Genomic DNA, 144,179 nt, shown 5'->3' with positions numbered 1-144,179 from the left:
GAAATATATTTTAAGTATTATACAACAAATTAATTGAGTATTTTAGTATTCTCAAGTGATTTCTCCATTAAAGTAAAGATTAATTTTAATTGTAAGAAATGAGAAATTGTTTGAATTGCTTATTATTCTCAACTGATTTCTTGATCTTTTATTCCCTATTAACTAATTTTGATTCATTGTGAGACAATTAGATTTTTTTTTCCTTCTATATTTATTTTTAATTTTTTTTAGTCATGTAAGAATAACCTGCATTTTTTTTAAAAATATGCACCGATTAGAAATTTAATAGCTCAAAGATAAAAATAATTTTTTTTAATAATATCTTAACAATTTAGAAATAAATAATATTCTTACATATGAATAAATGAGTAGGACAAATTGCTGGAAAGAAATTAATCCATCTGTTTCAACTTAAAAAAAGAAAAGAAAAAAATATATTTAAATAATAAATGCATTAATTAAAATTGATGAATTTTTCGTTGTTTATATAGTGTGAAATAAGTTTTATAAATATTATATTAATTATTAGGGTCTTATATTAAACTATTAGGCTGTTAAGTTAAAATATGTGTGGGTCTTTAATAATTTATATGCAAAACTTCAGGGGAAGTGAAAGAAATTTTTTATTTAAATAGCTTTTTAATAATATATATGCAAAACTTAGGGGGAGGTGAGTGAAATTTTTTATTTAAATAGTTTATTGGTTGATTTAGTAATTTTCATCAATTTCCTCGCAATTCAAATAGGCAATATGGTCATTTTGGATAGCTAAGTAATGTCGTTTGTGCTAAATTAACAGATTGGAAAATCTTAATATTATCAGTAAAAATAGAGGAGGTTTTTATAACTATTAATATTGTAAGAGAGGTCCTATATTTGAGGTAAATTTACCATAAATATTAATATTTGAGCCAAGCTGGGCCTCAAATGCCATTTACAAGCCCGTCCGCAAAATTTATTGAGCTTAAAAATAAGGAAAATGTTTGGTAGCTTAAAATTTTGTGGCTCAAATGGCTCAAATCTATCAAAACGACGTCGTTTTATATTCATTTACACTCAAAATGACGTCATTTTGAGGAATTTGAGCCATTTGAACCATAAAATTTTAAGTTACCTAGCATTATTGTAAAAATAATGCTCAGATCGGCCATAAGGACGGGCCTGGGTCATTGGTCCGATGGCCACTCTTTGTCTATCACAATCGCACCAATTCCAATTCTATTATTAATATACATAAATATTACAAATTATAAATTATTTTTTCATCGTTTACATTAAATCATATTACAATATAATATATTTTATTACTTGGCACACATAAGTTAAATAATTTTTGAATTAATTATCTATAAATCCTATTTACAAATATTATGGTAGCTCAGATCTTATTTAGAATTTTTTGAATCAATAAGTCCTATTTAATAAAACTGAAAATATTATCAGTTTTCTTAATTTTTAAAACTAAAAATATTATTAATTTTACATAGTAATATTCTAAATAATTATTGTATTAACTAAAGAAAAAAAAACAGAGTATGAAATTAATGTTTTTGTCATTCTACTTTTTGGTTTGATTCAACCATCAAATAACACAAAAATATTAATAGTTTTTTTTAAGTTTTAAAATTAAGAACATTATCAGTTTTTTCATTTTTAATTTTTTTTTTTTTCAGTTTTGCACATCAATGCTCCATCATCATGCTTTTTTTTATAAATACAAAATTTTCAGTTTTTTACAAAAAAATAATTCATTTTTTTCAACTTTTTCAAAAACACATTACTGTGTTTTGTTTCAATTTTTTGGATTTAATTTTCTAAATTTTTTTTTTGTTTTTTTTTTAAATTTTTTAGTGAATATTTTTAAATTGAAAACAATTTTTTTTTTTTTTACTTTTTTAGATACACCGTACTTAGATGTATCTAAAAAGTAAAATATTTGTAAAAAAAATATTTTAAAAATCAATAAATACACAATAATACGAAAAATGTATTGAAATTTTATATTTTTTTTGTATTTTTGGTATTTAATGATTTTTTTCACAAATATTATACTTTTTAAGTGTATTTATGTTAGGTGTATCTAAAAATTAAAAAAAATGCTTAAAATATTAAAAAAATCAGTAAAAACAAAAATATACGTAAAATAAAAAATTTCAATTTTAGAAAAGTAAATTTAGAAAACTCAAACCAAACAAGATTAGTTTTTTTTTTTTTTTTATAGTTTATTCAATTTAAAAGTTGATGTTTTAAAGTTTTAAAAATCAAAATAAATGTCAAATCATTATATTCCTTTATAAATAATCATAAATGATGAATAATCATTGTTCGAAGAGTAATTTTGACTATTAAAAATTTAATGGAACTTGAAGGTTCAAAAAATATTAATTAGGATTTGGAGTATGACTTCATAAATTATAGGACTCGTATGTAAATGTCCCATAATTTTTTTATTATGTTTAGTGTTGGAATTTTTTATTATATTTTTTATTTTTTATTTTCAAAAAGTGCAACCAAAGATAATTTTTTTTTACTTGAATTTGGACAACTTGGTCTATATTATTTGAGTTAAATGCAAGATCCGGCTAGGACAAGCAAAATTTGGGTGGAGGCTGTACTTGGAATCAAACTTAGACAAATTTCTCTATACTTAAGACTCGGGATGAATTTTCAGCTTTTCCAAACTCGCCCAAATTGCAAATCATTAGAGCTTAATATTTTAGCTTAAATATGTGATATATTGTGGTTATGAAGCATAACATTTGAGGTTCTTCCTCATGGTTGGAACTTTTGATTGTCTTGAATAACCCTTTTTATTGGTTGAGTTTGATTCCAACAGCCTTTCTCTCTTATGTAAGAACCGTAATCAAATGGTCACTATTAACTTTATAATCTCAATTTTTATTGTGGATACTTCATAGACTAACTAAGGACGACAACCATAAATTAGGTCTATCGAGAAGTGAATTCACGCGATGATATACTCTAGCAAATCACAAAATCTCCAAAGATAAAAGCATTTCATATATATATATATATATATATATTTGCTTTTTTTCTACCTAAATTCCTAGTGAAGGATGCTATAGAAGGATGACATATTACAACAACTAAAAAAAAAGTGACCCTTTCTCTCTAGAATATTTGTCTTTAATCTTGTAGTATATATCTAGCCTGCTCTTAAGGAGATAGAGAAAGAGAATCACTAAGCGACAGTTATGTAAATAATAGTTAAAAGAGTCATTTATCACTCTTAGGGATGGCAATTTCAACCCGGCCCGACGGGGACCCGACCCCCGTCCCCGATAAGAATGGTTTTTCCCTGAAAAATACCCCCGACGGGCCGGGGATGGTATTTAAAAACAAATCCCCGGTGATATTCGGGCCGGGGACGGTGATATATATTTCATCCCCGACCCCGGCCCGGCCCCGACCCCGCCCCCGCCCCGCCCCCAGCCCCGGTTATCCCCCGATTTATATTATAGTTTATATATATATATATATATGTTTGGTTATGTTTGATTACAGGCTATAAATAATAATATTATATATTATAATATATTATATATATCTTCATTGTTTACAGATCAACAAGACTACAACTCTCTCTCACAGACTCTCTCACAGACTCTCTCTCTCTCTTCTCTTCTCACGCTTTCTTCTGTCTCACTCTCACCTCCTCACTCTTCCGATCGTCCCTCTCTCTCTCTCTCTCTCTTTCTTCCCTCTGCCGACACCGTTGCCTCTTCCGACGCCTCTACCTCCTTCGTCGACTCGATCTGCCGACGCCGTTGCCTCTGCCGTGGCCGTCGTCCCTCAGTAGCTCTTCACCGCTGCAATTTGCTCGATCTGCTCGATCTGCAGATTTGCCTCTGCCGTGGCCATCTCTCTCTCAGATCTGTCTTATTCTATCAATTTTATTTTATTTTTTTGTGTGGTTGATCTGTTCTCTATTGTTAATAATCTGTTGATGTTGAGATGTTGTTGATTTTTTTTTTTTTTTTTTTTATGTTGTTGATGTTGTATTTGAGCCCAAATATTCTGTTGATGTTGTTTTTTTGGCCGGGGATTTTCGGGGTCGGGGAAACCCGATCCCCGTTAGGGGGCGGGGGTGGGGGTGGTAGTTGGTTCCCCGTCGGGGACGGGGACGGGGACGAGGGGAAGTTCTGCCATCGGGGATCGGGGATGGGGAGGGTGATCCCCGGCCCCGCCCCGCCCCGTTGCCATTCCTAATCACTCTCACCAACTCGCTAAAAGCAAGAGTTGAATTTTAACCTCTTGTACGTGAGAAACAAGTCATACTAATGGATTAAAAACTCATTAGTGCCTATATATTTGAAAGTAACAAACACATGTTAATAAATTTCAAAACTTATTATGTGTTCTATTCTTAAAAAGTTGTCAATAATTATCTTATCTCATGCATTGAACATTATTTTTTAAAAATAAAAATGCCATTTTTTTGAGACGGAGAATCCAAACCTATAATACAGAACATTTATATATATATATATATATATATATTTTTTTTGGGCAAATTACATATACACCCCTCGAGGTTTGGCTAAATTACAGATGCCCCCCTGAGGTTTGAGAAATTACGAATTCCCCCCTGAATGCTATATTTGCATAAGAAATTAGGGGGTAATTTGTTATGAAATATAAACCTCAGGGGGCAAATTGTTATGAAAATACAAACCTCAGGGGGCGGGATGTAATTTCCGAAACCTCAGGGGGGTATCTGTAATTTAGCCAAACCTCGAGGGGTGTATATGTAATTTGCCCATTTTTTTTTTTGAGAAGATGGCAGCAACCATTGTGATAGGTGGGGAGAGAGAGTCAAAAGGTGAAAAATTCCAAAGGCTTTTTTTCTCAAATCATATATAAGTAATTTTCCAGACCTTCTTGCATTTACTCCACGTTTATAATTCACAAAGATTTCATATTCCAGGCACTAAAAAGCAATATGGCACTTGTTGGAGATCATTGACTATATTTGATTTTATAACTAAAAAAAAATATATTTTTTATTTTTTTACTTTTTAAGTGAAATATTTACCCAAAAAAGTAATTTTTTTTACTAAATACAAAGAAAAGAAATAAAAAAAAAATGTTAGTACAATTTTGTATTTTTTTTAAAGAAAAAAATAAAAGAAAATGAATATTTCACAAGTTCATTTTTTAAAAATTTTGTTGGTCAATTAATAATTGATGACACCACCATATGTGATGTTACCTTGCAAAACTTCCAAATGGTGTTTTTTTTTTGGTTACTATTGCCAAAACATGTTTAATTTACAAATATTTAGGCCAAGTTTGGCATCATCAAAAAAATTCAAAAATTAAAAAATCACTAAAAAAAGTAAAAAAATCCATACTATTCACCACTTTTTTGGCGGGAAATCTGTCAATTGGAAAAAAAGAAAAAAAAAAGAAAAAGAAAAGAAGTGCAAAACGGCGCTGCACAACACTGTGCAGCCACACATCTCAATTGGTTTAATGATGTGGTACACTTCTAAGCCACACATGCCATAAAAAAAAACAAAAAAAAAATTGAAAAGGGATAGCAAGTATACTGCACAGTCCAACTGCATGTGTCAACAAGGATAATATAATAATTTTATAATTTTATACAATATTTTAATACACATTTTTTCATAAAAAGTCAAAAAGTTAACCCAAACATTCATATTTTTTTCCTTTACTTTTTAGTCCAAAAAGACAAAAAGTGTATTTATTTAGAACGTCCCAAACAACCCCTTAGTTAAGTAGTACTAGGTGAATAATTGATATAACAATATTATAAACACATTCTCACCATAAAGAATTATTGTTAAGCTAAGTTTGACATCTTCAAAAAAAAGTCAAAAAGTCACTATCATATTTAAGTCACATCATCTTATTTAAGTCACATTACCTCTCTACCACATTACTTCAAACTCAATCCATATTTCATAAAAAGTCAAAAAGTACATTTATTTAGAATATCCCAAACAATCTCATATGAGCTAGTGACAGGTACAAGTCAGACAGTTGCTAATAATGGTTTCATTGAAGAGTAATGCTAGAGGCCCCAAATATTCTACCAAAAGTTTTACTTTGGTAGAATATTTGGGGCCTCTAGCATTTTTGTTCATTGAAACAGCAATGATAGAGACTACTAAAAAATCTCATCACTAATAACTCTAATGAGTTGGAAAATGTAAAAAATAAAAGAAAAAAAAAAATACAAGAAACAACCATCACATTAAAAGGAGAGCCACCTCATTAATGCTCCCTTAATACTCCATTTTTAGTGCTCCTAAACATTAATTTCCGTTGAAATGAGCCCTACATCCTTGTCATCACTATCTCTTATCTTTCCAGCTGAGCATGTTGTGGAGGACTACTATAGCTGTTTTGAAAAAATGTTAAAATGTAATTTTTTGATTTTTAAGTTATTGATTTTTTTAGATAAGTGATTTAAAAAGTTGATAAAAAATTACTTTTGATTTTTTTAAATAATATTTGTTTATACTGTCAAATTACAATAAAATGGCCAAACTACTCTCATTCAATTTAAAATATGGAAAATGGGTGAGAACATTAATTAGTATAATCCCTAATGTTGTGGCAATGGGTCCCACCCATTGCCTCAGTGCTATTGTGCTTTTTTTTATTTTTTATTTTTATTAAATGGATGTCAACTCATTAGTACTAGTTTAGAGCATCACTTTTAGTGGTCTCTATCATTACTGTTTAAAATATTTACAATTTCATCTATATAGCATATTTTGACCCATGAAGGGTAGAATTGTAATTTTACTTGAAAATTAACTTTTCAAATATTTTTAAATACAAAAAAGTTAACTTTTAACTTTTACTACTAAGGCACAACCGTAACTAAAAGCCAAATATCCTGGTTTTATAGGTGATCCAAAAAAAAAAAAAATTCATATTACTATTGTTTTTGTTGTAATTAGTTATATGAACAATGCAACTGATGATTTTTTCTTCCATGACGATTATGACACAGTTTCAAATAATACAATCTGTAATTTTATTTAAAATCTTGTAAATAAAATTGTTAGAAAAATAGTACCAAAAATACATAAATATAACGTCTCTGTCTTAAGATTGTTAGAAAAATAGTATCAAATTATATGAAAATATAATTTAAAAATATGTAAATGGTTTTTGGGCAAAACCAAAACTAAAATAAATTAACAAAATAATGTAACAAAACTTACAGTATATAAAAAGATAAAACCTGATCGAGTCGAGTGTGTGACACTCTTTCCTTAAAACAGATTCTTCCTCCCACCGGTGCTTAGGATTCAATGGACGTCTATCTCCCAAAATACAACGATTAATGTCTTGCACTAGCAGTACTACTATTGCAAGCATGGCAAACTTCGCTGTGCATGTACTCTCTTTATAGGAAAATTAGACTAAAAAAATATGAAGAATAAATGTAAAGTGAAGAAGAAAATTACAATTCCCTATTTAAAAATTGAAGTGAGGGGATAAAATATATAGATTCTTCCATGACTCTTTAGAAATGTTGTGACCCTTCAAAATGACACACCTTTCATCTCAAGAGACACAACCATTGAAGTAAATTATAATTCAAATTTTACAACAAAAATTTGTTTAATAATTAATGAAAAATATACAAACAATTGGCACGACTTGTATCCAGTCCTATTAAGAATTGAACCGATGCATTTTAAATATATAGATATTATGAATTTTATTTTGATAATTTGATTTATTTATGAAAAATAAATATATTTAATAATTGTAATAGCATATTTTCATCATATTAGTATTTTAAAAAAGATGATCTATTTGTAACATTATAGGTAGTGTTTGGTTTAATTTTTAAATTATAGGTAGCGTTTGGTTTAATTTTTAAATTAACTTTTAGATTGAAAAATAAAAAAATATGTTTGATTTACCATTTTGTAAAATTGTTTTCAAAATTGTCTCTCTCTCTCTCTCTCTCTCTCTCTCTCTCTCTCTCTCTTTTATACATAAATTAATTAATCAAACAATTTTTCTCTCACACCCATCTATTCAACTATAAAAAATAAAAATAAAAACTACAAATATTTTCAAAATTATTTCCAAAACTCAAAACCAAACAAGTTTTCAATTTTTAAAACACTTTTCAAATACTTATCTACTAAAATATAACTTAAAACTTAAAACTCTTTTTAAAAACTAAAACAAACAGAACCATACTTATCGTCTCTTTTTTTTTTTTTAATGAATAATCTACCTATAAAACTTATGGTAAGACAAAATTTGCTAATTCCTTTTCTACATGCACTTGAAGCATAAACGCATGTTTTGCACACTAAAACGAGAGTGAATCGGCCGGTGTATTGATCAAAAAGATATTCTTATGCCCAAGGTCTTGTTTATCATTGTTTTAGTTTGAAAGTTAAAAACTCATTAAAAAAATTAAAAATTAATAATTTATATCAAAAAGTTAAATATTTCTTTTTCAATATAATTTTTACATATTTTTTCGTAAAAAATTAAAAAATCATTTCAAATATACTAATTTTTTTTACACTATATTTTAATTAAAAAATTATTAAAATAATATATTTCCAAACGAAATCTAAGCTAGGATTAAAAGAAAGAGAGATTTGATTATGCAAATGGTAACTAGGAGATGTTTGGGACTTGGGTTTATAATTTTTTTTAGCTAAAATAATCAATAAAGATAAAATAAATCAAAATAATTAATAAAATAAAATATCACATCTAAATTCAAATTATAACCATTTTATTTTTTTATTTCATAATAGTCAAATGAACTATAAAAAAAAAAAGTCAACTATCACACCAAATACTAATAGGCTAAAATAACTAAATAATTAAAATAGTCAAATTTTCAAATGAGGCCTAAATTTGGTAACTAGATTTTTTTATGCATATTAGGCCTATTTTGCCAACATAGATAAAAGTCAACTTTTTAGTTTTTCGATTTTTTTAAGATCACATCATCTCTCTATTTTTTTTACATATTTTTTAAAAAAAAATTTGAAAAATCAATTTTTAACTTGCTTTCAAAAATAGGCCTTAGGCCTCTTTTGGCAAGAGGTTAAAATTAGTTTTTTTTTTTTATTTCTTTTAAATTATATCAGCTCTCTATTTAAAAAAAAAATTTAAAAAGCAAACTTTTAACCTACTTTTTGAAATATTCTTTAGGTCTCGTTTAGCAACATTACTTTTTAATTTAAAAGTCAAAAAGTCATTAAAAAAATCAAAAAGTCAACAACTTATATTAAAAAGTCAAAGATTTATTTTTCTCTGTACTTTTTACATATCTTTTCATAAAAAATTAAAAAATCATCCAAAACATACTAATTTTTTACATTATATTTTAACTAAAAAATAAAAAAATTATTCAAAAAACCAATTCTCAAACGAGCTTTGTGTGAAGCTATTTACCATCGAATATACGAGTTATGTTGATGTTACCAATTGTCCTTTTCTACGACTATAGTAGACATTTTGTTATTCTCTTTTTCATTAACACTTTGATTTTGATGATCTTATTTTATTAATCAATTATTATAGTTATTTTGAAAAGTTAGTTAAAAGTTAATTTTTTAATTTTTTTTGAAAAACGTATAAAAAAAATAAAAAAATAATATAATATAAAATAAATTAAAAATTGACTTTTATTTATTTATTTATTTTTTAGCCTTCTCAAGAGAGACCTATGTTGAACTTAAAAAATAATTGTACTATTCTCTAATAAAACTAGCGCTAGTTAATGTTTGCACGATCTTTGTACTTTATGCTCGACGCACTTTCATCGTTGTCATACCTTCCTATTGCTAATCATTGTTGTCATACCTTCCTATTGCTAATCACTTTCATCGTTTGTTAATCAATTTCATATATTCACTCACAAGATTTTTAAATTAAAAGATGATTTGAGATAATTTAAATAAGTGTATTTTTTAATTTTTATGAAATATAGGTTGGATATGGGTTGAGTTTGAAGTGATATAGTAGAGAAGTGATGTGACTTAAATAAGATGATATGATTTAAATAAGATAGTGACTCTTTGACTTTTCTAAATTATGGCAGACAAGACCTAAATAAAAATAAATTTCAAAAATAATTATACTATTCTCCAATAAAATTAGCGCGAAACTTGATATTAGCATGATCTTTGTACTTTAAGCTCGACAAACCTTCTCAAGAGAGACCTATGTTGAACTTAAAAATAATTGTACTATTCTCTAATAAAACTAGCACTAGTTAATGTTTGCACGATCTTTGTACTTTATGCTCGATGCACCTTCATTGTTGTCATACCTTCCTATTGCTAATCACTTTCATCGTTTGTTAATCAATTTCATATATTCACTCATAAAATTTTTAAATTAAGAGATAATTTGAGATAATCTAAATAAGTATATTTTTTAACTTTTATGAAATATAGGTTGGATATGGGTTGAGTTTGAAGTGATGTAGTAGAGAAGTGATGTAACTTAAATAAGATGATATGATTTAAATAGGATAGTGACTATTTGATTTTTCTAAGTTATGACAGACAAGACCTAAATAAGGATAAATTTCAAAAATAATTGTACTATTCTCCAATAAAATTAGCGCAATACTTAATATTAGCATGATCTTTGTACTTTAAGCTCGAGACACCTTCCTATTGCTAATCACCTTCCTCATTTGTTAATCAACTTCATATGTTCACTCACAAAATTTTTAAATTAAATAAGGATAAATTACACTAATTTTTTAAAAAGGGGTAATATAACACTTCAGTGGGAGGCCAAAAAAAAAAAAAATTTAATAAAAAAATATATATTTAGTTATTAATATTTATATAAATTTTCTAATTATTTTTCAAATACTCATTGATGTGATATTTCTCCTTTTAAAAAAATATAAGTTTCATAATTTTGACATAATTATATTAACTTCTCCTTTAATAAAATTAAAGAAATTGAAACTAATTTGGATGGGGTAAAGACACATAAATAACCAAAGAAAAATATGCATTTTAATGTAAAATAAAAAATAAAAATAGAAGTAAAAAAAATAAATCTAATCACCTCACAATAAATTAAAATTATTTAATAGAGAATAATGAAAGATCAAGAAATTATTTGAGAATAATAAATAATTCAAACAATTTGTCATTTCTTACACCTAAAATTAAAATTAATCCTTATAGAATGGAAAAATTATTTGAGAATAATAAAATACTCAATTAATTTGTTATGTATGATACTTAAAATATATTTCTCCATCTTTATTTATCTCATTTAAACTATTTTTTTAAATTAAATTTTAAATTTAATTTCTCACTTTCATTAATGGTTGAATTTTTATCTTATTTCTTGTTTATAAAAGTTCAAAAACTTGCTGTGAAAAAGACTAAAGTCAAGAAATTAAATTTATATTTTAAAAAAATTATCAAAAATAAATAATAATTTCATATATATTTAATAGGGTAAATTAAATTACATTTATATTTTTTTTAAGAAAGCGTTTTATTTCATTGTATATTTAAATTAGTATTAGAGTTTGATTTATTAGTCTTGTCAATAAAATTATATACGTGTTAGATATACGGAAGAAGTAAAATTAGATAATTTAAATGATAACACTTTGCTATAAATAATAATAGAACAAAATAAATGTGAGAAATTAAAAAATAAAATAAAAATTTAACCATTAATGAAGGTGAGAAATTAATTTTAAGATTTAATTTAATAAAAATAGTTTAAATGAGAAAAATAAAGATGGAGAAACATATTTTAAGTATTATACAACAAATTAATTGAGTATATTAGTATTCTCAAATAATTTCCCCATTCAAGTAAAGATTAATTTTAATTGTAAGAAATGAGAAATTGTTTGAATTGTTTATTAATCTCAAATGATTTCTTAATCTTTTATTCCCTATTAACTATTTTTGATTTATTGTGAGGCAATTAGATTTTTTTTTTAAATATGCACCAATTAGACATTTAATAGCTCAAAAATAAAAATAAAATTTTTAATAACATCTTAACAATTTAGGGATAAATAATTTTCTTACATATGAATAAATAAGTAGGACAAATTACTGGAAAAAAAAATTAATCCATTTGTTTCAACTTAAAAAAAGAAAAGAAAAAATTCATTTAAATAATAAATGCAATAATTAAAATTGATAAATTTTTCGTTGTTTATATAGCGTGAAATAAGTCTTATAAGTCTGATATTAATTATTAGAGTCTTATGCGTGGGTCTTTCATAATATAAATGCAAAAGTTCAAGGGAGGTGAGTGAAATGTTTTATTTAAATAGCTTATTGGTTGATTTAGTAATTTTCATCTATTTCCTCTTAATTCAAAGAGGTAATATGGTCATTTTGGATAATTAAGTAATGTCATTTGTGCTAAATTAACAAATTGGGAGAATCTTGATGTTGTCAGCAAAAGTATAGGAGGTTCCAATAATTATTAAAATCACAAAAGAGATCTTTATATTTGTCAGAAATCTCAAAGGAGATAAATGTAATTCACCCTAAATATTAATATTTGACCCAAGCTGGGCCTCAAATGCCATTTACAAGCCCGCCCGCAAAATTTGTTGGCTTAAAAATTGTGCTCAGATCGGCCATAAGGACGGGCCTGGGTAGCCCATTGGTCCGATGGCCACTCTTTGTCTATCACAATCCCACCCATTCCAATTCTATTATTAATATACATAAATATTACAAATTATAAATTATTTTTCATCGTTTAAATTAAATCATATTACAATATAATATATTTTATTACTTGGCACACATGAGTTAAATAATTTTTGAATTAATTACCTAACAATCCTATTTATAAATGTTATGATAGCTCAAATCTTATTTAAGATTTTTTTAACAAATAAATCATATTTAGTAAAACTGATAATATTATCAAATTTTCTCAATTTTTAAAATTAAAAAAATTATCAATTTCCTTAGTAATATTTTAGATAATTATTTCACTAACTGATAAAAAAACAGAACATGAGATTAACATTTTTGCCCTTCTACTTGTTGATTTGATTTAACTATCCAATAAAATAGAGAACATTAACAGTTTTTTTTTTCAATTTTAAAGCTAAAAACATTATAAGTTTTTTCATTTTTAATTTTTTTTTTCAGTTTTGCACATAAATATTCTATCATCATTCTCTTTTATATACACAAAATTTTTAGTTTTGCACAAAACAAATAATTCAATTTTTTCAAAAAAAAAAAACATTCATTGTGTTTTGTTTCAATTTTCTAGATTTAATATTTTTTTTAAATTTAGTTTTTTGTTTTTTTTGTTTTTAGTGAATATTTTTTAATTTTTAAGTTTTTTTTTTAAAATTTTTTTTAGATGCACCTTATTTAGATTTATGTAAAAAGTAAAATATTTATAAAAATTAATAAATACACAAGAATACGTAAAATCTACTAGATTTTCATTTTTTTTGTTATATTTTTGGTATTTAGTGAATTTTTTAAAGATTGTTCTTACAAATATTATACTTTTTAAGTGTATGTTAGCTGTATCTAAAAATGAAAAAAAAAAGCTTAAAATTTTTAAAAAATTAGTAAAAATAAAAAAAATAAGGAAAATAAAAAGTTTTAATTTTTTAAAAAGTGAATTCTAAAAACTCAAACCAAACAAGCCGATTAGTTTTTTTTTTTTTTCGTACGCATAATTTTTTTAAATAGTTTTTTCAATTTGAAAATTGATATTTTAAAGTTTTGAAAATCAAAATAAATGTTAAATCATTATGTTTCTTTATAAATAATCATAAATGATAAACAATCATTGTTTGAATGGCAATTCTGACTATTAAAAATTTAATAGGATTTGAAGGTCCAAAAAATATTAATTAGGACATACTAGAGTATACATAAATTAAGACTTGTGTGTATATGCTCAATAAATTTTTTATCAACACTGCTGCATACCCCCAGTGGGGGTCGCACACCCAGTGAGGTGTCGCGCCCCCACTGGCTGAAACTTAAAAAAAAAAAAAAAAAAGAAAACAGTTTTTTTTGGCCCAATAATGGAGTGTCATCTCACTGGGGGTTGACCCCCAGTGAGTGTATGAGGCATTTTTCATTTTTTATTATGTTTAGTGTTGGTATTTTTTATTTTTTATTTTCAAAAAGTGCAACCAAAGATAAATTTTTGTACTTGAATTTGGACAGCTTAAATGTAGTCCACATTATTTGAGTTAAAGACGAGATCGGGCTTCGATGAGCAAAATTTGGGTGGAGGTTGTGCTCAGAATCAAACTTGCACAAATCTCTTTATACGTCAGACCAAATCAGGATGAATTATCAGCTTTCCCAAATTCACCCAAATTGCAAATTATTAGTGGTTAAATTTTTTATTTTTTATTTTATTTTAAATATGTGATATATTGTGGTTGTGAAGCATAACACTTGAGGTTCTTCCTCATGGTTGGAACTTTTGATTGTCATGAATACCCTTTTTATTGGTTGAGTTCGATTCTTACAACCTCTCTACCTTGTGTTAGAATCGTAATCAAATGGTCACTATCAACTTAGGGCTATTTTGAACAGTAAATTAAATGTCATTTCTTAACTTTTAACCCACTTTCTTCTTTTACAAAAAAATAAAAAAAGTCAAAAAAATAATTTTTAACTATCTTTTCAAAACACCCATTAATAATCTCATTTTTTATTGTGGGTACTTCATGTAGACGAGGGCAACAACCATAAATTACGTCTATCGAGAAGTGAATTTATGTGATGATATACTCTAGCAAATCACAAAATCTCCAAAGATAAAAGCATTTCATATATATATTTTTTCTTTTTCTTCTGCCTATATTACTCAATTCCTAGTGAACGATGCTATAAAAGGATTACATATTAAAAAGAAAAAGAAAAAGAAAAAGAAACAGGGACCCTTTCTCTCTAGAATATTTGTCTCTAATTTTATGGTATATATCTAACATGTTCCTAAGGAGATAGAAAAGGAAAATCGCTAAGCGATAGTTGTACAAATAATAGTTAAAAGAGCCATTTACCACTCTCACCAACTCGTTAAAGGCAAGAGTCGAATCTCAACCTCTTGTACGTGATAAATAAGTCATACTACTGTATTAGAAATCTATTAGTATCTATATGTTTGAAAGTATGAAACATGTGCTAATAAATTTTGAAACTTAAGCCTCGTTTGGGAACAGACTAATTTAGTAATTTTTTGGTTATTTGGCTAAAATATGGGCTAAAAAAAAAGTATGTTTGGGATGATTTTTTGACTTTTTACGAAAAGATGTGCAAAAAGTAGAGAGAAAAGAGAATTTTTGACTTTTTGATATGAATTGTTAATTTTTTAATTTTTTTAGTGACTTTTTGACTAAACGGATCGCTTCCCAAACGAGACCTTATTATATATTCTATTCTTAAAAAGTTGTCAATAATTATCTTATCTCATGCATCGAACATTATTTTTTAAAAATAAAAATGCCATTTTTTTTGAGACGGGGAATCCAAACCTATAACACAGAACATTTATATATATATATTTTTTGAGAAGATGCCAGCAACCATTATGATAGTTGGGGACAGAGAGAGTTAAAAGGTCAAAAATTCCAAAGGCTTTTTTTCTCAAATCATATATAAGTAATTTTCCACGCCCTCTTGCATTTGCTCCACGTTTATAATTCACAAAGATTTCATATTCCAGGCACTAAAAAGCAATATGACACTTGTTGGAGATCATTGACTATATTTGATTTTATAACTTAAAAAAATATTTTTATTTATTTTTTTACTTTTTAAGTAAAATATTTACCAAAAAATTAATTTTTTTTACTAAATACGAAGAAAATAAATTTTAAAAAAATGTTAGTATAATTTTGTATTTTTTAAAAGAAAAAAATTAAAAGAAAATGAATATTTCACAAGCTCATTTTTTTAAAATTTTGTTGATCAATTAATAATTGATGACACCACCATATATGATGTTACCTTGCAAAACTTTCAAAAGGGTTTTTTTTTTTTTTGGGTTACTATTGTCATGTTTAGAATATTCTAAATAAGTGTATTTTTTAATTATTTATAAAATATGAATTGTGTTTGAAATGATATGGTACAAAGATAATATGACTTATATAAAATGATGCGATTTAAATTTGATAATAATTTTTTGATTTTTTAACTTTTTTAAAAAAATGATAAGCAAGGGCTTAATTTACAAACATTTAGTTAAACACATTCTCACCATAAATAATTATTGTTAATATGAGCTAGTGACGGTACAAGTCAGACAGTGGCTAATAATGGTTCCATTGAAATGAGCCCTACATCCTTATCATCACTATCTCTTATCTTTCCAGCTAAGCATGTCGTGGAGGACTATTATGCCTCTATTTGGAAAGTGGGTTATTTTTTTAATTTTTTTGATTTTTTTAGTTATTTTGACTTGAGTTAAAAGGTTTGGTTTGGAAAGAGTCTTTTGATTTTTTGATTTTTTAACTTTTTTTTGTGAGAAAAAAGTGTAATGATTATGGATTGAATGTGATGTTTTGTTTATTGTGACTAAAATAGTCTATTTTGTCTTTTGTGACTATTTTAGCCACAAACCAACTTGCCAAACACCACAAATTAGAGTGTTTTGAGAAGATAGTAAAAGGTAATTTTTTTGATTTTTAATTAAAGTTTTTGGTTATTTTAGACAAGTGATTTAAAATGTTAGTAAAAAATTACTTTTGATTTTTTAATTAATATTTATTTCTACTGTCAAATCACAATAAAATGATCAAACTATTCTTATTCAATTTAAAATATTTACAACTTTATTCATGTAACACATTTTGACCCATGAGGGGTAGAATTATAATTTCACTAGTGACTAAAAATCAACTTTTCAAATGTCTTTAAATACAAAAAAATCAACTTTTAACTTTTGCTATAAACACACAAACATGATTAAAAGCCGAGTATCCTAGTTTTATAGGTGATCCAAAAAAATAAAAAAAATAAATTCATATTACTATGTTTGGTTTCTAGTTTTCTAAAACACTTTTTAGAAAATTTTACTTTCTTATTTTTTGTATTTTTTTTGTTTTTACTGAATTTTTTGAATATTTTAAGCAATTTTTTTACTTTTTAGACACACCTAATATAAATACACCTAAAAAGTAAAAAAATTGTAAATGTTTTTTAAAAATTCACTAAATACCAAAAATACAAAAAAAATACAAGAATTCAGTACATTTTTTATATTTTTATGTATTTATTAATTTTTTAAAATAATTTTTCACAATTTTTTTACATTTTAAATACATCTAAGTAAGGTGCATCTACAAAAGTAAAAAAAATGTTTAAAATTTTAAAAAATATTCACTAAAAACAAAAAAACACAAAAACTAAAAAAATCAATTTTCAAAAAATTTAATTCAAAAAACTCAAACCAAACACAGTGATTGTTTTTATTGTAATTAGTTATATGAACAATGCAACTGATGATTTTTTTTTTTCCATGACGATTATGACAAAGAGTTTCAGCCGACACAATCTGTAATTTTATATAAAATCTTATAAATAAATTCTGTTTATTTAATAATTAATGAAAAATATATAAACAATGGGCACGGCTTGTATCCAGTCCTATTAAGAATTGAACCGATGCATTTTGAATCTATAGATTTATTATGAGTTTTATTTTGATAATTTAAATTATTTATGAAAAATAAATATATTCAATAATTGTAATCACATATTTTCATCATATTAGTCTTTTAAAAACGATGATTTATTTGTAAAATTATAAGTAGTGTTTGGTTTAATTTTTAAATCAACTTTTAGATTGAAAAATAAAAAAATATGTTTGATTTATCATTTTTTAAAATTGTTTTCAAAATTATTTTTTTTCTCCCTTCTCTCTTCTTATCTCCATTCCTCTCTCTCTCTCTCTCTCTCAAATCAATTAAACGAACAATGTTTCTATCACACCCATCTATTCAACTATAAAAAAAACTATAAATCTTTTTAAAATTATTTTCAAAACTCAAAACCAAACAAGTTTCTAATTTTTAAAACTCTTTTCAAATACTTATCTTCTAAAATATAATTTAAAACTTAAAACTCTTTTTAAAAACAAAAACAAATGGAACCATACTTTTCGTCTATTTTTTCTTTTTATTAATAATCTACCTATAAAACTTGCAGCCGTGCCGGGGACCCCAGTGGGGGCACCCCAGCCCCACGTGGAAGCTGCGCAATTGAAATATATATATATATATATATATTTTTTTGGCCAATCAGATCTCACTGGAGGTCCTTGGAATCACCTCTAGTGAGGATTTGATGCATTTTCCTAAAACTTGTGGCAAGACAAATTTTGCTAATTCCTTTTCTACATGCACTTGAAGCATAAACGCTTGCATTGCACATTAAGCAGGAATGAATCGGCGGCGAGTGTATTGATCAAAAAGATATTCTAATGCCTAATAGTTCTGTTTGGTATGGTTTATTTTCAATTTATTTTAACTTTTAGCTTAATTTAAGTTATTTTGATGTGTTTGATTCAGTTTAACAATACAACTTATAGCTTTTTGTAAGTCAAAAATCAATTTATTTTTTGAGTAGGAGAGGAGAAGCTTAATTTATAAGTCAAAAATTAACTTATGTTCACAATTATAAAGTATAAGTTGTTAAGGTATAAGTTATAATCACTTTCCCACAGTTCTACCAAACGGGGCTAATGTCTTGTTTATCATTGTTTTACTTTAAAAGTTAAAAAGTCATTAAAAAAATTTAAAAATTAATAATTTATATTAAAAAGTTAAATATTTTTTTTTTCTATTTACTTTTTACATATGTTTTCGTAAAAAATTAAAAAGTCATTTTAAATATACTAATTTTTTTCTTTATATTTTAATTAAAAAATTACTAAAATAATCTATTTCTGCACAAGGTCTAAGTAGAGTTGATCTTTAATGGTGAAAGAAAGAGAGATTTGATTATGCAAATGGTAACAAGGAGATGTTTGGGAACTTGGGTTTGCAATTTTTTTAGTTAAAATAATCAATAAAGATAAAATAAATTAAAATTATAAATAAAATAAAATATCACATCTAAATTCAAATCAAAATTATTTTATTTTTTTCTCTCATAATAATTAAATGAATTATAAAAAAAAAAAAGAGTTAACTATCACACCAAATACTAACCGGCTAAAATAACTAAATAATTAAAAAATTAATTAAAATAATCAAATTTTCAAAGGAGGCCTAGATTTGGTAACTGGATAAAAGTTAACTATCATGTCATTTTTTAGGCATATTAGGCCTATTTTTGCCAACATAGATAAAAGTCAACTTTTTAGTTTTTATTTTTTTATTTTTTTAAGATTATATTACCTTTCTATTTTTTTACATATTTTTTTTTAAAAAAATAAAAAAATTAATTTTTATCTTGCTTTCAAAAATAGACCTTAGGCCTCTTTTGGCAAGAGGTTAAAATTAGTTTTTTTAATTTTTAATTTCTTTAAATTATATTATTTCTCTATTTTTTTTAAAAAAAATTAAAAGAACTAATTTTTAACTTACTTTTCAAAGTAATCCTTAGGTCTTGTTTGACAATATCACTTTTTAGTTTAAAAGTTAAAAAATCACTAAAAAAATAAAAAAGTTAATCTATACTAAAAAGTCAAAAAAAAAAATTTCTCTTTATTTTTTGTATATTTTTTCATAAAAAATTAAAAAATTATCTCAAAAAAATTAATTAATCCTACATCATATTTTAACTAAAAAACTAAAAAATTAATAAAAAAAAACCTTTTCCAAACGAGCCCTGTGTGAAGGTATGAATAATATTTTAGAGCACTAAATTGAGAGCTCTAGAGCATCACTAATGATGTGGCACAGTGGCCCCCACCAAAGTGATGTGATGTTTTGGCTTGAGTTTATTTTTTTTTTTAAGCTCATTAAAACTATTAGTGGTCTAAAAATTAATGGGATGAATCACCACTCGTGCAGGTATATACCATCGAATATAGGAGTTATGTTGATGTTATCAACTGTCCTTTTCTACGACGATAGTAGACATTTTGTCCTCCTCTTTTTCATTAACATTTTGATGATCTTATTTTATTAGTCAATTATTATAGTTATTTTGAAAAATTAATTAAAAGTTAATTTTTTAATTTTTTAAAAAAAACGTATAAAAAAAGTAAAAAATACTGTAATATAATTTAAAATAAATTAAAAATTAACTTTTAACTTTTTTTTTTACCTTCTCAAGAGAGACTTATGTTGAACTTCAAAAATAATTGTACTATTCTCTAATAAAACTAACACGATAGTTAGCCTCCGTTTGGGAAGTGGGTTGGCTTTTTAGCTTTTTGGCTTTTTTGGCTATTTTAGCCTGGGCTAAAAAGCTTGGTTTGGGAAGGGCTTTTTGGCTTTTTTGACTTTTTTTGTGAGAGAAGAATGTAATGATTATAGGTTGGATGTGATGTTTTGTTTGTTATGGCTAAAATAGCCTATTTTGTTTTTTGTGGCTAAAATAGCCAAAAAAGTCTGAAAAAGCCCTTGCCAAACACAGGCTAATGTTAGCATGATCTTTGTACTTTATGCCCGACACACCTTCATTGTTGTCATACCTTTCTATTGCTAATCACCTTCATCATTGTTAATCAATCTCATACATTCACTCACAAAAATTTTAAATTAAATAAGGATAAACTTAAAAAATAACTGTACTATTCTCCAATAATATTAGCGTGATAGTTTATGTTAGCACGATCTTTGTACTTTATGCTCGGGAAAATGAGTGGGAGCTCTAATTAGAGTTACCACTAATGATGTGGCAGTGGTTCTCATTGTAGACACCTTATTTTTGACCGTCCTCAAGACTTGAACGTCATCGTTTGAACACTCGATGATGATCCATGCTCGTGTTCGTTTTGAGTTCCCGAAGGCCTCGGCTGCGCGCCTTGCCTTAAGATCTCTCAACTTGTCTGTTTTGTACTTGGTTGTGGACCAAACACTTGTGGTTTAGCTTTTGAGGGAAAGGGGTGGCTTGTTGGCCATCCCCACACCCCATCGGCTATGGCATGATGCCATCGGCCTTGTTTCCTTGCCATCGACCATAACTGTTGGCCGATCGACACTTTTGTTGGTCGGTCGGCACTTATTTTGGTCGACCGGCCATATTTTATGGCCGAGGCCTTTTCTTTGCCTTTTTCAGGCATTATGCATGCCAGCTGTGCCAGTTGGTGAGCACAGACTCTCCCCTCCATACATGGATTTGAACCAAAGCTTAGCTTCTCTAAGAAGCTTTGAATTTGATTTCCTATAAGAGGGGAGTCTCCCCTCCCTTTCCAGAGGTTCAGCAAATTGATATAGAAGATATATATATCCCTCTCTCTATATCTCTCTCTCTCTAGATATTTGTGTGTGTGTTTGTGACCTAAAGTGTGTTTTTGTTCATAGTTTTGCACTAGAGCACCTAGCAGAATACCTTCCTTTGAATGCTGAGGCACTAGGAAGTTGGTTTCAAAGTTCTTGGGTTGGTTTTGATCCAAGGGAGTGGCTGGAGTTGTGTTCTTGAAGGTGTTCTTCAAGGGTGAGCAACTAACCTTTTGTTTTCCCATTTTGGCTTAAGCTTTTAGACCTATTTGCATTTTGTTTCAAGCTTAACTATAAATTGAAAAAAGTTCTGTTTTTATATGCTTAAGATGATTGTTTAAGGTCTCTTTTGGGTTGGGGGTTGTCTACCCTCTCTTAGGTCTTGTTTGGCATTATTTTGGGTCATCCTTTTTGGCCTTTGTTCTTGCTTTGGCTTGACCTTTCTACCACTGAAATCCAAAGGATTTTCAGTGGTGGAAAGGTGGTTTGGGAGTCTTGTATAGGAGAGGGGCACCCCTCTCTCCTTGTGTCTCATTTGCTTGCATTATTGGCTCATAATGGTAGCATGATTGTTTAGCATGTTTTGACTTCATTTCAACATGTATTAGGCCTTATTTTGCCATGTTACACCTTTGTCCAAAGTTGGTTTAATAGCATCTTGCATGCACCATGCACTTGTCTTGCAATCCTCTCATTTGCCTTAACATGTATCATGCCTTTAGACCATCATGCTTGCATATTTTGGCTCAACTTAAAGGAACTTTTAGTCATATTTTACTATGTTTAAGCTCTGTTTCATGTTGTTTTGATCATACATACATTGCTTTGTATAGCTACCATACATCCTAGCTTGTTAGCTTCGAATGTCCAAGCCATTAGCATGCACTACTTAGACCTTTTTCATGATTTGGCATCATCCCATATGAGATTTCAGTCCATATAGTGTAGCCATACACTTGCATTTGTCGTTCTTTCAAAGCCTTGAAGAGTTGATGTTTTATGCCTCATGATTGGACCATTGTGCATGCCATCATATTTAGGTCTTTAGGATGCCATCTCAGTGGGTTTTCGGGCTTATTTTAACATAATGTAACTCTGTTTTTCTTTGTTCAAGTCATGCCATCCTTGGTTGTAATAGGTGTAGTGTAACACCCCTTTGTAGCCTTACGTGCTTCATGTTTTGTGCTCACTTTTCTAACATGTTTTGGCCTCATTCCATGCATGTTCTAGCTAGGGCTGTTCACGGGTCGGTCCGGGTCGGGTTGGATATATACCCGTCAGCCGAACGGATCATTTCGGGTTGGCAGTCAGCCCAACCATTTTCGAACCAATTACATGTCGAAATCGACCGAATTGATATTCGGGTCGTCGGATCGGATGTGGTCGGTTTGGGCGGATTGGGCTGATGACATATTGGGCCTTTTTTTTTTGTAAATTTTTATCCAAAATTAAGGAAATAAAATTGCACAGCCCAATTCAAAAGTAAAATTACTCCATTAATCACAACAAAAGTTAACCCATTCAAATTAATAAAATGATAAATTAAACTTTATAATTTTGTACACTTCACACAAGTAAAACTTGTCACAATATATAATCTTGCACTTCAAAAATGTTGCCAAACACAACATATAAAAACATGACATTAAAAATTAAAATTAATAAAATAACCTTCCAAAATAGTTTATGAATTACATTTTTTCTGTAATAAAATAACCCTCCAAAACATCTTAAAATAAAATAAACATAACCAATTAAGTACATCACATTGTTCCTTCCTGTAATAATGTGCACAAATTGCCACAAAAATCAAACTAACAATATTCAGCATATACATCCCCCAAAATAAACATAACCAATTAAGTACATCACATTGTTCCTTCCTATAATCTGCACAAGTTGCCACAAAAACCAAACTAACAGTATTCGGCATGTACATCCTCCAAAATCTTCTATGTTGCACAGTGCAAACATACCCCTCAAAAACAACTATGTTGCACAGTGCACAGACATACCTGAAAAACATAATTACATCTCAAAAATATGTTTGTTGTTGCCACAAAAAGTAAGTCATTGTCAAACTTCAAACTACTACTATTTCACAATTAAACTAAAATTAAAAACGAGAAACATATTCACAAAAACTAAAAGTTGTTGGCTCAATGTTCTTTTTGCTTCCACATGTCCTGCAGAGAAGCAACTGAAATTAGAAAATGTAATATAAAGCTTACAAGGATTAAAAAAAAAAACTTAAATATAAATGTATAACAGTCTTATTGTTGGGCTTGCACCAAAAATTGCTATAAAAAAAAAAAGAAAGAAAGAAAAGATTATTAATCAATTATAGAAATGAGAGGGAGATTTATGATATGGAATTGGGCCGAAGTAATGGCCGAGCAGGTTGAGAGCCTAATGGTGCATGGGGCCGAGATGACCGGCGATCCGCCCGGAGATGGGCTGCCAGGACTTGGGCCAGGCAGGAGTTGGGCCAAGTATGTGCCACCCCAGACCGTAAAGAAGCTGCTCGGCAAGGCAGTGCTCGGTTGGACCGAGCTGCTTGATCAGGCGATGGTGGAGCCAGTCAGGCTGAGTGACCGGCGCCCGGAAAGGCGTGGTCAGCCGAGGTAATCGTTTGATCGGCAGGAACGCCGACCACAGGAGGTGCCCCAGGCTAGGCTTTGCCGAGATGCCGCCTAGCCCGGTCCTCCTTGGGCTTAGCCAGTGAAGTGCTTGGGTATGAAGCACAGCACGGCCGTGGATAGAGCAGCTCGGCTGCCAAGCTCCAGCTGAGAAGGCAGGCAGTTGAGATTAAGTGATGTTCAGCAAGGTTTACGCTGACAGATGGGATAGCGGAGCCACGTGTCAGGAGATGACTGGGAGTGGATATGGGGCGCAGAGGGTATATAAGCATGTCTGCGGCCCCCATACGCGGGACGAACACTTTTGTAAGGAACTCCTACACAAACTCTCTATCTGCTCTCCCTAAGGTGTGTGCTAATTAGATCGTCGGAGGGGTTTTCCGGCCACACACCACTGGATAGCTCACCCTCATTGTGTTTTCAGGTGATCGGACAGAAACGGAGCTTGGAAGAAAGGAGTACGGGCTTGCTGAAATATTTGCTCCCCGTACAATTGGCGCCGTCTGTGGGAATTTTGACAAACAAAACCTTGTCTTCCAGGCTCGTCTGATCGCCGTCCATGGCGAACAACGAAGAGTTTCCGTTGTCTGCCATAGACGGAGCCACCTCGGAGTTCACCCGAAGGAGAGAAGGACCTCCCGCTATCCATCCAATGGCAGACTTGGAGACACCCACCAGAGGATAGTCAGGAGACGCGCGGGATAAGCGCGGAAGAAGTTATGGCCACTCACGAAGTCCGGACGGTCATTGGCGGCAGAGAGAATCACATGCCCGACGTCTGGAACACAAGTTGAGGGACCAAGACGCTGTCATCCGGCGAATGGCGGCGGAGATGGAGGAGCTCAAGCGGCATGTCAAAGGGAAGGGTGTAGCTGGAGTGGGTGACCACAGTGAACGCACCCCATCCCGCCGCTCAGGCAGTCAGAGTTAGTGACACACTCCATCCATCTCCATTACCAGAAGTTACCAGGATGGTGATTCCGACGCGCATGCAGAGAAGTCTAGCGCGCAGGATAGCACATGCCAGCCCTCGCGTCCGGTGACGACGTCAAGGTACTCATATTCTGCTCACTCAGAGGATTTGCTGGCAGTCTTGAAGGAAAGAGCTCGCCGTCGGGAGTCACAAAGGGTGCCGGCGTTTCAACGGCCATTCTATGGGGTTCACGCCAGCGAGGAGGTCCGAATGCCTCCACCCCGCCAAGCAGCGCCACTCTTTGTAGATACGGACCTGGCCAGGCTGAGCGCCACCCCTTTTTCCCCAGAAATAGAAACAACACCGCTTTCGGCAGGCTTCCACCAGCCTAAGTTCACACTCTACGGCGAAAAAACTGATCCTTACATGCACGTAAGCCACTTCCGACAAGTTATGGCCGGACATCGGAGAAATGACGGGCTTATGTGCCTTATCTTCCCGTCAAGTTTAGGCAAGCTGGGCTTGAAGTGGTTCGAGAGGTTACCGGAAGCGAGCATACAAAGGTGGCACCAGTTGGCCGACGCCTTTGTGACGCGCTTCAAAACCAACACTAAAACACCAAAGGAAGTCGATCACTTACTAAGTGTCAAGATGGAACCGAGCGACACACTGAAGGCATATAACTCCAGGTATTGGGAGACCTTCAACGAGATCTTGGATTGCCCGGTCAACCTTGCAATCACTCAATACAAGCGTGGTCTCCCGGTCGGACATAGACTGCGGGACTCGCTCACCATGCACCAACCGACGTCTATGGGCCAGCTCATGCAGCGCATCAATGAGCATATCCGGGTCGAGGATGATGCGTCAGCATCTACCGTGAAGTCAACTCCGGTAGCAACAGACAAGAAGACGGCAGGCAAAGTGCACGCAGTTGGGCGAGAGTCCGGCCGCTCAAGTGACAGAGCAGAGGAATCAGACCGTGGCTCGAATCGTAAGAACCGGGGTAGAGGACATCGGAACGACCGGGATGGCTACACCCGAGGTGATGTTGCGGATGCCAACAGAAGATTGAAGGCAAGGACTGGCATCACCACGGTCTTCAAGATTCTAATTTATCGCATACTTAGTGAAATCCGAGACGAGGAGTATGTCTGGTTTCCTGCTAAGTTGGGTGATGGACAGAAGGGCTACAATCCACGGTATCGTTGCACATTCCACCGGGACAGAGGCCATCGGACTGAGGATTGTTTGCCTTTGAGGCAACACTTAGAAGAGCTGGTCGCGGCCGGGCACCTCGACCTTTACATTGATGGCGGCGTAAAGCCGAATCAGGCTCCGGTCGATCCCAGGGGACAGGATGACCGAGACGCACCACCACAAGGGGTTATCAATGTCATCCACGGCATCGTGGAACCGGAGCGTGTTTGCGAACTCCGGGGCATGATAAAAAAGACAGAGCATATGAGGGAAGTTTTGTCGGTACAGCTTGCCATCAAAAGGGGGAAGACTGAAGAAAAAGATGCGATTAGTTTCACCTCAAGGGATCTAGAGCGTATCCAGACGCCGCACAACGATGCCCTAGTAGTAACACTACGCGTCAAGGAATTTGATGTTAAACGGATCTTGATCGATTAGGAAAGCTCGGTCGAGATCATGTATTTTGATGCGTTCAAGCAGCTCAAACTCCGGGAGACAGACTTGGCTCCGGCAACTTCGCCACTGGTTGGTTTCAACTCGCAACCGGAGTGGCCCTTGGGAAATATTATCCTGCCGGTCAAAGCGAGATCCGTGGTCAAGCAAGTGGAGTTTTGGGTGCTACAAGTGCCTTCGACGTACAACCTTATCCTTGGAAGGGGATGGCTTCACGCTATGCAAGCTGTAGCGTCGACCTACCACCAAGTGATGAGATTCCCTCGGCTATGGGGGTAATCGAGGAGATCTGGGGGGATCAAGTCATGTCTAAACAGTGCTTCATGGCGGTGAACGGCAGCCGGGCTGGCAAAAGGTTCGTGCAAATGATAGAAGGATCGGAAGACCGAGGAGTTCTGGAGGATGTGGGCACTAAGGCAGAGGACAAAGCTGTAAAGGACCTGGTTGAGGTGCGACTCGATATAGAGCGGCCGGATAAGTTCTTCCTGCTCGGTTCCAGCCTTACTGCCCAAGAGAGGACCGCGATGGTTGAGTTCTTGATGGCCAACATCGAAGTCGTTGCATGGTCGCCTTACGACATGCCGGGCCTCGATCCAAGTTTTATCTGCCATCACCTCAACATCTTCCCTGGAGCAAAGCCAGTCATCCAGCGAACAAGGAGATCGGCACTGCATCACGCCGAGGTAGTTGCAGAGGAGGTGAAGAACCTGCTTGAGGCAAGAGCAATTCAGGAAGTACACTACCCTCGGTGGATTTCCAACACAGTAGTGGTGCCTAAGAAGAATGGAAAGTGGCGAGTTTGTGTCGACTATAAGACAGTCAACCGAGCTTGTCCCAAAGATAGCTTCCCTTTGCCGCGAATTGACCAGCTTGTGGACTTGACGGCTGGACATAATAGGCTCAGTTTCTTGGATGCCTACCGCGGCTATCATCAGATTGCCATGCATGGCCCCGACCAAGAAATCACCTCCTTTACTACACCGAGAGGACTCTTTTGCTACCGAGTCATGCCTTTTGGTTTGAAGAACGTCGGGGCGACTTTTTAGAGGATAGTGACCAAAATGTTTGCTTCTTTGCTTGGCCGGACAATGGAGGCTTACATCGATGATATGATGGTAAAGAGCCGACATGAGGCAAACCATTTGTCCGACTTAGCTGAGATGTTTGCCATTCTAAAGAAGCACAAGCTGCGCTTGAATGCGTCAAAATATGCCTTTGGCGTGGGATCCGAAAAATTTTTGGGGTTCCTAGTCACGAACCGAGGCATCGAAGCAGACCCAACTCAGATCAAAGCCGTGCAAGAGTTGAAGCAGCCCAGCTCGGCTAAGGACGTGCAGCATCTGGCCGGGATGGCCGCCGCGCTTAATCGGTTCATAAGCCGGTCATCAGATCGCTGCCGCCCTTTCTTTCAAGCATTAAAGTCAAAGTTCTCGTGGGACGAAGATTGTGACCGAGCTCAAGGAATATCTTTCTACCTCGCCACTGCTGGTTACACCAAAGCCGGGTGAGGAACTCTACCTTTACCTTGCTGTCTCCCAGCACGCAGTCAGTGTGGTGCTCGTCTGCGCTGAAGGGATCAAGCATCTCCCAATTTTTTATGTCAGTAAGACCTTGCTGCCGGCTGAGACGAGGTACTTGCCGCTGGAAAAGCTTGCGTTGGCATTGATGATGGCTTCAAGGAAATTGGCGCATTATTTTCACGCCCATACCATCATCGTACTGACCGAGTTTCCCCTTAAGGCCTTGTTTAAACGGGCGGACTTTTCAGGCCGAATTCTCAAGTGGGCGGTCGAGTTGGGACAGTTTGATGTAAAGTTCCAACCGCGCACAGCCATAAAGGCCCAAACTCTGGCCGATTTCGTTGCTGAATTCTCGCTAGGAACTCATCCGGTATGCCCGGTCGATATTGCCACGGCAGAAGAAGGGACTGCAAGCCCGACCGAGATACCACAACTGGGTGGAGTTGCCGACGCGGAATTTGCGCACCCCACCGTAGTACCCTCAGCTTGCACAATTCAACCAACCGGTGACGCGATGACGGAGTCGGGTATTGTTGTCCCACCCAATCTGTCCGGTACCACGTCGTCAGAAGGTGAAGTAATGGAACTACTCAGCACAGAGCCTGCGGCCGGCATAATACCGCAACCTGGTGATTCGCTTACGGACTTAAGCATTGTAGACCGAATTGCTGAGTCCGGTGCTGAATCACCAAGGGGGGCTGGAGTGGAACCAATCAACACAGAACTTGAAACCAGACAGCCAAGAAACCGTGATCTCATTGCCCTTTGCAACTCTCAGGACCCATCAGACTGCTGGAAACTTTTTGTGGGGGAAATGTGGAAGCTTTTTGTTGATGGAGTGTCCAATCGTCATGGTGCCGGCCTAGGTATCGTTCTTATCTCCCCGGATGGCCTAACCATTGAACATTCTATCACGCTTGGCTTCCCAGCATCTAACAACGAGGCTGAGTACGAGGCCTTTCTCGCCGCGCTCAAGAGCGCTATTCAAATGAAGGCTGCCGAGCTACTGATGTGCAGTGATTCCCAGCTTGTGGTTAACCAAGTCTCTGGGATTTACGAAGCAAAGGATGACAGAATGGCGAAGTACCAAGCTCTGATCAGGGAACACATCAAGCAGTTTCAGGCAATCAGAGTCCAACAGATTGGCCCTGAAGAAAACAGCCGAGCTGATGAGCTGGCCGGCCTCACTTCGATGGTAGATAGTACGTCTCCAAACCCCCTGATTATTGACTTTCTTCCATGGCCAAGCATTGAAGACGCCGGGCAGACGGATGTACTCTGCGCCGCGCTAGATCCTTCCTGGATGGACCCCTTAATCTTGTTCCTCAAAGACCTGACTCTACCAACCGACAAGAAAGAAGCACACAAAGTCCGGGTGAAGTCAGAGCGGTTTTGGCTCTCTCCATCTGGTGCGTTGTATAAAAAGTCCTTCACTAGTCCTTATCTAAAGTGCGTGCACCCGAGTAGTGTGGAGGCCTTCTTGTACGAAATTCACGAAGGCATTTGTGGCAGCCACATAGGGGGCAGGTCTTTGGCCTACCGAGCTATTTCGCAGGGATACTGGTGGCCGTGCATGCAGGCCGACTCACAAAAGTACGTCCGCAAGTGCGAAAAATGCCAGAAATTCGCCCATCAGATCCATTAGCCTGCTAGGGAACTTCTTCCCCTCACCAGTCCGTGGCCTTTCGCCATGTGGGGGCTAGATATAGTGGGGCCACTGCCAACAGCACCGGGCAACCGGAAATTCTTCATTGCGGCCACAGATTACTTCACGAAATGGGTTGAAGCTGAGCCCTTGGCAACAATCAAAGAAAAAGACGTGAAGCGGTTTGTCTGGCAGAACGTGGTCACACGGTTTGGCGTCCCCAAGATCTTGATCTCTGACAACGGCACCCAGTTTGACAGTCGCCTATTCAGAAGATTTTGTGAAGATTTGAAGATTGAATTCTACAACTCCACTTCGGCTTACCCGCAGTCTAATGGTCAAGCCGAGGCATCGAACAAGACTATACTAGATGGATTGAAGAAACGGCTGGAGAAGGCAAAGGGAAAATGGGCTGAGGAATTACCCAGCGTCCTTTGGGCATACCGAACAACCCCGCGGCGATCTACCGAGGAAACTTCATTTGCTTTGGCTCATGGCATGGAGGCGGTCATACCTTTGGAAGTTGGCATGCCCACCCTAAGGAGCGAGAGTTTTGAGCCCGAACTGAATGCCGAGGCTATTTCCCTAGAGTTGGACCTAGTGGAAGAGCGTCGGGAGAAGGCCCTCATCCATGTGGCCGCTTACCAACAAGAGCTCTCAAAGAAGTACAACAAGACGGTCCACCCCAGACCGTTCAAAGTTAGTGATTGGGTTTTGAGGAAAGTTATGGGCAACACCCTGGTGCCAGGTGAAGGCAAACTAGGGGCAAATTGGGAAGGACCCTACAAGATCACCGGTCTGGCGGGCAAGGGGGCTTACCACTTGGAGGATCTAGAGGGAAGAACAATACCCCGGCTATGGAATGCGGCCAACCTGAAACTGTATTATTTCTAAGCTTTTGCTTTCTTTTCTTGTGCAAAGGAATTTTTTGGCTTGCACTTCAGAATGTAATTCTTTTTGTCAATATATCGAAGTAATTTTGCTTTAGCACTTGGACTGTTGTTTTAGTGTAAATTCCGAGATGATTTACTCCGGTTGGAAGAGTTGGTGTTTCATCCAACTTCGGATTCCCAACCAAGATGATTTACTCCGGTTGGAAGAGTTGGTGTTTTGTCCAACTTCGGATTCCCAACTGAGATGATTTACTCCGGTTGGAAGAGTTGGTGTTTCGTCCAACTTCGGATTCCCAACCGAGATGATTTACTCTGGTTGGAAGAGTTGGTGTTTTTTCCAACTTCAGATTCTCAACCGAGATGATTTACTCCGGTTGGAAGAGTTGGTGTTTCGTCCAACTTCGGATTCCCAACTGAGATAGTTTACTCCAGTTGGAAGAGTTGGCGTTTTGTCTAACTTAGGATTCCCAATCGAGATGGTTTACGCCAGTTGGAAGAGTTGGTGTTTTGTCCAACTTAGGAATCCCAACCGAGATGATTTATCCCGGTTGGAAAAGTTGGTGATTTGTTCAACTGCTATTCCCAACCGAGATGATTTACTCCGGTTGGAAGAGTTGGTGATTTGTTCAACTGCTATTCCCAACCGAGATGATTTACTCCGGTTGGAAGAGTTGGTGATTTGTTCAACTTTGTTATTACCAACCGAGATGGTTATTTCGGTTTATGAAGTTGCTGTTTTGTTCTGCTTAAGTACTTCAACCGAGTTATGTATTCCGGTTGACGAGTTGCTTTGTTCAATCTATGATTTATACCGAGATGTTTTGCTGAAGATGGAATTGATGACAACCGTGCAAACACTTGGCAAAATTAGAGTTTTTCATTGATAGAAAGTCAATACAAAAGGTGGGGACAGAGCCCGGTTACATCAAAAACGCAGAAAGCAAACATACAAAAAGAAAAGAAAACTAAACTAAGGGGGAGAGATTGGTAAACTCGTCCTCGGCGGCCTCCAGGTTGATGGTTGGACTTTTGTCTTGGGCACCGGGCTCGTCATGGCCGGGCTGCTCCTGCACCTCGGCATCCTCTACCTCTGCATCTGTCTCAGCGTCTCCCTCTTCAAGCCCTTCCTCGGCCTCAGCTTGCAAGCCGCTGAAGACGTCGTTTGCGTAAGGCACGAGGTAGACCGGTAGGAAAGCAGGAGGAGGATTGGCAAATACGTCGGTGTCAGAGCCCTGGCCGAGATGCTCGCAGGCGGACTTCCAGCCAGCTTTGAAGTAAATGTCTTGTGTTGCAAAGACTTGTTTCTTATAGCTCTCCTCAGCTTCGTTGAAGCCGGCGTTGTTAGCATCCCGACAGTCTTTCTTCCGCGACTTTTTGAGCGCGTTTAGCTCGGTCTGGAGCTCATCCTGTTTTTTCACGGCCACATCCAGCTGACCGAGCAGTCTGTTGTTGTCTGCATTAGCCATCTCAAGTGAAGACTTTGCCCGGCCGAGCTCGGCTTAGAGGCTCTGGACTTGGCTGGCTGTGTCATTGGCCTTTTGCCGAAGTCTATAGATGCGCTCCATTACTAGGTGTTGTTTCTGAATGGCCTTCAAGAAGCAAAGTTGATTAGAAAAGGAACCGGGCAAACACTTGTGAAAATTTCAGAGGCACATTGACTTACCCTAGCTATAGACTTCACTGATGATTTTATCAACCGAGTGTCAGGGACGTGGTTGCTGCCGACCACGTCGCTTGGTAGAAGAAGAGCTTTGGTAAGATCAAAGGCGAGCAAATGCTCTTTATCGCCCTTGATCGAAGCCGTGGCCGGGATGTCTTGACCCCGGTGCTTCAGCTGTGGACGCCAGGCCGGTACTGGGACAAGAGTGTCAGATGGCTGCTCTGTAGTCAGCTCGGCGACAAGCTCGGCAGATGGGTCTGCGCGAGCTCTTTTACCAGCACGGCGAGGAGCAGGTTCTCGGCTGGACTGCCCGGTTGCTGGAGAGGCAAGAGCGACCACGGCGCCGCTGGATTGACCGGCGGCTGGCGAGCGGGTGATAACGCTCAGCATCTTGGCAGACGTGGCGGTGAGCAGGTTCTTGATTCTGCTTCGTTTGGCCATCTCTTGCTCCTCTGTCAAGCGAATGAGTGGAACGTCTGGCAGAGTTGGATCTAGTGGAGGTGTTGGAGCGCGGAGGAAGTTTGTAACTTTACTCCGGCGGGGAGCGGAGTATCTGTATGAGGGACTGTAGTCGAGCAATTGGTTGCAATCTCGGTCGCGGTAGCGGAGCGCGGTCCTGATTGCCTCTACGTTGGGGAAATGATAGTTGGCTTGCAAGGCTTGGATTGCTGCAAAAGAAACAAGAAAAAAAATGACTAAGTACAGAAACATGAAGAAAGTATATTAACCGAGCTAATTTGCGCGGCTTACATGTGCTGCCAAAGTTTTTGCTTATCATCCAGCCCGGTACCGCGGCTGTCTCGTAATTGCCTGACACCCAGAAGAAATCATCGTCGTGAAGATCCTTGTCTGGTGTGTCGGTCACGATTTTCTCTCTACCCGGTCTAATCTTAAGATAATAGGCGAGGCCGTCGCCGGTGTGGCCTAGGGTGTATTGGCGCAGGATCTCGGCTAAACCTAGGCTTATGCCTAACCGGTTGTTTAGCTCGTGCACGCCGTTTATTATCCGGTAGGTGTTGGTGGATACTTGGGTTGGTGCTAGCCCGGTTCAGCGCAGGAACTCGGTCATCAAGGGATTGACTGGGAAGCGGAGGCCTCCTTCTACTATTGACAGCACGGTGAAGGGGCATTGGTCTAGTCTGCCCCAGGGTGTTGTCTCCTCTTCAGCCAGTTCGAGATGGACGTCGGCCGGGATGCCGCACTCCTCTCTGAACGCAGCTAGCGCGGCCGGAGTATCCACTAGGAAGCGGAATTTCCCCATTTGTGGCCGGACTAAGGTAGCTCGGCTGAGGTGTTTGGCACAGTGGCAATTGGTAGTTGCTTGGTCTTGAGAGCTTGAGGAATGGACAGTGGTCCCCTTGGACTCTGCAGGAAAAGGATGGCAAGTGTAAGTGTGAGCGCGGTCGCGTAAAATGAGCTTTTCTTTAGCTCGGTCATGAAGAGTGCCAAACCACCTCGGTTTCCTAAGCTAACTAAGGAGCTCGGTCGCGAAAGCGAATCAGATGTTAGCCCAGTTGAGCGACCAATTCCTTTTGCTATCTCGGTTTTGCTGGGGTTCTGACAAACATGTTATTTGCTCGGTTACAAAGGTTTTTTGGATCAAATGAAGACCAGGAGCCCGGTCCGCCCCCGTTCTTCAGTGTTCTTCAGGAAAAATGAAGAACACTATGAGTAATGGAGGGTTTGGGATGGTTTTTGGTGCCCGAATCCTAAAAGCTGCGTTTCTCTCCCCTAATGTGTGAAATATCAAAGAAAATGACGATAAAAGGGGAGTTTGAGGACTTACCAAGTTAGGGCAGTGCGTTCTCCACCTTGGAGCTCGAGTTCAGGAACGGCAGAGGATGGGCAATAGCTCTGTGAAGCTTGATAAGCAAGAGAGGCAGTAAGAACGGAAGGAAGAGGGCAGGGGCATGTTTATAAAGGGTAAGAAACCGCCCAAATTCAAATTTGCAAAGACGACTGGGTTAGCCGCTCGAGGGCGAATAACAGGACGACACGTGTTCCCATTAATGCAGCGTCAGAGTTGAAGCGACAGGAAGGTCAGGCGAGACGACGACCGAGGAGCCAGCCGGGTTGGTCTTGAAGACAGGAATGAAAAATCGAGAAGTTGAACCGGGCAAGTTCTGATGCCAGGAATAATAACCGGCCTGATCGCCATTCTGCAAACCGCGGACCGAGGACAAGATTATCCCGGTCAGTATAGGTAATCCCAGTCACGTTTCAGCGGACGGAATTAAGGGGCAATTGAGAGGGAGATTTATGATCTGGAATTGGGCCGAGGTAACGGCCGAGCAGGTTGAGAGCCTAATGGTGCATGGGGCCGAGATGACCAGCGATCCGCCCGGAGATGGGCTGCCAGGACTTGGGCCGGGCAGGAGTTGGGCCAAGTATGTGCCGCCCCAGACCGTAAAGAAGCTGCTCGACAAGGCAGTGCTCGGTTGGACCGAGCTGCTTGATCAGGCGATGGTGGAGCCAGTCAAGCTGAGTGATCGGCGCCTGGAAAGGCATGGTCAGCCGAGGTAATCGTTTGATCGGCAGGAAGGCCGACCATAGGAGGTGCCCCGAGCTAGGCTTTGCCGAGATGCCGCCTAGCCCGGTCCTCCTTGGGCTTAGCTAGTGAAGTGCTTAGGTATGAAGCACAGCACGGCCGTGGATAGAGCAGCTCGGCTGCCGAGCTCCAGCTGAGAAGGCAGGCAGATGAGATTAAATGGTGTTTAGCAAGGTTTACGCTGACAAATGGGATAGCGGAGCCACGTGTCAGGAGATGACTGGAAGTGGATATGGGGCGCAGAGGGTATATAAGCATGTCTGCGCCCCCCATACGTGGGACGAACACTTTGGTAAGGAACTCCTACACAAACTCTCTATCTGTTCTCCCTAAGGTGTGTGCTAATTAGATCGTCGGAGGGGTTTTCCGGCCACACACCGCCGGGTAGCTCACCCTCATTGTGTATAGACACCCCATTTTTGACCGACCTTAAGACTCAGATGTCACCGATTGAGCGCTTGGTGATGTTGCATATCGTGCTCGTTCAGAAGTCTCAGAGTCGCGGCCGTGAGCCCTGCCTCCAGACTTCCGAACCATCTTTTGTGCCTTGTCTCGGTTTGCGAACCAGACTCGGTTTTCTCTGTTTCTTTTCCTAAAGGAAGGGAGAGGTCCCGTAGACCGTCTCTCAATGTCCGTAGGCTACATTTGGTGGCCGTAGGCCATTTTGCCCATTTCGGAGTCCGGTTTCCGGTTTTCGGAGCCGTCAGGCCGTGTGCCTCGGTTCGGGACCGCCTAACCATCTCCGTTTGCTCTAATTTTTGGCATACATCTTATTTCATCCCTTTTGAGGGACACTGGGGGCTGAGAAACCCACTTCGAGGTCGAATGCCATTTTCGGTGCTTAACAGCCCATTTTCGGGACCCCGAACTGCGTGTTTTGGCCCCGGAACGTTCGTTTTGCAACGGTTTTCGTTCATTTTTGGCAGGTACCTCTGTTTTATCACAGGGAAGGTCACTGAAGGGTGGGAGGCCAGCAATTGTTGCAGCAACCAGTTATTTCTCTTTCGGAGCCTCCCGGCGCCCGTTTTTCGCACTTCCGGGCTAATGTTGAATACCTTGGAGCTAGTGTTGCCAACTTTCAACCACATATCTGTGATCTACACATATGAGAGGCCCCTAAAAGTTCATGGCCGGCCATTAAGGTCACCTGACCCTTTTGACCCCTTTCTTCCGGGCTAATGTTGAACCCCTTGGACCCTTTTTCTTGAACTTTCAACCACATATCTGTGATCTACACATCTGAGAGGCCCCTAAAAGTTCATGGCCGGCCAGTAAGTCAACTTGACCCTTTTGACCCCCTCTTTTCCGAGCCATTGTTGAACCCCTTGGGCCCACTTTCTTGGAATTTCAACTACATGGTTGTGTTGTACACACATAGAGGTACCTCCCCAGTAGCTGGCCGGCCAGAAAATCACCTTGACCCTTTTGACCCCTAGCCGGCCGGCTAGGGGGTGTGGCCGGCCGGCCACCTCTAGCAAAAGTATGAGGCCGGCATGCTTCCTTGCACTGTACCCTTTCCAGCTGTGGGGCAATATCCCCCAGATATTTTCTGTATCCGGGGGATATTTTGTGGGGGAGTTTTGCCCTCCTTCTCCCCCACCTTTACACCCCATTTTTGATCCTTATAACCAGCTGGTGGCCTTCTTTGTAAGGGTTAGAAAAATTATTCTTAAAAGCTCCATAGCCAACTCCATCTTCTTCCCTCTCAATTCTTCAAAAAACCCTAAGTCCCTAACCTTCATTCCTTCTACACCACCAAGCTCTACCACCACCACATCACTTCCAGCAGCAAGGAAGGTTTCTAGAAGGCAAAAGAAGCTGCAAATCCATCCAAGAAGCAACAAAAGCTTGAATCTTCAAGGGTAAGTTACACTTTTAACCTTTAGACCCTTTTTCTTGATCTATTTCTAAGCCCCACTTCTTTTTGGTTTCAAGCTCCGGCCCTAACTGAAAATGGCCATATTTTGAGCTCATCTTCACTTCTCATTAAGGGCTCAACCTTGTTTGAGCCCTCTATAATATACTTGCTTCATTGATCATCTTGTATGTCATGATTTTGCATGCTATCTTTGGCCCATGAGCAATCTGTTTTTGAGCATGTTATAAACTGATATAAGGCTTATTTTGAGCCCCTCTTCAACATTGGAGAAGGGCTCAACATTGTTGGGTGTTTCCATGTGTCACTTGTAGTTATATCCCCTATTTGGCCCCATTTTTGCATAAATTGATAGCCCTCTTTGCTTCTGTTTTTGGCTCTTGGTCCGAACTAAAAGTGGCCTTATTTTGGCCTATACTTCATGTTTCATTCACACTTTTTTTCTGTTTGGTGATTATTTTATATACTTCATGTCATAGCACCTTTTGAGCCTTGTTTTGCATCACATTTTTAGCATGTTTGTATACTGATTTGAGGCCTTCCATATATTGTAAATGTTCATATTTTTGGTCCATCTTCAGTGTTGTAGAAGGAAATTTTTCAGTTTGAGTTTTACTTATACCACTTGCTTCATTACCCCTCTTTTGGCCCCTATTCTTGCATGCTATTTTTCCCTTACTTATACTTGCTGTTTGGCCAAGTTTATAACTGTGAAAGTACATCTTTTGGGACTGTCTAGCTTCTGTCTTTGCATTGCATGTCCATATTGTGCATGTTTGGCATAGCTATAGGCCATTTCGGGTGCCTTATGTTGCATTTCGGGGCATTTCCTTGCATTTCATGTCATTTCGCTTCATTTCGGGACTGTTTTCCCCCATATTTTGTTGCTGAAATTCCATTAGCATGCTTGCATATCATTTTTGCCATGTTTCATCACATTTTAGCATTGCCTCGGTTTGCGTGCCCGTGTGCACGCATTTCGAGGCACTTCATTTTCTGCCGTCGGCATCCGATGTGAGTGTGGCTGAGGCTCTCTCATGTTGGTATAAGCCCATTTGTCATTTCCATGTCATTTTCATATCATTCTGTCATCGCCTCGGTTTGCGTGCCCGTGTGCACGCATTTCGAGGCACTTCATTTTCTGCCATCGGCATCCGATGTGAGTGTGGCTGAGGCTCTCTCATGTTGGTATAAGCCCATTTGTCATTTTCATATCATTCTGTCATCGCCTCGATTTGCGTGCCCGTATGCACGCATTTCGAGGCACTTCATTTTCTGCCATCGGCATCTGATGTGAGTGTGGCTGAGGCTCTCTCATGTTGGTATAAGCCCATTTGTCATTTTCATGTCATTTTCATATCATTCTGTCATCGCCTCGGTTTGCGTGCACGCATTTCGAGACACATATCATCGCCTCGGTTTGCGTGCCCGCGCGCACGCATTTCGAGACACATATTATCTCATCGGTTTGTGTGCCCGCGTGCACGCATTTCGAGACACATATCATCGCCTCGGTTTGCGTGCCCGCGCACATGCATTTCGAGACACATTTCATCGCCTCTGTTTGCGTGCCTGCGCGCACACATTTCGAGACACATATCATCGCCTCGGTTTGCGTGCCCGCGTGCACGCATTTCGAGACACATATCATCGTCTCGGTTTGCGTGCCAGTGTGCACGCATTTCGAGGCAGGTCATTCCATAGCATTGTGTATGTTAGGATTGCATCTTAGTTGCATTTCATGCATATCATGCATATTGCATCGTGTCCGGAATAGGAGTTAGCCCGGGTACGGGAAACGAGGTACATTTCGTACTCTGAGTGACGGAATATGTCTCAATTCCCCAGTCACTGACACTCCGGATTATCCATGATGGAGTTAGGTTTTAGCTGTAGTTTCATGTGCATTCATCCTATATTGAGTTGTGCATTTTGACTCCTCGGCCATCATGCCTCGGTATGCGTGATTGGTGGCACGAGGACCGAGACATGCATATATTTGTGCAAATACATTGCTATGCCCCTTTTCTGCTCTCTGTTACAGCAAAACCAGGAATCAGTAGACTTTTGGGGCTTGGCACGCATTTCAAGAACAGGTGTAAACAGAGGCTAATTGGGGCATTCCGGTGGATTTCCGCGCAAGATAGTCCGGACATGCATCATCCACCAGAAGCAAGGCAGTCCCTGACTTGCACGCCAGTTTATTTGCTTTCTAGTTAATTCATTAATTAATTAGAATTTCTGCAATATTTTGGACTGTAATATTCTTTTATTTTGGGGACTGTAATATTTGGACTGTATTACTTATTCGGACCCTCTGCGCGAGGGCCACAACTGTAATAAGTGTGCGTGAGTGTGATGTATGTCTTCCAACCCCACGTCTTTCTCCCTTTTATTTACCTGCTTATGATGGTTAGATTAGGGCATGTTTAAATTAGCATACAGTATGACAGCATGTTTGCATCATTCATCTGTATTGCATGCATCGGGCTCGGCGTATCATACTAACTGCATTGTACTTTCAATTCCAAGTTGAATACATGTTATTTGTAGCATTTCATATGCCATCTTAGAATAGCCGAGCCTACTATAGTTGCATTTTGCATGTGTTGCATTAAGCATTTTTGTATACTTAGGATCATGCATGATTTCTAATGAATTCCTATTTTGGCTTGGAGTACTCGGTAAGCTTTATGCTTTAGCATCCTTGCATGCGTGTGAGTGACTGCCATGAATAGCATGCTTACCATGAGGCTATGTGCTTATCTGATATATCTGCCTGAATGCTTGTGGGTGAAGGTTGGGTTATCTGAATTGGAATGAATCATCAAAATGTTTCAAGCCTACCTACGGGTAGCAAACCATTTTCAAGAACAAACATGAAATGTTTTGTTCCAATTCGGGCGACCCGGTCTATACTTATATGCTGTGAGCATCACATAGTAACCTAGGCTAATAACCGGAATAAGAACTCACAATGTTTTCAAAAATTGATATCATGGTTAGTAGAGGCCGGTCTATGACCGGGCGAGCGGGGGTGCTCACGAAGTGACCTTCCCCAATCGTACCCAAGTTCCCGAGCCGAGGCAACTTTGGTGATGACGGACACGTGGCCTTTTGGCACCGAGTCAGGGTTTCCTAAATTTCCCAAAATAAAATATTTAGGTGGCGACTCTGTATCTGGCAAAGCAGTCCATGTTTGGCACTTCTTTCAAAAATCAGTTTTCCTAAAACGATTTGCCGGATTTGGACTCTTTGGTTCAGATTTAGAACCGTGACTACGAAAAGTCGAGTCCGAGCTGTAGCGAGGTCCCCCGCGGGCTTGTTACATTGTGTTTTCAAGTGATCGGACAGAAACGGAGCTTGGAAGAAAGGAGTACGGGCTTGCTGAAATATTTGCTCCCCGTACAAGAAATAAACTTCAATTTAAATTTAATATATGTGCAATAAATGAATAGTACCTGACTCATATTGTTCATATTGTTCAACATCATGCATGGACCTTCGAAGAGAAATTGGGACAGTGGATTCAAGCCAATTTTGTGCGCATATAAGGGCCTCGACCATCATGGGATAAAGCGAACTACGAAAAGGATCGAGTATACGTCCTCCCGTACTAAATGCTGATTTTGAAGCAACTATAGAGATTGGTAATGCCAAAACATCACGTGCCACCTGTGACAAAACTTTATACTTTGAAGAATTAGACTTTCATCATCCCAATATATCAAAATTTTCATCCTTAGAACCCTCACAAAAATCAGCAAAGTACTTATCTAGCTCTGATTTACACACAACAGAATACTCTTCCTCCAAGTATGAATTAAACTGAGCAGCAATGAGCATGTGTGGATCATCACAATCATTATCTACCTCCATTTCAGAAGCTGCACTCACATTAGGCTCTTGCCCACTTTTTGAATCATGTGAAGCATAATGCTCATATAGACGAGTCAAACAATCCTTCACCTTGCCCGTCATCTCATTCACCACTTTCTCAATAAGAATTTGTGAGAAACAAAAATTCAAATACTTCAATTTTTTCCTAGGGTCAAGTACCACAGCAACATACAAAAGAAGATTTATCTTATCCCCATCACCCCAATACTTATCAAATTTTGCTTTCATATTAACTGCCATTGTAGATAAAAGTGTGTCATCTTTCTTCATTAATTGCTCAATTTTGTTTTGAATGACAAACATCTCATCATAGAAGCAATTTGAAGTGACATACAATGACCTTGAAAACCTCTTTGTGGCATTATAAAAGAGTCTCAAAAATTTTAAAAAGACCCTACAATTATTCCAAATAGCCTCATTGGGTGGTCCCCTTGCCACATCCCCATCCCCATCATGCTCACCACCACCAAATTCATCACTACCAAAATAAGCCCGATGACTAAATTCATCCTCTTGGAGTCTCTCAAAGGCTCTCTCAAATTTTTCTGCTGCCTCTAGCATTAAATAGGTGGAATTCTATCTAGTTGGAACATCAAGGCATAAAAGACTCTTTGACTCAATTTTTTCCTTTTCAACACACTTTTTAAAATTCTCATACCGGTTTGGAGATGACCTCACATATCTAACAGTAGCACACACAGAAGCAATAGATGAATTCAACTCTTTCAAACCATCACACACAATAAGATTGAGAATGTGTGCACACCAACGCATGTGTAAAAATTCATGACCTAAAATAGTACCTTTCCAATCCTTTGTTTTTCTTTTCAAAAACTTAACAATGGTGTTGTTTGAACTAGCATTATCTACAGTCAATGTAAAAATGCAATCAATATTCCATTCAAGCAAGCATGACTGAATTTTCCTACCAATGGTTTCACCCTTGTGATCTTCAACTAGGCAAAAGTTAACAATTCTCTTTTGAAGTTTCCAATCGTCATCAATAAAATGAACTGTAAGACACATATAGTTCAAGTTCTGTATGGAGGTCCATGTGTCTGTGGTTAGGCAAACTCTACGACCATGCAATGCTTTCCTTAGGTTATCCCTCTCTCTGTTAAAAATATTAACAACATCTCTGGAAATTGTAATACGAGATGAGATTTTATCAAATTTGGGTTGCAAGATTTGACAGAATTTTCTAAACCCAACTCCCTCTACAAACCTAAAGGGTAGTTCATCAATTATCACCATTTCAGTAAGAGCTTTTCTTGCAGCTTCTACCGTAAAAGTTGTTGCAACAAGGTCAACACCCTCTACTCTATCTTTTTTAAATTGAAAAGACAGAGTGGACTGTCCCTTCTCCACCTCCCTATATGGATACTTGACATATGAGGCAAAATGAGCCAATAAATTACTTGTTCCATGATACTTAGAATCAGCTAAGTATTCTTTTTGACAATACCTACATACAGCTCTCATTTTTCCATCTTGACCCTTTACTTTATCGAAATGATCTCATACCTTAGATTTAACTCTGCCAGTAGCCTAAGCACGTGCCTTCTTAGCTTTGGATGGAACTGGAGGCTTGTCATCAGGAGTTGGGACTGTAGCTTTGGCATCAACTACTGGTTGAGATTGAGTTCCAACAGCAGTAGCAGCAGGTTGGCCATCAACAGGGGCATCATTGGTAGGAAGATCCATTATCTACAAACAAGACATAATATTTTTAAAACCCTAAGTAAAAACATGAACCAAAATATTAATATTCTTTAATTCCTAAATCAAAACATAAACTCTTAATATTTTCAAAACATGAACAAATTCATAATATTTTTCAATCCCTAAACCAAAACATAAACAACTCATAATGTTTTTAAATCCTTCAATCAACACATGAACAAATATTAATATTTTTTAAACCCTAAATCAGAACATGAACACATCTCATAATATTTTTCAAACCCTAAATAAAAACATGAACCAAAATCTTTCAATCTCTAAATCAAAACATGAACAAATATTAATTTTCTAAAACCAAAATATAAACGAAACATAATATTTTTAAAATCCTAAATAAAAACATGAACCAAAATCTTAATATTCTTCAATCCCTAAATCAAACATAAACTCTTAATATTTTTAAAACCCTAAATCCAAATATAAACAAATCATAATATTTTTTTCTAAATCAACAAACACATGAACAAATATTAATATTTTTTAAACCCTAAATTAGAACATGAACATATCTCATAATATTTTTCAAACCCTCAATCAAAATATTAACAAATCAAAATATTTTAGAAACACTAAATGAAAAAATAACAATCAGAAACAGAGAATCAGAAAATCAAAACACGAAAATGAAAAATACTTTAAACCCCTAAATCAACCATGATCAGAGAATCAAACTATGAAGTATTAACCAACAAAAAACTATAAATTATAAATCAAAACAACAAAAATAAAAACCCCAAAATGAATAAAGAGAGATACCTGAATCTCTGGAGAATAACCCTCTTTTAGGGTTGAAGATCACATCTCAAAGAAAGTCACAAATTAAACTTCAGAGATAGAAAACAAAGAGAATCTTTGATTGTTACATGATGAACTGATTCGGTGCACTCTCTCTCTCTTTACATATTTGTTTTGCCTTTTCAATTTTTCTCTTTCAAAAATGATGAACTGATTCGGTGGGTGCACTCTCTCCCTATATATTTGTTTTGCCTTTTCATTATTAATTTTTCTCCTTGAAAATTGATGGAGCCTTTTCAGTTTTTTTTAATTAAAAAAAGAGATGACAACTTGACATTAGTGGCTTTGTGAAGTGTGAGAGACACAAGGATTCAGAGAGACAGACCTTGTAAATTGTGAAGCTTATATGAGAAGCTTGGTAGGTGGAATGGAAGTGTACGTGAGAAGCTTAATATTTTCGGTCGGTTCGGTTTCGATGGATGAAAAAAATCAAAAACCACTCCCGACTGTGAATCCGAAAAAATTAAATAAAATGGACCGTATTCGACCATCTACCTTGTCTTGCCCGTCCATTGTGTGTCGGGTCCGATCGGGTCGGGCGAGTTAGGCAGGTACACGGTTTCCATGAACAGCCCTAGTTCTAGCTTTGTCTTGGTCTGCCTTGGGACTGTTTTAAGTCACCTTGGTCCTTTGGGGCTCTTATGACCATAGTGTAAACCACTTTGCTAGCCTTAAGCCTTGAGTTTTATTGCATGCTATGCTTGCGTTGTTTGGTTGATTTGACATCATTCCTAATATCATTTCAGAGCTTATCTCATTGCCGCATTATCGTGTTTGTCACTTCTTGCTCATGCTTGAGAGTTGTATCCTTACGCCTAGGTGATAAGCCATTACATTCGCATGCTTATTGTGCATCTCATTCCATCATTTCTTGGTGCTTTGGCCACTGTTTTGGTATGGCTGAGGCCTATCCATTTTCAGTATAAGTCCATGGATCATGCGGTTTGTGTATTGTTGTATGCTTATCGCATTGCATGTTGTTGCATACTTATTGTTGGTATCATTGTTGCATGCCTATCACATTGTATGTTTGCATATCTAGGTTGCATAGTCGTATTGCATACTTATTGTATATCATGTCGTTCACATGTTAGGTTGCATTGCATTGCATTTGCCATGCTCATGTTACATTGCCTTGCATTTCCATGTTGCATTGTACTTGGTTGCGTGCATTGCATTGTGTTTGGTTTGGGGTGTCAAACCAAACACGAGGAATGAGGAACGTTCGTACTTGCAGTGATGAAAAGTGCCTCAATCCTCGGTCGCCGACGCTCTTGATCAAACATGATAGAGTTCTAGGCATTCATATGTTTTTGTTGCATTCATTCCACATTGATTTGCACACTTGGCTCCTTTGGCCATCATGCATTGAAATGCGCGATTGATGGTCCGAGAGTCGAGAACCATACTCCCTTGAGTTCATGACATGATAGGAAGGGTGATTGTGCACACATTGCCTTGAAAATGCATTGCCATGCTCTGTTTGTCCTCTACTGCAGCAAAACAGCATTCTGCAGGAAGATATGGCCGGCCGGCCATCTTCAGTGCCGATCGACTAAAAATTGTTGGCCGAGATCCTCGCAAATGGTCGATGACCAATTCAACATGGCCGATGTTCCTATATTTTGGCCGGTGACATCCCACAGTGCTCAAGGAGTGGTTTGGAAGCATCCTTGGGACTTGTGCAGTTTTTAGAGGTGTAAAATTAGTGCAAACAGAGGCAACATGTGGCATGGTAACGGGGTTTCCGAGCGAGGCGATCGAGCATGCATCATTCAATCATTCCGAGGCGGAGCTGCGGCGGCCTCTTTAGTTTCATAGCTTAGTTAATTTGTTTAAATTAGTTAAGGGTTTTGTAATATTTAATTAGCTAGGGTAGTTGATTAATTATTTGATTTGTATTATTTATTTGGACCCTCCGTCGAAAGGGCCAATTGTTGTAATAAGCGTGCGTGCATGTGATGCATGTCTTCCAACCCCACGTCTTTCTCCCTTTTACTTAACCGCTTACGATGGTTAGTTTTAGGGCATATTTCATTTAGCATTCTTATGCCATGCATGTTTGCATCATTCATCTGTATTGCATGCATCGGGCTCGGCGCATCATACTAACTGCATTGTATTTCAATTCCAAGTTGAATACATGTATCGAATTGTCGCATCTCATATGCAATTTTAGATTAGTTGAGCCTATTCTAGTTGCATTTTGCCTGTGTTGCATTAGCCATCTAAACATAGCTAGGATCATGCATTGATTTCTAACTAGTTATTGTTTTGGCTCGGAGTACTAGGTAAGCGTTTATGCTTTAGCATTTTGCATGAGTGTAAGTGTTGCCATGATAGCATGCTTGCCATGAGGCTATTTGCTTAAATGATATAACTGCCTGAATGCCTGTGGGTGAAGGTTGGATTACTCGAATTGGAGCAATTCATCGAAATATGTGTTTTAAGCCCACTTTGCGGAGTGGCAAAATCATGTTTTCTTAAGCCCATCTGAGGGTGGCAAATCTGTGTTTTAGCCTACTTGTGAGTAGCACTCCCAAACCATTTTCAAACAAACACGAGATGTTTTTTTTCCAACTCGGGCGATCTAGTCTATACTTGTGTGTTGTACGCATCACATAGTAAATTCTAGCTAATAATCAGAATAAGAACGCATATGTTTTCAAAAGCAAGATATCGTGTTTAGTAGTGGCCGATCTTTGATCGGGCAAGCGGAGGTGCTCATTGCATGACCTTCCCCAATCATACCCAAGTTCCCGAGCCGAGGCAACTTTGGTGATGACGGACAAGTGGTCTTAAGCACGAGTCAGGGTTTCCTAAATTTCTCCAAAATAAAATATTTAGGTGGCGACTCTGTATCTGGCAAAGCAGTCCATGTTTGGCACTTCTTTCTTAAAAATCAATTTTTCAAAACGATTTGCCGAATTTGGACTCTTTGGTGATTTATCGGTCTCGCATTGCACTTTGCGGGATTAGATTCAGAACCGCGACATTTGAGTCCGAACTGTAGTAGCAAAACCCGAGGGCACGTCTACACCCATCCACTGCCATAGTATGTGCTATGTCTGTTTTTTTTTGCTTTTCCACCTCATTAGTGGTGGTTTAGAGTCACCAAATTAGTGGTCTCTAGCATGATTGTTATGCTTGACACACCTTCATTATTATCATACCTTCCTATTGCTGATCACCTTCATCGTTTGTTAATCAATTTCATATGTCCACTCACAAAATTTTTAAATTAAATAAGGATAAATTACACTAATTTTTAAAAAGGGGTAATAACACTTCAATGGGAGGTAGAAAAAATAATAATAATATATATATATATATATTTAATTATTAATATTTATATAGCTTTTGTAATTACTTTTTCAAATACTCATTGATGTGATATTTCTCCTTTTAAAAAAATACAAACTTCATAATTTTAACATAATTATATTGATTTCTCTTTTAATAAAATTAAAGAAATTGAAACTAATTTAGATGGGGTAAAGATACATAAATAACCAAAGAAAAATATACATTTTAATGTAAAATAAATAATATTATTTTTTTATCTATATGACTAACGAATTATTGATAAAAATAAAATTAAATATTATGTAAATTAAAACATTAAAGAAATCCAATATAATTATATCAAAATAGTAATACTATTCTATTTTTTAAAATCTCAAGAGAGGTCAGTCTAATTTATTTTTTAAATAAATTTAAATTATCATATTCCATCTGTCTTAAAATATTAGTTCTTTATTCTATTTTTTATTGACCCAAAAAATTAATTATTTTTAAAAAATTAAAGACTAAAATAATATGAATTTTTTGTTTTGCTATTCTATTAAATTATTAACATTATTTGAAGTGTAATAATTGTACTGTCAAAGGGTAGTTTTAAAAAGTTAATGTGTGTGTTCGATTTGAATTTTTTGGATTAAGTTTTTTGAAAACTGAATTTTTTTTATTTATTTTGTTTTTTTATTTTTAGTGAATATTTTTAAAATTTTAAGCATTTTTTTTACTTTTTTAGATGCACCCTACTTAGATGTATCTAAAAAGTAAAAAATGTGTGAAAAAATATTTAAAAAATTAATAAATACATAAAAATATGAAAAATATATTGAATTCTCATTTTTTTTTGTATTTTTGGTATTTAGGGAATTTTTAAAAGATTTTTTTTTCACAAAATTATACTTGTTATGTGTATTTATGTTAAATGTGTCTAAAAATTAAAAAAATTACTTAAAATATTAAAAAAATTAGTAAAAACAAAAAAAAATACAAAAAATAAGAAAGTAGAATTTTCAGAAAACCAAAACAATATTTTTGAAGTGTAATAATTATATTACAAAAAAAAGTTAGATTTTCTAATGTTGTGTTTGATTAGGAGATCTAAAAAAGAATTTAGAAAGAAAAAAAATAAAAATAAAATATGAATAAAATATATTTACATTTTACTTAAATTCACATATATACTCCCTCTATCCCAAAATAATAGTCTATTTTGGGGAATTCAACTTTTTTTAATAGTACAATTATTGGATGTAAAAAAAAAAATAATTTTTGAAAATTACCTTTTGAGAGTACATTTTTTGGGGAATATCAATTATCATAATTGTATTTTTTGTATTGTTAATAAATTTAAAAGAAGAGCAAAATACGAAATTCATATTATTTTAATTCTTAATTTTTGAAAAAAGATTAATATTTTGAGATAATAAAAAATAAAATAAGGGATTAATATTTTGAGATGAAAATATTTTTTCTTTTCAAATTTTTTAATTAAATATAAGGAAAATGCTATCAATCCCAAATCATTTATCAAATTTTTTATCAAACCTCTCATATGGGTGTGGAACCCACACAAACTCATATCACTACAAGAAAACATAGCAAAAAACACGGATTTTTAGCGACGCCGCACCCCCCGTCGCAAAAAACGGTTTTTTGCGACGGTAACTGCACCTGTCGCAAATAATACCCTTTAGCGACGGTACTGACCCGTCGGTAATGAAGCCAAACGGAGGGGTCGGGAATGCGGAAGTATTAGCGACGGTAAATAAAACCGTCGCAAAAAATCTTTTTTTGGAGACGGCATATATCATTTGCGACGGAAATTTGCCGTCGCAAAAAAGGATTAATTCAAACGGCGCCGTTTTGCCTTCTATTTGCGACGGTCTACATCATACCGTCGCAAAAAGTCCAAAAAAAAAAAACCCCTTCTTTTTCCTCTTGGCTGCCGCTCGATCCTCCTCCCCAAATCCCTAACTTCACCCCCAAATTCCCCAAACGGCCTACGAGGAAGACATCGGTGGTGCGGCGGCAACGGCTCCGGCGACAAGAGTGGTGCTCCGGCGACGACGCTCTCTCCCTCTGCGTATGCTCTCTCTCTCTCTCTCTCTCTCGGTCTGTGTATATATATATAAATCTGTGTATATATATATGCAATGTATATAAATCTATATATATATATATAAATCTGAAATCTGTCTATATATATATATATAAATCTGTTTATCCGAAATCTATATATATAAATCTGTCTATATATATATATATAAATCTGTTTATTAATAACATACTTTAATTAAGAACATACTTTAATTAATAAATCTGTCTATAATTCAAATTATTTATGTTTTCCTTTTAAATTCTTGTCAAAATTCATGATCCAAACACATCATGAATGATCATAAGAGGATACTTAGATGCCGATGAAATGAGATATCAAGTTTGAGTTAATGAGGTGGCATGTTAAAAAAAGAAGAAGAGAAGTTTAAAAATTCTCTCATTTTATACTGTTTTTATGTTATTTTGTACACCTTTTTTGGTGTTCCTAAAAAGTGAAGTGGATGATTATTTTGAGAAAGTGTTTTTCCAAATAAGTTTTTCTGTGTGTTTTGAAAACAAAGACAGGCAAATAGATGTTGGTGATGGAAGGGGGTTTTGCATGGTAATCATGATTAAATATTTAAACAAACGAGTGTTCACTTCGGGGGTGTGTGTGTGTGTTTCTTCGTAGGAAGACATCAAAAATTGAGTTGGATTGGAGCAATTGTTTTATTTATTTATTTATTTATCGGCAAAAGTTAATTTTTAATTGTTATATTAGTACTTATGAAATTTATTTTTCCTACTCTTACAAAACACTATCTTCTTAATTCTACTTCTCTTTAAAATAGTTAAACCCTTAATTTTTCCATTGGAATGAAATCCTTAATCATTATGACCAATTCGACTTGTGGGAGAAGACGGGGCTCGAATCGGGTTCCCCGTTTGGGAGTTAGAGTCGGATTCCACTTTAGGCAAACTACTTCTTTAAGAAACTTGAATTCGAGGCATTAACGCCCCAAAATCACCAAACGGCGTCGGTTTAGCACGAAACTTGGCACACACGACCGCCTAGGCACGAGAGACTTGTGGGAGAAGACGGGGCTCGAATCGGGTTCCCGGTTTGGGAGTTAGAGCCGGATTTCACTTTAGGCAAACTACTTCTTTAAAAAACTTGAATTCGAGGCGTTAACGCCCCAAAATCACCAAACGGCGTCGGTTTAGCACGAAACTTGGCACACACGACCGCCTAGGCACGAGAGACTTGTGGGAGAAGACGGGGCTCGAATCGGGTTCCCGGTTTGGGAGTTAGAGTCGGATTTCACTTTAGGCAAATTACTTCTTTAAGAAACTTGAATTCGAGGCGTTAACGCCCCAAAATCACCAAACGGCGTCGGTTTAGCACGAAACTTGGCACACGCGACCGCCTAGGCACGAGAGACTTGTGGGAGAAGACGGGGCTCGAATCGGGTTCCCCGTTTGGGAGTTAGAGTCGGATTTCACTTTAGGCAAACTACTTCTTTAAGAAACTTGAATTCGAGGCGTTAACGCCCCAAAATCACCAAACGGCGTCGGTTTAGCACGAAACTTGGCACACACGACCGCCTAGGCACGAGAGACTTGTGGGAGAAGACGGGGCTCGAATCGGGTTCCCGGTTTGGGAGTTAGAGCCGGATTTCACTTTAGGCAAATTACTTCTTTAAGAAACTTGAATTCGAGGCGTTAACGCCCCAAAATCACCAAACGGCGTCGGTTTAGCACGAAACTTGGCACACACGACCGCCTAGGCACGAGAGATTTGTGGGAGAAGACGGGGCTCGAATCGGGTTCCCGGTTTGGAAGTTAGAGCCGGATTTCACTTTAGGCAAATTACTTCTTTAAGAAACTTGAATCCGAGGCGTTAACACCCCAAAATCACCAAACGGCGTCGGTTTAGCACGAAACTTGGCACACACGACCGCCTAGGCACGAGAGACTTGTGGGAGAAGACGGGGCTCGAATCGGGTTCCCCGTTTGGGAGTTAGAGTCGGATTTCACTTTAGGCAAACTACTTCTTTAAAAAACTTGAATTCGAGGCGTTAACGCCCCAAAATCACCAAACGGCGTCGGTTTAGCACGAAACTTGGCACACACGACCGCCTAGGCACGAGAGACTTGTGGGAGAAGACGGGGCTCGAATCGGGTTCCCCGTTTGGGAGTTAGAGTCGGATTTCACTTATGAGTCAATTTTTTTTTATATTTTTCTATAATTAAAATATTAACACATTATATGGTTTTTAATTATTTTTATCTTGTTTTTTTTAGATATTTCCTGAGTAGCAGTTAGCTTTTTCTGGAATGCGGGCGTATCAAGATTATGACCAATTTTTGTTTTTGTAACCCACGAACGAATGAAGACGAAAACTTTTGATTTTGGTTTATGTTATTTAAATTTCGGAGCAACATAAGTATGTATTATGCGACGTTATGTAGTGGCATAATTTTTATTGTTATGAATTTTTATTTATGTATTGCTATGAATGGAACAATATTATTAATTTTCATTATTTGTCAATTTGTATTTATGTACGTATTTATATTATTCTGTAATTTTTCAATTTTTTATACTTATTTTTTATCTAATACAGGTTATTTTAATTTTTTTAATAATTTATTAGCAGGGTTTTTTTTTTTTTTTAATTTTTTGCGACGGGAGAAGAACCCGTCGCAAAAACCATTAATAGGCTTTTGTGACGGTACCAACACAGTCGCAAAAAGCTGTCTTATTGAATGTACAGGACACCTTTAGCGACGGTAAACCGTGCCGTCGCCAATACTTATATGAAGCCAGAGCCTTTAACGACGGTAATGTTCCCGTCTCAAAAAACTCACGTTTAGCGACGGTAATTACGTGTCGTCGCGAAAAGTGGTTTTTTCCCCATTATTTGCGACGGGAAAAATGCCGTCGCAAAAAACATACCTTACCGTCGCAGAAACTAATGGCGACGGTACATACCGTCGCGAAAGGTCTTTTGCAACCCCATCTGTCGCGACCCCCCCTTACCGTCGCAAAAAGCCATATTACCGTCGCAAAAGGTATTAGCGACGGCTTCCGGGAGCATTTGCGACGGCCGTTTACCGTCGCAAAAAACAAATTTTTTTGTAGTGTATGTATTTAAGTCTCATAGTTATGTGAGAGATTTGGTAGAATTTTTGATATATCATTTAAGATCTCTAACATAACCCTAAATATAATGTAAAGGGTAAATTAAATTATACTTTTACCCCTAAAACTATACGCGCTTTTTCTATTTGGTCCCTTAACTATTGCTTGTGTTTCTTTAGTCCCTAAACTTTAATAATTTGTGTCTGTCAATTCCAATTTGTGTCTGCCATCCAAATCATTAACGGGATAGCGTTGCATGTGCATTCCACGTGATACGAAGGTCAAAATGGATATTTCGTCGTCAACCGCATGAGCCATACACGTGAGGCAAATTGAGGTAACAAAAATGGGGGGTTTGTGATTTTCAGATCATCGATTCAATCTTCAGAACTTCGATTGAGTCTTCAGAACGTCGATTAAGGCTAGGGTTTGTGGTTTTCTTGAAGAATCAAAGGGTTTTGCAACATCATTGGTGTTGATTGAGGCCGGATGGCCATGGCGAAATATGTACAACGTCAAGATAGTTGTATACCAACATGTAAGTATAATTTTTATAGTTTTTGGTTAAGATTTTTGCATGGTAATGATTTTTTGAGCATTTCGATCAGTTTTGTATATTTTTGGTTAATTTTTTATTTGTTGAATCTTTCTTGTTTAATGTGTTGTTTTGAAAAAGTGAATTTTGAAGTGTGTGCACTGTTCCAAAAGTGAAGTCTTGTTGTACGTGTTTGTTTGATTGTCCCCTATCTTTTAGTGTGTGTTTTTTTTCGAGTGTTCCTCAATTTTGTTGTCTGTTTATCTTTTTGTCCTCTATATTTTTTGTCTGATTGTCCCTATGCAATTGCATATGTTCCTCATTTTTTTGTTTTTTTAATGTTATACTAGTCCAATGCCCATGCAAACATCAATGCTTATCACTTTACCATTAAAGTCAATCATGGTGGTCAATTTAGGACAAAAAATGGAAAAAGGTCTTATGTTGGGGGCCAAGTAGATTACATTGACTACCATGATAAGGAGAGGATGTCATTGCTAGCATTGGTTGAATGTGCCCAAATAGTAGGATATAATGATTTTGTTGGATTTCATTACAGAGTTAGTGAGAATCAAAGCATGGATGGAGGATTTAGATTCATTAGTTCTGATGAGTATGTGTATAAAATGATGAAATTTATAGTGAGAGGTGTATTGGAACTTTATATTGAGGAACCTGTCCTTGTTTCACTGAGTTTTGATGAATATTTCCAGGACGTCAATGTAGAGGAATGAGACTGGGAATGTAACACAACAGAAGGGAGTATTTATGAATCCAATGTTGATGAGGATGAGCATAGTTCAAATTCTGCTTCAGAGGTTGAATATGAAGTATTTGTTGACAGTGATTGCAACTTGAATAAAGAGCCAGTGGCAGGAGTGGACCAACATGCAAGTAAGCCACCAGAAAATAGTCATGTTCAAGATATTTCTGAACCAGAAAGTGAGGATTGGGATTCCTTAGATGGGTTTGCTAGCCTTGAAGAATCAGAAGATAGGGATGATGGGTTACCAAGGACCAAGTACAAAGAGTTCAAATCTATTTCTGGAAAAAAAAACCCTATTTTTGAGTTAGAAATGATTTTAAAAGCAGGGCTCAGTTTGCTGGAGCTGTTAGGCACCATGCCATCTGTTAAACTTATTTATTTTGATGATTTATTTAATTATGCTTTTAATTTATTTGGAACAGAAAAAATAGAATTAAAATTTATTTTGATGATTTATTTGAAAGAGAAAAATAGAATCAACATTTATTTTGAAGATATTATGTTTTTAATTTATTTGGAAGAGAAAAATAGAATTAAAATTTATTTTGTCCCATTATTTCTCACTTAAACCTTTATCCTAATTATTGTTAGAATTTATTTAATATTTGATGAAATTAGGAGTTCAAACAACCCAAAACAGAGGTTCAAATAGCCCAAAACAAAGGTTCAAATAGCCTAGCACAACAGTAGGCCAAAAGGTTCAAGTGAAAGATATTCAAATTAGTAATGATGGAGTGGAAGATATTCAAATTAGTAATGATGGAGTGAAAGATATTCAAATGAATACAACGGCTACAAAAGGTTATAAATTCAAATGAATACAACGGCTATAAGTTTCATTATATATACCAAAGCCTCTAATGTGAACAAGTGACAGAAACTACAAACAAGTTACAGAAATCAGAAAATATTCTTTGATCTAAAATCACTCTCATCTATTCTCTGAAAAATTTTATGAGAAGTGTTCTTCAATTTTTGTTTACATCCTCTCTCAAAAATTATATATTAAGTCGTATAGCTTTAAACCCATCTTTCCTATGTGCGGATTACAGAAAAATCAGAGTCTCATTTTTTATATCTATCTTTGAGAGATAATTCTTGTAACTTTCTGTGAAAGCAAAAACACATTCTTTTCAATCCTGTAAGAGTGTAGTACTCTCAGTATTTTTTGGACTTAGAAAGTCTGTGTAAAATCCGTGGAGAATTGCTCCATCTGTGAAAAGGTTGCCAGCACCCTATGAAGCTAGAGAATATTGAAAAATCTCAAGTGAAGCTTGAAGAGTGGACGTAGGCCGAGTTAAAACCGAACCACTATAAATTTATTTGTCTCTCTCTCCCTCATCTCTTTATTTTATTTAAATTGCCATAGCTATATTTCATATTTTTATTGTGCTAAAATCATTAATTGACATAGTTGTTAGAATATTTGTTTTAATTATTTTTATTTTATTAATTATATTTATCTATTGTGCTAGTCATAATTCACCCCCCTCTTAGGTTGTCTTTTGGATAACAATTGGTATCAGAGCCTAGACTCTTGTTTTAAATTTAACCATCTAGGAGTTTCGATTCATAGCAACCTTAGCTGAAGGACAAGCCACAAATAGGCCACCATTGTTTGACAGAAACAACTATAGTCATTGGAAGGATAAGATGACCCTATACCTACAAGTCACTGATTATGCCATGTGGATTATTGTTACCAAAGGTCTAAAAATTCCTACCAAATTAGTAGACAATATTAGCGTACCTAAAACTGAAGATGAATGTGATGAGAGGGATCATAAATTATTGTAAGCCAATGCCAAAGCCAAACTCACCTTTGTTTGTGGATTAGACTCTAAGGAGTATAACAGAATTTCAAGTTATGATTCGGCAAAAGAAATTTGGGACAAACTTGAGGTAACGTATGAAGGTACAAACCAAGTGAAGGAATCTCGTATTAATATGCTTGTTCATAGTTATGAATTGTTTAAAATGTACTTTGATGAATCTATTTCAAGTGTGTTTACTAGATTTATTGAAATTGTAAACTCTTTTAAATCTCTTGGCAAAACTTATACTAATAGTGAGTTGGTGAGAAAAATTCTTAGGTGTTTACCAAAAAATTGGGAAACAAAGGTTACGGCCATTATAGAAGCCAAAAATCTCTCCACACTTAGATTGGATGAGCTTATTGGTTCCCTTATGACTCATGAGATCACTATGAAAGGACATGAGAATGTTAAAAACAAAAAGAAAAATGAAATTGCATTCAAAGTCTCATCAAATGAAGAAGAACATGAAAATTCCAGTGAGGATGAAAGGTATGCCATGTTTAGTAGAAATCTCAAAAAGCATTTCAAGAAAAAAAATTATGGAGGAAGAAGACCTTCCAAGAAAGAGTACAATAAAGATAACAAGAAAGAACCTATTATTTGCTATGAGTGCAAAAATCTTGGACATATGAAGATGGATTGTCCAAAATTGAAGAATCATGGAAAAGACTACAAAAGAAACAAAAAGGTCATGGTAGCAGCTTGGGGAGAAAGTGAAGATGAAAGCTCAAGTGATGAAATTGAAAATGAAGTAGCCAACATATATCTCATGGCTCTTGAAGATGAAAGCTCTACTCAAGATGAGGTAACTACTCTTTATCAAGAACTTGAAAATGCATTCCATGAATTACAAGATGAATTTAGAAAAGTTTATGCAAAAAATAATGTGTTGAAGAAATCTGTTGCATCATTATCTATTAATGTAGAAGAATTAAAGAAAGAAAAAATTGTTTTGAAAAATGATTTGATACTATCTCTAATGAGAAAACAACTTTAAAAAATAATATTGATGATTTAATAAAAACACTTGAAAATTTTGTAAAAGGTAGAAATAATCTCAACATGCTTCTTGGAAATTAAAGATGTGTTTTAGATAAAGTGGGCATTGGATATGACCCTATTAAAAAATAAAAGAATCTCAATACAATTTTTGAAAAGGCAGCTCTCATGACTCACCCTCATATTACTTGTTATTATTGTAGAAAGAAAGGCCATTATATATCTTCTTGTCCATTCAAAAATAATATAAACATGAGAATTAAAAAGATTTGGATTGTTAAGGGATCTAACAAGACTAACCAAGAAGGACCCAAGAAACTATGGGTATGAAAAACCAACATTTGATTGTCATCTTATAGGTTTGTTTTAAGTCTAAAGCTAAAGAAAGGAAGTGGTACCTTGATAGTGGATGTTCCAGACACATGATCAGAGATAAATTTTTTTTTTATTACACTGTCATCCAAAGATGGAGGCTTTATTACTTTTGGAGACAACAATAAAGGAAAAATCATCGGTATTGGTAGCATCGGTATTTCTCCTAACCCTTCTATTGAAAATGTTTTACTTGTTGATGGACTTGAGCATAATCTACTTAATATTAGTCAATTATGTGATAAAGGTAATCGAGTTATTTTTGATAAATCACATTGCACAATTGAAAGCACAAATGATCATAAAACTTTATTCGTTGGTAATCGGCACGATAATGTTTGTTTTTCATCTCAATGATCTCTATGTAGTGATGTTAAATATCTATATGTTAATAATGAAAATAGTTGGTTATGGCATAGAAGACTTGGTCATGCTCATATATATTTAATTGCTAAACTTTTGAGAAAGGATTTGGTCATTGGACTTCTAAAAATTAAATTTGAAAAAGATCATCCTTGTAGTGCTTGTCAACAAGGAAAACAAACTAAAACATCGTTTAAATCAAAATCTCACATTTCCAGAACTAGACCTTTACAACTACTACATATGGATTTATTTGGTCCCTTAAGGATATTTAGTCTAGGTGGTAAACATTATTGTCTTGTTATTGTTGATAATTATTCACGATTTACATGGGTTATGTTTTTAGCACACAAAGATGAAACATTTTTCTTCTTTCACAAAGCTCTGTCGTAGAATTCAAAATGAAAAATGCTTTCTTATTACTAATATTCAAACCGACCATGGTAGAGAACTTGAAAATAAGAAATTTGAATTGTTTTGTGATGAGCATGGTATTGGACATAATTTTTTTAGCACCTAGAACCCCTCAATAAAATGGTGTAGTAGAAAGGAAGAATAGAACTTTAGAAGAGATGAGTAGAACAATACTTTGCGAAAATAATCTTCCTAAATATTTTTGGGCCGAAGCCGTTCACACCGCATGCTATATTTTAAATCGTGCATTAATTAGACCATTCTCAAAAAGACTTCTTATGAACTTTGGCATGATGGAAAGCCTAACATTAGTCACTTGCATGTTTTTGGTTGTAAATGTTTTGTGCATAATAATGGTAGGGATAACTTAGGTAAATTTGTTTTAAAATCTGATGAAGCAATTTTTCTTGGCTATTCCTTAACTAGCAAAATTTATCGTGTTTTTAATAAAAGAACTCTTGTCGTGGAAAAATCTATACATGTGGCATTTGATGAAACTAACATCTCTACTCAAAAGTAAATTGTTAGTGACAATATAGATTTGGAACCAAATGTGGAAGATTCAAGTATCTACAAAGAAGATAACTAACCATGTAAGTTGAACAAATAGATTGAACAACCTATTCTCCCACCTCAAGAAGAAGGAGGAAACAATGATAATTTGCTAAGAGAATGGAAGTTTGTTCATAATCACCCTAAGAATTTAATCCTAGGTGACCCTACAAAAAGTATTGAAACTCGCTTTTCACTTAGAAATATTTGTAGTAACTTGGCTTTTCTCTCACAGATTGAGTCTAAAAACTTTCAAGAAGCTGAATTCAATGAACATTGGATGATAGCTATGCAGGAAGAATTTAACCAATTTGAGAGAAACAAAGTGTGGGAACTTGTGCCAAAACCTAAAGATCATACCATTATCGATACCAAATGGATCTTTCGAAATAAGCTTGATGAATCCGGCACAATTATAAGAAACAAGGCTAGACTTGTTGCACAATGATATAATCAAGAAGAATGTATTGATTTCGATGAAACCTTTGCTCCGGTTGCTAGATTAGAAGCCATTCGCATGTTACTTGCATTTGCATGTTTTAGAGATTTCAAACTTTATCAAATGGATGTAAAAAATGCCTTTCTTAATGGTTTTATAAATGAAGAAGTTTATGTTAAACAACCCCCATGTTTTGAAGATCATGTTTTTCCAAATCATGTTTTTAAACTATCAAAAGCTTTTTATGGTTTGAAACAAACACCTCGTGCATTGTATGAACGATTAAGTAAATTTTTTATTGAAAATAATTTTTCTAGATGAACGATTGACACAACACTTTTTGTTAAAACTAAAAATGATGATTTACTTATTGTGCAAATATATGTGAAAGACATTATATTTAATGCTACTAATGAAACCTTGTGTAAGGAATTTGCTAAGTGTATGCAAGGTAAGTTTGAGATGAGCATGATGGGGGAGCTAAATTATTTCCTTAGGCTTCAAATCAAACAATGTAAGGAAAGAATTTTTATCAACAAAGCTAAGTACACAAAAGAACTACTCAAAAAGTTTGGTATGTATGACTCAAAAATAGCTGGAACATCTATGAGCACATCCATTAAGCTAGACAAGAATGGAAAAGGTAAGTCCATTGATCAAACAAAATATCGAGGTATGATCGATTTACTTCTTTATTTAACTACAAGTAGACCCGATATTATGTTTAGTGTTTGTATGTGTGCTAGATATCAATCAAATTCTAAGGAATCACATCTCAGTGCTGTTAAAAGAATTTTTAGATATCTTGTTGGCACTCAAAATTTGAGACTGTTTTATCCTAGAGGTGTTGCATTTGATTTAATTAGTTACTTGGATGCCGATTTTGCCGGATGCAAACTTGAAAAAAAAAAGCACCAGTGGCACTTGTCACTTTCTTGGTAACTCATTAGTATCTTGGTTTAGCAAAAAGTAAAATTCTGTTGCTTTATTAACGGCCGAAGCTGAATATATAGCTTCCAGAAGTTGTTGTGCCCAAATACTTTGGATAAAACAACAATTTGAGGACTTTGATTCGTATTATGATCATATCCCTATTAAATGTGATAATACTAGTGCCATCAATTTAAGCAAAAATCCGGTTCAACACTCACGAACAAAACATATTGAAATTCGACATTATTTTTTAAGAGATCATGTTCAAAAAGGGGATATTGTACTTGAATTTGTAAATACCGATAAGTAATTGGCGGATATTTTCACAAAACCCCTAAGCAAGGATTGCTTCAATTTTTTTCGTGGCGAGCTTGGAATGCCGATTTCTACTTAAAGAGTTTGTTATGACTGTGAAACTTGAATTTTTGTTAAAATGATATACGTGTATTATTACATTGATATGGAAACATTTATATCAGTTGCATGCTCTCAAGTCCTTCATACATTTATTATCCTTAACAGTTTATTATTCTCAACTGTGTAATTTTTTTTGGGTTCTGCATCTTGAGGTAAAATTAACTTTGCATACATTGATTTTCTTTAAAACTCTCATGGTATTTTTTTTGCATTACTCTTCCAGCAACACCGACGTTCCATTAAGTATAATTTCTGCTCGTATTATTTTATTTTAATTTATTTTTTTATTGCTATTAGGCTTAATATCTTTTATTTTTTTATTTATTTTTTGTTGTTTTACTAATAGATTTCATTTCCTTTTTTATTTTTTTTCTTCTTTTCTTTTCATTATTTTTTATTTTTTTTGGTTGTTTTGCCCTGAGGCTTAATTTTGTTTATTTTTTTTTGCACTTTACTTTCATCTTCAAGTGATTACACTAAACATAAAAACAAGCACAAATCAAAATATACATATTCACATAAAAAAAAAAAATTCCTTCATTTTCCCGGCCATTGGCCGACCTCACTTACTCCCCTCTTCCACAGCTCTCTTCTTCTTTTTATCACCTTGGGCGATGCTTGACGTCCCTGCCCCCGTGCTTTCGTCGAGAGCGAGTACTTCCCGCCGACTATCAAAAGCCAAGAATGACGTTGCTCCAAATCGGGCCATGGAGGTGGTCTTCCGTTTAAGTTCTTTATTTTTGGCCTTCAGTGCGCAAATCTCTGCTTGCACATCCTTATACATGCGCTGGAGCAGCGAGAGTTGGGCGTTGATCTGGTGGAGCTCACTCGTCCTGTTCTGCAGTCAGTGAGAGAGGCGCGTGAATCGTATATATATGTATATATATATGTTTTGAATTGTATAGATGCTATTTATCACTATCATTTTCCTCCTCCTCCTCCTCCTTCTCCAGATTCTGACCCATGATTTCCTTTTGATAATGTCACAGGGGGAGAAATTATATGATGTTATGTATTATGGTATTCTTTTGTTATGATGTTATGTATTATGGTATTATTTTCAAATTATGATATTATTTGAAAGCTAATCTGATGATTATGTATTTATAGTTTGATATCTTAGTCTCATATCATGTCTCTAAGCAAAGGTTATTTATTACACATGTGCTAACCTATGTATTTAGAAATGAATTCAGGGAGCATGACTTGAGGGAGAGCTTTTCTTACTCCCAAATCAAATCAAAACATCATTGTGTGTCATCATAAAAAAGAGGGAGATTGATAGACTTATTTATTTTGATAACTTATTTAATTATATTTTTAATTTATTTGGAAGAGAAAAATAGAATCAAAATTTATTTTGATGATTTATTTGAAAGAGAAAAATAGAATCAACATCTATTTTGATGATATTATGTTTTTAATTTATTCGGAAGAGAAAAATAGAATTAAAATTTATTTTGTCCCATTATTTCTCACTAAAACCTTTATCCTAAATGTTGTTAGAATTTATTTAATATTTGATTAAATTAGGAGTTCAAACTAGGAATGGCAACGGGGCGGGGGGGCCCGGGGACTACCCCCGTCCCCGATCCCCGAAAGTAATACTCCCCTCGTCCCCGTCCCCGATCCCCGACGGGGACCCCTATCCCGGCCCCATCCCACCCCCGATCGGGGATCGGGGATCCCCGACCCCGGATAATCCTCGGTTTTTTATTTTTTTTATTTTTTTTTATTTTTTTTATATATATGTGAAAATATATAAACATCAATTAACATTCTCAATCACCCTTCACTACTGGATGTATAAATTTTAAAATTTATCAGTTGGAATATTAACCTTAATAGTTTCATTTTTTTAATTAATTAGAACTGTAGCAACATCCATAAATCTGTAGCAACATTCATCAGTTGGAATATCATTTTTTTAATTAATTAGATCAATAAATATCAATAAACATCCATTTAAAAAACATCATCTGTAGCAACATCCATAAATGAAGCTATCATCAATAAATCTGTAGCAACATCCATTTAAATCAATAAATATCAATAAACATCTTGTAGCAAAACATCAATAAACATTAATTCAGCAGCCTATACATACACAACCCACACACAAAGCATCGTGTAACAACAAAATAACACAACCAAAACATGTGTCCAGCATCACACAAGAAAATTCAACAAGTAGCAAAGAGAATAATTAATCCCAAGCACAACACGCAAGGGATAAGTTACCCAAAAATTGAAATTAAAAATAAAAATAAAAATATCCATTACAACATAAGAAAGCAAATCCATTGTTTCTTCAAACCCATACAAACCACACAACTTCCATCTTCTCCTTCAACTTGAACTCCTGTTAAATAACAAAAGGAAAAAAAATAAATAATTAATACTAATAATAAAACGTAAAAAATGTTAATTACAACAAAAAAGATGACAACTAACACAAAAGTGGCACATGACTGATCCGACTCGATCTTATCATCATCATATATAGTTGCATAGCCCACCGATTCCGATGTTGAATTTCCTAAAAAGTAAAGAATATAAATTCAATAGTGAAATTATTCCATGGTAATATAAATAATAAAAAGTGAAATAATAATATGTAAATTGGATGAAATAATACCTTTCATCTCTTCACCCCACAACCAACTTTGTGCACACATTAATGCTTCTAATGTGTTTGGATGAAGTCTACTACGATGTGGACTCACCAACCTTCCACTAGTACTAAATGCTGACTCAGAAGCAACAGTGGATACAGGAATAGCTAAAATGTCCCTAGCTATTGCCTGTAAAGTCGGATACTTTGGTCCACTAGCTTTCCACCAATTCAAAACATCAAAACCTGAAGTTCTTGGCAAAACATCATCTTCTAGATAATGGTCCAACTCTGATCTTACATTCTTCATTTTTTTACTTCTCTTTCTACTAATAAACAAATCAAATTCTGAAAGGGTCTCTGTAAAAATTTCTGGATGAGCAGAAGAGTCACCAACAACATCGGTCTCCATACCAACTCGGTGCTGATACTCTTGTAACAAATCATAACAAATATGACGAATTCTATCAATTTCATCTTCAGCTTTATCTCCATAAAGTTTTTCAAAATAAAACTCTAATACACTCATTTTATACCTAGGATCAAGTACAACTGCAACCCCAATAACACCATGTATCACTAACCAATATTTATCAAAATTTTCCACCATTTTTGATGCCATTGTTCTGATCACTTCAATTTCACAAGAGAGCCATTGAGACAGTGTTATCCTAATCTCACATAAAGTTGGGAAACAAACATTGGCGGTCAGATACTTTGTACCAGAAAACAACTCAGTAATAGAAAAAAAATCTTAAACCTCCCACTAATCTCTCTAGCAAACTCCCATTCTTGCTCAGTTGGCACAATCTTATATTGGGGCTCTCTAATTTTCAACCTAGAAAAGACATCCTTATATAATAAGGCTGTCTGAAGCATCAAGTAGGTCGAATTCCACCTAGTTGCACAATCAAGTCCTAATTTCTTAGTATGTGGAATACGCAATTGGTTGACTGTTTTTTCAAATTTTTCTACTCTTTTTGGTGTTGCTGTCCAATAAGCTACACTCTCTCGAATTTTCTCCACACCAACTCGTATGACATCCAATCCATCTTTCACTATCAAATTCAAAATATGCGCACAGCAACGCATATGAAACAAAGTACCACCCAACAAAAGCGATGAATTACTTAACTTATCCATCAACATGGTAATCATGGCATCATTTGTGGAGAAATTATCAACAGTAACAGTCGAGATTTTTCTATCAATATTCCAATCCATCATACACTCAAGTAAAGTATCACAAAGAACTTCTTTTGTGTGTGGACATGGAACATAAATAAACCTAAAATATGATGTTCATAAAAAAGTATTAATTACATGCAAACTGAACTGAATAAGATAGAATTTTTAAATAATTTTCAAATTTACAAAAATATACCTCAAAATGCGACTTTGTAATGTCCATGAATCATCAATAAAGTGTGCGGTGACAGCCATGAATCCTTTCTTTTGATTGCTAGCAGTCCACATATCAGTTGTGATTGCCACCTTACTTTTATTATGCTCCACCAAACTCAATGTCTTCACCCTCTCATAATCATAAATCTTTAAAATATCACTCTTTATCGTATTTCGTGAAAGCACTTTAAACAATGGTTGAAGTGCTGCTGAATATCGTTTAAAACCAACATGGTCTACGATAGAGAGGGGATATTCATGCAAGATTATGGCATGTGACAACTCTTTCCTAGCAAAATCTTGATCAAAGATATAAAAATTCATTTTTGGAATCTCTTTACTAAAGTAGTTAGTTAACACTTTTTGTCTCATGTCCATCACTTTTTTCCTAGTACAACTCTTATGGTGATCATGCAAATGCCTAGTTCCATTTTTTGAATCACCTCCAAGATGCTTATTACAATAATTACATATTGCCTTCCACACCCCATTTGACTTGTTGTTTTTTAAAATGTTCCCACACAACACTTGGTTTTCTTTTAGTTCCTCCACAAGTAGTATTAGACTCTTCTAAATCAATAACATGTTGATTAGAGAGGGGAGACGGTGAGTTCGTAGGTGCGTTCGTAGCTGGCGATGAATGTTGTGACGCATCACTCTCAAATGGTACTTGAGAGTTAACGGGTGCTTCAGAGTTAACTGGTGCTTCAGAGTTAACATCTGACATTTTTAACCTTTATAAAAATAATATGGATTGAATTAATATAAATAAATTAAGTACTCATCATCTTTTAAACAAATTATGTCATGATTGAAACATAATTGTAGAAGATTTCAAAAGACAAAAACATTAATTCAATTGATAAATTTAGCATCTAGAGATGAAGTGAACCCCAAAATAGGAAGAAAGCACACAACATTAAAACTAACCATTAGAAGCCTATATTACATCAAATAGAGGCCAGTATTACAACAAATAGACCTGCTGTTTGAGGTCTCACAAAGAACAAGGGAAGAAATTACCACACTGTAATATATAATATCAATTTGAAATAATGAAACTTGGATGAAAACTAACCATTGAAGACACTAATCCAACTAAGTAAAGGAAATTGCAATCATGGAAGCATAGAATTAACAACTAATCTCTCATGAAGATAATAAAACACTACAATATAAATTAAAGAGGCAAAGAAACCAGATTAAGAAATTAATAAAAATAAATGAATGTTCTATGCCCTTGAAAGAGAAATACATAATTTGTGATCTACAAAACTAGAGTACTTGATATTCAATAAGCCTTTCTTGTTTCCTAGCAATAAACATTTTGTGACCTACAAAAGTAGAGCACTTGGTACTCAATAATCGTTCCTTGTTTTCTAAGAAGTGTTGTGATGCATAAAAACATCAAAGTTTATTTAGTAATATTGGCTGTAAGAGGGCCTTTTTTTTTAAATTTTTTTTATGTAGTTTAAAAAAAAAAACACAATCTTTTCTCTTATTTTCTTCTCTCTCTTAACTTGACAAATTATTTCTTTTCTTTTCTATTCTAGCTTGCCAAACATAGTGTAAAACTAGCTTTACTTTACTGAAACATAGCCAATTTGTAGAAACTTTCCCATTCTTCACCAAAAAATTTACATTTCTGGAGACTAAGATTTGAACCTATTTTAAATTTTTCTTAAACTCTACAATCAATCAGTGCTATTTCATGGATAAGTGAAATTGAATTAAATCTGGTTTCATGAACATGTGCAGGAGAATAAAACAAGGCTAGTAGTACAAGTCAAGAACAATTCTAATTGACCAAATAATTTGATAATCAGAATAAGGGTCCATCTTTTCCATGAAAGCAAACCTGTACACAACCCCTGTGAAGAGCATCACCTCCAAGATACTTGTTAGCAAAATCCACTTCAAGAGCTTCACAAGATTGATCTTCTATCAAGCCAGACCTGTAAACCTACAACAACAACAAAAATAAGCTCCATAAATGTAAATCTACAGATTAGCTAACCAATCTTTGTTCCATATCATGATCAAGATCAAAATTCAAAGCATCCAGAAGATTAGAGAGACTCCTAATCCAACTGATTATCAATATAAAATACATTGAAATCTGGGAAACCAGATCTATATTGTAAAAAATATAAAATAGATTTAAAGACAAAAAAAAAAAAAACAGATTCAAAGGCTCCTAATCCGGCTGAAGAAGGTTCAATATAAAATAGATTCAAAAAAAAAAAGATCTATATATATCCAGGGACAGATCTATAAAATAGATTAAAAAAAATACAGATCTATAAAATAGATTAAAAAAAAACACAAATCCAGCTGAGAGAGAGAGAGAGAGAGATAAAGATACCTAAACAGAGATGGGAGGCGCGGTGGTGACGGAGGGAGGCGCGGCAGTGACGGAGGGAGGCGCGACGGTGACGGAGGGAAGAGAGAGGGACAGACCAGTGGCGAGAGAGAGAGAGAGAGGAGCGGCATGAGTGTGAGAGGCTTTGAGTGTGTGCGTCTGTGAAACCCTAACAAAGACAAGCATGTGCCTATATATATATCCAGGGACAAAAGGGTCATTTTACCTCGGGGACCATGCGGGGCGGGGTCGGGGTCGGGGGCGGGGGCGGGGCCGGGCCGGGTCCGGTTCTGAAACACATATCCCCGTCCCCGGCCAGGATATCATCGGGGATGGATTTTTGAATACCGTCCCCGGCCCGTAGGGGATATTTTTCGGTGAATAACCGCTGAATTCGGGGTCGGGGGGTCGGGTCACCGTCGAGCCGGTTTCAGATTGCCATCCCTAATTCAAACAGCCCAAAACAGAGGTTCAAATAGCCTAAAACCGAGGTTCAAACAGCCCAGCACAGCAGCAGGCCAAAATGTTCAAGTGGAAGATATTTAAATTAGTAATGATGGAGTGAGAGATATTCAAATGAATACAACGGCTATAAACGGCTATAAGTTTCATTATATATACCAAAGCCTCTGATGTGAACAAGTGACAGAAATTACAAATAAGTTACAGAAATCAGAAAATATTATTTGATCTAAAATCACTCTCATTTATTCTTTGAAAAATTTTCTGAGAAGTGTTCTTCAATTTTTGTTTACATCCTCTCTCAGAAATTATACATTAAGTCGTATAGCTTTAAGCCCATCTTTCCTCTGTGAGGATTATAGAAAAATCAGAGTCTCATTTTTTATATCTATCGTTAAGAGATAATTCTTGTAACTTTCTGTGAAAGCAAAAACACATTCTTTTCAATCTTGTAAGAGTATAGTACTCTCAGTATTTTTTAGACTTAGAAAGTTTGTGTAAAATCCGTGGAGGATTGCTCTATTTGTAAAAAGGTTGTTAGCACCCTGTGAAGCTAGAGAATATTGAAAAATCTCAAGTGAAGCTTGAGGGGTGGACATAAGCCGAGTTGAAACCAAACCACTATAAATTTGTTTGCCTCTCTCTCCCTTATCTCTTTATTTTATTTAAATTGTCATAGCTATATTTCATATTTTTATTATGCTAAAATCATTAATTGACATAGTTGTTAGAACACTTGTTTTAATTATTTTATTTCATTAACTATGTTAATCTATTGTGCTAGTCATAATTTTTATTAGGGTATTATTATTTTTATTTGTAAAATTTAATTCACCCCCCTCTTAGATTGTCTTTTGGGTAACACCATCCTCAATGGTAAAGACATTAGGTTTAAAAAGAATGAGGGGAGTAGAGTTAGAGCAAATTGTAGAGAAGGATGCCCTTGGACTATTTTTGCATCCCTGAGAAATGGACACAAGAAAACACTTCAAGTAAAGACATACAACCCTAAGCACACTTGTGGTAGGGTTTGGGTAAATAGGCTAGTCAATTATAGTTAGTTGGTAATGGTGTATTTGGATGAATTTAGAATAAATCCAACATGCTCTGTTGTTGAACTCATGGAAAGGGTAAGGAAAGATTTTAACATTAAGGTTTCCCCTAGTCAGCTTTACAAAGCAAGAAGGAAGGCTCTAACAAAGCTAAGAGGAATTGTTACTGAACAATTTGCAAAGTTGTGGGACTATTGCAAAGAGATTGGTAGGACCAACCCATGAAGCGTGTGTACTTGCACTTTAAACTTGATGAGAATGGAAACCTAGCTAATGTATTTCAGACGTTCTATGTTTGTTGGTATGCACTGAAGAAGGGGTTTATTAAAGGTTGCATGCCTATAATTAGTGTTGATGGTTGTCATTTAAAAGGTGCTATTGGTGGTCAGTTGCTCATTGCAGTTGGATTTGATGGAAATAACCAAACATATCCAGTGGCTTATACAATGGTGGAGATTAAAAACACCAACAGCTGGACCTGGTTTCTACAATATTTGATGGCTGATCTTGAAATATCCAGTGATAAAAAATGGACCACAATCTCTAATAAGCAAAAAGTAAGCAAAATGGACCATAATCTCTAATCTATTTGTGGCTTATGTTGTTTTTGTTTGTTTGATATGTGTATTTGGATCATTGCAGGGTTTGGAGAGAGCAATTGCTGATTTGCTTCCAGCAGCTGAACATAGGCATTTTATAAGACATTTACATAATAATTTCAAGAAAGATGGGTTTGGAGGTCAAAACTTGAAGGATAGGTTATGGAATTTAGCTAGAGCAACTTATGTGGATAGGTTCAATGCTGAAATGCAAGAGTTCAAGGAGGAGAACAAATTGGTATATGAATGGTTGGCTGCCAAGAATCCAGTCCATTGGACCAGATCCCATTTTGGTACCAGTGCAAAATGTGACATTCTGTTAAACAACCTATGTAAGTCTTTCAATGCTTCTATTGTATTTGCTAGGGACAAGCCAATTTTGACTTGTTTTAAGAGAATTAGAATGTATTTGATGGAAATGTTAGTTAAGAGAAGAGAGTATGCACAAAAGTGGCAAGATAACATAGGCCCTAAGATACACAAGGTGTTGGAGAAAAATAAGACAAATGCAACTGCATATATTCCTGCATTGGCAGGAGATAAAAAAATTTGAAGTAAAAAGAATGCATAGTGATCAGTTTATAGTGGACCTTAAGGAGGAGACATGTTCCTGCAGAAGATGAGAGTTGACAGGAATCCTTTGTATACATGCAATATCTGTCATTTGGACATCAATGGAACAACCTGAGGAATATGTCCATTATTGTTACAAAAAATATACATTTCTCAAGGCTTATACACACATGATGTGCCCAATGAATGGTGCTGAGATGTGGGAGCGATCAGGAAAAGAACCAGTGCTTCCCCCAAAATACCTTAAGCAGCCTGGAAGACAAGAATGAGGGAACCAGATAAGGGACCTAAAGGTTAAAAGGCTACAAAGCTAAGGAGATTTAAAAAGAATTTGAGCTGCAGAAAATGTGGACAGAAGGGCCACAACACCAGGACTTGCAAATCAGAGCTTCAACCTTCTGTAAGTAAAGCCCACAACATTCGTTTGTTTTCTTTCACTTGGTGATCACTAACTATGATACATCTTGTGCTTTGCAACAAGATAATACAACAACTGTTGAAAGCGATGTTGGAACTTTTGCAAGTCAAGGGCCAATGTCAAGGAGGCCACCACCTATTGCTGCTTCTAATTTTGTAAGTTAAGGGCCAATGCTAAGGAGGTCACCACCTGTTGCTACAACTTTTTCAAGTCAACCTCCAATGCCAAGGAGGCCACCACCTGTTGCTACAACTTTTGCAAGTCAACCTCCAATGCCTATAAGACCAACACCACTTGCTACTGCAACCTCTATCACTCAAGCCTCAAGATTGAAAAGGACAGCACCAGCCAAGGGAGGCACATCCAAGAAGAGAGGGTGAACACAGTAGTAGAAATGTAGGATTGCTTTTTGTGTTTGTAATGACAATGAACTTCATGTCAACTATGCAGAAAATGTAGGATTACTTTTTGTGTTTATAATGACAATGAATTTAAAACTTTTATGAATAGAAATGATGATGATGTTTATTTTTAAATGGGGGGAGGGGGGGCTGAACTTTTTTTTTTTTTGTGTTTATTTTTTGTTGGTAAACAATCAACCATTATAGAAGATTTGGGCACACAATTTTTCATACAAAACCTTCCATTCATTACATATCCAACAACTTACATAGCAAATATATTTCATAGGAAACCAGAGTATCTTCTACAATAACAATACCAAGATGATAAGCCAAGACAAAACCAAACACACCCAGAGTATCTTCTCCTTTATTTTCATCTATGATATTTGCTCCTCCATTTTAGTAATCCTTCGTAGGAGTTTTGGTATAATTTGTTTTGACCGGCCACACATAGGTACATCAAACCACTAGAAAAATCCATATCCTCTCCCATTGAGCTCATATTTGTCGCAGCACAAGAATCGTCTTCCCGGGTTCAAGCTTGTCCAAGGTGTCTTCATCATAGCAGCTCTGTCACATGAGCAATGCGTTGCATCCATTGGTACACTGTTCTTCCTCTTTCTACTCTCATTTCTCTTTCTTTTTCTCTTATTTGTCTTCTTGATGCTCTGTTTTTTTTTTTTCATACATAGCCATGTATATATATATATATATATATATATGTGGGTATATATTAGAGGACTGGCGAGAAGATTCCCTTCAGTTTTATTTGTGTGTAAAATGTCTCTTTTGCCCTCCACGAACACTATTCCGTTAATGATTTGGACGACAGACACAAATTGAACTTGACAGACACAAATTATTAAAGTTTAGGGACAAAAGAAACACAAGCAATAGTTAAAGGACCAAATGGAAAAAATGTGTATAGTTTAGGGGGTAAAAGTGTAATTTACTCTAATGTAAAAAAGACTAAGGCTCTGTTTGGAAGAGTTTTGAAAATATAATTATATATTTTGATTTGCACGTGGTGTTTGGTTACAGTTTTCAAAAATTAATTCCACATTCACTTTTGAGAACTCTTTCCAAAGTGAGAAAATTTGGGCTAATCGGTCGTCTCCCGGACGTCCGACCGATTGACTGGAATAGTGTAATTTAAAAAAAAAAATTAATTTTTTTTTAACAATTGGTACTTGTTATTTTTTTATATTTTAAATAAAAAAAAATTCTGAATTTTAAAGTTTTTTTATGAGTTTTGAATAAAATTTTGAGTTGCGTGTTTGGTTATGAGTTATAAATTTTTGTATCAAATATCATATATTACATAAAAAATTTCTCACTCAATTTAAAACTTTTTTACCAAATAAATATTTTTACATTCAAATCATAATTTCAAAACTTACAAATTTAAAATATAACTCTTACGCTTAAATTATATTTAAAAAATTCTATCCCAATAATTTACAGCAATGATAGAGGACCCGAATTTTCCAGGCTCAAATGGCTCGAATTGACCAAAATAACGTCGTTTTGGATACAAAACAACACAAAACGACATCATTTTGATCAATTCAAACCATTTGAACCGCGAATATTACGCCACCAAATATTTTTCAATAATTTAAGACAACTAAGTAGATAATTATTATGCATAGATGTGTTTAGCCACAGACAGTCTCATCGATCTCTAGCCCCACTGTCCCACGACAGCACACAGATTCTCTCTCTCATTGTTTCTCTCTCATGAAATACATACAAACCTCCCTCATCTTACCACAAATCATCACATCAACATCACGTACTAGCTAGATATCTATCTAATCTCACACCCCCTCACCCTCCGTGTCCCCACCCACAAAAATCTTCCCGGAAAATTCCAGAGTATCGTAAGCACTACTCTTATCTCAATTCACAGTGTTTAGATCCATACAAAGAGCCTCAAATCAGCCTCTCTATTCATCTTTCTAAACCTAACGTTTAAAGCAAGCTTGAAATTTTATGCGTAGATATATAATTTCAGCTGTGTGTCTCAATTTCTGCATAAACTTGAATTAAATGCTCTAATTTCGGTTTGTTCATTGCAAATTGGGATGAATCTTCGTTATAAAAAGTTTATATATGAAGTTTTTTGACCTTGAATTGTGTGCCTATATATATATATATATTTGAGCTCTGTGTGTTTCAATTTATAGTTTACAATTTTTCTTCGATTTGTTTTTATTGCAAATTGGGGCAAATCTTCGTTATTTTGGGGGTTTGATAATTAGATGTCAGACATTGGAGGAGTTTCGAGAAGAAGTTTGGATATGAAGTTTTTGAAATTGAGGTCACGACGCGTGGTTCAGGATTGTACGGTGGCTATGGCGGCGTCGCCGCCGGAGGAGGCGGGGGAGATTGATGATGGTTTGAGGCAGAGTTGTTGGGTTAATATGCCTCAAGAACTGATGAGGGAGGTGTTGATGAGGATGGAGGCGGCGGAGAGTTGTTGGCCGATGAGGAGGAATGTGGTTGCCTGTGCCGGAGTTTGCCGGAGTTGGAGGGAGATCATGAAGGAGATTGTGGGGACTCCTGAGGTTTCTGGGAAACTGACTTTTCCGATTTCAGTCAAGCAGGTATGATTCTTTATTTTCTTTTTTTAGTTTTTACAAATTTATTGTTTTGAGTGTGTTGATTTGGTGTTTAATTTGGCTTTTTCTATGAATATTTTAGTGTTTTTGACTGGTGTTTGCTTTGTTTCAAAATAAATTTGAGAATTATGAGTTGTGAATAGAATTTGTGGATTTTATAATGATAATGGGAACTATTGTATGATAAAGGTGAATCAGGGTAGTAGTGTATGGATGAGATTGATTTAGTTGGAGTGAGACTGCAGAGTGAAATATTGAAAACCCACGTGATGTATGTATTAATTTCCTTCCAGCTGTCAATCAGTAAAGTGGAGGTGTTTAGGTGGTTCTTGTGGGAGATTCACCTCGAATGATTTGATGTTGTGTAGATGAGTTTTATGAGTCTGGATATGAATGAACTATGAGTTGTCCCTAATTGTGTCTTCTAGGCCTTGAAAAAACTTGTGATGATGAAAAGGGTTGTACCGGAAAATCCCCAATTTTCATGCTAATGTTTATCGATCAAATATATTTGTGAAATATGGTAGGCGTAACACCAATTGAAAAGACAATTTGAGAGAGAGAACGTGCTAAGATGGTTTGATTGTGTACTACGAAGACTTTGCTACAACAGTAAAGAAGAGTGATCCGACAATGGGAAATATTGAGGAAGAAGACAACCTAAGCTTACGTGAGATGAGTGATGTACTCACCATAAATGGAAATATTAAGAGAGAAGAAGTCTTAAACTGACATGGTATACGGTAGGAAAAAAAAATATGAATTATATTTGAGTGAACTGAATGTATAGGCCTTGACAGAGTTGAATGGGAAGAAGGATTTATATAATCGACTCCATTTGATTGAGATACTAGACTTAGTTTGGCTATGTTTAGAGAACTTTCTCAGTGATCTCCAGTAAAGTTGGCATTGCACGGGTCCTGCTTTAACTTTAATGTTTTAAAACAATTTAATCATTACCTTTTCTTAATTTGTGTTGATTGTGTCATTGTTTTCCTTGAAGCCATCGTCCTCCTATCATCTAACCAATTCTATAAAAGTCTTGGGGTCCTCAGAAATTTAGCTGTGCTTGAGGTGCTATGAAGTAAAAATGGTTGAATCATATAGTAATAAGCTAATGAGATGTAAATTTAATTTCGCTGCAAGTGATTCATTTTTATTTTATATTTTTAAATTCCTATGAGCTTTGTAGTTAAGGTATTCAGCATCAACTAAATGTTTTTGTTTTCAAATTCCACACTCATGTATGCTTATAATTGCTAACTATTATTTGCAGCCTGGTCCTAGAGACTCTCTCCTTCAATGCTTTATAAAAAGGAATCGATCAACACAAACATATCATCTTTACCTTAATTTAACTCGAGGTGAACATATTATCTTTGTCACTGGGTAGCTGCACTGCTCTGACTTTTATTTATTTATTTAAATGGGCTTGTTTTGCTAGACGATTCGCTTAATTTCTGTATTCTCTTTTCTAAAATTTTTGAATGGAACCTTTGGACGACAAAGGCCCTATTTGCCATTGCCTCCTTGCCCTGCAAACATTCACTTCTGTTTTTTTTTTTTTTTTGAATTTTGTCTATCCTTGTGGCAGCATTGGCTGACAATGGAAAGTTTATTCTCGCTGCTCGTAAGGTTAGGCACCCCACCTGCACAGACTACAACATCTCTCTGCATGCTGACAATATGTCGAGGGGGAGTAGCAAATATATTGGGAAATTAAAGTATGTTCTAAGATCTACATGGCTTGTGAAATATTTGGTTTTTTTTATTTTTTCTTTTATGTGGGCTACAATAATACTGTTCCTTTTTTCTTTTTTCTGTTTAAAAGATCAAATTTTCTAGGAACCAAGTTCGTAATATATGATGGTCTGCCACCTCATGCCGGAGCCAAAACAATGAAGAGTAGTTCCACTAGGCTAGTGGGCTCAAAACAAGTTTCACCCAGAGTTCCTGCTGGCAACTATCCAGTAGCTCATATCTCATATGAGTTGAATGTGTTGGGATCCAGGTAACAAGGCTTATGTGACTACTCATAGATTTTGCATCAAAACAATGAATTATCTATGTTAAACCTAGTGTGTGCAAAGATTAGGTTACAAATTTAAAAATCAATAAAAATGATGTAAAAAAAATATTGATGAGACTACTCATTTTTTTTTTTGGGAATCCTTAGGGGAGAACTGTAGGTGGTAAATAGTTAAATTGTTTTTGAGTTACTTTCCCCACCTTTAAAGTACATTCTGGCAAGTAGGGGTGGGCATCGTGTCGTGTTGGTGTTGTGTCATTTTGGGTTCATATCAAAATTACCTCAACACTAACCCAACCCATTTGTTTTCTGTGTTATTATGTTGTGTCGTTTCAGTCAGTGCCAGTTTGGATACTGTTTACTTGTCATGTCAAAAAATTTCACCCATAGTTAAAAATACTAAAGTCTCGTTAGGGGTAAATTTTTTTGGCTAAAATAGCCAAAAGGGCAAAACACCCAATCACGTCTCTCTCTATTTTTTGCATGCCTTTTCGTTAAAAAAAAAAAAAAAACTAAAATAGCCTATTCCCAAACGGGACCTAAATGTATGGTAAAATTATATATATATATATATATATTTTTTCCGTAAGGTAACTTTTATGAAACAAATCTCTACTAGATAAAATGATTCATAATAATATTTGATTTCGACTCAATTCCATTTTTCCCTATTATTATGTATTTTTTACTAGATTGACTCTAAATAGTAGACAAAAGATGCATTATCTTCAATAAATAAATAAATAAATAAATAAACTTATAATTAGCCTTAAAATTCTATTTTACATACTTTTGTATGAATGGAATTACATAAGGGCTTCAAAAATGTCATGGCACCCTTGAGTGTGGGAAATAATAACATTCATACTTTTGTAATTCCATTAAAAGTATGAATGTTATTAGCCTTAAAATTCTATGTTACATACTTTTGTATGCATGGAATTACATAAGGGCTTCGAAAATGTCATGGCACCCTTAAGTGTGGGAAATAATAACATTAAAATGTATAACTAATTCTTCATTAAACAGGTTATTCGTGTAAACTTTGTATTATGTAGTTCAACACTAATGTGATTTATTTAATATTTGTGGTACCGGGTCATATCATATTCATGTACATGTTAGAAAATGGTCAACCCTAATTTGCTAAAATTGTGTACGGTTTAAATCGTGTATCATGTCATGTTAAAAATTTTCACCCTTACTAGCAAGTACTCCATTAGTTCTTATCTTTTGTTTTTAACAAACAGGGGTCCAAGAAGAATGCAATGCATGATGGATGCCATTCCTGCTTCTGCTATTGAACCTGGGGGTGTGGCTCCTACACAGACTGAATTCCCTCTTAGCAACATAGATTCCTTTCCATCACTCCCATTTTTCCGATCAAAATCAATTCGCACAGAAAACTTTCTTTGTGGAACTTCAACTGATCAAAGAAGTGGAGCACTGGCTTTGAAAAACAAGGCTCCAAGATGGCATGAGCAGCTCCAGTGCTGGTGTTTGAATTTTCATGGACGGGTAACAGTTGCTTCGGTGAAAAACTTTCAGTTGGTGGCCTCTGTAGCGGAGAATGGACAAGCAGGCCCAGAACACGAGAAGGTCATCCTCCAATTTGGGAAAGTAGGGAAAGATGTGTTTACAATGGATTACCAGTACCCACTTTCTGCATTTCAGGCATTTGCTATCTGCCTTAGCAGCTTCTACACCAAGATTGCTTGTGAATGACAAGCAAAAGGTCTGAATCTTATTATTCTATTTATGTGTGCATATTATCTTAGTGAGAATATTTACATGTTTGTATGTTAACCTTTATGTGTTGGGTAAATTTGCATATGTAGTTTGACTATAATATCTAGACTTGAATGTAATTCAAGTCTAAAAAGTTAATGAATGAAAAATGATGCCCCTCAAGGTGGCTTATCGGTCTGGTGGACTGGAAGTGAGGATTCTATTCCGCGAAGTGATTATACATCCATGTTGCATTTTGAGCAAGGGTGGTGGTGTTGAAGAAGCTAGTTCAGACTTCCTCTCTGCCATCTTGTTTTGGTGTGCACCTCTTTTGTAAGTGAAACAGTAATCAAGAGAAACCTGAGCTCCAAGCTTTTGGTTCTACTTTGAAATTGCATTGTGTATCAATCCTCAAGTCACCACCATGACCACAATCTTACTGCACACCAACAGCACCACAGCAACAATCCATTTTCTGGCATTCTATTGCCTTCGCCATCATTTGATTGCTCTCGTGTCCTTTGTATCGTAATGATAAATATCTCATTTGTTTGCTCGGCTGGTTTCCCTGAACTTGTTTGTTTGTTTTTGCCCTGATATTGAATATTGATCAAGTTATACTACTACACTGTAACTGTATATGGTGATTGCTAGATTTTCATGTTACCAACCCAATATTTTCTTTTGCTAATGGAACAGTTAATTCTGTTGGTTGCTCTGGAAAGGCGAAAGCAACAAGAGTGTTTGGTGCATGCAAACGGGGATGATATGCAAAGAAGCTGCTTGCTTGTCCAGGGGCCAGGGCTTTCATCTGCATCTTTTGTCTTGATGGCTTCAGTTGTAAATATTGTGGGAAAATGTGGGAATATAAAAAATAAAAAAAAGTTCTAAGTTATGTAAATTTTTGATTGACAAATTTGTTTTGTATATTTCTCTCGGTTTTTGTACATAACAGCTTCTCCAGTGTATCTATCCCTTGCATTTGAACTATTTCTGCAAAATTCTGTCCAAGCTTGTGGTATTACTTTTTTTAGTCGTGGAATTCTCAGATGACAAACATTGGCTATAGTTTCATTGTCTTGCTACTAAATTTTCTGCTAAACCAAAAAAACAAATTAAGACAAGAAGACAGCAAGAAAACATCAGCATCAAGTTTTGAAAGGAAAAATACTCAGCAAAACTGCCATAGGCCAACATTGTCTCTCATTTTTCAACTGTAATAGCAACCTACTCTACTTACAATCAAGTTGTAATGTCAATCTTCCGTGAATAGTCGATATTTGAGTTCAAAGAAAATGTTCATGTGACATTTGTATTTTGTAGAGAGCAACACGTGCGGCACATGGACATTTTCCGAGATGACATTGCTACTTAACCGTAAGTGCAGGAGATTATTGTAAAATGAGAAATCAGCATAGGATTTCATGTAACGTGCAATGGTACAAAATGTATTTAGCCCAATTAGAGAAGAGGGTGTGTTTGCATTTGAGTGGATCAAACACTAATGTGTGTGTGTGTGTGTGTGTGTGTGTGTGAGAGTGAGAGAGAGAGAATACAATATCTTCATTCTAAGGCAAGCATATAAGAATTGTTCATACAAATACAACTTCCACTTAAAGAGTACAAAATGCTACACTAGAGTGTATTACAGTCTCTTTTGAAATTGAACCATATGTAGATTATACTATCCTCCATACATACATGAATAAGCTTCTTAGTCTTACTAGGCAGCTTGCAAATGAAGATCTTCACCATGTTCTGAAATTACAGTTTCAACACCTTCTACCTCATCACCCGGACAATCATCCAAATGTAATTCCGGCTGATTTAGGCTCCAAACGAACTTGGTGAAGGATGGAAAATGCTCGGGTGAAAAAAAATAAGCTCCCATCCTCTGGTAAGTGAACAAGTCCACCACGTTATTTTCATCCAACGAATACTTCTTAATCTGCTTGAAACCATTAGGAGCCCTCGAAACTGATGAATTTTGGCCAGAAACCTCTACCCCGTGCTTTTTGCAAGCCGTTATAATTTGTGTAAACAATGACTCTGGACTCGAGTGAGCTTCGTGTGGCTCGTGCTCATCTGATAAGTCCATTCCGGGCAAGATCAAATTACATGAATTCCTTGCAAACGTCTCCACTACCGCTTCATAGCCATCTCTGTTGACTGTGTTGTAGAACCCAGCTACTAGTTCAGAAGGGTGGGAACGAGTTTTGTACCACGAGTGAATGAGCGGGATTTTTCCAGACACCTTCACCAGAGTGTCAGTGAAGGTCGAGGAGGCAAGAGATAAAAGGCGATCTCCATGTGATATGAGTTGGCTTGAGTACCAAGAAAGGAAGAAATCGCCATATGGTGTCTCCCATGATCCTCCGTGCTCCTTGAAAAAGTTGATCAAGTTTGGGGATTGGTCATCATCGGAGGAGGCATCATGGGGACCAGAGAGTCCCCAAAGAGGGTTTCCAAATGCTTCCGCGCATTGCTTGAGATTGCTAAGCATTTTTTTGTCATAACAGTGGAACTCTCCTACCCTGCGACTATGGTTATCAGTAGCCGGAACGTGATGAGAAGGGTACCGGAGTTCGCCATCGGGTCCTAGACCAATTGATATGCCCTGCAGAGTATGAACAAGATGCATCAAAAAAATGAACATCATAGAGACTTTTAGATTCTACAATGTAATGCTCCGTTTGTTTCAGCAAAAATGTTTTCTGAAAAAAAATTCCGTATTTTCTGTCATTTGGTACTACAAAATACGAAACTCAACAAAAAAATATTTTCTATGACCAACAAGAAGTTTATTTGAACAGAAAATGTAATTTAATTTTGAAAGGTAGAAAGCGTTTTCCTGACTAAATTCTTACCCATGCAACCACATTACACTAAAACCACTATTAATACAACCACAAGCACATTAGCTTGAGGTTACAACCAAATATAGAAAAACAATTTCCACATAAAACATTTTCTGTAAAAAATGTCTCCAGCACCACCACTAGTATTATTCACCCAAAAAACCCAACACTACTAATACGAGTTACAACCACAAACACAGTAGTTTCAAGGTTGCAATGAATTATAAGTAAAAACTTTTTTTATGAAAAATATTTTCTGTCAAAACAAATAGAGCGTTTGATTCAAAGTTCCTTACTGTGATGGTGGAACCCAAGAAAGGAGCGAACGAAGACTTGAAGCACTCGCAAAATTTGCTATACACTTGGATTGGAGTCTTCCCATCAAGAACAGGAAGATCATCCACAGCCAATGACAGACAATCTCTGTACTGCTTCCCTAACCGATCCGTGTAGAAAATACTTAGCTCAGATTTTCCTATCCGAGATACCCATTTGGGGAGAGGAATTTTGGGTTCTCCTGATGCATGGAAGCAGAGCGAAACGTGGAGTTTGAGACCCGCCTTTTCGACCATTTCTGCAAGTGCAAGGTACCCAGACCACTCATACTTTCCCATCGCTTCTTTCTCTACAATTCCCCACCAGACTGGAAGCTCAACGCCATCAACACCTAATAACTTCAAAGCCCTCAGACCGGCTGTGATTGCTCGGGCATGATTTATCGTGTTACAGTCTGAAATTGCATCAACGGGCAGCCCAACATATAATCTTATTCCATCAATCTGTAAAAATATCAAATATGATTGTTTGGTATAATCCTATTATGGATGAAGAACTGAACTACATAATCTTTGTACCTAAAAATCATGACACATTTAAACAACACATTTGTTTGGCGAATTGTTTCTGAAAATTGTTTTGAGGAAAATTTGTGAAAACAATCCATTTTTTAGAAAATGCCAAAAAATTGTTTTTGAATTTTCGAAAACTGTTTTCTTGTGCTTTCAAATTTTTCCCTGCTTTGTTTCCAAACACATGAAAATGATTAAAAAAAAAAAAAAAAAAAAAGGAAAACATTACTAGAAAGGCCTTAATATGCATATGATCTTTTGTACGCCTCACTTGTAAAATGGCACTCTCTAATTCAATTATTAACCCAATAAAGAATAGTTCCAATTTCGTGGTTTTCACTTCAATAAATTTTCAAAGGTATTGATTTGCAAAATGCTATTGGCCTAAATTTTCTACCCAAATGCTATAGGCCCAATCATTAATCCAAATTTTCACTTCAATGAATTCGCAAATTTGTGACTCCACATCATATGAAACATTTAATTATTTATTTAGGCCTCGTTTGGGAACAGGCTAATTTAGTAACTTTTTAACTATTTGGCTAAAAAGGTAGGTAAAAAAAATTTATATGTTTGGGATAACTTTTTGGCTAATTACGAAAAGATGTGCAAAAAGTAGAGAGAAAAGAGAATCTTTGACTTTTTGGTATGGGTTGTTGACTTTTTGGCTAATTTAACTTTTTGGCTAATTGGCTAAAATAGCCTCTTGCCAAATGATAAAAAATTTGATATCTCTAATATTACTTGATTGATTTTGCTAAGTGTATATATATGTATTTATGTATGTGTGTGCAATTGTACATGTATATATCTATTAGATTATTGGGCAAATTAAACTAGCAGTCCCAATAGTTTGGAATTCGTGTCACTTTAATTATTGACTTTTACATTTGATCCTAAATTATAAATCTTATTCCAAATAAGGACAATTGAAGATATCATTGCTCAATTTCAAAGGTAAAATTGTCAATTTGATAAAATATAAATTAATTTGATAAAAATAAATGTCAAAAAAAATATTTTTGAATTTAAAAAAATTATTTCTACCCACCAAAAATAAAATTATGTAAATTTAATAAATCTTTTATTTATTTATTTATTTATTTATTTTACCAAATTAATTTTTATTATGTGTTTGAATGATGATCATATAATGTGTGATTGTTAAGTTTTTAATGTATAATCAACATATTTAATATATGAAATGTTTTTAATCTTGAATTTTTTGATTTAATTAGTTTAATAAAGATATCAAAATTGTCACCATATTTGAGTTTAAATAGTCTATCCATTACATGATCATCGTTCAAACATATAATAAAAATTAATTTGATAAAAAAAATAAATGTATAAAAGATTTATCAATTTTACATAATTTTATTTTTGCTGGATAGAAATAATTTTTAAAAATTCAAAAAAAAAATTGACATATATTTTTGTCAAATTGACGATTTTACACTTAAAATTGAGTAATAATATCTTCAATTATTTTTATTTAGTATAAGATTTAAAATTCAAAATTAAATATACCATAATTAAAAAATCAAATATTAAAATGACACAAGTCACAAATTATAGACACTACTAATATAATTTACTTTAGGTTATTTTGCTAACACACACATAATTGAGCTGAGTGCTTTTAAGCTGCTAATGTAAACACAAAACACAAAAATGTTCTTATCTTTCCCTTAGCTTTCTTAGCAACCAAATAAGAGTATTGTAAAAAACATAAAAAAATAAAAGGGTAAATTACAAATAGTTTACTTAAAATACAGATTATTTTTTCTAATTTGAAAAATTACAAATATTTCATGGTTAGAATTTTTTATTTAACATAATTAATTAAAAAAATAAAATTCATAATTACTCGCTTATACAATAATAAAATTATCAAAATTATTAATTGAAATATATATTTAATATAATTAAAAATTGTTAATTAACTTGATTTATTAATAAAATGTACAATTTAAGCCTCGTTTGGAAACAGACTATTTTAATAATTTTTTGGCTTTTTATAAAAAGATATACAAAAAAGTAGAGAGATGATGTGACAATTTTTAGTAACTTTTTGACTTTTTAATTAAAATAATCACTCTCCAAATGAGGTTATGAAATTAAAAACCTCGGGATGGAACGTAATTTTCAAAAGGGGGATTTTTTTTAAGGTCCCTGATATTAAGAATTTATAGCATAAATGACACTCAATATTTTCATAATGTCTAAGGTCCTTCAACATCAATCTAGAGAAAATTCGATCCAGAGAAAATTCGGTCCAGACATCCAGAGAAATTCTCTTTATCCAGAGAAAATTCAGATAGTCCAGAAAAAATTTAGACATCCAGAGAAAATTCAGATAGTTCAGAGAAAATTCACAAAATCCAAGAAACTCTGCATCATCATGCATTTTATATGTTCTCTTACAAATATCTTTTCATGAAGAGTTGCTATCAAAATTCTGTTTGTTAATCCTAGTGCTCTTTGTAGATCAAGTCCAACAAGATGAGGTGGTTGACAGTAAGATCTTGCAATACCCTAGCATAGACAAGAAAGAAAAGAAGTCATTCCCTAGACTTCCAGAGAAAATTCAACTTCAAAGAGAAAATTAGTCCAGAGAAATTCTGGGAAGAATTTCTCTGGACTTTCCAATTTCTCTAACATTCCCTAGATTCCCACTGTAAATTTCTCTGGCCTTCCATTCTCTCCAGAGAAATTTTCATTCTCTCCAGAGAAATTGTAATGTGTTTCATCTTGTTTGAATATGCTATATTGTTGATATTGATTCAGAAATTCTACAATTGTTTGGGAAATTCCTATCATTTTTTTTGAATGAATTCAATAAATTTTTGTTGTACTTATCTACAAATTTTCCAGGGTATATCTATCCTTACCTAATTCCAAATTTCTCTGGACTTCTTTTCAAATTTATCTGGACTTCCCACTGTCCAGAGAAATTCTCGCCAAATTTCTCTGGATTTCCCACTGTAATTTCTTTGGACAAAGTAAGTTCAAGTATCATCTTACCCTAAACTCTCTCTCACTCTCTAATATTTTTTCTTTGGATATATGGTTGTAGAAGAAGCTTCTGATTCTCCAAATTTCTCATAGCCATTATTGGTCATTCAAAATCAAAGAATTTCTCTAGTTACCTACCAGGAAATATTTATTGGTTATCTAAACTTCTTTATTATTGGTCATTCAAAATCAAACCAAACCAGAGAAATTTGGGCTACCTAGAAACAAAAAAAAATCATAATTTTCTCTGTGTTTTGAACAAATTAGAGAAAATTGTAATTGTTTTTCTCTATGATTATTTTTCTAAGAAACATTTTATCAAACAAGTTAGCTTCAAAGCTCATAGCTATATGTTTTACAATTCTAAAAAGAGTTTTGTCAAACCAAATCTCAATCGAAAGAGTCCATAGCTTGTTTCTCTGCAAATCAGCTCCATGGCATCAAGAGAGGAGGATACACGAACATGATTACAGAGAGCTGTACACGGGCTCTCTCTCTCGGCTTAGAGAGAGAAAGGAGAGAGTACACAGCAAGGAGAGACCCACACACCTAGACCATGCATGAGGGACGGGATAGAGAGGGCAACACAAAGAACGACCAGCTTCTCTCTCTATAATGGAGACATGCATACGGCAGACCAGCTTGTTGCTCGGACTCAGGACAACGTGGATGGAGAGGGGATGGGGTGAAGGACCTTAGACTACAAAAGAACAGATTGTGGACTTAATCCATTACTAAAAGTTTGATAGGGACCTTAGACCGATTTTCCCTTTTCAAAATCACAGAGTGATTTGTATTTTAATTAAATCTTAATATATTTTTAATTTACCCAAAATGAAAAGAGGAAAGCTTACTGGCTTGGATCCAGTACGGGACGTCGTTGTGTTGCTGGAAACTTGGTCAGAAACGAGCGGCTCCGATTGGGCAACAGCCTTGAGTGTGAGTCGAATCGGAGATTTTGTAGACCATCCGTTGGTTTGATCAAAACGTAGGTTTGACTTCCGAGAGAAGATCAGAGGGCTCAAATTAGTACAAAACCCTACATCTCTATGCACCGACTCGGCCCTCCATATCTTCGCCTGAGAGCTCGCGATCACCGAAACCTCCATTGATTTATATGTTATATATATACCCTTCAAAATTCGAACTATTTACGAATCAAAATCGAAGAACAAAGCCAGAATTAGGCGATTAAAGACAGATAAATGGAGAGAAATTAAGGGGGAAAAAATGGGCTTTGTGTGTTTTGAATTGGATTGGATTGAGAGTGCTTTTTGCGAAGTTTATATAGATATACAAATGTAGAGAGAGAGAGAGAGAGAGAGAGAGAGAGAGAGTGATGATTTGAGCTTGGTGGACCAAACAGTGAGAGTAAAAAATGTTCAAAAGTATCCTCCACGTATCACCCTTGTCAAACAAAGTTCAGCAGCCTTATCAAACAGAAAGTACGGCCGCATAAAATTTTCTCAACCTGTTTCTTCTCAAACCTTTTTTCTTTTCTTTTTTTTTTTTGTTGAGAGAATTAGCATCAAGTTTCAATATAAAAATATATATATTATTATAAAGTTTAACATTTTGATTATTAATATTATAATTTTTTTTCCTAATTTATAATTTATCTTTAAAATTTTTGCTGATATGTTATTTTCCTTTCTTTTTTGGGGAACCCCGTGAAGAGAAAAAAAATAACTAACATATACTTACATTTTAACAGTTTTTCATTTACATTTCACTATAAATACACTTGTACTTATGTATTGGTATTTTTTTTTCTCCTTCTCACACCTGCCTTTTCCCTTCTTTTTTTAACTCAACCAACCTAAATTCAATTCAATTTAAGATATTCCAAAAAAAGCTGTATTTTTATTATTATTTTTTTTGAATTATGCCAAACAAAATTTATTTTTCCGATTTATCTTGTATAGTTGAATCTAAAATGTAATTTTTTTTTTATAGAAAAATTCTATACAATTTTGAGAAAGCCAAAATAAGGACACAAAAAAAGTTCATATTTTTTTTGTTTATTATAATTTTTTTAATTTTTTGATTTTTCTCATCGAGTAGAATTAGAAGTCTCTATTTAAAAAAAAAATAAAAATTAAAAAGTCTATTAAAGCCAATAGAAAAGTCATTAAAAAGGCAAACCCCAAACACCCGCTCAATATTTATTATAAGATTTTTTTGGGAAAAAAAGAAAAAGAGCTTTTGAAACAATAGCGGTTCATAGGGTTTTCATAAGGTTTTGAGACTTGAGGTTAAACATAAAAATGCGACATTGTTTTTTTAAGTTCAAAAAAAAAAAAAAAAAATTCCTACGCCTCAAGCAATTGGTTAAGTAGCTTAATTGTTGAGCCACTCATGTCTTGAAAGAGTTACCTTTTTTGATAATTTTTTAGTTGTTTGTAAAAATTAAAAATGCTAATGTATTTTTAAAATTGCTAAAAAAATTGTTTTTTTTTTATGAAAAAAATTAATATGACATTTAACCTTTTAATTTTTTTAAAATCATTACCAAACAACCATTAAATTAACTACTTTAATTAAACTATTTAAATACATAACTAGTTTTGGCATCCAAACCTTTCGTTTGATAACTCTATCCAAACCGAACAAATTTGAAATGTGGCATATAAAATATTTTTATGTTATTAAAAAGATTTCTTTTATGCCATTTTCATGACGTGTAAAGAAAAAGTGAAGTGGGTTTTTCTAATTTCCAACCAACCAAACAAATTGAAGGTGGGACGGCTTGAAATTGGTGTTGGGTGTTTTTGCTGACTCATTCCATGCCATCAAGATCCTTTTTGAAATTTCATCTACTGGGGGTGTTTGGTAAAAAAAATTTTCAACTTAAATTAATTTTTAACTTAAATTAAGTTATATTGGTGTGTTTGGTACAACTTATAAGGCACAGATTATGACTTAATTTAAGTCATTTTCAGTTTAAATGTAAAAGTTGCTCCAAGAATGCTTAATTTTACAACTTAAGTGCGCAGCTATTTTTGGAGAGACAAAATGACTTAAATGCCCCTCCAAAACTTAAGAAATAACGAAAATGCCACTATATAACCATACTTCTTCGTCTCATACCTAACTCTTCTCTTCTCCTCTCCTCTCAAACGACGCTCTCCTCTTCTCCTCTCCTCTCATTGCCGAACGACGAAACTGCTTCACACATCAAAATTGCTGGCGATCGTCCCTGTTTTCCGTTGATCTTCACCAAAAAGTAGGATTTGAAACCCTAAATCCTATGTTTTGTTATATATAGATATACATATATTAGATATACACATCGATTTAGGATTTTTTTAGTTTTTCGTTGCTCTGTGTTCAAATCCATTAAGATTTGTGTTTGTTTTTGGTTTCTGGTTGCTCTCTCACTTTCTCTCTCATCGATTTTGGTTTCTGGTTCATGTAAGCTTAGGATTTATGGGTTGATGAAGAGAAGTGGGTGGAGGGCCTTAACAGATTTAAAACGATTTTTTTTTTTTAATATTGTTTTTAGGTTCATGTTTTTAAAACTGTTTTTGGTTCTTTTTTGTTGCTTTTATTGGCTAGTTTTGATTGTAATATCATACATTAATCAAAGAAAAATGAAAAGAATGAAAAAAAAAAACTTACCACTCACCCAACTCCAGTTTTCATTACTTTATTCTGATTTCTAATCTTAAATTAAAATATAACTTAACAGAAATAACTTAACAAAAATTCTCTAGACAATTAGGACCATTTTTTTGTCACTATTTTTGCCATTTCCATTCAAAGATAAATGAATTGTACAGTCCATATTCCTTTTTTTTTTTTAGGTACATTGGAAAGATACGGTCCATATTCAAATGTTGCTTGATGTGGGTACACTTAAAAAAAATGAACTTGAAAAGAAAAAAAAATTGAGTTACCATTTCATTTTTTGTTCACTTTGATAGATCTTGATGAGAGAATTCTAAAAATACTAATTTTATTAAAAATCGACATTTATATAAAAAATTATATTATTTTAAAGTTTAATATTTTGATAATAATAGTATGTATTGGACTTTTTAAGAAATTTTTTTGTGTGCTTGTCCTTAATGTATTAAAATTTTATTATGAGAGGGTTATGACCAAATCTCCCACAAATAAATAAACTTATAATTAGCCTTAAAATTCTATTTTACATACATTTGAATGAATGGAATTACATAAAAAATGTCATGGCACCCTTTGTAACAATTTGAAAATTTAAATTGTCCTTTAAATTTTAAATTAGTATTATTTAATTATAAATGAAAAAAATTCTAAATGTTTAAACAAATATTCTGTAATAATAAAATAAAATATTGAATGTTATAGATATTTGAGAAGTGTAATTAAATTAAGAATTATATATTATCAAAAAATAAATAAAAATAAAAGGAAGGATCAAGATGCTTATCAGGATAAGCATGCCAAGGGAAGGCCACGTGGTGTTTCCTTGGAGGGGAAGGAAAATGGAGAGAAAGGGCTGGAAAACACCTCTAGGGGGGCTTCAAGAAGAAGTAAGACATAAGGAAGGCATGGTCCGCCACTAAAAATCAAGAATTTCGGTGAACGAAGAAGTAATGGTAAAGGATTAATATAAATGTGAGTTATATTATATTTTGAATTATCATAATATATTTTATGTATATTTTAATTTATCATAATTTATTTCATATAAGTTATGTTTTATAAATTATTATAAATTATATTAATATTTCAATTATGTTGATTAATTTCTGAACTCTATTTGTTAAAATGAAATCTATGGATATGTTAGTTTATATTTTAAAGAATATTTGACAATGACTTTATAAACAACTATGTTTTGTAAGTACCACCACGGGAGTCCCATGTCTTGGGGCCCTTAAATAACTATTAGCCTCTATGTGACCACTTGTGGCTCTCTTTATTGACCTCTGTTCTGTAAGGAGATAAGTGCTACATTATTGTGGGAGCCACTTCTATAATCCATATGAGCCACCTCTTGAATTCGTATCTCTGTTCTGATTGTCACTCCTGTTACCTCTATTCTGTTTTGTTCGGTACCATGGTTATGGTTACTTATTTACATAATCTCAGTTTTGCTACTTAAATGATTTTTTGTTTAGATTAAGTTATTTTAAATATTTTAGTTACATAACTAGGTTATTTTGTGTCCCTTATATTTTTGACATAATATTTCTCACTCTGCCATGTGTTTATAGCTGTTTACCAATTTTTAGGAAACAGTGCAATTCAGAAATAACTTTTGGAAAGTCTTAGACGCGGGGCTGCGAAATAGACACACACAACACTTTATGATATTTTTATATGAAAATATCGATCTTTTGATCAATAAATTTTATAATAAAAATAGAAATTCCAATGATTATTTTGGTACTCTCATTTAAATATTTTTTTCCGCTTGCATTTATTTATTTATTCAAGAATTAGCCGTAAGTAACTTCAGTTACTAGCAATTACGATGCTCAACTTTTAGGTACGGGAAGCGGGTCGTGACACCCTTAAGTGTGGGAAATAATGACATTCATATTTTTGTAATTCCATTAAAATTATGAATGTTATTAGCCTTAAAATTCTATTTTACATACTTTTGTATGAATGGAATTACATAAGGGCTTCAAAACTGTCATGGAACCCTTAAGTGTAGGAAATAACTACATTAAAATGTATAACTAATTCTTCATTAAATGGGTTATTCGTGTAAACTCTATATTATGCAGGTTTGACACAATTGTGATCTATTTAATATTTGTAGTACCGGGTCATATCATATTCATGTACATGTTGGAAATTAATTAACCCTTATTTTCTAACATTGTGTACGGTTTAAATTGTGTTATGTTGAAAATTTTCACCCTTACTAGCAAGTACTCCATTAGTTCTTATCTTTTGTTTTTAACAAACTGGGGTCCAAGAAGAATGCAATGCACGATGGATGCCATTCCTGCTTCTGCTATTGAACCCGGGGTGTGGCTCCTACACAGACTGAATTCCCTCTTAGCAACATAGATTCCTTTCCACCACTCCCATTTTTCCGATCAAAATCAATTCGCACAGAAAACTTTCATTGTGGAACTTCAACTGATCAAAGAAGTGGAGCACTGGTTTTGAAAAACAAGGCTCCAAGATGGCATAACTTTCAGTTGGTGGCCTCTGTAGCGGAGAATGGACAAGCAGGCCCGGAACACGAGAAGGCCATCCTCCAATTTGGGAAAGTAGGGAAAGATGTGTTTACAATGGATTACCAGTACCCACTTTCTGCATTTCAGGCATTTGCTATCTGCCTTAGCAGCTTCTACACTACGATTGCTTGTGAATGACAAACAAAAGGTCTGAATCTTATTATTCTATTTATGTGTGCATATTATCTTAGTGAGAATATTTACATGTTTGTATGTTGACCTTTATGTGTTGGCTAAATTTGCATATGTAGTTTGACTATAATATCTAGACTTGAAATAGATAGTTAATGAAAAAATGATGCCCCTCAAGGTGGCTTGTCGGTCTGCTGGTCTGGAAGTAAGGATTCTATTCCGCGAAGTGATTATACATCCATGTTGCATTTTAAGCAAGGGTGGTGGTGTTGAAGAAGCTAGTTCAGACTTCCTCTCCACCATCTTGTTTTGATGTGCACCTCTTTTGTAAGTGTAACTGTAATCAAGAGAAACCTGAGCTCCAAGCCTCAAGTCACCACCATGACCACAATCTTGCTGCACTCCAACAGCACCACCGCAACAATCCATTCTCCAGCATTCTATTGCCTTCGCGCTATCATTTGATTGCTCTTGTGCCCTTTGTATCGTAATGATAAATATCTCATTTGTTTGCTTCGGCTGGTTTCCCTGAATTTGTTAGGTTGCTTTTGCTCTGATATTGAATATTGGTCAAGTTATACTGCTACCCTGGTGGTTACTAGATTTTCATGTTACCAACCCAATATTTTATTTTGCTAATGGAACAGTTAATTCTGTTGGTTGCACTGAAAAAGTGAAAGCAATAAGAGTGTTTGGTGCACGCAAACGGGGATGATATGCAGAGAAGCTGCTTGCTTGTCCAGGGGCAAGGGCTTTCATCTGCAGACTGCATCTTTTATTTTGATGGCTTCAGGTGTAAATATTGTGGGAAAATGTGGGAATATAAAAAATAAGAATAAAAAGTTCTAAATTTTGTAAATTGTTGATTGACAAATTTGTTTTGTATATTTCTCTTGGTTTTTGTACATAACAGCTTTTCCAGTGTATCTATCCCTTGCATTTGAACTATTTCTGCAAAATTCTGTCCAAGCTTGTGGTATTACTTTTTTTAGTCATGGAATTCTCAGATGACAAACATTGGCTATAGTTTCATTGTCTTGCTACTATAAATTTTCTGCTAAACCAAAAAAACAATTTAAGACAACAAGAAAGCAAGAAAACATCAGCATCAGGTGTTTTGAAAGGAAAAATACTCAGCAAAACTGCCATAGGCCAACACCGTCTCTCATTTTTCAACTGTAATAGTCAACCTACTCTACTTACAATCACGTTGCAATGTCAATCTTCGGTGTATTTGAGTTCAAAGAAAATGTTCATGTGACATTTGAATTTTGTAGAGAGGAACACACGTGCGGCACATGGACATTTTCCGAGATGACATTGCTACTTAATCGCAAGTGTAGGAGATTATTATAAAATGAGAAATGAGCATAGGATTTCATGTAACGTGCAATGGTACAAAATTTATTTAACCCAATTAGAGAAGAGGGTGTGTTTGCATTTGAGTGGATCAAACACTAATGTGTGTGTGTGTGTGTGTGAGAGAGAGAGAGAGAGAGAGAGAATAGAATATCTTCATTCTAAGGCAAGCATATAAGAATTGCTCATACAAACACAACTTTCACTTAAAGAGCACAAAATGTTACACTACAGTGTATTACAGGCTTTTGAAATTGAACTATATGTACATTATACTATCCCCCATACATACATGCATAAGCTTCTTAGTCTTACTAAGCAGCTTGCAAATGAAGATCTTTACCATGTTCTGAAATTACAGTTTCAACACCTTCTACCTCATCACCTGGAAGATCATCCAAATGTAATTCCGGCTGATTTAGGCTCCAAACGAACTTGGTGAATGCTGGAAAATGATCGGGCGAAAACAAATAAGCTCCCATCCTCTGGTAAGTGAACAAGTCCACCACCTTATTTTCATCCAACAAGTACTTCTTAATCTGCTTGAAACCATTAGGAGCCCTCGAAACCGATGAATTTTGGCCAGAAACCTCTACCCCATGCTTTTTGCAAGCCGTTATAATTTGTGTAAACAATGACTCTGGACTCGAGTGAGCTTCATGTGGCTCGTGCTCATCTGATAAGTCCATTCCGGGCAAGATCAAATTACATGAATTCCTTGCAAACATCTCCACTACCGCTTCATAGCCATCTCTGTTGACTGTGTTGTAGAACCCAGCTACTAGTTCAGAAGGGTGGGAACGAGTTTTGTACCACGAGTGAATGAGCGGGATTTTTCCAGACACCTTCACCAGAGTGTCAGTGAAGGTCGAGGAGGCAAGAGATAAAAGGCGATCTCCATGTGATATGAGTTGGCTTGAGTACCAAGAAAGGAAGAAATCGCCATATGGTGTCTCCCATGATCCTCCGTGCTCCTTGAAAAAGTTGATCAAGTTTGGGGATTGGTTATCACCGGAGGAGGCATCATGGGGACCGGAGAGTCCCCAGAGAGGGTTTCCAAATGCTTCCGCGCATTGCTTGAGATTGCTAAGCATTTTTTTGTCATAACACTGGAACTCTCCTACTCTGCGACTATGGTTATCAGTAGCCGGAACGTGATGAGAAGGGTACCGGAGTTCACCATCGGGTCCTAGACCAATTGATATGCCCTGCAGAGTATGAACAAGATGCATCAAACAAATGAACATCATAGGGATTTTTAGATTCTACAATGTAATGCTTTGTTTGTTTCAACAGAAAATGTTTCTTGAAAAAAATTTCCGCATATTCTGTCGTTTGGTATTACAAAAAATGAAACTCAACAAAAAATTATTTTCTTGTGACCAACAAGAAGTTTATGTGGGCAGAAAATGTACTTCAGTTTTGGAAGGTAGAAAGCGTTTTCCTGACTAAATTCTTACCAATACAACCACACTTTATACTAAAATGACTACTAATACAACCACAAACACATTAGCTTCAAGGTCACAATGAAATATAGAAAAACTTTCCACATAAAACATTTTCTGTAAAAAATGTCTCCACCACCACCACCCAAAAAAACCAACACTACTAATACAAGTTACAGCCACAAGCACAATAGTTTCAAGGTTGCAACAAATTATAAGAAAAAACCTTTTTTATGAAAAATATTCTGTCAAAACAAACGAAGAGTTAGATTCAAAGTTCCTTACTGTGATGGTGGAACCCAAGAAAGGAGCGAACGAAGACTTGAAGCTCTCGCAAAATTCACTATAAACTTGGATTGGAGTCTTCCCATCAAGAACAGGAAGATCATCCACAGCCAATGACAGACAATCTCTGAATTGCTTCCCTAACCGATCCGTGTAGAAAATACTTTGCTCAGATTCTCCTATCCGAGATACCCATTTGGGGAGAGGAATTTTGGGTTCTCCCGATGCGTGGAAGCAGAGCGAAACGTGGAGTTTGAGACCCGCCTTTTCGACCATTTCTGCAAGTGCAAGGTACCCAGACCACTCATACTTCCCCATAGCTTCTTTCTCTACTATTCCCCACCAGACCGGAAGCTCCACGCCATCGACACCTAATAACTTCAAAGCCCTCAGACCGGCTGTGATTGCTCGGGGATGATTTATCGTGTTACAATCTGAAATTGCATCATTGGGCAGCCCAACATATAATCTTATTCCATCAATCTGTAAAAATATCAAATATGATTGTTTGGTATAATCGTATTATTGATGAAGAACTGAACTACACAATCTTTGTATCTAAAAATCATGACACATTTAAACAACGCATTTGTTTGGCGAATTGTTTCTGAAAATTGTTTTGAGGAAAATTTCGTGAAAACAATTCATTTTTTAGAAAATGTCAAAAAATTGTTTTCTTGTGTTTTCAAACTTTTTCTTGTTTTGTTTCCGAACACATGAAAATGGAAAAAAAAAAAAAAAAATGAAAACATTGCCAAATAGGCCTAATATACATATGATCTTTGGCATGCCTCACTTGTAAAATGGCACACTCTTTAATTCAATTATTAACCCAATAAAGAATAGTTCCAATTTAGTGGTTTTCACTTCAATAAATTCTCAAAGGTATTGATTTTGCTAAGTGTATATATATATATATATATGTATTTATGTACGTGTGTGCATTTGTACATGTATATATCTATTAGATTATTTTGCTAACACACACACTTGGCTAGCTAATTGAGCTGAGTGCTTTTAAGCAGCTAAAAACAGAGCAAAATGCAACACAAAAGCCCAAAATTTCCTTTTCTTTCCCTTGGCTTTCTCAGCAACCAAACAGGAGTAATGTAAAAAGGGATTAGCTACCCTCCAGTCCGATACTGGAGGGTGCTGTTGGCCTGTAAGGCCGACCATGGATTCTAGTTTAATAATTTAAATCGTTCAATATATAGATCTCGTCTACTTGTAAAAAGGTTGATCGGCATCGGATCAATTTCTGTCAACTATTTATTTTTTCAACAGATTTATTTTTTTATTTAAAACTAATTTGATTATATAACTAGGATATCCGATCAACGATCAACGTAAATTTTTACGATCATATTTACACATTGAACTTTCATATTATAAAAAATGAAACCATAATGAACCTCACAGGTCCAGTCCGATCGCTAAATCCGTGTAAAAAAAAAAATTAAAAAAAAAAGGAAAACTTACTGCCTTGGATCCAGTACGGGACGTCATCGTATTGCAGGAAACTTTGTCAGAAACGAGCGGTTCCGATTGGGCAACAGCCTTGAGGGTGAGTCGAATCGGAGATTTTGTAGACCATCCGATGGTTTGACCAAAATAAAGGTTTGACTTCCGAGAGATGATCAGAGGGCTCAAATTAGTACAAAAACCTACATCTCTATGCACCGAATCGGCCCTCCATATCTTCGCCTGAGAGCTTGCGATCACCGAAACCTTCATTGATTTATATATATATATATATATGTATATACCCTTCAAAATTCGAGCTATTTACGAATCAAAATCGAAGAGCAGAGAAAGACTTAGGCGATTAAAGACAGAGAAATGGAGAGAAATTAAGGGGTAAAAAAAATTGGTTTTGTGTGTTTTGGATTGGATTGGATTGGATTGGGTTGAGCGTGTTTCTTGTGATATTTATATAGGTATACAAATGTCGAGAGAGAGAGAGGGATGATGTTCAGCTTTGTGGATCAAAAAGTAAGGGAAAAAAGTTTTCAAAAATATCCTCCACGTGTCATCCTTACAGAGGGTCCAATTATACTACGCAAATGGTGGTATTTATATACCACACGTAAATTAATATCAACCCTTAGATCTTCCTTTTTGATTTGGGTTATCCACCAAAAGTTTTGATAACCGGTAACGACAAAAACCCATAGCCTTCCTTTTTCTTCTCTCCTATGATTCTCCTCTCTTTCCTTGGATTTTTATTTTTTTTATGCTTTTTTTGGTCGAAGATTTGAAAAGATATTTAAAAATAAATAAAAAATAAAATAAAAATAAACATATATTTATATTTTATTTAATTTTATACAATTTTTTAAATTTATTTTTAAAATTTTTTCTAAATTTTCTAACCAAATATAATAATTATGTTTTTTTTTTAACATAACACAATAATTATGTTCGATAGGTGGAATTTCATGAATTCTGACACCGCAATGGGCGGCCATCTTTTTGGCTTTGTCAAACAAAAAATACTAAAAAAAGGTCAAAAATAAAAAATTTAATTTTTTATTAATTTTTCAAAACACCACGTATACCCATCCATCCTCCTGCCCCTACCCATAAAGGTCGAAGACCACATGACCGACATGGTAGGCTGGTGGGTCAGGCTTTTTGTTCCCACCATCATCATCCTTGTATGGTTTTTGAATTGCAGTCCCACCTGTTGAGTTGAGATGCCGGTGGGCCAGGCTTTCTGTTCCCACCATGATCATCTTTGTATGGTTTTTGAATTTCAATCTCATCTGTTGGGTTGAGATGGGTCAATCTTAAGTATAATGATGTTTCATGTGGGTGTAAATGTGGGTGTAAATCTTAAATATAATGATGTTTCATGTGGGTATAATAAATGAATAATATTATATGTAGTCACTATTGTATTAAGAGTTTGTTTGAAATGTGAGTTAATTTTTAAATTTTTTTAATTATTTTAATTTAAAATTAAAAAGTATAATTTAAAATAAATTTTTTGTTTTTTTTAAAATTTTTAACTCTTTGACGAGGAGCCCACATGTTAAATTATCCAAAGTTGAGCATTGTTGGACGGCTGAGCGGTACACGTCAGCCTTCTTTTTTTTTTTTCTAAATTTTTTTTTATGATTTTTTTTAATGGCGTGGAAAATTAAAATTTCGGTGTTATTTGTTTGTTATTTTATTTTTTTTATTTTTTATATTAATTTTTTTTTGAAAAGACTTTTTCATGTATTTTTTTAAAAAAAAATTACTTGAAAAATACTTATTTCGATTTTATTTTATTGTCCTCCTTTTTTGGTTTTGTTTAATTTGTTTTTTTTTTTGAAAAAGACTTTTTCATGTTTTTCATTTTAAATGACATTGAATCCATGCAAATTTCAGTTATATTTTTATGTCTTTTTTGTTTTTGTTATTTTTAATTTATTATATTATTTAGAAAAGGCTTTTTATTCTTATTTTTTTTAAATGACGTGGCAAATGATAATTTCGATTTTTTCTTTTTTTTTTCTTTTTATTTGGAAAAGGCTTTTTCATGTTTTTCTTTTTAAATGACGTGAAATCCATGCTAATTTCGGTTTTATTTTTATGTCTTTTTTTTATTATTATTTGTTTTATTATTTGGAAAAGGTTTTTTTATGTTTTTTTTTAAATTACGTGGCAAATGATAATTTCGTTTTTTTTTTTAACTTGTTTTTTTGTTTTTGGAAAAGGCATTTTTATGTTTTGTTTTGTTAAATGATGTGGAAAAGGATACTTTCAATTTTATTTTTTTTTAAAGAAAAAGCCAAACATTTGAAAATATTTATGTCATCGATTGTAACCGTTTGTTAGGAAAAATTTTCAATTTTTGATCCTACAAATTTTCATAAACAATAATTTGGTAAATGACATGTTCACTAATTTGGAAGGGATTATTTCCCGTGTAAACACATAAATATTATACATGATAATATACTTACATACAGCCTCTTTCGCGTGGGTTACCAATGTTACAAGTCTAAGAATATTAGGTGGACTATTTTATATTTCCTAACATTCCATTATTACGCAGGTACATTAGCTTGTCCCGTATGCGAAGTCGCACCAATGCCATATGTGGGTCCTCATCCCCAACCATTAAATCATCGTCGTCATGTTCAACCTCTGGTATGGCAGTTACTATTGTCATAGTCTCTTCCTTGTTCACGATGGGGTAAACAATTGTTGGATTGTCTGTATTTTGACGTATATAATTATGTAACGCCATTGACGTACTTACTAACTGAACTTGCACATTTACAAAATCATACTAAGGCATGTCTCTAATAAACCCCCATCATTTTTTCTAGGCACCAAAAGTGCGTTACACCACACTGCATAATGACGAGTAAACTTTGTTAAATAATTCTCTGGGGGTGTTTGCTGTCCTATGCTCGACATTAGCGCGAAATTGTTGTTGGTGGTAACGACTGCCTTTGAAAGGCGCTAGGTAATCTGCCCGATTCGAATAGCCAACATCGACAAGATAATATTTGCTTGTAGACAATACCATAATTTAAAACAAACCACCAAATTGTGTTTAATTTTTAAGTAATGACGTTTTCCCAAATAATTTATCACCCAAATATTTTCAATGCACTGTGTTGCCTTCTTCTGGATGTGGAAATAGGACATTATCATTTATTAATATCTCATTGAAGATGCGACTATCGTGTATACTTTCTTCTCATCCAAGCGAAACAAAGATGAAACACATGTCAAAATAGCACGCGGCCATGATATTTTGCATGTGACAGTATTTCCTACCGAAATATGTTGTGGCATCTGGTCCCGTAACCCGTGCACTAACATGTGTTTCGCCTATGGTTCCGATACAGTCCTACCAACAACCCAATTATATTGTTACTCCCAGGGGTAAATGTAATGGTTATTTTTATTACGTCACATCCAATAAAATGTAATAAAAAAAAGGCAAACATACATAATTGAAGTGAGGTTTTAAAATAATACCTTGAACGGTAGGTATTTTCGTTTAGACTGCACTTATAGATGTATATGATGCTGACTATATGTGGGCCTGCAATGTACAACAGTGAACTCCTTTATCATCGTTAATACATTATGCACGTACTGGGACACAGTCTCTCTAGAATGTTGGAACCATTCTTGGATTTCCCGATTTTGCAAGCCTCTCAACACGTGGATAAATATTGCAATGCTTTCTTCAACAGTTAAGCCATGTGGACGTTGCGGTACTTGTAACCCAAAATCAGTTACTAATGTCTAACATAAAGCCACAAAAACTTCTTTCGGCATGCACACATTTTTCTCAAATCAACCCACATGGCCTGCATATACTTCGGTTATGTCACAACCCGAACCCGCCCCCATGGGTTAAGGACATAACTGGCCAGTAATCAAGGGATTACCTACGGCCTCAAACCAATCCAGACGCGACTTATCAGAGTAAAGGGGCCAAACGAAAGCAAATTTAAAACTTTGTCGTTAGAGCTGTGCTTATGTGGCACGTCATAACAAACCATATATATACATGTTAATAACTCACATCAAAATATGTACTAACACAAAGTTCTGTACATACAGGATCATTCATGTCACGACCCGCTCCCCGTACCCAAGGGTTAAGTATCGTGATGGCCAGTAACTGAGATTACCTCCGGCTAATTCCTAAACAAATCAATAAACGCAAGCGGAAGAAATATTTGAGTAAGGTTACCAAAATAATCATTGGAGTTTCTATTTTTATTACAAAATATATTGACCAAAAAGGCCGATATTTACATATAAAAATATCATAAAAATACTGTGTGTGTTTATTTCGCAGCCCTGCATCTAAGACTTTCCAAAGCTATTCCTGAATTGCATTATTTCCTGAAAATTGGTAAACAACTATAAGCACATGGCAGAGTGAGAAATATTATACTAAGAGTATAAGAGACACGAAATAACCATGGATAGTTATGTAGCCAAAACATTTGTATAACTCAGTTTGGTACATAAATCATTAGTAACCAAATCATTTAAGTAGCAGAAGCTGGAATACAGATATTATGTAAATATATCACCATAACCACGGTACAAAACAGAACAAAACAGAGAAGAGGTCACAGAAGTGACAGTCAGAACAGAGGTACGGATTCAAGAGGTGACTCATACGGATTCTAGAGGTGGCTCCCACGATAGTGTAGCACTTAGCTCCGCACAACACTTTGGTCTGCACAGAACAGAGGTATGGATTCAAGAGGTGGCTCATACGGATTTTAGAGGTGGCTTCCACAATAGTGTAGCACTTAGCTCCGTACAGCATTTTGCTCCGCACAGAACAGAGGTCAATGGATCCATGACAAACAAAGGGCCACAAAATGGTCAAACAGAAACCAATGTTTATTTAAGTCCCCCAAGGCGTGGGACTTCCGTGGTGGTATTTACAAAACATATTTGTTTATAAGGTTATAGTCAAATATTCTTTAAAATATAAACGGACATATCCATGGGTTTCCTTTTGAGCAAATTGAGTTCAGAAATAAAACCACGTAACTAAAACCTTTATAAAACATAATTTTTATTAAAAACATAACTTGTATAAAACAGATTTTGGTAAGTCAAAACATACGTAAAATACATTTTGATAACTCAAGGTATAACATAACTCACCTTAAATTTAATATCTTACGCTTCCTTTCCATTATTAAAAACCTTCTCAACTTTCACTATTTTTTCCTTCCTCATCTCTTTTCTTTCTTTCCTTTCTCTCTTTCTTTTCTTTCATTTCTTCTTTCTTTTTCTTTCTTTCCTTCTTCTCCAGTGAACGTCTCCTCCTTTTATAGGGAGTAGAGACAAGTACGGGGCTTCACGTGGCTCAGACACCGCTTTCGCTCAGATTTAATTCATAATTATATAGGTTTATTTTTATCCTTAATAGATATTTAAGATAATTACCTTTTGACCCAATATTTTAATATAATTATATAAATAATTTAATTTCTAATTAAATTACACTCCATCGTATACCAACATAAAATTATTTATTTATTTTATTACCGCACCCATTATTATTATTATTTATATTATCTATATTATTATTATTTATATTTTGACTCCTAAACTTTTAATAATTATATTATTTTACAAAATTACGCATAATAACATATAATAAATTATATGTTTTCCGAACTGAGATTAAATAATATTAGTATAAATTCTACAGAATAATTAAAAATCTGGGTTGTTACAATTCAGGTCTAGGTCAGCCAATCCAAAACTATATACAATCGTAAACCAAGTCCTCGCCAACATGACAAAGCATAACAAAATAGCAAAAGGGCGAAGATGATTCTCGTGCGTGAGACGTATGGGCTGACTCTTCAAAATTTGGTTGTTCCACACAAACTTCACTAAGGCTGGGTTTGGACCTCTCTTGGCTCACCTACAAACACATGAATGAGTGTGAGCGAAAGCCCGGTGAATAATATCAAATAAAAAAGTTACACGAACGGTACTTAGAACAATACACACCAAACGGCCTTGGGCCCAATTCATGTTTCTATCAGGTATATATATATGTCAGGTGACTGTGATTCCAAACACATTAAATGGCCTCGGGCCCAATTCGTTCATGTCTGACGGCCTTTGGCCCAATCATTCCTGTCCGACGGCCTTTGGCCCAATCATTTGTATCATGCGGCCTTTGGCCCATTCATTCATGTCATACGGCCTCTGGCCCATTCACTCATGTCATACGGTCTTTGGCCCATTCATTCGTGTCATACGGCCTCTGGCCCATTCATTTATGTCAGACTATCATTTGAGTCAAACTATCATTCATGTCATACGGACTCTGGCCCATTCATTTATGCCAGACTATCATTCAAGTCAGACTATCATCCATGTCATACGGCCTCCGGCCCATTCATTCATAGCAAACGGCCTTAGGCCCATTTATTCATAGCAAACATTTGTCCACAATTCAAATCAACAGACTCTTAAAGCTTATAGAGGAATAAGTAATTGGACAAATAACATATTTCAAAATATCTTTATTAAGATATTACTCACAGTGATCAGCTGGGTGATTTTCCCTGGAGCTTGACCCTACACATTACATAACACATATGGGTCACCAACGATTCAATCCGTTCTTAATTCATACATCCCTCTTAGGCTTCTTTTTTATTCTTTTAATTCATTCATAATGCTTAATGCATGCCTAAGAGTACTTAGAAGTGAAAGAGAACGGAAAACGAAACACATAACATCTTTACAAAATTTTTGAAACAGGGGTCCCCACTCGAACGGACCCATTAGGTCTGCAAAAGTACTGGTTGCCTCATTTTTACGCTCAATCGTGAATTCGGACGCTCGAGCTGAAAGTCTCACTACATGGCTCTCCGCTCGAGCGTGGATCTCCCCGCTCGAGCAGACATCCATGTCTGCAAAACTTCTGGGAGCTCGCATCTCATGTTCGAGCGGCGGTCCCCCCGCTCCAGCGGATATCATGAATTCTGGGTTTTCCAGATTTGTTCTTCAAGTTCAAATTCAACCTCCAAAGGTCCAAAACCCACAATCTTGGTTTCAAAACATGAAAATACAATATATATCATGAGTACACAAACAAGATGAGGTCAATTGCTCAAAATCATGGCCCAATTCTTCAAAATAGGTCAACATTCCTTTAGTATAATTAAGGCTCATGCATTCAACCCTTATATAAGCTTCATATCTTCCATAATCAAACATGCATGTCAATTTTTGACCTCATGTCCATTTCAAATAGCACCAATGATGCTCATAAACATGAAAATCAACAAAACCATGCTTGCATGTATGCTTCAATGCTCAATTTTTCATAATTCACATATTACATGCTAAATTATGTAATTTCATAGGAATTCTCTACATGCATGCACACATGGACTTCAATCTTAACTTAATCAACTCAACTCATGATCTAACTCACCATTTAATCTATAATTCACAAAATTACAACTCAAACTCATGAGTTAAGGGTTGATTATTCACCTAGGAGCTTTAATCCTCATAATTGAAGTTAATCCTTGAGCCTAGCTTTCAAATCTCACAAACCTTGAGCCAAACTATATAATTCCTCCTCTTCCCCTCTCTAGTCGACCCTCTCTCCTTTTCTTAGAGTTAATATCAGCCAAATGAATAAAAGAGAGGAATTGAGTGAAAGTGGCCCATTTGTAAGCTCCTACTCAAACACATTATTTTAATACTAATTAACTGAGCACTATTTCATCAATTTAGTCTATTTAATTCGATCCAAATCAATTTTCAATTAAATTTCACCGTAGGCTTTAAAAATTATGCCAATCACAATGGTGCAGTCAATTTCGGTTTCTGTGGCCGATAGGGCCTTTAATTTAAATTTCAAAGTAGATAATCAAACAGATATTCCTACGGTGAACAGATAGAAATTCAAAACCACATATTTTCACATAAATGGCACACAAAATCATATCAAACACATAATCACATTCATAAAAAAGACCAATTAGCATAATACAGAATAGGGTTATCACAGGTTATCCATGCATGCCCGGTCAAAATTGAAGTGCGACATGACGTTTTAGACATGTGTTTTTCGTACTAATCTAGCACATACCGGCATGCTTGTACAAATGTCCAGTTGTTTTGTTATTGCCGCTGTATGGCCATTTGGTTAAGCATTTCCATTAAATCTTGATTGTTGTTTCCATACCCGGGATTCATCACGTTGATTCAAACAAAACCTACAAAAGTGGGACAATTTCAATCAGTTTACCCGTGATACAGTGCCTTAAAGGTAATAACAGTTTGCAATTACATATTGCCCACATCATTGGAAATATTTATGTTGTGTCACCATGGAATGAATGACGCCTAACAGTAAGGTACAATTGCATGTAAAATGATATCAAATAAATAAACAGTGAACCTGGTGGTAATTGGTAATACACAAACCAATAAAACATCAATTGCATAACCAACACATTTATATCAATAGAAAAATAGCATAACAATAAACAAATAAATAAATCCATAAACAACCAACACACGACAGCCCGTCGTTGCGCATGTAATTCCCATAAAAAAAAAACACAACCATCCTATTCCATCCAAAAAAAACGCACAAACATCCTATGTAATCGTCGAAAAACATACACAAACATGCAAATATTTTTTCACCAGACTTGGGAAAATATTTATAAAAAAAAATATATGAAAAAAGCACACACAACCATCATGTTTATTAAAAGTCCAACATGAACGTAAGTAAAGTTTTTTCAAGTAAGATAATGGGAACGCATCTTCAGCATTACACCGCTATATTAAATCCGGCGAGCCCTGAACAGGTTCGCAAAAGGAGTCGCCGCACTACACTACAACTGCTTCTGTGTAAGCCAGCCGATAACGTGGTCGTCATCAGGCTGGCACATCATCACCTCCCGGTAATCTGCATTATTTATCAATGTCAAGGCAAAATGGAATAGCGGCATATCGAAAAGGGCATGAATGTTCCTCAGCTATTGCATGCACTCCAAAATTGTGTACAGTGATTTGTTATTTGTGAGGTGCCTAACCGTAACTTGTTGATTTCGGATACGAACCACATTTGTCAGATTGTTCATGTTTTCCGCAATAACTGACGCTCCAATTGTGGCCTTTTTTGACTTTCCACAACTTGTTGACGGAGTCTGTTTCCTTTTCTCGTTAACAGCCAGAACAAGTTCGATTGAAGAATCTGAATCAACGTCCTCTGCTTGTATAGGTATTGGATCAACAAATGGCTAGGCTCCGAGACTGTCCACAAAATCGGATGAGACATCAGCAGCTTCATCAACTTTCTCTCCCGAGGTCAATGGTGCTTACTAGTAGTTGATGCCCCTATAAAGACCGTTTCTATTAACTCGCGACGTTCCAAAGTTTTTTTTCTAAACTTGGCACACGCCTTGTTTGTCTGCAAAATTAGACATTGACAAAAAATAAAATGTTACATACAATATGTGAAATTTTTACTAACACCAAAATACAGGAAAATTTATTGTTAACAAGAAAATATGAAACGAAACAAACATAAAGAAATTACATTTTACTTTCCGATTCCATCTCGTCCTACCACTCATCCGACGCTTGAAACATACCAATTTCGCTGTCAAAGCTAATCCTTAACACTCTACTAGAATCCATTAACTTCCTCCAAGCATTCCATTCTTTTTTTAGGGCCATGTATTTATTCTTCAACTGTTTCAAGCCATGTTCTCGTCTTTTTTTCTGCTCAAATTTCTGTGCCAACGACTTGTACCCAACTTGGCTTAGGACTAGGAATGGCCTATTTCCTTTTGTAATCTCATCGGCAATCAGTTGCGGAAAAATTTGAATTGACTCGCTGTCCCACGATGCCTTGTGGTTTAACTGCTTGTGTGTCTCTTCCGCACTGCTTTACTTCTCTAGAGCAATGCTTTTGTTTTTGGATCCGGTACGAGGAGAAGTACATATCGAAGCCATTTAGACTAACCACACAGCAAAGGCAACTAAATTACGGGTGAAAATAATCATCACCATGTTGCTTGTTATATACATACATGTAAGACCATAGCACAATAATTTCAATTGGTTGCCACATGAACAGTGTATGGCCATTGCATAGTAAACACAATAATTGGATGTAACATTGGATAGCATAAACCATTGCACATTAATTAACACAGTAATACAAACACATAACATTCATGCAGAATGAATATAAACATCGGAATAGAAACAATACATAAGAGTAGTCATTAATGTCTATGCCATACTAGTCATGCAATGCAAGGCAAACTTATTAACATAACAGGCAACATCTGTATGACCTCCTACAAGATTCCTTACATACGTAACAATAAAATAACAATGACAATGCATGGCACATATACAATGGTTTTAAGGAGATGCAATGACTGTTGAATGTGTATGACATTATCCTGCAATTGAATGACAATGTTGTTTCTGGATGATGCATAGTCCGTGCTCTGTCACCTTGGTTCTTCGCACCAACCAATCCAACTGACGGGCTGACGAGTGCAAATGGCGAAGCTATTAGTCAATTGGTTCAATATGAAATGCAGTTATGATCGTTAATGAATTCGATACTCACCACAGGGCGGGGATATGCAAAGTAGGGATGCCTCGGATTTTTGGTTGACTTGGATATCTTAACAATACAGTGCCCATAGCCACAAGCACACATCTGACGTGACCATGTATTGGAAGTTGCAATAAAGGTAAACGAAGCCATGCTATGTTTGCTGACCGTGTGAAAGACTAATGAAGGCGGCACATTATTCACAGTTCAGGAAATTGCTATGTATAAATTGAGGAATGGCCCCATTTGTTATTTAAAAATGGGGTTTTATAATAGGGAAAAGGTAAGTTTTCAATTATAAATTTCTCCATATGTGAAATTTGACCATTTTCCTATAAAACACAAATAAAATAAATGATGACGTGTCTATTTGACTATTCGACACCCAAATAAGTAGAGTCTGTCATAAATTTGAATTCAGAAAAGTATTTAAATCCAAATAATTACAACACATGTGTTTAGTTCTGATGGATGCAGGGAAGTCGCAGATGTTGTTGAATTTTCAGTGTCCATCCAAAACCTCTGATAGATTCACCCGAATAGCAAAAAAAAGAAAATTATACACACTAAATAAAATCAATTAAAAAACAGTAGCAAGAAAGTTGCGAAGTTTACTCTTTTCATCAAGCACAAAATAACAAGTGTCCCAAATTAACACAAAGTAACACAAAAATTAATTTACAAATTGCTTAAGGTCACATATATAATTATTGTAAAATGTATATATAATTATTGTAGAATGTATGGAAAATCAGCAACTACTTCTTTAACCACTCTTTATTTGACAAACATTCGACAGTAACAATCAATCATAGCTGTAATTCGTCTCCATTTCCATTTTTCAATTAATGTACAATTCATATAATTTGTTCTATCCTTCTAAAGAAAGATACAAATAACCAAATTAACATATCAAATTCTTTACTTTAGAAACTAAATTCCATGTGTTAAATCAGAGGTGTACTGTTCCTCTTGCTTTACAATTGAGATTTACAAAAACCCTCAACATGAATTGACTTCTTGATTTTTCACAAAATAGAAATTTCACATAATTTAAAACCCTTCTCGAAACCATGACAGTTTTAGTCAAGAGATAAATACAAATTTCACATTTGATAAGCTAACCCAACATTTCCATGGAGCAGAGTTAGGAAAAACGTAATTCAAAAGTTCCAAAAGAAATATTGTCAAGACCCAACCCCAGAGGCTTAGAGTTGGAATCGTGACTTACTAACTTATTCTTATTCAAAACAAATTAAACTGCGCAAGAGAAAAAAAATATACTTAGATAGAAATTTTACTTCATACTACTATTTAAGAAAGAGGAAATACATTTCTAGGGCTTTCATTATTTTATTATTCAGTGACCAGTCCCGAATAGAGACAAAATGAAGCAAAAATATAAAAAAAAAGAAAGATAAAATAGTGGTTTAACAACAGTCCATGAGCAGGTTCCATTTCGTGGGGTTATGGATTTCCCTTACATCTGGTTACCTGAAAGGGTAACAGTTATAAGCACACAGTAGAGTGAGAAATATTATGCCAAGAGTGTAGGGAATACAAAATATCCATGGATAATTAGTTAGGCTAACATATTTGCATATTTTAATTTAAAATGACAATTTATTTATAGTGGCAGAATACAGAAATCATAAATAATCATAACTACGGTATAAAACAGAACAGAACAGAGGTCACAGAAGTGACAGTTATAATAGAGGTCAATGGATCCATGACAAACAGAGGATCACAAGTGGTCAAACAGAGGCCAGTGGTTATTTAAGTCCTCCAAGGCGTGGAACTCCCGTGGTGATACTTACAAAACATAATTGTTTATAAGGTTATAGTCAAATATATACTAAAATTTAAACAAACATATCCATGGGTTTCCTTTTAAGTAAATAGAGTTTTAGAAGGTAACCCACGTAACTGAAATATTTATAAACATAACTTTTATTTATATAACTTAATAAATATAACTTGTATAAAATAAGTTATGGTAATTCAAAACATTCGTAAAACATAAAATGGTAAATCAAGGTATAATATAACTCACCTTAAGTATAACCCTTAACCGTTACTTTACTATCATAACTTCCTTTCCTTACTCTCAACTTATGTGTTTCTCTCGGTTTCCCACTCTTCCCCTTTTTTTTCTTCCGTTTTTTTTCTCTTTGAATCACAACCCCCTAGTCCCTTTATATACTGCTTACTGAGCCCAGAGATGAAGGACACGTAGCCTCTCTCTTATGGAGGCATCATGAGGCTAGAAGATTTGAGCTCTTAATTGAAGATTTTGTATGAGATTTAAATCTTTATGGATAAGTATTATCTTCTTAATATACATGCTTGGGTCCCTTTTGTTTTTTTTTCTTGCTTGGGCCAAAATCTATAAAACATTGCTGGGCCAAACTTTTTTTTCTTCTTTTATTCATTTCTTTATTTGTTTTGGTGTTAAGTGTTTCAATATTCCTAATATAAATTAAATTACATCTTATCATGTAGCATCATAAAATTAATTATTTTATTTTATTTTTACTTTACAGATTACTATTGTTATTCCATATTATTATTTATTTACTATCTTTAATTTTAATTTGACCTAACTAGTATTAAAATTTCATATTGCTGTTAATTTGGCCCTAAATAAAAATCCCTAATTAATCCCATATAACCCAGTGCTAAATTAGATTTTGTATTTATTATTAATTATTTAATAATATGTTATCACATACACCTACAATTATATAACTATAAATATTTATGTGGTATTTAATTAAACGTTCAGGGTGTCACAAATACGTAATAAAAGCCCTAACCCTAACCCAACATTCACAAGAGAAATATGTAAAACCATGTCTGTAGTCAACAGATAAAATACAAATTTCACAAAATTGAAAGAGACAATCGAAAAGCTAACCCGACATTTCCATGGAGCAGAGTTAGGAAAAAAAAATTTAATTCATGTTAGAAGAAATAAAATTAATGTTGTTCCTTACAATCCAAAACAAAACAAAAAAAAAAATTGTCAAAAAAAGTAATTCATGTTGTTCCTTCACGTTGAAAGGGTTAATTTTAAAAGAAACAATAAAAATTAAAATTAAAATCTAACCTTGTCAAAGGGTTCATCTACTTTTGTGTTGTCATCGTTTCATCAATTTGGCAAGATAGAAACAAGAATTTGAGATTTTACCCCCCCCAAAAAAAACATGAACCTCAGTTGCACAAGATTATCAGAATTTTTGAAAGGGTTATCAGAACCTCAGTTTAAAAAAAAATCCAAAAAAAAAAAAAACTGAATTCCAAAACAAAAATTTATCAGATCTTCAGTTTCACAAAAAAAAAAAAAAAAAATTATCAGAATTAGTTATAAAGATTATTAGAATTTGTAGTTTAAAAAAAAAAAAAAAAAAGAGGAGGAGGTTTTTGTAATTTCCATGATAGAGCAGTGGGTTTCCCATATGCCAAACAAAAAATAAACATACAAAAAAATTGGAGAAATTTTTTTAATCACTCACAACGATGGCTTTTACAGATGAACCCACCAAATCGGGTTGAAGGAGATGGATTTATGCACAAAAAAAAAAAAAAAAAACAACAACCAGTACCTGACGATCGGTAGTGTTTCAAACAGTGAGTTCTTCTTCGATGCCGTAGATGTGTACTTCGATGGTGATCGACTTTGGCAAACTTCACGAGATGTCTTCACCGCTCAGTGTCGGCGAATTGCCCCTTGCGCTTCAGCATGTCTGTGTGCCCTAGAAAATTTCAGTGTTATGTGTGTGGTGAGGCGGTGCTGTAGTGAATCAGAGTAAGAGGGGATAGTTTGGTAAATTCACCATGGCCTGGGTTGTGTGTAAGCACATGAATCTCTTTTGTCTGGTAGTGGCTAATTTAACCCAAACCTGTCTGTAGATACCCCATTTCTGACCGTCCTCGAGACTTGGACATCATCGTTTGAACACTCGATGATTTTGTATGCTCGTGTTCGTTTTGAGCGCCTGAAGTTCTTGGCGGAGTGCCTTGTCTTCGAGCCTCTCAACTTGTCTATTTTGTGCTTAGTTATGGACCAAGAGCTTGTTGTTTCAAATTTGGAGGAGAGGGTGGCCTGTCGGCCATCTCCACAGTCCATCGGCCATGGCTTGTGCTTGCTGGCCATCAGTGGTGGCCGGTCGGCCACATTGATGGCCGGCGGCCATTTTTCTCATTTTTTCAGATATTTGTTTGCTAGCTGTGCCAGTTGTTGCTCATTAAAGTGCATCTCCATACACGTGTATGGAGGGATGAATACAAGCTCTAAGCTTGTTTTTCTATATATAGGGGGGTCTTTTTCCATTTTGGAGGGTTAGACAATTTAGAACAAAATTTTCTCTCTCTCTCTAGAATTCTCTCTCTCTCTTCTTATTTTGTGCTTTATAGTTAGTTTTCTCTACACCTTTACACATAGACTCTTGATCAATCTTGACTACCTTGGAGCTGAGGTTCTAGGAGGTCTTCTTGGAACTTTAGAAAGGGTTTTGAGCTTGAAATTGTGCCTAAAATTGTCTAGCGCTTCAAGAGGTATAAGGCTTGCCTTATAACTTGTCTTGCATAATTTAAATTACTATCTTTTTGTACTATTTTGAACTAGTTTTTCAACTACAAAAAAACTCTATTTTTGAGGTTTGAAAATGATAGTTTAAGTCTTGGTGAGTTAGGGGGTTGTCTCATCTTTTTGTTCCTTGGCTTGTAAAGCCTTTTGTGTTATTCCTTACCATCTTTGTATCAAATTTTTTGGCCCTTTAAACCACTGAAAATCAAAGTTATTTCAGTGGTAAAAATAAAATTTTGAAGTGCAAAATAGGAGGGTTAGCCTCCCCTCCTTGTATCTTGTTTCCATGCCTAGGTTGCTTCACATGTTAGCTTGATTTTCTAACTTAACGTAGCTTAATTCAAGCATGTTTTACGCTCTATTTCGGCATGTTTGACCTCTGTTTTGGGCTGGTAGAGGCACTTGAGGCTTGCTTTATATGCTTGTAGTACAATTGTGCTTGTTATGTTTAGCTTGTGCCATGCTTTGGCCTCTTATTCTAGCTTAATCTCAGCATGATTTTGCCACTATTTTGACTGGTCTTAGCTCTGTTTTGAGCTAGTTTGGTCATTTGAGGCTTGCATTGTGTGGTTGTAGTGCAATCTCCTTCACTAGCTTAGTGTTTTAAGCTTTCTAGCATGAATTGCATGTGTTGCTTACATGTTGTAATGTCACTTTGCATGCAATTTTAGCACTTAACATATTTGCAACATTCATCATTTCATCTAGGGGTGAGCATGGTCCGGATTAGACCGGATTGGGATAAAACCAGGACCAATCCGTTATTTACGGTTCCTAAAAAATTGGAACCAATCCAATCCGTTTAAATCATGGAACCAATCCGAACCAATCCATTTAAACACGGATTAGATCGGTTTAAGACCACAGATTCACATAATTAAATAACAAATATATATATATATATAACACTTTAATTTCATAAAAATATAAACATAGCGCTATATTAATTCCACAATAGCAACATGTTTTTTTTATAATAGCAACATACTATTCTAGAATTTAAATGACCATAAGAAAATTGGTTTTATCATAAGAATTTAGACCATTATAAATTAAAACTAATAACTAACAAACAAAAGTAATAAAAGAAGATATTATACGGGTTAAGGTTTGAATTTAAGCTTTATATAGAATAAGAGAAGATACTATGGGGGAGGATATATAATAAAAATATAGACTATTTGTATATGGTCCGGATCGGTTCCAATCCGGATTCGTGGGGTTCAATCCGGAACCATTCCGTGGACTATGGATTTTTAATTTTTCAATCCAGAACCGAACCACGGATTCAAAAAACCAATCCAAACCTATCGGATTGGACTGGACTGGACTGGATCGGATTACGGATTTCACGGATTCCTTGCTCTGCCCTAATTTCATCACTTTTTCATTTGCTTTGAGGGTTGCTTAGCCTTAGGGTTGTGTTTAAGCTTAAGATTGAGATTTGTGCTTAATGGTTTTAATCCTCTTTTGAGGGTTTCTATTAACCAACAGCATAATCTCTCTCATGCCTTAAATCATCCCTTGGTTGACACCTCTCACATTAGAGGACTCTTACCTTGGACTTAACCAGTTAAAGAATGGATTGGTAATTAAAATGAGTAAATAAAACATGACAAGTAAAACTTGAGCAAGTTAAGCATGTTGTGTTGCATTGCATGTGTTCAATCGGACATTATATTGAACACAAGGAAGATTGGAGCATTTCATACTCAAAGTGATGAAATGAGCCAATCTCCGTGGTCTCCATTGTCTTTGATCACACATGATAAGGCAATGGTCTTGAGTCTTGTTTTTGGCATACAAGGAAGTTGTACTTCTTGGTTCTTTGGCCATCATGCATTGAGAATGCTTGGTTGGTGGTTTTGGAGCCAAGAATTACACTCCTTTGACTTTGTGTAATGACAAGGAGGGTAATGGTACACATATATTCCTTGAGAATACACTGCTTTGCCTCTGTTTGCTCTCTGTTGCAGCAAAAATGGAAGGCCAGGAAAGCAGTGGCCGACCGGCCACCAGAAGCAGCTGACCGGCCACCAATGGTGGCTGATAACCACGGAGCATGCATGCCTCTCTTGCCCTCGAGGCCATTTAAGTGCTTTAATTAGTTAGCGTTGCTAATTGTTCAATTCAAATGTTGTACTTAATTAGTTAGTGTAACTAATTCTTCAATTCAATTTGTAATTAATTAGCTTAGAATAAGTTAGTTAATTAGTTTTGCGTTGTAATAGTTAGCTTAATTAACGTAGCTAGTTAGTTTATTTATTCGGACCCTCCTTCGCGAGGGTGTAATGTTGTAATAAGCATGCGTGTGTGTGTGCATGTCTTCTAACCTCACGTCTTTCTCCTTTTTACTTAACCGCTTTCGATGGTTAGTTTAGGGACATTTTCAATTAGCATATCTTATGCTTGCATGTTTGCATCATTCATTTGTAGTGCATGCACTAAGGCTCAGTGCATCATTCAAACTGCATTGTCAATTCAATACACTCCCTTGAATACGTGTTTCAAAACATGTTATCAAAGTGTTGCAAATGCCATATTAGTAGCCGAGCCTATTGATTGCATTCGTTGCATGTGTTACATTAGGCATATTTTATAGTTAGGATCATGCATTTTTCTAACTAGCTTCTGTTTTGTCTTGGAGTATTCGGTGAGTTTTATGCTTTAGCATACTTGCATGAGTGTGATTGCCATATTGCCATATTTCACATGCTTGCCATGAGACTATGTGCTTACTTGCTAAACTACATGAATGCCTGTGGATGAAGGCTTGATTGTTTGAATTGGAACAATTCAACGAGTGTGAGTTTTAAGCCCACTTTGCGAAGTGGCAAATCATGTTTTAAGCCCACTTGAGAGTGGAAAATTCAAACCATTTTCGAAAACAAACACAAGTTGAATTCATTCCAATTCTTGCGATTTTAGTCTATACTTGTATGTGTGCGTCACATAGTAAAGCTAGCTAAATAACTGGAATAAGAACACATAAGGTTTATAAAACGTCATATCATGGTTAGTAAAGGCCGATCTTTGATCGGGCGAGCGGGGGTGCTCATTTCAGGACCTTCCCCTCTCGTACCCAAGTTCCCGAGTCGAGAAAACTTTGGTGATGACGGACACGTGGCCTTTGGCACAAGTCAGGGTTTCCTAAATCTTCCCAAAATAAAATATTTAGGTGGCAACTCTGTAATTTGGCAAAGCAGTCCAGTTTTGGCATTATTTGATTTAAAATCGATTTTCCAAAAATGATTTGCCGAATTAGACTCTTTGGTGTTTATCAGTTTCACATTGCACTTGTGAAACTAGATTCAGAACCGTGACAGGAGTCCGAACCATAGGACCAATTCGAGCTCTCCGAAAGGGGGGGCGCGAATAAGTCGAACTACACTGTATTGCCAAACGGTGCCTAATTAATGTATCAATTAATGACATGATATACTTTAAGAAATTTTTGGTATTTATAATTTGTATAATAAGTGCGGTCAATAATAATGTCAACATATGTTGGTACACTAGTTAGTATATTAATTAGTACATGTAGCACCACCGATAATAATAAATAGATAACTAGTGAATTCAGAAATATCATTCAAGATATTAATTGAAAAACTTGATAAAAATTAATGTTAGTGATTTACAATTGAGACTTCCAAATATACCTGTGGAGGATAAAAACTCAAGCCCAAAGCCCAAGCAAATTAAGATACGGCCCAAAGCATTTTTACCCAGCCAAGGCAAAGTTCCAAATAAAAGGCCCAAGTCCTTAGAAAGTCCAGTTGCAAAGAAAACAAAGTCACGTGATAAGATATTTAAACAAGATTGCTTTTTGAAAAAAGATCTGTGATATGAAGGAAAACCTTTGGATCAAATAGAAATCAACGATAGAGATCAAAATTGACAGAAGAAAGGATATGAGATCAACCGACTCTGACAAACTGAGCATCCAATAAGAAAAATCCAACGATCAAAAATGTGAACCCATATTTGAACTAAATCTAGGCCATCCAAAATATAACAACTCTGACAATAATAGATTAAGACAACTGGACCACTTGGCCAACCAAAGCCTAAAGGCATAAAACACCATTGGATCGGGACAGCTATCCAACTGTCAACATACCAGGTGTCCACACTATAAAAAAGAAGAAGAAAATTGTTTAAAGGGAGGTACAAAAAAGATATTTTCTTTCAAAGAAACAAACAATATGTTTGAGCGGTATTCTAACTTGATCGTCGGAGGGTCATCCCGACAAACTATGGTCGGGAGAGATCACTAACATCTTAGCATTTGTCTTTTTCACAAAGCAAAGGAAAGAGCAGCTCATCTCGATTTCCCTGTGGAGAATGAATTTTACCCTTCCACAATTGGCGCCGTCTGTGGGAATCTTAAGAAAAAATTAGTGTCCATCCCACTTTGGACGAAATACCAACTCACCCCCAAAATTTTTCGATCGAAAATATAGCTAATGAAAATTTCTGCCACAATCCCAATAATACACCTGAAAATTTAGTGCCAGTAACTTAACCAAATCCTGAAACCCAACAAGGCCAACTTGTTGAACAATTAATGGCAGAAGTAGAAGCACTCAAGGAAGAACTACATGCGACTCGAAGAAGGCCGTCCAGCAAGTCAAAATTGTCGATTAATAGAAACGACCAAATCACCATCGAGCCACGAGCCAGACAGCCAGCAGCAACCCCGATCGAACGCCGAAAAAGTGTTAAGTCACCCAAAGGGATTCTTTGGATAACCCAGAGAATGACCTGAGAAGCTGGCTCGATGGTCGAACCAAGAGCCATCCAAAACCTGTCCGACAAAAACTCTTCACAGATGATTTAACATCCCCCTTTTCCCAAGCAATAGATAGTGTGCATCCACCAAAAAGGTTCACCTTGCCAAAATTCAACTTGTATAATGGCAAAAAGGATCCAACTAGCCACATCCAACATTACACGTAGGCCATGACATTGTGAAGCAACAATGGCCCGATCATGTGTCGAATTTTTTCCTCAAGTTTAAGAGAGATGACATTATGCTAGTACTACAAATTGGAAACCCGATCTATCAATGATTGGGCACAGCTGCAGCAAGCATTTGTCTCTCGCTTTATCACCAATAGCAGACCGCCAAAAGAGGTTGATGTGCTCCTCACAATGAAGAAAAAAGATACGGAGAGGCTAAGGGAGTATTCTAGTAGATATTGGGTAGCTTATAACGAAATCGATAACTACAATAAACAACTGGCAGTAGCCTCATTCAAGTTAGGGTTGCTACTCGAGAGCAAGCTCTGACAGCCTCTAACAAAAAGCCATCGACCGATGTGGGAAGTCTAATGAGATGAGTCGAACAATATTGTAAGATTGAAGACAACATAAGAGGTGTCGAAGAACCAAAACCTATTCGGATCCCAACTAAGGCTCCAAGAAAATATGAGAAGAAATCTCCGGACAACAAAAGAAAGGAGTCTAACGCAATCGCCGATTAGCCAAAAATTCGAAATGAGGCCTTCCAAGTAGGGATGCCAATTTGGAATCGACCCGACGGGGACCCGATTTCCCGACCCCAATTTGAACGGTTTTTCCTCAAAAAATACCCCCAACAGGACGAGGATGGTATTCAAAAATCAATCCCCGATCAATTTCGGGCCGAGGACAATGACAAGTGTCCAAGCCCTGGCCTCATTTTTCCCCAAAATGGTACATATATATATGTACTTTTTGATTAGTTTCTCTCTCCCTCATTCATTTCATTTTTTCATTTCATATCTTCTCTCTCTCTCTCTCTCTCTTCCTCACCGTCTCACATCTCTCTCTCTCTCTCTCTTACTCAGAGAGGGAAAAAGAGCACCGAATTAGAGTCGCCGCAATGCCACGATGCCAGAGCATCGAATATGATCTCTCTTTGTGCCGTAATGCCAGAGTCAATCTGAGCAGATCGATCTCTCTCTCTTTACTTAGATTTGAACAGGTATATATATATCCCTCCCTCTCTGTGATGTTGATAATGTTGTTGTTGATGTTGGTCAATGATGTTATTGTTGATGATGTTTGTTTGTTTTTTTTTTTTTTGGGATCGGATGTTGATGATGTTTATTGTTGATGATGTTGAGGATGTTAAATCGTTATTGCTGTTTTTTTTTTTTTTTTTGGTTCGAGAAAACCCGATCCCCGTTAGGGGGCGGGGGACGGGGATGGTGATAGGTTCTCCGTCAAGGATCGAGGCTGGGGACGGGGAAACGTTTACCATCGGGGATTGGGCATGAGGAGTGCGATCCTCGACCCTGCCCCGCCCTGCTCGCCCCGTTGCCATTCCTACTTTCAAGCAGTTATCACCATCTTTACTAAGCCGTTATATCGTTTGATGTCAAAAATCCAGAACGAACCTTACTTTTCTTGGCCACCCCGGATGCTTAGCGATCCATCACTTCACAATCGAAGATTGCGTTGTTCTTATCATAAGGATCATGGACACCCCACAGAGGATTGTAAAGCGTTAAAGCAATTTCTGGAGGAATTAGAGCAAAGCGGACACCTACAATCTTATGTTGACTCATCCATAGATCAAAAGGAGAATATTAGGGATAAAGTTGGGGAAACACAACCCACGACAACTATCAATATGATCTATTCGGTTCCAACGAAAATGCGCATAAGTCGGGAAGCAACACCAACACTTCGAAGAGAAATTATGTCCCTAGCAAGTGTGGTTGCATAAAGGGTTCATTCATCCACATGGATTTCTTTTATGATGAGGATCTGGCATGGGTCCATCATGCCCATAATGATGCGCTGGTAGTAACACTACAAATTGGAGAATTCGCTGTCAGAAGGATATTGATCGACCAAGGTAGTTCGGCCGAAGTCATGTACTAGAGACTCTTCAAAAAATTGGGATTGTCCCAAGAAACCCTATTCAATGTGGAGTCCCCACTCTATGGCTTCAACTCAAGTCTAGTATTTCCTTTAGGATGAATCTTTCTTCCAGTCAAGGTTGGAGAAACAGTCCACCAAGTTGAATTTCAATTGGTTAATGTGTCATCTCCTTATAATGCCATAATGGGTAGAACTTGGCTCCACCAAATGGAAACCATCCCATCCACCTTCCACTAGGTTCTATGCTTCCCAGAAGCTAATGATGTCAGGACCATCCGGGGAGACCAAACAATGGCAAAGCGATGTATGGAAATATCTTCAACTCAGCCATCAGCAGTTCAGACAAATGACTCAGAAAAGGAAGTTGAACCCAGGACTAGAGCTAAGAGTGCCAAAGAACTCGAAAAAGTACCAATCGATCCTGAAGACGAAGACAGATTCTTTCTCGTAAGTGAAAACCTCGTCCCATAAGAGAAAAGTCAGCTGGTGGATTTCTTACTCCACTACCGAGATATATTCGCCTGGACACCTTATAAGATGGAAAGCATCGACCCAAGGGTGACAAGCCACAAATTACACGTGAGTTCGAACTCACAACCAGTGATACAGAAGAATAGAAGGTCCACACCACAACACGTCGACGCTATCAAAGAGGAAGTAGCTAAATTACTTGAGGTGAATTGCATTCGGGAACCTCATTATCCGGAGTGGTTATCCAAGACTGTAGTTGTCAAGAAAAGGAATGACAAATGGAGGATGTGTGTGGATTTCACCGATCTAAACAAAGCATGCCCCAAGGATCGCTTTCCTTTTCCAAAAATTGACTAACTCATGGATGCAACCTCCGGACATGGAAGTATGAGTTTTTTTTATGCATATCGAGGATACCATCAGATTGCGATGCATCCGGATGATCAGGAAAAAACCTCATTCATCACACTTGTCAGGTTATTTTGTTACAAGGTAATGCCTTTTGGTCATAAGAATGCCAGAGCAACGCATCAACGGCAGGTCACGAAGATGTTTCGCAATCAAATCGGACAAAACCTTGAAATATACATTGACGACATGGTGATCAATTCAAAAGAGGCTAGGCACCATCCCGATGACCTCTGTGAAACCTTTGAGATGCTCCATAGATACAAGATGAAGCTCAACGCGGCAAAATGTGCCTTCAGGGTTGGATCGGGAAAGTTCCTAGGGTATATCATCACTAATCGAGGAATATAAGCCAATCCCAATCAAATCCAGGCATTGATCAACTTAACCCCAGCTTCGACTGTTAAAGGAATCCAAATGCTCACTGAGATGGTAGCAGCCCTCAATAAGTTCATCTGCTGATCCTCCGATCGGTGCCAGTCGTTTTTCCAACTGACCAAGAAAAATAACCGATTTGAATGGACCTCAGAATGCGACCACGCTCTGCAAGAACTAAAAGGTTACCTAGCCAAACCACTTCTGCTCACTAGCCCCAATGATGAGGAAAAGTTGTACTTATACCTAGTAGTTTCCAATCATGCCGTAAGTTCGGCGCTCGTAAAAGAATCTTTAGATGGACAAATACCAGTCTACTACATGAGCAAAACATTACTCGACAGAAAGACTAGATATTTGTCCCTTGAAAAGTTGCTCCTAGCATTGGTCGTTTTATCTCGCAAATTACGCCATTACTTCTTAGCCCATCCTATCATCGTTTACTCGGCTTTTCCACTTAAGCGAGTCCTGCACCAATCCGACTCTTCGGGTCAAATTTCCAAATAGGCTGTCGAGCTCAGACAATATGATATTTAGTTTCGACTGAGGACTTCAATAAAAGTGCAGGTTTTGGCCGATTTCCTAAACGAATTTTCACCAAAGCCAAACACCATAGAGGGCAAAACAGTAATCATACACTCCACCGACACTGCATGGATATTGCATTGCGACGGCGCTAGTAATGCTAAAGGTGCAGGGATCGAATTCGTGCTGATCACACCACACCAAAAAACAATTAAAATCTCCGCTCGCTTGGGTTTTTCAGCTACCAATAATGAATGCGAATATGAAGCCCTCATCAATGGCCTCATAACTGCAGAAATGTTGGGCGCCAAATCTATAAGTGTTCAGCCCGATTCACAATTGGTCATCAAATAGATGAATAAAGAATACGTTGCTTGGGATGAACGAATAATAAAGCATTTGGCAGTAACAAAAGTCACGGCCGAGCAATTTCTTTCTTTCGAGATTCAACAGATCGGACGAGACTAGAATAGCCATGCCGATGCATTGGCTACTTTGGCCACGACAATTGCACAGACAGAACGATACATGATCAAGGTAGGGGCCATTTCTATCTTTAGCATCACCAAGGAAACCGTGTGCTCTATCCATTCTAATGAAAGTTGGATGACTCCTCTCGTCTAATATTTGTTTGATGGTACCGTGCCCCCGACAACAAGGAGGCCCATCGGATCAAACTACAAGCTACGCGTTTTTGGTTAAACGATTCAAAGAAATTGTTTAGGAAGTCTTATTCAGGCCCCTATCTCAAATGCTTTCATCCCAATGATGTCGCACGTGAATTAGATGAGATGCAATCCGGTTCATGTATGGCTCATGCAGGGGGCAGATCATTGGCTCATCGGGCTCTTACACAAGGATATTAGTGGCCCCGAATGTAACGTGACGCACAACAACTCATACAGAAATGTTTGGCATGCCAAAAGTTTTCACCAATCATCTGGCAACCCTCTGAAGAACTCAATCCCATTTCAAGCCCTTAGCCATTCGCACAATAGAGATTGGACCTCGTCGGGCCATTGCCTCACGCTCCAGGAAATCTAAAGTGGTTGATCGTAGCAACAGATTATTTTACAAAGTGGATTGAGGTCGAACCATTAGCTATTATCTAGGATGTCGATATCAGGCGATTTTTATGACGAAACATCATCACAAGGTTCAGGATACCAAGATCACTTATATCCGATAATGGCACACTGTTCGACTGTCGAGTGTATAAAGAACATTGCGCCCGGTATGGAATCAAGGCTTATTATTCCACCCCAACTTATCCACAGAGTAATGGGCAAGCTGAAACTTCGAACAAAACATTCTAACTGGTATCAAACAATGGTTGGAGACATCCAAAGGGAGATGGGCCAAAGAGCTCCCAGCAATACTCTAGTCATACTAAACAACGCCTTGACGTCCAACAGGCGAGACACCTTTCTCCCTAGCCTTCGGGCTGGACGCCGTCATCCCACTAGAGATCGACTTCCCAACAGGAAAGTCTTATTTGGTGGAAAGTAAAATGAATAACGAACTACTATGAGGGGAACTTGATCTTGCCGAAGAAAGACGCAAAAAGGAAATGCTGCGATTGGCCGCATACCAATAAAACATAGCTTGAGCCTACAATAAGTTAGTAAAACACCGACGGTATATGGTCGGAAAATTATTTCTGAAAAAAGTCCTCCCCAATGAGCGAAAAGTTGCTGATGGAAAACTTGGGCCAAATTGGGAAGGACCATACCAGATCACTAATCTAGCCGAGAAAGGAGTATACGAGGTGGCCGATCAACGTGGGAATGTTCTCCCAAGGCCTTGGAATGCAATGCATCTAAGGAAGTATTATCATTAAACCTTGTAACTACAATGTAATAACGCTCAACTATGAAGCATAATGAATAAACATAAGGTCGTAGAACTTATTCCAACAATATTCGATGAATACATATTCCTTCTCCAATCTGTCATCTATCCTATCCAACTGAGGCTTTGCCAACTGTTGGGCCCTTATTCGGAAAAAAAGTTGCTTGACCCTCATTTCAAACTCTGTTGTTTCAGAGCCATCTCCATTTCATCCATATCCACATAGTCCCAATAGGCCGAGTCCTTATTCTTGAAATCTACATAATCTTCAAGAAGATTCTCTGCTTCGTTCTGAGTATAGATGTAAGAAGCAGAAATCTCATCCAAAGCTCGACAGGTGGTCATATTATTCTTGTGCCAGTGAAGCAAAAGTGGGAGTTGGTCTAGAAAGGTGTAAAGCTCCGCCTGAGCAATTAGATTAAGAACATGGCTTCACGAAACAATATCACAACCCCATTGAAGATTCTTCAGGGGAATATCATCATGAAGAACTTCAAAGCATAAATGGGAAAAGGCCGCAAGAACGGTTTAGGCCTTATACCGTTGGTAATTTGAAAGGGGAATAGGGGCTTGGTAGGCAGAAAAGTGTTATCTTTCAAAAAGCGTGAGTTTTAATTCCTTAATCTAGTTTGGATTCAGAGGCAGAACAGGTGAAGCAGGGTCCAGACCAAACGATAGAGGATAATGTGGTTCATTTACAAAATTATGCTAGTTAGATGAGGAGAGCTTTGCCTTTCTGGCCAAATGTGACGGGCTGAGTCCTAGACCCTCAGTTGAATTCGGGACCTTCCGCATTATTTTGGTCGACATGGTCAAAGTGTACCACGCCGAAAGCAGATTGTCTTCCAAACAATGAATTTGGTCGAATGGTACATAAGGGTATACCATCGAGCTTCGACGAGATGGATGAACCAAGGTCAAATTATTAAACTCCACAAATCTATGGTGAATTCACTCTATTATTTAGGGTTGGGATAGTTCTGGCCAAGCATCCCAGCCAATGGCAATAGGAGCTGGGACTAATTTATCCCACGTTGACATTTCAGAAGAGGAAGAAGAACCTCCAAGATCCATACAAGTAAATTGTTGTTCGAAGCAAGGTTTGAATTATGTCATGACTTCCACAACTTGTATAAATAAAGGAAAGAAAATACGGCTACTTAATGCGGGAGTATTATTTCAAGGTTGACTATCCATTTCCCCTATCCCTTCATGTGCGCAAAGGAAAAAGGGGACGAAAAGGCCAGGAATTCAACCCTTCCTCTGCTCGGGTAGTATAACCAAAAGTTCAACAAACGCAAATTCGTGAATGATATTATGCATACCCTTTATGTGTCAAAAGTATTTTGCAACATATACGAATGTATAGGTTAAAACAAACAAACAAAAAAACACAAAGGCATCACAAGATAGATACAAAATGGCTCCCGAACAACATCTTTACAAATTATCCAGATCGGAAGGGATATGAACCTTAGGACTCGGTAAAGGAACTTGGAAATATAGCTCGGATGACTCTGTAACCCCCATTTGATTCATTGCTAATCTCCAGCCTTCTCAGGAAAAAAAATCCAGTTTGTTTATCTGGTCGGCGTACACAACGTTTGTTTCATTCCAAGTGGCCTCGATACTCTCTTTCAGCTTCATCTCATGTTGGCCTTTCATTGTTTTCATGCCGACCCTCAAAGCCTCATAATCCGATCTTAATTTATCAAGCTGATGGGTGGTTGCTTCAACATTTTCTTTGGCTAACATCTGGCCTAGTTCAACTGTTGCGATTCTATTCTCAACACATGTCAACTCCTCCTTAGAACGTTCCCTCTCCGCCAAAAATTATTTTTTTTCCTCGGCAATAGATCTTCTTTCTTCTTTGATCTTGCGTTTCTTTTCCATGGCGATAGATCTTCTTTGTTCTTCGATCTTGTGTTTCTCTTCATCATGTTGATCCTTCTCCCAGGTTAACCGAACCCCTACCTCCATGAATTGGTTGACGGCTTGTATCATCATACTCGTTAACATTATAAAAGGCAACCGAAATCAAACATATACCATAATAAGCTTACCATTACTAGATTCTGGATCCCTTGACCCAGAATTTGTTAGTTCGATTGTCCTTTCAGACATCGGATGTCACAACCCAAACCCGGCCCTATGGGTTTAGCACCGTAACCGACCAGTAATCCGAGATTACCGAAGGCCTACAGAACAGTAACACAGTAAAACAGAGTACAGGGCCTGGTGGAAGCCAATACAGTAAATAAATAATGTCCATTGAGCTGTGACAGTCTGTATGCCAAAAAGATTTTTCATGCATTCACATATACAAGCAGTACAGTCTATACAAAATTTACAGTTACACAGTACAGGGACCTAATCCCTTGGTAACAGTACAGTTAGCAGCTGATAGTCTATACAGTAGTCAAACAGTGACCGAGGGGGGGGGAGAAAACAGAGCACCCCAAAGCCATAGCATGGCGACTCGGAACCTCGCATTGAGGCACAAAGGCTGGCTTGACAAAACTGGAGTCTAACCTGCGCTCCTAGCTCCGATCTGGTGGCTGAGCACCTACATATATATATAAACAGTGAGCTAAAGCCCAGTGAATAACATAATGCGTAAAGAGGTTAAGAATGAAATGTCCTTATAGTAATGAAAACAGTTCATTCAACAATACTTCAGTCTTTCAGTCAGAACAGTTATTCAATCATATGTGGTACATCCATTAGCATAGCAGTAAATAGTAGGTCTTAAAGACCAAACAGTAATGATGGCCATCAGTCAGTAAACAGTAGTGGTTCCGCGAGGGAACCGACAGAGATCTCTGTAACAGTAGCAGTAACAGTATACAACAGTTGCTAAGGATGCCACAATACATTTCGGAATATAGGACATACATTCAATAATTAACAATAAGTACTTCAGAAAACAGTTTCGTTAAACAGTCAGAAAACATTCTCAGTTGAACATATCTTTACACAATTGTTACTCACAGTGTTCGGGCTACAATGTGCTAAAGCGTATCTCCCCAGTTGCCAACCCTACACAGTTCACAGGTTGAACACACACTAAGCTACACAGTTGGGAAATATCATAATTTAATCCCTAATGCCCCGGTGTGTTCTACATCTATATCCTTAACAATATGCCTTAAACTAGGCCTAAGAATGCCTAGAATAGGATGAGGATGCAAAGATGTGATCAGAAAACAGTTTCGGAATTTTCAGAAAAACAGTTTCCCGCTCGAGCGCAGGTTTACCCGCTCGAGCAGACATGCAACAAAGGTACACGCTCGAGCGTCAACTTTCCCGCTCGAGCGTACTGTAAAAGTACTGGATGGATGAAATCTCCGCTCGACGGACGCTCGACGCCTGCTCGAGCTTGAGACACATGACTCCGCTCGAGCGCCCAATCCTCCGCTCGAGCGGACTGTAAAACAGTGCAGAGATACTGGATGCTCGGATTCCACGCTCGAGCGGAACTTCCCCCGATCGAGCGGAAGTGCAAAATCTGGGAATTCCAGATTGCACCTCCAAGCCAAAACCCAGGTTCAAAAGCATCAAAATCGATCCTCTTGGGCTGAATTTCCAGAAAACACTTGTAAACATATAGAATAACACGGTTCAAAGCTCAATTTTGAGAAATCAAAGCCCAAGGGTGTTTAATTCAAACTCAATTTCAAACCAATTTCATGAACAATATGAACATGCAAACATGCATGAATTCAAATCATTTTGAAGCTCCAATTTGATGTTCTAAGGAGCCACTTAATCCCAAAACAAGTTGAAAACATGGACCATTACAAAATTATGAACATGCATGCACCATTTTACCATGAATTCAACTCGAAAACTCATTAATTCAAACATGCATGCATGAAGTGAGCTTCAATTCACCATTAATGAACCAATTCATGACTTAGCTCTACAATTAGACATGAATCATGCAAGAACAACTCAAAGACACAATTAAGAAGATGAATGATCTACCTTAGGTGTAGAATTAGGAGTGAGGGAGCTCAAATATGCAAATACACTTCAATTTCCTTCAAGTCTCTCAAGCCAATTCACAAACATGAACTCAATTCTCTCTTAAAGCTCTCATCTCTCTCTCTACTTGGTGGAACTCAAGGAAAAGGCTGATCAAATGTTGCTCCTAAGTGAAATCAAGTCTCAAGAAGGTCCAAGTAGTGGACCACTAGAGTGGCATTCGTGTAATTACGGCAACCATTGCAATTTAACTCATTTTAATCTAATTTAATCATACCTAATCAGTTTTCAGGTAATTATACCATAAAATCACATTAATTATGATGATCATAAAACATCAATCAATTCCCGGTTCGGCCGCCGATAAGGCTTTCAATTAGCAGTTTAAACACTAAAACACGAACAGATCAAATAATCAATCAAACAGATAGATGCACAATTAAACAGATAGACTCAGTCAATTCAGTTCCAGTTTTCAGTCAGTCAGTTCAGTACTTTAATCAGTTCAATTATCAGTCATAATCAGTTCAGTTTGACGGTAATCAATGTTTATCGGTAAGCAGTGATGAGGGTTATTACATCAGATGTCCTCTAGAATACGCATACCTCGCGTCATCGCAAGAGTAACCCCAACATCAGAAAATATAGAGTCAAGCATATTTAAGGATCGACTCCCGATCATTGGTTGGAAAATATATTCAATCGGACCCGCCACAACATTCTCTACATGCTCTTCGCTTGCCTGAACACGTTGAGTCTTGATGACGGTCCTGTTCTTTTGAGCAGATGGTCGGCCGCTCTGCATAAACTACGATCACCGACATCCTGACTAGCCCTTCGAGCCGCCTCAGATTGCCTAGTCATCCGACACCAAGTAGACATAGCGGGCGCTGAAGACTCTCACAAACCAATCAATAACAGAATCTCCTCCGGTAGATGACTTCCTCAGTCTGCTTCTCCTAATAACAATGCAGGTGACGATCCTACCTCTTGAGCTCCGACAGGGGCATCGAGAGCAAGATCGAACATGTGGGTGTAAGGCTATTCATGGTAGAAATTGATCAATCAACATCTCTGCCGATCGTGAGGAAGTGACGGAACACCTCCAAACTACTTGCACTGTTTGTAAATTTACACCCCAGGACTCATTTTTTCGATCTGTATTTATCACACGATGATCTGTAGAAATAAAAAAAAAAAAAACAACAGTTTAAAAAACAAACAAATGAATGACAGCTATATAAGTCATGGAAATTATCGTGGCTCACCAACACCCAACCTTCGGCGTACAATTGCAGCACCTTCAGAAAAGAAAAGAAAAAAGGAGGAGGCAAACTCCTAACTCCTAGAAACCATGACCACATCTTCTGATTCTACGTTAAAGGTCTCTGGGAGCACCCAAACAAGTAATCTGTCTCAATCACGACGCTTTGATACAAAATAGAATGCCCCGGAGGGAGCTTGATATAGACTATAGCAATATTGTAACTCTCTCAAACCCAAATCCAAGCCTAACATATTTTTCAGGGCAAGCATTATATTTATAATCTTAAAAGCGTTTGTTGTCAACAAAAAGGGTGGGACTCCGTAATTGGAGAGGATCTCACGAAGTCGGGGGTGGAAGGGAAACCTAACTCCGCCATCTAATATCGAGGATACTAACGATGGAACCCTCTCGTCATTGGAGAATAAGAAAATATCATCCGGACGCGGCAGTTCTAGATTCACGCTAACAGGTATATCGCAAGTAGATCGAAAATGGGATATACCATCAAAACTACTAAGTAGATATGCATGCTTCCCCATCTCGATACAAACCCCTGGTAACACTAACATAATATAAAAAGGATACACGAACACTTACAATTTGGACGATGATTTGAACAGCAGAAGTAGGGGACATGTGTCACCGCCAGAAAAATCTTCGATTGATATAATAGTGGAGGCACAAAATCCCAACTATCAATGCTAATGATTTAAGCAAAAGGAGAGTAATTGGCGCTCTATTCTGACGCGACTATTGCCTCCTTTAGATAAACGTGCCCTTGTATTTAATGGAAATACTGATGGACATGTCAGACTGTCGACACATGTCCACGTGACGTCAGCATATTGAGAAGTGAAAATCCCAAAAACACTAACCCCAGCCATATCCAGCAAAAATATTATGTCGATCTCTTGCTTTGTGGAAGGAACGAGTCTATGAGGATCCTCTCTTAAAAACCTATCCGAGGAATAGTAGTTCGGCTATATGCTATGTCGATCTCTTGCTTTGTGGAACGGATCCATGAGGATCCTGTCTTAAAATCTATCCAAGAGATAATACTTCGACCATAAGCTATGCCGATCTCTTGCTTTGCGCAAGGAATAGGTCCATGAGGATCCTCTCTTAAAACCTATCCGAGGGATAGTACTTCGACCATAAGCTATGCCAATCTCTTGCTTTACGCAAGAAACGGGTCCATAAGGATCCTCTCTTAAAACCTATCCGAGGATACTACTTCGGCCATAAGATATGCCGATCTTTTGCTTTGCATAAGGAATGGGTCCATGAGGATCCTGTCTTAAAATCTATCCGAGGGATAGTACTTCGACCATAAGCTATGTCGATCTCTTGCTTTGTACAAGGAATGAATCCATGAGGATCCTCTCTTAAAACCTATCCGAGGGATAATACTTCGACCATAAGATATGTCGATCTCTTGCTTTACTCAAGGAATAGGTCCATGAGGATGCTCTCTTAAAACCTATAGTACTTCGGCTATATGCTATGCCGATCTCTTGCTTTGCGCAAAGAACGGGTCCATGAGGATCCTCTCTTAAAACCTATCCGAGAGATAGTACTTTGGCTATACGATATGCCGATCACTTGCTTTATGCAAAAACAAGTTCATGGGAATTCTCTTTTAAGATTTATCTGACAAATAATATAAACAGTTGAAACAAATTAGCCGATCTCTTGGAGTCTGCTCAAAGAATAAGACTTTGGCATAAATTTAAATTTAAATGCATATAACTCAAGTAGTGCGATCATTTCACCAAACACAGATCTATTAACTAAAAAGGGGAAAATTCGATGCATCATCTCCATACCAAAAAAAAAAAATGTTTCTTCTAACCTTGTCCTAAGTACTACCAGTCTCTACTCTCTCAGGAGCATTCTGATTGGCGGCTTCGAGGCATGGGTAAGAAACATTTTTTCTTAGCTCAGAGTCTGTTGGAACATTCGTGGCTTCCAGCGCTGATGTCTAGCCATCTTCAAATAACATGTTCTCAAGCTTGACAAACTGCACCTCGTATACGGCGGTAGCCTCATTGCATCCCTCATATTTCGTTGTCTTTACCACATTAGCCAGATTCTCCTTCGATGCAGCAACTGCTTCAGAAAGTTGTTCCTTCTCCATCTTCAAAGTATTGATCTCTTGTTCCATAGATGTTAACTTCAAGTCCATAGCTTGAAGCATTGCATTGAACTCTGTAACTTTGCCCTCCGCACTTGCTGCTCGCAGCTCAAGCTCTTTAGTCTTCTCAACAGAAGGTCATTCGATAACCTCAACTTATCTACTGTTTTGACCAGTCTATTATGGTGCACCATGGCCTCATACGTGGAAAACAGACCCTACATGCAACAATTCAATTCAAATAAAGCATAACCAACCATCCAACCAAATATAGGCGCACAATCAAGCAATAAAAAAGAAACACAGCCACTACTATCAAAGAAGAATGCAGAGATTGTGAGAAAACAACAATATCTGACTGTTCGACAAGGCATGTGGAGTCAACCGGTAAAATCAAAATGCGAACAATCGTAGCAACAACTTCAGCACTACCCATAGCCGAATCTGCATTCGTCAACTACCGATCCTTAAGGGCAGGCACCAAAGTGATCAGAGAAATAACAACTACTGGTTCAGAAGCAGAGGCTGGAGATAATACCGTGGCAACCGCAGCAGGATCAGTGCGGCTCTTCTTCTAAACTTCGATCGATTGGTCAGATGGTCACTTGCCTAATCTCTGGGCAAGAGGAATAGGGTCATTAGAGACCACTACAAGATTAGGAGAATAGCTTACTATGACAATCGGCGAATGTTGGGGCCGATCGACAATTGCAGGGTTAGAAGACGTTTGTGAAGCAGATGTCGCCGCTGCAGCTCTTTCACGTTTCTTGGCCGCACCAATCTCCAAAAAATTCTTCGGCGGCATGGTGTTGGATATGGTGGCCTCCGAACTAGATGATTCTTCTTGGGATCCTTCTTCAGGAGCAACTTCTCCAACGTTCTCCGTAAATGAGGAAAGATAAAAAAAAAAAAGTCAAAACCACCGTCAGCACTGAGATCTATGCCATCAGTGGCTATTACTGTTCCGTAATGAGGAACACATGCAAGCAAAACATGAGCAGCCCGACCTTACCCTTGTTGTTCTAGTGGCCCTTTGTACGACCAAGCTCGCCATAACAGAGAGAGGTTTACTTGATCTTCCCACTCGTTAGGATGAGTAAAGACTTCGGGAGCTGTGGTAAATGAACATAACTATTAGTAAAATTAGATGGCAAGGCAGATACAAGGACAAAGCAAATAAAAGTGACTTATAATCTGGACGGCTAGTAACCTTAAGGACAGGTCGGATCCGATCAACTTCATGAGGAAATTCCCAATTCCCCTCTATTATAACAAACACATCGTTTATGCCTTTACCAGAATGAGGAAGCATTTGAACAAGTTGGGCCTTCACCGACCTAGGTTTGAAATAAAAATGTGTTCTTTCTTTGGTAGTGGGAACAAAATTATAACAGTACCTAATCTCAGACAGACCTAAGTTGATTCCAAGAATATCATTTAGGGCCACTATTCCCATCACTATCCTAAAGAAATTAGGGGACATTTGGGAAGGGGGTACCCCATAAAAGTGAAGCACCTCTCGAAGGAGGGGATACAAAAGGAACCTAATTCCTCTCTCTACTATATCTATCAAGAGGAGAGGGATTCGTTACTCAGAACCCTCTGACAAACTATCATCGGAGGTGGGAAGGCGAACAACAACATCCTCAAGGATATTATACAAATCCCTGAATTCAGCAATGCTCTCTTTGGATTAAAAAAAGGGACTCAATCGATTCATTTTAGTCAAACAAAAGCTAACAACAAAAATACAAAATCATAAAAAGAAAGGGGATGAACTTACAAATAACTTCTGGTGAAGGATGAGGAAATGAATATAAGAGCTAAGAACGTGATGCGATGGGAGACAAAAGAAAAAAGGGCTAGAATCTTCGATTAAATATGTTAGACGCAAAACGGCACATTGAAGGAAAAAATGACGGTCGTCATTATTTAAATAAGGATATTTAACGAACGTGTGTCATAGATAGCGCTTTTTTCACAGGAACCCACGAAAGTCGGATAGAGCACCTTCGACAAATCCTTTTAAAAAAAAAGGTCGAAGGGAGGCCAATTGTGGAGGATAAAAACTTAAGTCCAAAGCCCAAGCAAATTAAGATACGGCCCAAAGCATTTTTACTCGGCCAAGGCAAAGTTCCAAATAAAAGGCCCAAGTCCTTAGAAAATCCAGTTGCAAAGAAAACAAAGTCACGTGATAAGATATTTAAACAAGATCGCTTTCTGAAAAAAGATCCGTGATATGAAGGAAAACCTTTGGATCAAATAGAAATCAATGATAAAGATCAAAATTGACAGAAGAAAGGATACGGGATCAACCAACTCTGACAAACTGAGCATCCGATAAGAAAAATCCAATGATAAAAAATGTGAACCCATATCCGAACTAAATCTAGGCCATCCAAAATACAGCGACTCCGATAATAGTAGATCAAGACAACTGGACCACTTGCCCGACCAACGCCTGAAGGCATAAAACACCATTAGATCGAGACAGCTATCCAACAGTCAAGATACCAGGTGTCCACACTATAAAAGGGAAGAAGAAAATCGTCTAAAAGGAGGTACAAAAAAGATATTTTCTTTCAAAGAAACAAACAATATGTTTGAACGGTATTCTAACTTGATCGTCGGAGAGTCCTCCCAACCAACCATGGTCAGAAGAGATCACTGACGTCTTAGCATTTGTCTTTTCCACAGAGCAAAGGAAGAAGCAGTTCATCTCGATTTCCTTGTGGAGAATAAATTTCACCCTTCCAAAATACCTTTGATGATGTGACAAAAAAGTAAAATCCTACATAATTGAGTACATGACAAATCAAAGATTAACACCTATCATTTCACATCATCGTAGGTGAAATTGTGGAAATTTTATTAAAAATCTCAAATAGTTTTCTTAAATTATGCACCAAAATAAAAATAAAAATAAAAATTACACTTATCAATATAATCCACCTTCAATAAATCTTTTAATTTGAATTTTTTCAATAATAAACAAAAAATAATTTTAATATATTGTTAATACTATTTAAAATATATATAGATATATAAAGTTCTAAAATTACTCTTGACAAATTATACGACTTAAATATAGTTAAATAGTAAATAACTTCATAACTAGTCATAAATAGATTCAAAACAAATAATAAGTAAGTTTAGAACAAGTGGTAGTTATAGGTTAGTTCAAAATGAGTAGTACGTTGTTTCATATGGTAAGTCATTTCACAATAAATGGTAAGTAAATTTGTAAATAGTGATAAGTAATGTCATACATAGTAAGTTATTTTACTAATAATATAATTCAATATGTCACTCATTAACAAATTATTTTTTTTAAAAAAAATTATAGGAAAGAACAAAACTTAATATATAACACATGCAACAATAAGTTGTCTAATAAAGTAAATTAGAGTGCAAAATAGATCTCAAAAGGGATAAAGATAATGGATTGAACGGTCTCTAGTCCTCCATCGAACCAGACCATATAGTCCGGTCCAATGGGTCGATTTTTGGCCTCGTTTTGATGATCCGAACCATTCACATTTTAAGGTCCGTCGAGTATATCATCCATACAACAAATAAATCAATCGAATAACAAAAATCGATGTTTGGGTCAATTTTGTACAAACTGTTTATTTTCTAACCGTTCATTTTTTTATACAAAATTGATTCGAACACATGATTGATGTTATCCGATGTACTTGATTTTTTGTAGGAATTATATACTCAACGAACCCTAAAATATAAACGGTTCGGATCATCGAAACGGGACCCAAAAACTAGCATATTGGGTCGGACAATACCTCTCCAGCCCGATGGAAGACTAGAGAGAAGCCAGTCTCTAAAGAAAATCTCTACGTACAAGTCTTCATATAGGGAGAAAAACAAACTTATATATAGGGAGAAAAAAACATCCACACATACACACACACACACACACACAACAAAAAAAAAAAAAAGAAAGAAAACCTCAACAAAGAGAGATATTATTGCAATGAAAAAAAATCAAAACAATTATTATCAAACAAACATTACCAATCATCTCCACGATCCTTTTATCGTTGCAACAGATAACTATGGTACCTTAATCCCCGCCTTTACATTGCAAAATAAAATATTCGGGATCTGAGGTGGTCATCTAACGTATAAAAATGTATTTAACAACGTCGAATGTCAGTCATGAATTAGATCTGAGTCTAGATTTGAAAACTTCCTCAGTGACAAGCTGATAATGAAAACGAATGGAACAATAATAGCTAACATAGTGATGAACAAGAAAGAAAAAAGAAAAAATCACAAGAGAAGAAACAGAGAGGAGAGGAAGGCTAGAAGGACCATCCGCTCCTCCATAAAAAATAGAGAAAGAGATAGAAAGGCTAAGACTTCTTAAAGAGAGAAAGGGCCTAGAGTTTTTCCTCCCAAGAAAACATGGGGGCAACAAACTACTTACTACTAAGTCAAAACTAACCAACATAAAAACTTTTATACAGTGGTAAGTAGGTTTAAAAAATTAATAAATAATAAACTATTTAATTAGACTTGACTTATTATTAAATTAGACTTGACTTAATATTCAATTAAAACTCTACTTACTACTCAATTAAACTACACTTACTATTTAGGTAGACTTCACTTACTATTTTATTAGATTGGACTTACTACTTAATTAAACTCCACTTACTATTCAATAAGAGACTCAACTTGCTATTCAATCAAATTTCACTTACTACTTAATTAAAATGACTTACTATTCAATAAGACACTACTTTATTAGATTTGACTTAATACTCATAAGATACCCCTTCGTTTTACTTGACATACTATTCAATTAAATCACACTTACAACATAATGAGACTCTACTTACTACTTCATTAGACTTGATTTTACTCAATCACACTCCATATACCACTCAATGAGCCTTCATTTATTTTATTAGACCTGTCTTACTACTCAATAAAACTCTACTTACTATTCAATCAAACATTACTTATTCAATAAAATACTACTTGCATTGGATCCTCTTTTCCTAGATATTTCATCATTTGGTTTGGAGAGAGTTGATTAACAAATTAAATGTGTAGTAGTTCTATGGTTGATCAATCGTTTTAGATTTATCATTGTTCCAAAAAAGTTGAAAAATACTTATTGAGCTTTCACTTATTTCTCAATGAGTTTTCACTTACTATTTCATTAGACTCTACTTATTACTCAATGAGCTTCCACTTACCACTTCACTAGAGTTCACTTGCTACTCAATGAGCTTCCACTTACTATTTCATTACATTTCACTTACTACTTAATTTTGATTTTACTTACTACTCCATGGACTTTCACTTACTACTTCACCAGACTCCACTTACTACTCAATTTTTGTTCCACTTACTACTCAATGAACTTCTACTTACTATTTCAATGGACTCCACTTATTATTTCATTAGAATTCACTTATTACTTAATGAGATTTTACTTATTACTTTATTAAATTTTGGTTACTACTCAAATAAACTCCACTTACTATTTCACTAGACTCAACGTACTACTTACTATTTCATGATAAGTAGACTTGAGTTATTATTACTTCTTGGTAAAAATACCAGAAAAAATTATATTTTATTGATAAATAATGCAAAGAAAATGAGATACAAATAGATCAGGCTGAGGCATGGATATCTCGTTTTCTTTAAAGAGATCAAGCCCACTGCTGTAGGAAAAACCCAAATACCGATGCGGCAGTCACAAAACTATGACTTGTCCTCTCCAGGATACAACAGCTCGACTACTTGTCGTATGGTTCAGGCCAACTCTGCACAAGATGGTAAACCCAAAGCTCCACCAAGAAAAACACTCTTCTTTGCTAGCAATCTCTCTTATATAGAAAATAGTTGGTTTGTTGGTATAGAAGAAAGTAGATGAGAGGAACTGTATACAGGCCACTAAGACTTACAAAATACACCAAAAAATAATAAAGACCATGAATCTAGAGAAAATAGAGAGTGTATCCAAATATTAACTCACCACCTAGTTCATGAATTCTAATTAATCTCCATTCATGAACAAGACAAAAGATCACCAAAACAATGAATCTCCATTCATGAATAAGATGAGATTCATGAACAAAACAAAAGAAGATTCATGAACAAAATATATAAATATATAAATAAATAAAAGATATTAAAATGGTCCAATAATCCCCCTCTCATTTTAATATCAACAAGGACAAGAGAGATAACCAAACAAAGATAGACTAGTATGCATCATGAAGATGTGCTCTGCATTGAACCTTCATTAGTGAAACAACAACCTTTACTCTAAAGTCAGTAGTGGTCTCAGACTTGAACTATGACTGCTTAGGGAAAATAAAGTATTACTGCTCACACATAATAGTCTAGGTGTTGACATAAGCTTTAATAATCAACACATTACGGCCTTGTGCTAATCCCAGTTTTCATGAGCATATTTGAGAATAAGCCTTGTTCTCATAGAAAGCGACTCCACTTTCATGCTCACATAGGTGAAATTTGTCAATGATGCTCATGTAATTGACACACCACAATCAACAAGAGCTACAGAACTTCATTAAGAATATAAAAACTCAACCCTCCAACATTACAGGACAAATGCACTTACATCATAGGGATGAATAGCAAAATATTAAAGAGTGCATTTTTTACAACCACCATATGATTCATTCTTCCCATTGAACCTAGTTACAGGATCTCTGGTCCCTAGGTTGTGTATCCTCATACATGGTTTATGATTTTATAGGCTTCAAACCCATCCCCTCGATGTATTCCAGATTCTATCTCTCGCCAAGGCCTTTGTTAATAATTCTGCAAGATTATCACAAGATCTTACATAATTCACAGTTATGATGCCATTACCCAAATAAGATCTCACATTACTGTGTTTCCTTCGAATAGATCTGGATTTACCATTATAAAAATAGTTGTTCACTCTACCAATAACAATAGTGCTATCATAATGAATTAACACAGGAGGAATTGGTTTTTCCCAAAAAGGGATTTCATGTAACAAATCTCTCAACCAATTCGCTTCCTCACATTCTGAAGCTAATGCTATAAGCTCAACTTTCATTGTAGAATTAGCAATTATAGTCTGTTTTTTTTAGACTTCCAACATATAGCACCACAACCAAGGTAAAAATGAAACCCGAGGTAGAGAGAGAATCATCTGACAAAGTGTTCCAATCGGCATCACTATATCCCTCAAGTACCGTAGGATACTTGTTATAAAACAAACCATAATTTTTGATACCAGATAAATATCTCATAATTCTTTCGATGGCTAGCCAATGATCTCGACTTGGCTTGCTAGTAAACCTGATAAGTACTCCAACAGCATATGCAATGTCAGGTCTAGTACAGTCAGTAGCATATCTCAAACTACCAATCATGCTAGCATATTCCTTTTGATTAATTACTTCTTTTTCATTTGTTACAACAGATAAATGTATGCTTGCATCAAAAGGAGTAGCAACATGTTTATAGTTTAGAAAATTATATTTCTTTAAAATTTTCTCAACATAATGCGACTGATCAAAAAAAATACCATCATTAGTCTTGGTAATTTTAATTCCCAAAATAAAATTGGCTTTACGACGATCTTTCATATCAAAGTGGCTATTAAGCATATTTTTAGTCTCATTTATGATATGCAAATTAAAGCCAAAGATAAGTAGATCATCCACATATAGGTTAATAATCACATGTGTATTCTCACAAGTTCTATAATATATGCACTTGTCACATTCATTAGTCTTATAGTCATTTTCAAGCATGCAGAAATCAAATTTCTCATGCCACTATTTAAGAGCTTGTTTTAAACCATACAAGGGATTTAGTTAGCTTACATACCTTACTTTCTTGGCCAGGCTCCACAAAGCCTTTGAGTTGGTCCATGTAAATCTCCATTTAAAAATGTTATTTTCACATCCATTTGATGAATTTTTAAATCATGAATTGCAGCCACTACTATCAACAGTCTAATGGATGTAAATCTAGTAATCGGAGAAAAAGCATCAAAGAAATCAAGATCAACTTGTTGCTTAAAACCTTTAGCGATAAGCCTCGCTTTATATTTATCTATAGTTTCATCTGGTTTAAGTTTTTTACGAATGACCCATTTACACCCAATAGTTTTACAACCTGGAGGTACATCCACTAGCTTCCATGTTTTATTTGAAAGTAGTGAATCTATCTCATCATTTACAGCCTCTCTCCAGAAAAAAGCATCAGGTGATGATAAAGCTTCTTACACTGTAAGAGGAATTTCTTCCACATTGTAAAGATAATAGTCAGGGCCAAAATCTTTTTCAACTCTAGCTCATGTACTCCTCCTTGGTTGAATTTGAGAATTTTCTTGTTCTTGAAAAACTTGAGATGGACTAGAAGAGCTAGGCACGGATAAAATATTTTCAGAAATTATTTGACCCCCACTATTTCTAGATTTGAAAGGAAATTTATTTTCATGAAAAACAACATCACCTGATTCAAAAATAATAATATTTTCCATATCAAAAAATCTATAAGCTGTACTATGCAACGCATACCCAAGAAAAACACATGTGGTAGCTCGTTCACCCAATTTAGGTTATTTAGGATCTACAAGCCTCACAAAAGCTAAACAACCACAAACTTTCAAATAACCTAGATTTAGTTTATACCCCCATTACAACTCAAAAGGTACAATATTAGTCTTTTTGTGTGGCACTCTATTTATTACATGGCAAGCTGTCAAAATAGCCTCGCCCCAAAAATTTGAAGGAGCACCTGAATCAATAAGCATAGCATTCGTCAAGTCAATTAATGTTCTATTTTTTCTTTCAGCTACGCCATTAGATAAAGGTGAATATGGTGGAGTAATCTCATGAATAATTCTCAATAACTTAACAAAAGAGTTGAATCCTAGAGATTCATACTCCCGGCCTCTATCACTTCTAATTCTCTTAATCTTTTTACCGAATTAATTTTTCACTTCAAGAAGGAATTCTTTAAATTTCTCAAAAGCATCACTTTTATTTTTTAATAAATATACGTTTGTGTTTTTTGAAAAATCATCAATAAAAGTGATAAAATATCGGTTATCACCCCTGAGAGGGAGATTAATGATATGGACTTTGTGCCAGACAGATTTGGGCCGGACAGAGTTGTGCCGGACAGATTTGGGCCGGACAGAGTTGTGTCGGACAGATTTGGGCCAGACAGAGTTGTGCCCGACAAATTTGGGCCGGGCAGAGTTGTGCCAGACAGATTTGGGCCGAACAGGTGTTGGGCCAAGTTGCGTGGCCCGGCCTTGAAGGAAGCTGCTCGGTTAAGGCAGCGCGTTGATTGACCGAGCTGTAAGGATCCGTGATTACGAAGCCGGTCAGGTGAAAAGTCCAGCACCCGGAAAGGCAAGGTTGAACCGAGGTACCTGTTTGCTCGGCAGGTAGGTCGACCGCAGACAAGCGTGAGTAGTCCCGAGCTCGGCTTTGCCGAGATGCCGCCGAGTCCGGTCCTCATCTAAGCTTAGCTGTTGGAGTACTTGGGCATGAAGCGCAGCATGGCAGACGATGCCCGAGATGGAATTGCCCGGCTGCCGAGCTCCCAGGAGAATGGGCGGACAGTTGGATTAGGTGATGTTCAGAAAGGTTTATGCTGACAGATGGGATAGCGGAGCCACGTGTCAGGAGATGACTGGGAGTGGATATGGGGCGCAGAGGGTATATAAGCATGTCTGCGCCCCCCATACGCGGACACACGAACATCTCTGTAAGGAATTCTTACACTCAAACACTCTCTCCCTTCTCTCTATCCATCATAAGGTGTGTGCTAACTTGATCGTCGGAGGGTTTTTCCGGCCACACACCGCCGGGTAGCTCACCGTTACTTGCTCGCAGGTGATTGGACATCGACGGAGCTCGGAAGAAAGGAGTACGGGCTTGCCGGAATATTTGCTCCCCGTACAACCCCAAATTAAAATTCCTTCAAACTCACACAAATCAGTATGAAATAATTCTAGCAATTCGGTATTTTTTTCAACACTTTTATGAGGCCTCTTGGTAATTTTTGCTTTACTGCAAACTTCACATTTCTCAAAAAATTTTGTCACTTTAGGAATTAATCCTAAACTACTCATGATTCCCACATATTTACTGTTAATATGACACAAGCGAGCATGCCAAAAATTAATAGAAAACAAACTGTAAGTGGTGTCATAGTAATAATCATAAAATTAATCAGCAAGGAAATTTAAGAGATAAAAATGACATTTATACTCATCTATATTGTAGGAAACCACTTTTGCTTCATGTGCCTCGTAGTCTTCATCATTCATCTTTTCGATTGGGATTTTGTTTGGGTTCTTCTCGGTAAGTACATATGCAACTTTCCAAAGGCTGAGGTAAAAAAGAACTTTTCCTTTCCACCTCTTAAAATGAACTCCCTTGAACTTGAAAGGCTTGTTGAGATCTCCAATTCCATCATTGGTTTTTTCTGGTACTTGTTCCATGGTTGATTTCCTTAAAATTGTTGGTGAAAATACCCGAAAAAATTATATTTTATTGATAAATAATGCAAAGAAAATGAGATACAAATAGATCAGGCTGAGGCATGGATAACTTGTTTTCTTTAAGGAGATCAAGTCCACTGCGGTAAGAAGAACCCAAATGCCGGTGCAGCAGTCACAAAACTATGACTTGTCCTTTACAGGATATAACAGCCTGACTACTTATCGTATGGTTCAGGCCAACTCTGCACAAGATGGTGAACCCAAAGCTCCACCAAGAAAACCATCATTCTTTGCTAGTAATCTCTCTTGTATAGAAAATAGTTGGTGTGTTGGTATAGAAAAGAGTAGATGAGAGGAACTATATATAGACCACTAGGATTTACAAACTACACCAAAAAATAATAAAGACCATGAACCTAGAGAAAATGGAGAGTGTATCCAAATATTAACTCACCACCTAATTCATGAATTATAATTAATCTCCATTCATGAACAAGATAAAAGGTCACCAAAATAATGAATCTCCATTCATGAACAAGATGAGATTCATGAACAAGGTAAAAGAAGATTCATGAACAAAATATATAAATAAATAAATAAAAGATATTAAAATGGTCCAACATTACTGAATAAGATTTCACTTATAATTTGATTAGATTTCACTTACTATTCAATTAAATCATACTTACTATTTAATGAGTTTGTACTTACTATTGTTGGATCAATCTTCTGTGTAAATAAAATAACTTGAAATAAAATCAAACAAAATAAATAAATAACATACCGGATTTATTTATCGAATCGAATTAAAATTAAGACCAAGTCGAGTGTGTGACATTCTGTCCTTAAGACAGATTCGCCCCGCTACGGTGCTTACGGTTGAGTGGTGTCTATCTCCCAGGATACAATGATCTTCACAAATTTGTAGAAGCACTTCAAACAAATTTGTCCGGCGAACTAGAACCTTGTGTTCTATAACTCTCTGAAATTTATTCCTAATATTTTATATGAAGAATAATGCACTAAAAGAAAATGGACAGCAAAGAGACAAGAATTTCAGACTGAATTTTTCGGATCAATCAAAATTAGAATGGGGCTGCCTTTATATAGGCTTTGTTGGCACCTATTCAATTTGAATAGAAAAGGTATGAAAAAGGGACATACCTATTCCTTTAAAATAAAGAGACACCATGAAAAGTTACACCCTTTCATTCAAAATGGAGTCTATTTCAATTCACAACTACCTCTTTATAAATTTTCCAACAATCCCCCACATGAATGAAATTGACAGAGAGAAAATGCAACAACATGATGTAAATACAGAGAGTACAGAAATTGGAAATATTCTGCAAAGGATAGGTAGCTTTTGGCTTTGAACCTTCCCTTGTGAGATACTATCGGATTTACTAGCTAACCAGTGAACATGATGTCTTGAATTGTTCAGCCGTTTGGGTAAACCAAGACAATAGAACTCACACAGTATATCTCCAAACACAGTTTAGTTCTCACTATTGTGTTCATTTTGCCCCGAACAACCTGGTCTTTAATGAGTGCTCTAAAGACTTGTAGCCCTTCACAAATCTTATAGAACCGGCCCAGTTCACACTCACATAGGTGATTCTTATGAAAAGTATCCTGCCATACTCCACCAGGTTTACCTAGATATAAGAATCATTAAAAGTATTACTTAACCTAAACCGTTGCAGACATCACTATTTCATCAAAGAAATGGGTAGGATATAAACTCCCCAGTGATCCTTCTGAGTCATTCACAACTCGATTGTCCCTTTGAACCTAGATCTTGGGATCTCCAGTCAACTAGGTTGGGTTGCCATTGTGGTAACTCTTATTTAATAGGCTTTAGTCCCATTCCCTTCGATGAATTCTTAACTAACTCTCCTGCTAACCCTTTGGTTAGTGGATCCACTATGTTGTCTTTAGACTTAACATATTCTATGGACATAATTCCATTAGAGAGTAGTTGTCTTACGGTATTATGTCGACGACGAATGTGTCGAGACTTACCGTTATACATATGACTCTGTGCTCTACCAATTGCTGATTGACTATCACAATGTATGCATATAACAGGCACCGGTTTTGGCCATATTGAAATATCTTCAAGGAAGTGGCGAAGCCATTCTACCTCTTCCCCTGCTTTGTCTAAAGCTATGATTTAGATTCCATAGTAGACCTAGCAATACAAGTCTGTTTGGAAGATTTCCAAGATACAGCCGCCCCACTAAGAGTAAAGACATACCCATTAGTGGACTTTGAGTCTCTTGTATCCGATATCCAATTTGCATCACAGTATCCTTCAAGTACTGCTAGATATCTAGTATAATTAAGCCCAATGTTACGAGTAAATCGGAGATATCTAAGAACCCTTATAATTGCTTTCCAGTGTTCTACTCCCAGATTACTCGTATATCTACTTAATTTACTTACTGCATAAGCTATATCTGGGCGAGTGCAGTTCATCAAGTACATTAAGCTTCCATTAATTTGGGCATACTCTAATTGAGAAATATTTTCCTGTACATTCTTAGAAAGATACAAATTAATATCTACAGGTGTTCTTACAAGATGATCATCATCTTTGCTGAATTTGTCAAGTATTTTCTCAATGTAATGAGATTGTGACAAAGCATATCCTTCTGATGTTTTGGTAATTTTCATACCAAGTATTACATCAGCAATGCCCATGTCCTTCATGTCAAAATGTTTATTCAACATTTTCTTGGTAGTTTTAATCATGTCATTATTACTACCAATGATGAGCATATCATCTACATAAAGACATACAATGACATAACCTTTATTTGTGTTTTTAATATAAACACATTTGTCACACTCATTAATTTTAAATCCATTTGACATCATTGCCTTGTCAAATTTCTCATGCCATTACTTTGGCGCTTGTTTTAAACCATATAATGATTTAACCAATTTACACACTTTCTTTTCTTTTCCTGGAACAGAAAACCCTTCTGGTTGTTCCATGTAAATTTCTTCATTTAACTCACCATTTAAGAAAGCAGTTTTTACATCTATTTGATGAATTTCTAAATTGTATAGAGATACAATGGCAATTAGCATTCTAATGGATGTTATTCTAGTAACCGGTGAGTATGTGTCAAAGTAATCAAGGCCTTCTTTTTGTCTAAACCCTTTGACCACAAGTCTTACCTTGTATTTGTCAATTGATCCATCCGCTTTCAATTTTCTTTTGAAAATCCACTTGTACCTAAGAGGTTTACAACCTGGTGGCAAGTCCACTAATTTCCAAGTGTGATTTTGCAAGATGGATTCAACTTCACTGTTGACAGCTTCTTTCCATAAAGGAGCTTTAGGACTGGACATAGCCTCTTTAAAAGTTAAAGACTCATTTTCTAACAAAAATGTTAGAAAATCTGGACCAAAAGATTTTGAGGTTCTAGCACGTTTACTACACCTAGGTTCTTCTTCCTCATTTTGGTCTAATTCTTGCTCTTGATTATTACTAGTAATAGTATCAAAAGATCTCTTATTATTACTAGTCTCTTGTCTAGTTTTATTTGGAAATACATGTTCAAAGAATGATGCATTTCGAGACTCAATAATAGTATTTACATGCATTTCGGAATGTTCTGATTTATGAATCAAAAACCGATATGCACTACTATTCTTGGCATAACCAATGAAAATGCAATCAATGGTCTTATGACCTATCTTAGTCTTTTTAGGACTAGGAATAGCCACTTTAGCCAAACACCCCAACACTTTTAAGTATTTGTAGGATGGTACTCTACCATGCCACATTTCATAAGGTGTTTGATTCACTTTCTTTCGGGGTACTTTATTTAAAATATAATCAGCAGAAAGTATTGCTTCCCCTCATAAGTTCTGAGGTAATCCAGAACTGATTAACATGGCATTCATCATTTCTTTTAAAGTCCTATTTTTCCTTTCAACAATTCCATTTTGCTGAGGTGAGTGAGGAGCGGTGGTTTGATGAATTATTCCATGTTCTTTACAAAACTCACCAAAAGGTGATTCATATTCACCACCTCTATCACTTCTAAGTTTCTTGATTTTCTTATCAAGTTGATTTTCAACTTCATTCTTATATTGAATGAAAGTTTCCAAAACTTCATCCTTGGTTCGAATTAAATAAACATAACTATATCTAGTACAGTCATCTATAAAAGTGATAAAATACTTTTTCCCACCTCTAGTTTGAATTGATTTAAAATCACAAATGTCACTATGAATTAATTCAAGTGGTTCCGTACTTCTTTCAATTGAATGAAAAGGAGTTTTAGATAATTTTGCCTCAACGCAAACTTCACATTTATGATTTGAATCAATGTTAAATTTAGGTAAACATTTCATATTAATTAATCTACGCAAAGATCCATAATTAACATGTCCTAGTCTACCATGCCATAAATTTGAAGACTCAAGCAAGTAAGAAGAAGATGTAGTATTATTAATAACTGAAGGTACAATGGTCATTACATTTAACTTGAAAAGGCCATCAGACATGTAACCTTTACCTACATACATCCCGTTTTTGGTAAGTACAAGCTTGTCACTTTAAAAAACTAGCCTAAACCCATTCTTACTCAACAAAGATCCGGAAACTAAATTCTTGCGAATGTCCGGTACATGCAGCACATTGTTGAGAGTGAGTTCCTTTCCAGATGTCATCTTGAGTACAATCTTTCCTTGTCCTTCAACTTTGGAAGTTGAGGAGTTGCCCATAAAGAGTTGTTCACCATTGTCCACTATAGAATAAGATGTGAACATCTTTTTGTCGACACAAATATGGCGAGTAGCACCAGTGTCCACCCACCATTCTTTAGGATTTCCGACAAGATTTACCTCGAAAACAACTGCAGAAAGATTGATATCATCTATACCATTGGAAATATTGTCCACTTCAGTCATGTGGGCTTGAGCAGGCTTCTTGCTTGTTCTTCTTTTGCTTTTGCTTTTGCCTTTGCTACGACAATCTTTGGCCCGATGTCCCTCTTTGTCACAGATGTAACATTTGCCATTAAACTTGTACTTTTTATTATCCCCCCCTTTAGAGCCTTGTAATGAACTTTCTCCAGAAGACTTTCGTTTCTTGGTTTTTGAAACATGTTCCACCACATTTGCCTCAGACTCCATAGGATGCATACCAGCCCGCTTTTCAGAATTGCGGTTGTCCTCCTCAATTCTCAAACGCACAATTAATTCGCCCATAGAAATTTCTTTGCGCTTGTGTTTGAGGTAGTTCTTGAACTCCTTCCAGTCTTTTGGTAATTTTTCAATTAAGGCTGCAATTTGGAAGGATTCACTGAGAGACATGTCTTCTGCGTGAATGTCATGCAGAATGAGTTAGAAATCTTGAGCTTGGCTGATCACAGTTTTTGAATCAACCATTACAAAATCCAAGAATCTGCCAACCATAAATTTCTTTGAGCCGGCATCTTCCGTTTTGTACTTTTTCTCCAACGATTCCCAAAGTTCCTTTGTTGTCTTGATTGGACTGTAGACGTTGTATAATGTGTTGTCAAGTCCGTTCAAAACGTAGTTCTGGCAAAGGAAATCGGCATGTTTCCAAGCATCAACCGCAGCAACCACTTGCCGGTCGGTTTCATTCTCTTTCAGGATAGGAGCATCTTCACGGAGAAAACGAGCCAGGTTCAGAGTTGTAAGATAGAACAATATTTTCTGTTGCCATCTTTTAAAGTCAGTTCCTGAGAACTTCTCTGGCTTCTCTCCATGATTTATTGGTACTGTCATCACAGGAGAGGGGGTTGGTGCAATTGTAGCCACCACAGTAGTACTTATTTGGGCATTTGTTTCAGTAGCCATCAATTCTAATTTATAAAACAAATTTATAATTAGAATTTTCACTACACAGAAAATTAAACCAAATTCATAGAATTAAATTCTGTAAAAACAAAAGAAACAAGAATGTAACTTTTATTTGCCAATTAATTTGAAAATAAAATAAAATTTTATTTAAACAAATTAATTCCACACAGAAAAATAAATTCTGTAAAATAAAAGAAATAAAAACTATAACTTTTATTTTTCAATTAATTTGGAAATAAAGTAAAATTTTATTTAACCAAATTAATTCCACACAAGAAATTAAATTCTGTAAAATAAAAGAAATAAGAAAATAACTTTTATTTTTCAATTAATTTGGAAATAAAATAAAATTTTATTCAACCAAATTAATTCCACACAGAAAATTAATTTCTATACACTTCAATAATTAAAATACTTAAACAGAATTTTAAGTAATGAAAACTCAGAAAATAATTTCTAAAACCCAAAATTAATTTCTGAAAAATTCCACAAAAATATATTCTGAATTGTTAATGACACCAGTATCGTACTACTAGTTGTTGTCAAAGAAAAGAGACAGTATATTACTACTATCTGTCAAATAGCATATAATCACTATTTATTTTTTCCAACCAGAATATTATTTTGTAAATCCACAGAAAATAATTTTCTTCCGAAATTATTTACGAAGAATGAAAAAAAAAAGAAACAAACGAAAAATTCTGTAAACAGAATAATTCGAATCTGTCTTAAGATTGTTGGATCAATCTTCTGTGTAAATAAAATAACTTGAAATAAAATCAAACAAAATAAATAAATAGCATACCGGATTTATTTATCGAATCGAATTAAAATTAAGACCAAGTCAAGTGTGTGACACTCTGTCCTTAAGACAGATTCGCCCTGCTACGGTGCTTACGGTTGAGTGGCGTCTATCTCCCAGGATACAATGATCTTCACAAATTTGTAGAAGCACTTCAAACAAATTTGTCCGGCGAAACTAGAACATTGTGTTGTATAACTCTGTGAAATTTATTCCTAATATTTTATATGAAGAATAATGCACTAAAAGAAAATGGACAGCAAAGAGACAAGAATTTCAGACTGAATTTTTCGGATCAATCAAAATTGAAATGGGCTGCCTTTATATAGGCTTTGTTGGCACTTATTCAATTTGAATAGAAAAGGTATGAAAAATGGACATACCTATTCTTTTAAAATAAAGAGACACCATGAAAGGTTACACCCTTTCATTCAAAATGGAGTCTATTTCAATTCACAACTACCTCTTTATAAATTTTCCAACAACTATTGTATAAGACTTCACTTACTGCTCAATTGGCTTTCACTTTTCTTCTTCATTCAACTTTATTTCCTACTTAATTAAACCCTACTTACTACTTAATGAATTTTCACTTACTACTCTATTAGATTATCGTTATTACCCAATCAAATTCTACTCACTGCTTAATTAAACATGACTTACTAATCAATAAAACGCCACTTCAATAGACTTAAGTAAATAGTCAATGAAATTATACTTATTATTTCATTAAACTTGACTTAAAGTTTTAAA

The 144,179-nt window shown here is 35.7% G+C and overlaps 5 protein-coding genes and 1 pseudogene across 7 annotated transcripts; 3 read left to right on the top strand and 3 right to left on the bottom strand.

Moving 5' to 3' along the window:
• Window positions 1-23,167: 23,167 nt before the first annotated feature.
• LOC145794591 (zinc finger BED domain-containing protein RICESLEEPER 3-like) lies at window positions 23,168-43,178 on the bottom strand. 2 transcript variants are annotated; one of them, XR_014334506.1, is made up of 4 exons: window positions 43,138-43,178; window positions 42,163-42,345; window positions 40,200-40,413; window positions 23,168-23,577 (listed from the first exon to the last, which is right to left on the bottom strand). XR_014334506.1 is itself a non-coding variant. In XM_082877009.1 (2 exons), the coding sequence occupies exon 1, from the start codon at window positions 41,197-41,199 to the stop codon at window positions 40,453-40,455; it is 747 nt and encodes a 248-aa protein (XP_082733135.1). In that variant the 5' UTR covers window positions 41,200-41,435; the 3' UTR covers window positions 23,179-23,577; window positions 40,200-40,452. The 2 variants fall into 2 exon arrangements, 1 of the variants encoding a protein (XP_082733135.1); XM_082877009.1 differs by lacking the exons at window positions 42,163-42,345; window positions 43,138-43,178 and having other exon boundaries at window positions 23,179-23,577; window positions 40,200-41,435.
• A 23,993-nt stretch (window positions 43,179-67,171) lies between these two features.
• Window positions 67,172-68,308, top strand: LOC145795598 (uncharacterized). Its single transcript, XM_082880430.1, has 3 exons — window positions 67,172-67,364; window positions 67,529-67,713; window positions 67,799-68,308. The coding sequence occupies exons 1-3, from the start codon at window positions 67,172-67,174 to the stop codon at window positions 68,306-68,308; spliced, it is 888 nt and encodes a 295-aa protein (XP_082736556.1).
• A 2,486-nt stretch (window positions 68,309-70,794) lies between these two features.
• On the top strand, window positions 70,795-76,532 carry LOC114264870 (tubby-like F-box protein 3). Its single transcript, XM_082881604.1, has 6 exons — window positions 70,795-71,759; window positions 73,051-73,138; window positions 73,369-73,498; window positions 73,606-73,785; window positions 75,054-75,538; window positions 76,231-76,532. Exons 1-5 carry the CDS (start codon window positions 71,415-71,417, stop codon window positions 75,526-75,528), a joined length of 1,218 nt encoding a protein of 405 aa, XP_082737730.1. The 5' UTR covers window positions 70,795-71,414; the 3' UTR covers window positions 75,529-75,538; window positions 76,231-76,532.
• Window positions 76,533-77,077: 545 nt separating this feature from the next.
• On the bottom strand, window positions 77,078-83,779 carry LOC114264869 (inactive beta-amylase 9). Its single transcript, XM_028205585.2, has 3 exons — window positions 83,110-83,779; window positions 78,686-79,168; window positions 77,078-78,148 (listed from the first exon to the last, which is right to left on the bottom strand). The coding sequence occupies exons 1-3, from the start codon at window positions 83,362-83,364 to the stop codon at window positions 77,255-77,257; spliced, it is 1,632 nt and encodes a 543-aa protein (XP_028061386.2). The 5' UTR covers window positions 83,365-83,779; the 3' UTR covers window positions 77,078-77,254.
• Window positions 83,780-88,096: 4,317 nt separating this feature from the next.
• Window positions 88,097-89,350, top strand: LOC114264871 (tubby-like F-box protein 3 pseudogene; annotated as a pseudogene). Its single transcript, XR_003630124.2, has 2 exons — window positions 88,097-88,588; window positions 89,220-89,350. The product of XR_003630124.2 is annotated as a tubby-like F-box protein 3 pseudogene (transcript).
• A 720-nt stretch (window positions 89,351-90,070) lies between these two features.
• Window positions 90,071-93,718, bottom strand: LOC114264868 (inactive beta-amylase 9). The gene is made up of 3 exons (XM_028205584.2): window positions 93,144-93,718; window positions 91,665-92,147; window positions 90,071-91,139 (listed from the first exon to the last, which is right to left on the bottom strand). Exons 1-3 carry the CDS (start codon window positions 93,396-93,398, stop codon window positions 90,246-90,248), a joined length of 1,632 nt encoding a protein of 543 aa, XP_028061385.1. The 5' UTR covers window positions 93,399-93,718; the 3' UTR covers window positions 90,071-90,245.
• Between the last annotated feature and the right edge of the window lie 50,461 nt (window positions 93,719-144,179).

The sequence above is a fragment of the Camellia sinensis genome, chromosome 7, assembly GCF_055761805.1.
Source record: "Camellia sinensis isolate YWXY chromosome 7, ASM5576180v1, whole genome shotgun sequence".
Lineage (NCBI taxonomy): Eukaryota > Viridiplantae > Streptophyta > Magnoliopsida > Ericales > Theaceae > Camellia > Camellia sinensis.
Note: the sequence above shows the minus strand (reverse complement) of the source record. Positions and strands in the feature narration are given on the sequence as shown.

Excerpts from the sequence above, each read along its gene's own strand:
- LOC145794591 (XM_082877009.1), bottom strand. The coding sequence starts at position 41,199 with ATGCTAGAGGCAGCAGAAAAATTTGAGAGAGCCTTTGAGAGACTCCAA.
- LOC114264870 (XM_082881604.1), top strand. The coding sequence starts at position 71,415 with ATGTCAGACATTGGAGGAGTTTCGAGAAGAAGTTTGGATATGAAGTTT. Across the intron at positions 73,499-73,605 it reads AAATATATTGGGAAATTAAA|ATCAAATTTTCTAGGAACCA; the intron begins GTATGTTCTAAG and ends TCTGTTTAAAAG. Across the intron at positions 73,786-75,053 it reads TTGAATGTGTTGGGATCCAG|GGGTCCAAGAAGAATGCAAT; the intron begins GTAACAAGGCTT and ends TTTAACAAACAG.
- LOC114264868 (XM_028205584.2), bottom strand. The coding sequence starts at position 93,398 with ATGAAGGTTTCGGTGATCGCAAGCTCTCAGGCGAAGATATGGAGGGCC. Across the intron at positions 92,148-93,143 it reads CCCGTACTGGATCCAAGGCA|ATTGATGGAATAAGATTATA; the intron begins GTAAGTTTTCCT and ends ATATTTTTACAG. Across the intron at positions 91,140-91,664 it reads TCTTGGGTTCCACCATCACA|GGCATATCAATTGGTCTAGG; the intron begins GTAAGGAACTTT and ends CATACTCTGCAG.
- LOC114264869 (XM_028205585.2), bottom strand. The coding sequence starts at position 83,364 with ATGGAGGTTTCGGTGATCGCGAGCTCTCAGGCGAAGATATGGAGGGCC. Across the intron at positions 79,169-83,109 it reads CCCGTACTGGATCCAAGCCA|ATTGATGGAATAAGATTATA; the intron begins GTAAGCTTTCCT and ends ATATTTTTACAG. Across the intron at positions 78,149-78,685 it reads TCTTGGGTTCCACCATCACA|GGCATATCAATTGGTCTAGG; the intron begins GTAAGGAACTTT and ends CATACTCTGCAG.
- LOC145795598 (XM_082880430.1), top strand. The coding sequence starts at position 67,172 with ATGGTGTATTTGGATGAATTTAGAATAAATCCAACATGCTCTGTTGTT. Across the intron at positions 67,365-67,528 it reads GGACTATTGCAAAGAGATTG|GTGCTATTGGTGGTCAGTTG; the intron begins GTAGGACCAACC and ends GTCATTTAAAAG. Across the intron at positions 67,714-67,798 it reads CAATCTCTAATAAGCAAAAA|GGTTTGGAGAGAGCAATTGC; the intron begins GTAAGCAAAATG and ends GGATCATTGCAG.